General features: G+C 38.0%; 1 protein-coding gene across 4 annotated transcripts; it reads right to left on the reverse strand.

Annotated features, from left to right (window-relative positions):
* Positions 1–52,547: 52,547 nt before the first annotated feature.
* Positions 52,548–113,745, reverse strand: PIK3R1 (phosphoinositide-3-kinase regulatory subunit 1). 4 transcript variants are annotated; one of them, XM_070938843.1, is made up of 18 exons: positions 110,923–110,989; positions 110,440–110,682; positions 109,378–109,471; positions 100,960–101,669; positions 79,615–79,707; positions 76,708–76,782; positions 74,937–75,068; positions 73,785–73,986; positions 73,584–73,660; positions 63,510–63,612; positions 62,936–63,034; positions 62,659–62,839; positions 61,792–61,917; positions 60,806–60,948; positions 60,525–60,701; positions 60,357–60,425; positions 59,119–59,289; positions 52,548–56,922 (listed from the first exon to the last, which is right to left on the reverse strand). In XM_070938843.1, exons 4-18 carry the CDS (start codon positions 101,291–101,293, stop codon positions 56,733–56,735), a joined length of 2,172 nt encoding a protein of 723 aa, XP_070794944.1. In that variant the 5' UTR covers positions 101,294–101,669; positions 109,378–109,471; positions 110,440–110,682; positions 110,923–110,989; the 3' UTR covers positions 52,548–56,732. The 4 variants fall into 4 exon arrangements, with proteins under 4 accessions (XP_070794944.1, XP_070794945.1, XP_070794943.1 ...); XM_070938844.1 differs by lacking the exons at positions 110,440–110,682; positions 110,923–110,989 and adding an exon at positions 110,338–110,360; XM_070938842.1 differs by lacking the exons at positions 109,378–109,471; positions 110,440–110,682; positions 110,923–110,989 and adding an exon at positions 113,596–113,745.
* Positions 113,746–144,179: the final 30,434 nt, after the last annotated feature.

Below are 144,179 nucleotides of genomic sequence, written 5' to 3' on the forward strand. Positions count from 1 at the left end.
GTACAAGAGAATGAGGTTAGTTATTTAGCAAACTTTCTCTTGGTTCATGCCCATATAGTGAGTCTCCAGGATTCCACTATATGGACATATCCAAGTTTCAGTATAGAATTGAGCCCCATTGCCATCTTCCATGATATTACATATCCCTTCAATTACTACTACTTAATAAGTCTGATTCTTTTTAATGCCTACATATTTTTTTTTTAGGTATGAGCAGGATATGATCTTGCTTAGTAAATACAGCAAGCCATGATTTTATAGCCAAGGGCAATTTTTTGAAGATTATATTGCACAAAGACACAATTGTAAATAGTTTTGTAACAGCAGCACTGTAGAGTTGAGCATTTGCTCGCTTTCCTGTTAATTCTTTACATAGGTTATGAGAAAGAGCACATTTCCTTTTTGGGCTAAGTAAGAGGTAGGAGCCAAATCCAACCCAAGGGCTCAAGTAGTTCATTTACTATGAATAGTTTTCAAAAAATACTGTATTGGAAAAGAAGTAGAAGATTAATGGATGCATACTTTTAATCCATTTATTGAACTGGTGACAACTATGTAATCATTTTCACCCTGATGCTTAGCAGGTAACTTTGAAGAAGAATCATAGTCAAAGCTGGGGCCAGGGCAGTGGTGAAATGTAAAATTTGTTACTACCGGTTCTGTGGACGTGGCTGGGGGGGTGGTAATGTGACTGGGTAGGCATGGCCAACTTTTTTAAAAAAAACTTTTAAATCATTTTTTTCTACAACCTCTTCAGCCAAAGAAGTTGTAAAAAAATGCTTTTAAAAGCCCCTGACAATCCCAGCTGCGTTGCCTGATTGTCAGAGGCTTTTTTTTAACTTTTTTTTTATTGAAAAAGTTTTTCAAATACAGATTTTTCCCCCTTTTTCCCCCCCTCCTCCCTAACCTCCCCTCACCACCCATCCCCCTGTGACTTCTACAAAGTAAGATCCAAATTCATAACAGATTATATAATATTTTACCATCCCCTTACTCCATCCCCCAAATACTGACCCTTTCTTTCTAATAATATTATTACATCCCCCTTTTACCATACATTTCAAAATAACATTCTACTATAACATTGTATAATAACTTCCGATTTAGCATGGTAATATTATTATAACTCCCAATTTAGCAATAATCTGCCCTTTTTCTCCTCCCCCATTCATATATCTGTATATTAATATAACATTTCAAAACAACCTTCCACTTGAAGACTATATAATAAATCCTAATTTAACATTTAATCTTTTGTGTATATTAATATAACATTTCGAAGCAGCCTTCCCCTATAAAACTATATAATAAATCCTAATTTGACATTTATTCAACTCTATCCATTTCCTCCACTCCAATATATCTCTTAGACATCCCTTTTCTTAAACTAAACAATCAATAAACTAGCCTGTCTCCACCCACTTTCCTACAAAATTACCATACATAACAATTCTTAATATCTTTATACTTCTGCCCACCCTACTAAAAAAAATATTCCCTTATATAAATAAAATCAATGACTTTAAACTTATGGTCCATATAATGTCTTCTTTGATGTCTTTCCACTGGATTGTTAACTCCATCACCCATATTAGGGTAACATAACATCCTGATTGCAACAAAATGTTCAAAATCCTCAGTTATCATCTGCCCCCATCAGTAATGAATATCTTCATATATATAAAAAAAGAAAACAACCACCCGAGTGACATTGTAATTGTATTCCATATAATATCTGTAGTAGTGGCTTTCTTCAGGATTATTAATTCCCACCATCATAATGGGGTAACAACCAGATCTTCTGCATGCCCCAGCATAGCTCTCTTGCCATATAGCTCAGCATAAACATAATACATTTATAAAAAAAAAAAAATCCAAAATAGATAATTCCAATCCAACAATTTAAGGCCCTTTTCACATCCCAAAATTATGGCATTGCAGAGGTCTGTCACTCTCCTCAGGATAATATTAACCAATACTTCGCCTCAACTATCTTTTCATGTATTCAGTCATCTTTTAAATAACTGGCTTCACTGTTGCCTAATTTAGAAATTTTTATTTTTGTGAGATCTATTTCTTTTTTTCTTGAATTTTTGTGGGTTTGATCTCCATCCTAATTTCCTTTCTACGAGTTGTATATCAACTGGTCGATTTTCATTCTGATTTATTACTTGGTCTTGTTGGTTTTGCTTTTGTGGCTCATATTTCTTTTCTATAAGTTGTGTATCAACTAATTGATTTCCATGCTTGTCTGTGACTTGATGAGTCATCACGTTAGAGTCCGATGCCACGTCTCTCTTATTTATAGATGATCCAACTGAGGCATCTAAAGAATCCAAAGGTGATTCATCTACAGAGGCCTCTGTAACTCGATATTTTTCCTTTATTTCCAACTCCTTCTGCTTATCTTGTGTTGTGCATAAAAATGTTGAGCTCATTTTCAAAAAATTTTGGTGAAATTCTTCCGCTTTTTCAACAGTATTTAATTGGTATCTTTCTCCTTGATATCTCAATATTATACCAACTGGAACATCCCATCTAAATAAAATATTTTGTTTTTTAAGCTCAGTCACCAAAAAACCAAATTTCTTTCTTTCCAATAACATCTTAGGCGGTAATTCTTTATATATCCAAATCTTTCTTCCAAACAATTGCAAAGTAGAATTAAAAGATTTTTGCACAATATTATTTCTTATTTCTTTATCTGTAAAAATAAATCACCACATCTCTAGGCAGTTGCCTTTGCTTTGCAATCCAGGAATTTATTCTATAGACTCTGTCAATCCTACAAAATACTTCCTCAGGATGAACCTTTAAGATCCCAGCCAGAATTTCAGAAGATATTTTCCTTAAGTCATCTCTATTGTTTTCCTGTATTCCTCTCAGTCTAATCGCATATTCTGTGAGATTATATTGCATCATTAAAACTTCTTTTTCAATCCGTTGTTTTATATTTTCAGCATTACAAGTCTCATGATCAGCTTCCATTTTAGGTTTTTCTTCTAAGCTATTGTCTTGAGTGTTTATCAAATCATTTTCAATTCTTTGTATTTTATTGTCCAAATTATCCTCAATTTCCTCCATTTTAGACTCTAATAAATTAATATTTGCATCCAACTTCATAGCAATTTCTGAAAAACCATTAGTCACTTTTACAATCTTTCGTTGCAAAGTATCAAACTTTAATTGCACAAATTCTTTAATTTCCTGCTTAAATTTTTCAAAGTTCTGGTTCATAATCTCATCCCTTCTTACAATCTCCTCCAAGAGAAATTCAATTATATTAAAATCAGTTTTCTGAGTCTGTAGGTTTAGAACTTGTTCATATAGTTTGTAAATGGGGGAATCCCCCCCCACTGCTTGTTTGTCTGGCTTTGTTAGTCTAAACGCCATATTTCCACACAGACAAACTTTAGAAAAGAAAAGAAAAACAAAGAGGAAAAAAAGAGCTTCTTTCCAAACAAGATCAATATCAAATCTCCAGGAAAGAGAAAACACAAAAGTGGAGCTTTTTCTTCAATTGTAGCCAGGAGTATTTATTCCGCTACTTTGTGGCTTAGTAAGAAACAGAAGGACTTTCCCTTTTCAGCTTTTCAGCTTTCCCTGCTCAAGCTTCGGCAGTCGCCATTTTAAAAATTCTTTTTTGCTTTCTTCAATATCTTTTACAAAGTAAATAAAAATACTTGCGATTTAGGGTCACAGGTCAAGATCTCATCCTCTTTACTTAGTCTGTTAATTTTCTTTAAAAGGCTTGTTCTCGTCGCCTGGCTCTGCAAAAAGGCAGAGGTCTCCCAAAGCCCGGAGCAGCGGCGTGGGAAATAGGGAGCTTCATCTGCTTTGCCCCCAAGAGTAAAAAAAAACTCTCGGGGCTTTGCAGAGAGCTCTACCTACCCTCACCTGCTCTGTCTCACATTTCCTTATGGAAATGGAGTTTTTCGAGCCGCCTTTCAGATGTAAAGGTGGCTCTTTACAGGCGATGGGGCTGGCAGTCCCAAGGGACCGTCTGGCAGCGACAGAGAGCAAACAGGAAGTCCCTTTTTTTTAACTTTTAAAAGCATTTTTTCGGCCAAAGAGGTTGTAAAAAATGCTTTTAAAAAGAATTTTAAAAAGGCTCTGATGATTGCGCTGCTCAGCTGGGCATGGGAGGGGGGCAGGGATTTTTGCTACCGGTTCTCTGAACTACCCGCTGCCATCGCTACCGGATCGGGTGATCCGGTCTGAACCGGGAGCATTTCACCCCTGGGCCAGGGTCTTATTAAAAGTGTGGTATAAAGCAGATGAAGAACAAGACTAATGAGCATTTTTTTTTCCAATTCTTTCACAGGACCTATTTTAGAAGGCCTAGACAGATTTGTTGATACCCCCCATCAGGTCCCCTATCAAGAAATTAAAAGACGCTTGCTCCTGGGGAGGAAAGCTATGGCAAAGCTAGACAGCATACTAAAATGCAGAGACATCATCCTGCCAACAAAAGTGTGTATAGTCAAGACTATGGTTTTCCCAGCTGCAATGTATGGCTGTGAAAGTTGGGCCATAAGGAATGCTGAGCGTCAAGGAATTGAGGCCTTTGAACTATGATGCTGGAGAAGACTCCTGCGAGTCCAGTCATGAAATCCATTTTTTTTCACTACCGGTTCTGTGGGCGTGGCTTGGTGGGCGTGGTGTGACTTGGTGGGCATGGCTTGGTGGGTGTGGCAGGGGAAAGATACTGCAAAAACTCCATTCCCACCCCACTCCAGGGGGAAGGATACTTCAAAATCCCCATTCCCTCCCCACTCCAGGGGGAAGGATATTGCAAAATCTCCATTGCCACCCCACTCCAGGGGAAGGATACTGAAAAATCCCCATTTCTTCCCCACTCCTGGGGAAAGGATATTGCAAAATCTCCCTTCCCACCCTACTCTGGGGCCAGCCAGAGGTGGTATTTGCCGGTTCTCCAAATTCCGCTACCGGTTCTCCGAACTGCTCAAAATTTCCGCTACCGGTTCTCTAGAACCTGTCAGAACCTACTGGATTTCACTCCTGTGTGAGTCCCTTAGACTGCAAGGTGAACAAACAAGCCAGTCCTGACTGCTCTTTAGAAGGCCAGATCCTGAAGATGAAACTCAAATACTTTAGCCACCTAATGAGAAGGAAGGACTCACTGGAGAAGAGCCTAGTGCTGGGAACGGTTGAGGGCAAAAGAAGAACAGGACGACGGAGAATGAGGTGGCTGGATGGAGTCACTGAAGCAGTCAGTGTGAGCTTAAATGGAGTCCAGGGGATGGTAGAAGACAGAAAGGCCTGGAGAAACATTGTCCATGGGGTCACGATGGGTCAGACACGACTTTGCAACTAACAACATCAGGTCCATAGCAGTGTTTCCATGCCATCACTGTATTTATTATTTTCTAGTGCAGCTGCTAAGTAAGCACAATGAAAGAGAAGGAAACCTTTGTGCTGATAGTTCTGCAGAGCTTGTTCTCTTGTTCCATTGAGAGGAATTCATGCTTCATGCTGCTTCAGAGATCCTGGATATTTTCAAGATAAGAATGTGAAGAATTCTAGCCATTAAAAAAACCCCATTCATTAAGATTAAAGATGTAGGCAGAGAACTTTTTGTTGTTGTTGTTCCAAGGTTATATTGTTCCTGGAAGCCTCGGTCTCCAATTCAATAAATTGAATTGTAGAAATTTGAATCATGTGTTTTGATGGCTTCAAAGCTACATTTTATAACAACTATTGAAATTGTTTTGAAAATGTTCTGAGGGCGTGAATTCAGTATGTGGATACTAGCAATTTATTTTATTTTTGTGAAGCTGTCTTTGAGGAAGATTTTTGTTGCTCTAGAATGCAGTGTGGGACGCGGTGGCTCAGTGGCTAAGACTCTGAGCTTGTCGATCAGAAGGTCAGCAGTTCAGTGGTTCGAATCCCTAGCACCGTGTAACGGAGTGAGCTCCTGTTACTTGTCCCAGCTTCTGCCAACCGAGCAGTTTGAAAGCATGTAAAAAATGCCAGTAGAAAAATAGGGACCATTTTGCTGGGAAGGTAACAGTGCTCCGTGCGCCTTTGGCATTGAGTCATGCTGGTCATATGACCACAGAATTGTCATCAGACAGCACTGGCTCTTCAACTTAGAAACGGAGATGAGCCAGAAATGACTAGCATGCATGTGTGGGGGAAACTTTACCTTTTAGAATGCAGCAGTTCTTTGCTCAAATGACTGTTTTGTATTGTCCCATTAGTGTTCCATGATGTTTATTGTTTCTAGAATTGTCAGTGAAGGTGACCTTGAAGTTGGTTGTTGGGACATGGTTTAAAAGGACTAAGAAGTAAAACAATGCTGTGAAGAAGTATCTGTGGTTACCTTGATAAATACCTTGATTTGCTAAGATTCAAGGCAATCAAAGTAAAGTTCTGTTTTAAAGCAAGAGAACATTAAAGGTGATGAAAATGTATATTTTCTTATACTGTCTTTATCAGGTTTTAAAGTAATAAAACATATATAGATCTTTACAATAAAACTTTGTAATAAAAATGAGAAATTTGCAAAACTATGTTTTGGGCACAAATGTACAATGGAATTAAAATTCAGATTTCTGAATGGGGTCTAATGGTGAACTGATCATCCCTGAAGGAGCAAGCTTGGCATTGTGGTACAGATTAGTGGCCAGATGTCAGATTTTGGCCAATGGAGTCTCTCCTTTGGAGAGACTATAAGATTACCCACTTGCACTCCAGACAGCTGCTCCTTGTGAAGGGACTGCACAAGGTTGACTTGTGAGTCGAGTGATTTTAATTGTGCTCATAATGGCAATGCAGCCTGTAAATGGACATAAAGTTCACATTATATATATAAAAAATGTATAATAAATTTAAAAGAGAGCTCTTTTGATCAGCAGAATAAGGAAAACCACTTGGTATTTTAAAGGGTTTTAAATTACTAGAAAAGCTTAAGAATATAAAATATAAGAAGTTTTAAGCAGATAAAGGGAACAATAATTTTGACAGATTAAGTTTTTACTAAAGTGCTATTGAAAATATTGGAACTAGACAAAGTGACAAATTAATGATAAAGTGGAAATTTTGGAACCCAAGACAGATGTTATAAACATCTGATAGAAAAAGATTCAGATAATTTGATACTATTAGAATTAAAAGAGGGAGAGATATACTTAAGATTCAGAGTGATTCCAGAGGAAGTAATCAGAGAAAAGTTGGTTAAAGCTTTATTGACCTTTTTGGAATGTGATGAACAGAAAACAGAGGCTTGGGAAGTGCTTCTTTCTGATAGACCGAAATAGGAAAATATTTCATTTGGAAGGGACAAATTGGAAGGAGTGAACTTTACTTTTATTTTTTACTTTACTTTTAAGAGGTTTTTGACTGAATTCTGTACAGAAAACAAGATAATTCTTCGAAAAATCCAAAGAAGAAAAGAAAGAAACACAAATGGATGTGACAATAACAGATGAGACTACACAAAAGTCTCAGCAGTGCAATAGGAAATTAAAACAGGAAATTAAATAGGATGTTACTCCATTGAATTCTATCAATATTGATTTTTCTACTTTTTTGGCCTTACAAATACCTAACATGGAATGTAAATGCTCCTCAAGAGAGGGAAAAATCATTTAAAATAAAACAGATATAATTTGCTTACAGAAAAACCCCACACAAAATATTTAATTTACAAAAATTGGGCTGAAGAATTTATTTCAGCAGAAAAGAAAAAAAAAAGAAAAGAAAAGGAGGTTTTTGAATATAAGTCCCCCAGCTAAAACCTGAATTTATATTGTCTGATGAAGATGGTAAACATGTTGGGATGGAAGTTAGTTTTCTTTGTGCCTGATCATTTTTGCATCAAATGAGAACTCTGAGTTGATTTGTTCTATGATCCATTTGTTTGTTTTCATGGCTGAGAAAACAAGCACCAAAGTTTTTGAATGCCAAAGTTCAAAGGCATCAATATTGTTTTTATTTTGCTTCTTTAGAATCTACGTTCTGCTTCCATAAAGTGTTACAACAAAAATTGCCTGTATAATTTTTGGGGGGACAATATAGACATTTCATGGCATGTAAATATATTTTCAAAGATCTCTATCAAAGATCTCTATTGAATTTGAATTGAATTGAATTGAATTTATTAAATTTTTATACCACCCTTTTCCAAGAGGGACTCAGGGTGGTGAACAGCCAGGATTAAAATACATACAATATGAAAATTAAAATAATTTAAAACATAATTAAATCTATTTGGCATCCCCAATTTAAAACCCCTTACCCATAAAACAATTTAAAAATTTTAAGCCATCCCGGCTTGCTGAAAGAAGAAGGTCTTCAGAGCCCGGCGGAAAGTACGGAGGTCCAGGATCAATCGTATCCCTGGGGGTAGCTCGATCCAGAGGGCAGGTGCTCCCACAGAGAAGGCTCTCCCCCTGGGGGTTGCCAGTCGACATTGCTTGACCGACGGCACCCTGAGGAGACCCTCTCTGTGGGAGCGTATTGGTCGGTGGGAGGTTGTCGGTGGCAGAAGGTGGTCTCGTAGGTACCCAGGCCCTAAACCATGGAGCTCTTTAAAGATGAGAACCAATACCTTGAAGTGCACCCGGAAGACCACCGGAAGCCAGTTCAGCTCGCGCAAGAGAGGTGTTACATGGAAGCGCCATGTCGCCCCCATAATCACCCGCGCGGCTGCATTCTGGACCAGTTGGAGCCTCCGGGTGCTCCTCAAGGGGAGCCCCATGTAGAGAGCATTACAGTAGTCCAGTATCACAATCAATCTACCAAGTGCTAATCCATGTATTTCTCTATGTTTGGTTCCTTTAGTGTTGATGGTTGATTATCCATTATCAGTGAAGACTGGTTGATGCTTTCATTAGTTTGGTTTTCTTTCTATTTAATAGAAAATCCCATTTTCTATTAAATTTGCATTTTCATTTTCATTTTTAGCTATCAGAGCAGTATCTTCGGCATAGCACAGGTTACTGATGTTTTTTCCTCCAATTTTATACCACACTAATCTTCCAATCCAGTTTACTTCACTATATATTCAGCATATATGTTGAATACATTCGGGGATAATATAGAATTTTGTCTCATTCCTTTGTCGACATTGCTCTTTCTCCACATTTTGTCTGGTCTATGACTTCCTGATTATTTTTAGGTTTTTCATGAGGACAATGAAATATTCTGGGATCCCATTTTCCTAAACATATTCTACAGCTTGATGTGGCCAATCAATGGTCTATCTATAAATAATGAAACAGATATTGACCTTTTCTGGATATTTTTTAGCTTTCTCTATTGTCCAGTATGCATCAGCAACAGTTCCTATTGTTGCTTGATTTTTTTCTAAAGCCAATTGAACCCTGGCATGTCCCTTTCCACATAGAGAGTGAGGAATGATCCAAAACAGTGGTTCTCAACCTGTGGTCCATGGATCCCTGGGTGGGCCTTCTCATCACAAGAGGTCCATGAAGTCTTGAATAAATATTATGATTTAAATCCTGAGTTAATCCTTGGGGGCTCATGGTCACAAAAGGTATTTAAAGGGGGGGTCCGTGGTGAAGAAAACCACTGATCCAAAGCATTTTTAACCTTAGAATTTACCGGAGTAATGCTCTAATTTCATCTTCTTATGCAGAGTTTCTTCTAAATGGGACAATCTTCTAAGGTATTTTAGATATTGGCATCCATACAGTACAGAATTTCAGTATACCCTTTCCATCTTTGCTTTAAATCAGTTACTATCTTTCCATTGGGGTCCTTTAGCTTACCAAATCAAGGTTGGAACTTTCTACTGAGTTCTGAGATTTTTTGGGGGAAGACTTTCCTTGTTTTTTTGTCTCAGATTTCATCTTTGATGTCCTTACAGATATTAATGTGATCCTGCTTCTTTATCTTCTAACAGCTCTGAAATTCTTTGTTATATTCCCTCTTGAGCTCTATCTTTTGTGACTTTACTTTGTTTGTTTTAATATCCAGTTCACTTTCTTCTATTTCTTCATCTTTGGCAGTCTCTTTGAAGATTCATCCTTAACAAGTTATTTAATTTAATTCCATAGTTCCTTTGGTCAATGAAGTTTAGGACTTCAAAAGAAATTCCTATTCTATCTCCTTGAAAATAGTGGTGTGATGCTTAAAAACATATTGTGGAAATTGGTTGGTTTTCTTCTTCCATTTAGCTTGTATGTAGCATTTCATGATCCATTCCACTGTTAAGCCCTGTGACCTATACTAATATCAGTTTGATTTTAATATGTTTCATCTGCTTATGTCCATTTATATAGAATTCTTTTAGCTGTTGGATGACATTTTCCTCCTTAAAGTTTTCCAATTTTGGATGTCCAGACTTCAATCACAAGCAGCGTATCTTGTATGATGTATCAAGTTCAGATTTAACTTGACCATTGAACTTGCCAACTTCCCTTTCTTCTTCATCAGCAACTGGAGCATAAACCTGGATAATCATATTAAAGAGTTATTCACAAAGGCTAACTGATATTATCTGGTTATTAGCTATATTTTATGAAATTTGTTGTAGATGCATGAAGTATAATAAATACATTTTCCTTTTTGGAAGCATAATAAATAAATTTTCTTTTATTTGAATTGAATTCATTGAATTCAATTTTTTTGTAATCTGAGTTCAGTCTGATTCAGTCTAGCTGTTTTTAGCAGGCATATGAATTGATGCTTAAGAATTATAAGACAAGAAATGATGCTCAGTCTGAAAAAAATGCCATTTAATGCCTCTCTGCTTGCTCTTAATTTATTGCTCTGATTGTCCTTAAATCGCCCTTGATTTTCCCAGGAAAGAATAATAGCAGATTTGGAATTTTGTCTTTTGGAAAATGATGTTAGGATCAACCCATGCCAGGTTCTTAAATCAATTTATTATTTGTATTCAGAATATAAATATACCTTTATATCAGCTGGTTATATTTTCTTCCAGTTTCTCATTTCCTATTTGGGCCAGGCCTATCAAAACCAAAGAGAGTACTTATATTAAATTGTTGTATCTTAAACCAAAGGCAAATAGAAATGAGGCAAAGCAAGCTTCTGAGATCATGACATGTGTTGATAATTCCATTGCTGATTGTATTTATTTTTATTTTAGGAGTATCTTTGTGTCTTTACAGAGTGCTGTAAAAATTCAAAAGTAATTTTCCCATGTATTTCATGTACCGTATCAGCATTCAGAATACTAGGTTTTGTACATCTACACTATTAATCAGGACCTTGATGTATACTTCATATAAATATAGAGAGAGAAGTATATGAAGAACAAAGAATTAGTTTACTCATGGAAGAGCATCTCTATTATATTTGCCAACCAAATTCCTTTTTCAGTTGTTGAATACATTATTGTTGAGTGCATCCATGCATGAGTCAGACTCATTCACAGAATGGATTCCACGTAGATGACCTGTTCACTATGAGATAACTATGGGAATAGGTTTCATTAAAAATATGGTTTTCCAAATATGTGTTAATAATTCTTAGAATAGCACCGAGGTGGAGTGAATGACCAAACCAGAGGGCATGAATGAGCACATTTAAGAACTGTAGAAATCCTGTGGAAACATTTCTCATCCTTTCTCCAGCTTTCCTATTTTGAATTTAGTTTCCTTGTGCTTGAATTTAGATGTTAATCATGAATGTCTATAGAAATCTTTTTCCAAGCTTTCCTCTCAGATTTCTGTAATTGGTTCCAGTCAGTATTGATGGGGGTGGAGGTGGGGAAAGAGATAAGCCTGAGGCCACTGAAAAGTGTGGTGGCGCAGGATCTGATATCCCTGTCTCTCTGTTTAACATCTACATGAAGCCACTAGATGAAGTCATTGATTGGCATGAGTCAGGTTTCATACTCAACTGTGCATCTCAGCTCAGGACCAACCAAGAGGTGCTGTCAAGGTCTTGTTTCAATGCCTGAAGGCTACTGGGATCTGATTGAGAATGAACAGGCTTAAATTCTACCGTGACAAGACCAAATGACTGTGTAATTCAGATTCTCCTGGTACCAAGGATTTCCATGTAACTGTAAATATGGTATCACTTCCCTGGACTGACTAGTGCACAATTTGGGGATCTTCCTGGACTTACTCTAGCTCAACAAACAAGTGGCAGCTGTGGTGATGGGGTTGGTGCCCAAATTCATTAATGTACTGATTAACACTTTCCCGGACTAAAAATCTTTTCTATTGGTCACTCATTCCTTAATCTCTTTGCACGTGGATTATTGCAATGCAATCTTCAAGGACCAACTCTTGAAGACTACTTAGATGCTGCAGTTGATCTAGGATTCAGTAGCATGATCAGTTATGGACACAACCTGGTATCCCTATATAATTCCTGTATTGTGTGAGCTGCACTGATTACTTTATCTAGTAAAGTTCTAGATAAAATTCCAGGTATTGGTTGTGAAATTAAGGAGCCATATATGGTGTTTTCCATTCCCTTAATCTTCCATCCTGATCCTAAAAAACTTTTCCTTGCTAGATTCCCCAGGATTATTGCATTGTATACTTCTAGATTATATGCCTAGTTTAAAACTACCAGTAGTACTAAGCAGAGGCCAATTCAGTGTCTGATACTTGCTATTTTCCTCGAAGAACCTTAGTTTCAGTACATGTCTCTCCTTGCTGCCCCTCCCCCATCACCAGGCCACTGATGCTGTAATCTCTGCTAGGAGGCTGCAGATTTTTCAGTAAGAACAAAATGAAACATTGTTCTCTCCTACATTTCACATTTATTAAAAGATTTCATCTTCTCCTGTATAATGTCTGCATCACAAAACAAATCATCAGCTTGCTTTGACCCTGGCACTATTTTATAAGCTTAATAATAATAAATCTATGTCTTGAAATAGTTTCAGCAGATTATAGCAATCAATCAACATTCAGGGAGCCTCAAACCATTAATGTCATCAGCACTGATCCAGCACCATGGGAATCTATCTAGATCAGCCATTTTTACTAAAAATGCTCCTTAAGACCATAAGATAAAAGTAGTTATTGTTATAGTTATTTTTTTTAAAAAAAATCTGAATAAGAGTTTCTTTAAATAATATTTTGCTTGTAATGTAAATACTGCATCTATTAAATACGAATGGAAATTATTATAAACTACAGCCACAAATATTTGTGTTAATATCAAGACTAGTTCAATATTTAAATGGTGTTATATCTTTCCATTCTTTCAAAAACCAATTTTTTTTAAAAAAAATGCTAATCTCATTGTTAATGTTGCTGATTTAGTTCCAGGACTGCTGTGCTCCAGATTAGTTATCCTGGATTAAACATTATCCCACGATCAAGGCTTCTACGTTGTTAAATTTGGAACTTTGTCTCTCCAGGAGGTGGTTTGGTTTCTGTGACAGTGCACCACAGGCCCAAGCGAAACCATTTAATACCAGATTATAGCACACAAAGTCTCTAAAAATGCAAGGAACTCAAGGTCAAAACTGGTCATCTGGACCAAAGCCATTTCTATGTGGCAGCCTAAACTGCTTGTTTCCCATACTACTGGCCATTCCTGTAACCAACTCTAAAATAATGCTAATAGTATTAATAATTTATTAAATGCTGGCTGACTCACAGCAACTCTGGGCAGTTTCCAGATTGTTAAAAATTATATTGTGAATTGAAATGGTTTGGAAATGAGGTTGGTTGGTGCTCAATCCAGTTGATTGCCACCATAGGCCTTTGACTGGTCATTTGTCTGCTTCTCACCCTTCCCATCTGTTCAGGAAAGATACAGGAAGTATAAGGCTTACTCCTGGTCCCTTTGCCAGTAGTCTCTGAATTTCTGTTTTTTTTCTTTTAGGAAATATTTCTGCCTGTCTAGTCACCATCTTTTTCTTTTGCTTCCCAAATTTTTGTTCCCAGGTAGATATCCATATACTCCCTTTCAGTGGTGAAATCCATTTTTTTTTTTACTACCAGTTCTGTGGGCATGGCTTGGCGGGCATGGTGTGGCTTGGTTGGCATGGCAGAGGAAGGATACTGCAAAATCTCCATTCGCACCCCATTCCAGGGGAAGGATACTGCAAAATTCCCATTCTCTCCCCACTCCTGGGGGAGGATATTGCAAAATCTCCATTCCCACCCCACTCGAGGCCAGCCAGAGGTGGTTTTTGCCGATTCTCCAAACTACTCAAAATTTCTGAACCTGTCAGAACCTGCTGGATTTCATCCCTGCTCCCTTTCCACATTTTTTCCTTTGAGAATACTGACAGTTTCTCTTTTACTATATCATTTTTGCTCTGTTGCTACAATGATTAAAGCAAAGGGGGCCAAATGTACCTTTATTTTTACATTCTCTTTTAAGTTCTTAGAAACGTTGTAGGAAGGATTAACTCAAAAGAAAAGTAGCATTCACTGAAACTTTGCAGTGTCATCCAAATGCTTACATTGCAATGGAAAGATTTGGGGGCAGGGTATAATAGGAAGGGACATCTTTAGATCAATTGCATGATTTACAAAATGGCAATTACCAAGCAATGGAGTTGATAGGGAATCTGGCCGGCCGGGATGAAATGGCTACACAGACCCATGACCAGGAACTGGAGGAAGGAGGCAGGCCAAGTGCTGAAGCCAATTGGAGCTTGGGCGGTCATTAGACTGAACTGTTGCAGACCATCCACATGAAAGGGCTAATGGTAGGTTAGTCTGGAAAACAACAGTTTTGAAATGGAGTAAGAAAGCAGGCAGAGGGAGTATTTCTGTTAATCTGTTAATCTGGCCTAGAGAGGATGGAGGATAACATCTACTTCTTCCTGGCTTTAAGAAGCAGTGAGTAGTCTTTTTGGTAAGGTGACCAGACGTCCCGCTTTTGGCGGGACAGTCCCGCTTTTGAGCAATTTGTCCCGCGTCCCGCGGCGTTTCAAAAAAGTCCCGATTTTTCTTGAGCCCCAGCTGATGGCTAGAAGAAAAAAAAACTGTTTAAACTCTTGCCCGGGGCTTCAAAGGGCCGCCCTACAGGCAATCAGTGTAAAGCAGTTTTTTTTTCCCCTAGCTAAGCTTCAGAAACGAAAGCGAAACCAGGGTCTTTGGTGCAGCGTGACAAAATGAGGCAGAGAGAGATTTATTTTTATTTTTATTTTTCCTCCCCAAAAAAGGTAGGTGAAAAACTGCAAACAATGGAAATTTAGGAGGAGAGTTCAAGATTTTAAACACAAAGGAAAAAAAGCTGTATTTAACTAGGGAATTGTAATAATTGAGATACTATTAATTGTATATTGTGTTGAAAGCAGAAATGGTTAAGTTGTGGTTCGGAGGAATATATGGGAGAAATTATTTGGTTTATTATTATTGGTAAATATAATTAATTGATTTGTAAGAAATTGGATTGCATGGAAATAATTGGAATATTCATGTTCATATTGATTAATATACAAAAAAGATAGTTTTATAACTAATTGATTTATATTAAAATGTTGAATTTGTATTAAACAATTGTATTACATAATTACATAATTAAACAATGTGAGGATGGATATAAAAATAGATGACAATGGGAAGGGGTATAATATAGAATAGAAGGGAAAAATTGAATTTGATTAAGATTAGAGATGAGGATGAAGGGTAATATTGGTTTTTTTAAAAAATAGATGAGGAATAAATATGGCAAAAAGGAAATATAGAAATTGTAAATTTAATTGAAATGACTAAACGCTGTTTAAATTTGTGAACCAGCCAAATATTCTGTTCAAAGAAAATACATTGTATGTTTGTATGTGTGTTTCTAATTATTGCTATTTATTCATATTTGTTCTCTTTTATTCTTTAAAGTTTAACAATTCATTCTTTATCTTAATATCTTTATATTTGCTTGGGGTTGGCTTTCTTCCCTTTCATCTTTTTTATTGTACAGCAATCTTTCTCCTCAAACCTACCACCTCTCTCTTTTCTTTCCTTCTTACTTTCTCTTCCCCCCACCCTCTTTTTCTCCTCCCTACTTCCTCTTTCTTTCTCCTTCTCCTCCTCTCTTCCTCCCTCTCTTACCCTCACTCCTACTCTAATTTCCATTCCTTCATCCCTCTCTATTGCTGTAATCCTTTAATGCATATGGACTACTCAGAGGGCTGAAAAAGTTATTTTTGACTGGTCCTCACACTTTTGACCAGTCCTCGAACTTATGACTGTCCTCACATTTTACATTTTTGCCCTATCTTGTCATCATGGTGAAGAGAAGCAGTTGTGAAATGAGTGACATGGTTGTTAAGAATGCTGCATGGTCATAAATGTGAGGATGGTCATAAGTGTGAGGACCAGTCAAAAGTGCGAGGACCTGTCAGAAATGACTTTTTTCAGCTCTCTGGTTAGTCCTTTTGTGCATATGGACTACTCAGAGGGCTGAAAAAGTTATTTTTGACTGGTCCTCACACTTTTGACCAGTCCTCGAACTTACGACTGTCCTCACATTTTACATTTTTGCCCTATCTTGTCACCTTGTTGAAGAGAAGCAGTTGTGAAATGAGTGACATGGTTGTTAAGAATGCTGCACGGGCATAAATGTGAGGATGGTCATAAGTGTGAGGACCAGTCAAAAGTGCGAGGACCTGTCAGAAATGACTTTTTTCAGCTCTCTGGTTAGTCCTTTTGTGCATATGGACTACTCAGAGGGCTGAAAAAGTTATTTTTGACTGGTCCTCACACTTTTGACCAGTCCTCGAACTTACGACTGTCCTCACATTTTACATTTTTGCCCTATCTTGTCACCTTGTTGAAGAGAAGCAGTTGTGAAATGAGTGACATGGTTGTTAAGAATGCTGCACGGGCATAAATGTGAGGATGGTCATAAGTGTGAGGACCAGTCAAAAGTGTGAGGACCTGTCAGAAATGACTTTTCAGCCCTCTGAGTAGTCCCTATACACATAGCCATGGCCACCCGGTCACATGACCAGGTAGCCATGCCCACCCAGTCACATGGCCTCCAAGCCACGCCCACACAATAAGCCACGCCCACAATGGTGTCCTTCTTACCAATGTTAAAATCTGTTCACCTTACCCTATAGACATAGCCATGGCCACCTGGTCACATGACCAGCTAGCCACGCCCACCCAGTCACATGACCAGCTAGCCACGCCCACAAAATAAGCCACGCCCACAATGTCCCTCTTTACCAATGTTAAAATCTGGTCACCTTACTTTTTGGTGATAGGGCCATGATGGCGAACCTATGACACGCGTGCCACAGGTGGCATGCGGAGCCATATCTGTGGGCACGCAAGCGTTGCCCTAGCTCAGCTCCAGCGTGCATGCACGTGCCAGCCAGCTGATTTCGGGCCTTTCGGGCCCACTGGAAGTCAGGAAACAGGCCATTTCCGACCTCTGGAGGGCCTCCTGAGGTGGGGTGGGGAAGGCCATTTTCACCGTCCCGAGGCTCCTAGAAAGCCTCTGGAGCCTGGGAAGAGTGAAAAACAGGACTTCCGCCTCTGGAGGGCCTATGGGCAGGTGGCGAAGGCCGCTTTTGCTGTCCCCAGGCTCCAAGAAAGCCTCTGGAGCTGGGCCCACCGTGCCATTGCCTACCAAAAGCGGGGGGAGCGTGGAGGGGTTGTGTGCATTGAAGTACGGGTGTGGACACCCACACGTGTGACCCCACACGCGACCCCTGCTTTTGGCATGCGATGGCAAAAAGCTGTCACTGTGATAGGGTAACCATAGAGTGTCGACCTGCCCAAAGTGTACTTGTAAAAAAACATACTGTTTCTTAGTTGAGCCTCCATTGCTTTTTTGTAGGAAGTTTCTTCAACTTCCAAGGCTAGCCTATAACCCTGGACCAGAACTGGCATGCGCTTAAGCTGTTGTAGCCATTTAAGGGGATTCTGTATTTAAATGGCAAATGGGAGTGAAGATACAATTGTGTATCTCCATCATTTGAGGAGTGGAAAATAAATTTAGATCATTCTGTACCCGATATTTATGATCTTGATAGTCATAGAATTGCCTCCAGTCATTTTGCATTGGAAGAATTTGGAGGTGACCTTATTGAATTTGCTACTGAAGAATTTGTCTGGTGGATAGCAGTTTCACCTGTTAGACAATCTTTCAGAATCAGTACTGATACTGCACATCTATTCTATATTTAGGTGCATAGTCTTTCTTTACTAGAAGCCAGGCTTTTTCACTACATGGTACTTTATATTTATTTTTATAGTGAAGAGAATAAGAAAATTCAAAACTAATATTAGTAAATCCTTAAGAAAGAGTAAGCATCCCTTTTCTTTCTTTCTTTTTTTGAAAATAGCATTTATTAAGACACTTAGAATTTCAACAACAGCACAAATGAGCACAAACCAAGAAGCAGACACATTTCATACACATTTAAGAAACTAGCCATCTGATCATTTTTACATCACTTCTATCTAAACTTAAATGCAGCATTGCATTGTACCTTCAAAAATTTTATTGTATTCATTTCAACAATTGTTGCATTGCCAACAAAATACTCTGGGGATGTTGTCATAAAATGAATCACTTTATGCTTCCTTAATTGAAAAATAACAACTTTGATTGCTTAATTTAAAAATTTAACTAAGATACATTCCAAAAACGAAATTGTTTTCTACCAGCTAAGACAATTCAAAGAATAAAACAGCCCTTCTCTACTTGTATATGTGTGTTCATTAGATTTATATTCCAGGAACTCAATGGACCCTATCTTCTCCACAATAACCCTGCAAGGTAGGCTGGGCTGAGAGAAAGGTACTGGCTCAGAACGCCCCAAGGAGCTTCCATGATTGGATGTGGACTTGAAACAACCTTTGGGCATCAGCCATTGCCGGGCTGTATACAGATAGTCCTTGACTTACAACAGTTCACCTAATGACCGTTGAAAGCTACAATGGCACTGAACCAAGTGACCCTCGACCGTTTCTCACACCCACGACCACCGCGGAATCCCCATTGTCACGTGATCAAAATTCAGACGCTTGGCAGCTTGAGTCAGTTGCCAAGCATCTGAATCCTGGTCCGCCAAATGCACGCTACATGCATGCATGCCCAATGCATGCCAAATGTAAGCTGCACGCGTGCACGTGCAGTGGGTGCCAAAAGGAGGCTTGGGAAGGTAAGTAGAACAGTGGGGGGGGGGTGATCAGCTGTGGCACGCGATTGTGGGAACCTTTTAAAAAACTTTTTAAAAGCATTTTTTATTACCGGCTCAGGTGAATAGGTAGTAAAAGATGCTTTAAAGTAAAAAAAAAGAGGTTCCGACGATTGCACAGCATTTTATTTATTTATTTATTTATTTATTTATTTATTTATTTATTTATTTATTTATTAAATTTCTATACCGCCTTTCTCCTGTAGGACTCAAGGCGGTGTACAGTCAAGAAAAATATAGATACACAAACATCATAAAATTGCTAATTAAAATTATTATTATAACATAGTTTGGCCCAATTAAATAGAACCTAAAATTAGATAACATTTAATTTTTTTTTTAAAAAAAAAGCATAGCTGTGATCGCCGAAGCCTTATTTTTACTTTTTTTAAAGCATTTTTTTACTACCTATTCGCCTGAGTCGGTAGTAAAAAGATGCTTAAAAAGTAAAAAAAAAAGTTCGCGCATCGCTCAGCTGATCATCGGATCTTTTTTTTTTTTTTTACATTTTTTACTACCGGTTTAGCAAACCAGTAGCATTTTTTACTACCGGTTTGGGCGAACTGGCCCAAACCGGTAGCATTTCACTCCTGATTGAGGGATCAGGCTTGTGACTCCAAATGTTGCAGTTGTCTGAGTTGATTCACAGGACGAATCTTGGGCCATGTGCAGACTTCATCCAGAGCCAAGGTGGTGCAGTGGTTAGAGTGCAGCACTACAGGCTACTTCAGCTGACTGTTAGTTGCAGTTTGGCAGTTCAAATCTCACCAGGCTCAAGGTTGACTCAGCTTTTCATCCTTCCGAGGTGGGTAAAATGAGGACCCAGATTGTTGGGGGCAATAAGCGGACTCTGTAAACCACTTAGAGAGGGCTGTAAAGCACTGTGAAGCGGTGTATAAGTCTAAGTACTATTGCTATCCTCAATGAGTGACAAGGAGTCATGAATGGAGACTGAGGGGATCTGGAGCCAAACTCAAGACAAAGATGGAAGGCTTCCCTGCTACCTAAATATCTGCAGCTCCAAAAATCCTCTGAGCATCCTGAACATTTATAAGAGACACAGCAGTAGTGATTTAAATGTCAAAAAACTAAACCTTTTCTTTTGGCAATAATTGTTTGAGAATACAGGTAGTCCTCGGCTTACAACAGTTCATTTAGTGACCGTTCAAAGTTACAACGGCACTGACAAAAGTGACTGATCACCATTTTTCCCACTTACTACTATTGCAACATCCCCAAAGTCACATGATCAAAACTGAGATGCTTGGCAACTGACCCCTATTTGTGACAGTTACAGTATCCTGGGATCATGTGATTATCTTTTGTGATCTTCTGACAAGGAAAGTCAACAGGGAAACCAGATTCACTTAGCAAATGCAGTAATTCACTTAACAATGTAGCAACAAAGGTTGTAAAATAGGGGCAAAACTCCCTTAACAAATGTCTCACTTAGGAACAGAAATTTGGGCTGAATTGTGGTTGTAAGTCGAGGACTACTTGTAATCATCTGAATATCAGCAGTCTGAACTGAGCCAATGCAATCCCACTTGTTTAAAGAGTTCAGAATTGAAGCCTCAGAAATAAAACTGGGTGAGTCAAGATCACCTATATTGGCCACAATATCGTCAGTCTCTCTGCTTTTGCAACCAATTCCTAATGATTCTTTCCATACAAATCCATATCTTGCTTTTCACTTGAACTCTCCTAGATACACCATTTTTGCTTACTTTGATTGATTTTGGATTGTTGATTTATTTTTATTTATTTATTTATAATTAAATTTATATACCGCCCTACTCCCGAAGGACTCAGGGCAGTGAACAGCCAAAAAGGTAAAATACACATAATACAAACATTAAAAACCATTTAAAATACATTAAATACTTTGGCCCGATTTAAAACACCCCAATTTGTAAAACAATAAAACAAATTTAAAAACAATTTAAAAAGGAGGTTAGGCCAGACCAGCCTGCTGGAATAAGAATGTTTTGAGGGCGCGGCGGAAAGTGCGCAAATCCGGGATCCTTCGTATCTCCGGGGGGAACTCGTTGCAGATGGCAGGTGCCCCACAGAGAAGGCTCTCCCCTTGGGGGCCACCAGTCGACATTGTTTGACCAATGGCACTCTGAAAAGACCGTCTCTATGGGAGCGTACTGGTCGGTGAGAGGCTATTGGTGGCAGAAGGCGGTCTCGTAGGTATCCCGGTCCTAAGCCATGGAGTGCTCTAAAGGTGGTAACCAAGACCTTGAAGCGCACCTGGAAGACCACTGGGAGCCAGTGCAGCTCGCGCAGGAGGAGAGTCACATGGGAGCGCCACGTCGCTTCCGTAACCACCTGCGTGGCGGCATTCTGGACCAGCTGGAGCCTCTGGGTGCTCCTCAAGGGGAGCCCCATGTAGACAGCATTACAGTAGTCCAGGCGGGAAGTGACGAGGGCATGAGTGACCGTGCGTAACAAGTCCTGATCCAGAAAGGGATGCAACTGGCAGATCAGGCAAACCTGATAAAAAGTCCTCCTGGCCACAGCTGTCAAATGCTCTTCTAAAGACAGCTGTGAGTCCAGGAGGACCCCCCAAGTTGTGAGCCCTCTCCGTGGGGGCCAACGACTCGCCCCCAATAGTCCGTGATGGCACCAACTGACTATATCGGGATGTCAGAAACCACAGCCACTTGGTCTTGGATGGGTTGAGCCTGAGTCTGTTTCTTCCCATCCAGATCTGTACAGCCTCCAGGCACCGGGACATAACTTCAAGGGCATCATTGGGGTGATCCGGGGTGGAGATGTACAGCTGAGTGTCATCAGCATACTGATGGTACTTCACCCCAAAACCATGGATGATCTCACCAGTGGCTTCACATAAATGTTGATCAGAAGGGGTGAGAGGACCGACCCACATACAACACAGACTGCGACTGGTCGGAGAGAAAGAAGGAGAACCACCGCAACACAGTGCCCCCCACCCCTAACTCTTCCAACTGGTGCAGCATGATACCATGGTCGATGGTATCAAAAGCTGCTGAGAGGTCTAATAGGACCAGGACAGAGGAGCAACCCCTGTCCCGAGCCCTCCAGAGATCATTGACCAACACGACCAATGCCGTTTCCGTGCTGTACCCAGGCCTGAAGCCTGCCTGGAACGGATCTAGATAAGCTGATTCATCCAGGTACTGAGGAAGCTGTCGCACTACCACACTCACAACAACCTTCACAACAAAGCGAAGGTTGGAGACTGGATGATAATTAGCCAACGCTGCCAGGTCCAGGGAATGCTTCTTGAGGAGAGGCCTCACCACCACCTCCTTTGATGGTCCAAAGCCTCTGTTTTATTTCTGAGTCGGTGATTGTTTGGATAGAAAAATGTAGTAAGTCCTATCTGCCTGCCAAGTACAGTACCTCCTCTGAGGAAAAGGACAGAAGACCTGCCAAAACACTTGCTCTGAATTAATTCCTGAGTTTATGGTTTCCCATAGGTGGGAACTCTTGCCTTATCCCGTCTCTAGCTCTTTCCTGCCTCCCTGCAGAAGTAAGCATGCTATTGTGTCTAAGCTTCAGCTGAGCAGAGGGGGTGGCTTTTTCTTGCTGTTAAAAATGTAATGAGACAAGGACAAAAAGAAGGTCAGTGCACTGGCTGGGTGCCCAATTTTTACTTTCCTGTTGGCCATCTGGAAGGAGTATTGGTTCACACAGTGATACCTCTGCATGCCAAAGGTAACTCTGCGTGGCAATGTAAGACACCTGCAGGTTGGTTCAAAAATTGTCCTAAGGGTTTAGGATAAAATTGATACCTGGATGAATTAATTTAATTTAATTTAATTTATCACATTTCTATGCCGTCCAACTCCCAAGGGACTCTGGGCGCCTTACAGCCAAAATAATGTGAACAATAAACATAGAAAAATTATTTTAAAACATTATAAAAACATTTTAAAAACATTAAAAGCCCATGCATACCATTCATGGCCGGATCTCGCAAGATTGCAACAGCGAGATCAACAGCCCCAGGCCTGCCGGAAAAGCCAGGTCTTCACCGCTTTCTGGAAGGCCAATAAGGTGGGGGTAGTCTGGATCTCAGGAGGTAACTGGTTCCAGAGAGCTCGGGCAGCCACAGAGAAGGCCCTCCCCGTGGGCCCGCCAGCTGGCATTATTTAGCTGACGGGACCCGGAGGACCAACTCTGTGGGATCTTACCAGTCGCTGGGAGCTATGCGGTAGAAGGCGGTCTCGAAGATAGCCTGGCCCTGAGCCATGTTGGGCTTTAAAGATAATAACCAACACCTTGAATTGTGCCTGGAGACCAATAGGGAGCCAGTGCAGCTCGCAGAGAATTGGTGTAATGTGGGTGTATCTAGGTGTACCCATGACAGCTCGCGCAGCTGCATTCTGGACCAACTGTAGTCTCTGAATGCTCTTCAAGGGTAGCCCCATGTAGAGCATATTGCAAATGAAAGCCTTCCTCCCTCCCTCCCTCCCTCCCAGTAGTTGAAATCTAACATGAAATCATCAAATGCCACTACTAAAATCAATGTGGGTAAAAATATGAAGTTAAGAAAAAATGGTACAATTTTTTTGTATTCCAAGGCCTATTTCCCTGCCAAAAGATAAACAAGCGTGCCAGAAAAAAGAGTCATGGCTTTACATCTTTTGTCGTTGAACAATGGCAACACACTCAGCAGAAAATCACAATTCCAGGAATGGATGTTATTTTCCTGCTCCCGTGATTTACATACTGCCAACATCCTTAGTCTTTTATTTTTAGTAAAAGCAAGGATTTCCCTTTTTAAACAACCATCTATTAAGTTTTGGGGGAACACATTACAGATGTTATAACCTGTGTTCTTGTTGAATTAGTCAATTTTCATTCCTTACTAAACACTGAGTTGTCACTGTATAATTAAGTAATGAATGGGGTCTAGTAGAGCATTTGGTGATAACAGAAGCTATAAAGGAAGCTTTTATTATGTCTTTTTACTGTATAAATTTAGAACAAACAAACAAACAAACAAACGAAACAGTTACTGTAACAACTAAAAGCATCTGGGAAAGGTGACTCAATTATCGATGATGTTTATTAATTCCCTATTGATTAATCGTAAGGATGAGCTAATCTAAAGAATTTATTTTAGAAGAATATGAAGTACCGATTTTGAGCTAGAAATGCAGCTCAGCATAGTAATCTAAAAGGCAACAAATTTACTGTTTCCAGAGGAGTTTTGTGATATATTCCCAAACCACGTCACAGAGTCATAAACTCTTCCTGAGCTAAATATTTATATTAAAGTATCTAATATGTATTAATAATATATTATCAGGAGCATGAGTCTGTACAATGGAATAAGTGGCAGTAATATTTACTTTGTGTGGACTAGTGCTTCAAGAAATGACAAAATCATTTATATTAGAATTAGTAGTTACCTGGTAAATATCCAACATAGTAAATACTATAGACATAAGGAAGGAAGATGTTAAAAATTCTCTGGTAAATTGTAGGAGGTACTAAATGTAATATCAAGAGATGATTTAGTATTGAAGATGATGTATGATTGATATTTAACACAAATTTGTATGATTGCATATCAAACATGTGTTGGAAATGTTATCAGTTGTAAGAAACCTTTTATCACCTTTGGTGGACAAGTAAGAAAACTCAGAGTTTATAGGGTTCAGAATGCATTTAATTTAGATAATTCTTAAAATAAGCATTCAACTGAAATCAGAATTTTTTTTCCTTCTAAATGTGATGGATAAGCAGTTGGAGAAAAAACCCAGAATTTTGTTTCTATATATTACATAATTATATAAATATATAATGCTATTGTTAATATCAAGTTATATAAAACACTACTCCAAAATAATCATGAAAGACATTGGGAATTTAAGGAAAGGTGGAGATACTTTAATGAAAATACTGAGACCTTCTAAACTGAGGTAATAGAATACCAATAGTTTTTGGGGAATATATTTAAGAAATGACTCCACTAAAAATGGTGAAAGGGAGTAAAATAGTTCATAGGTAAGAAAGGCAGATGAAATCCTCACCAATTTTTTTGATACTTTAGGCAAAGAAGTAGTTAAAATGCCAACCATGATTTTAACAAATATGGAACAGAATTGTGTGAGCAGATTGGAAGAGATTGGTGTATATGATGAAAAGGAGATATAACAGAATGTGCAAGCTGTTGATTACCTGTGCTAATACTTAATACAAGTGAAGTTTTGCTTAAGTTTTAATACATTGAAAGAGAAATGCCAAAAGAAAAGGTGAGTTTTAGAGAAGGCAGAGGGATACAGTTAACATGGGCTACATAATGGTGAAAGCAAGAGAATACATAAAGATTTAATGTTGCTTCATTGACTATATCAAGGTTTTTGACTATAGATTATTCCAGGATGCAGAATATATTAAGGCTAATGGATACAGCAGAATACTTGCTGATTCTTACAGTGAAGGAAAAAGTACTGTAACAATTTAAGTTGGAGTAACAGTGATTCAGAATGGGGCAGGGAATGAGACAAGGATGCATGTTGCCTCAAATCTACTTTCATTGTACAGATAATAGATCAGAAGAATGGCACAGTTAGGAGAGTTGACAGCTGGAATGAAAACTGAAGGTTGAAACACCAGTAATTTGATTTATACAGATAATATCACTTTGGTATCAGAAAGTAAAGAAAACTCAGAAGAGTTCACTCTGAAAATTAAAATGCAAAGTGAAACATCCAGTCTAATATTAAATATTAAAAGAGAAAGGAATACAATATTTCCCTGGGTGCCTGGGTTCCAGAATAGATTAATTTAGACAGTGTGTTGAACAAATGAAGAGGAGACTAAACCTAGAGAGGAGGACAGTGAGAGATTTGGCCAAGATCATGAAGGACAAAGATATTTTAATAACAGTAAAAATCAAATTAATTACAGTAATGGCCTTTGCAATGAGTGTGCATGGCTGCGATAGCTAGATCCTGAAAAGAATAAGAGAACAAAGATAAGATGCTACTGAGTTCAAATTATGGATCTGAAGACAATTACAGGTACTAAGAATGCCAGGGGTTCTTAATAATATATAAAACCAGACTGGTCCCATTAAGCAATGATCAAAAAGTAGAAACTCACATACTTTTTGGAAAGTAATATGAACACATGATGGAGTAACAAAAATGATTACACTGGACAAGGTTGAGGAAAGTAGAAGACAGGGAAACCAATAGATTAGTGGGGATGGAAGAGATTATGAACCTCCTTGGAAGAGCTTCAAGTTATTAGTAAGGTATCAGGATGATGAACATCTGTTGATGCAACTATTAGCAGCTGAACTTTACTCAGCAGCCCTGAACTAGTAAATGTTAGGTATATATAGAAATTAAATGGTAACATAAAGCAGAACAGCAAGATTATATTTTGCATGGATCAGTAGTGTGCATTTTCTTAGGATGTGACCCTTGCCAAATGCCTGCTTATGGTTAATTTTCTTCCATTGGTAAGTGGGATTGTAGACTATCCCATGAGGCGAGCCTTTATAACTTACATTATATTAGACTTTTTTCCCCTTCAGGGTTTTTTTTTTTCTTTTATTAAAATTGAAAACTAAAGCATACTAAAATGGATGGATTTTATTGCAAAAGCAGGTATATATTTAATCTGGTATTATCCAATAATTTGTACTTCGGTTTCATCAATCACAGACAAAATAGTCAATAATTGTTTATGTAACTTCCAAAATCTGACAGACATCTGGCTGGCTACCCCTGAGATACGGTAATGTCTCGTGCCCATAGATTCAAAGATCAACCCATTAATTTTATATGTGCAATATAGAAATGAGATTATTTTATTCCATGGTAGTTCTAAGGAAGTTTTAGGCTCTTAATCCATGTTCTCAAAGTATGATCGCTCTGTCACAGCCTTGTGTCACTAAGAGTCTTATCTTATCTGGCTAAGAAGATAAATGCTAATTCATCTTCTGTGCAATTGCTTTATAATCTAAACAGGAAATACTTTTTGGGGGAATAAAATGAGATGAAGCCATCTCAGAATATTCAGTTCTGCACTTTACTCTTGTTTCATGCCCTCTTGTTTTTAACTTGCCTTCTGTTCTTATCTTGGGTCTTGCAAATAGCCTGTAGTACAGTGGACTAAAGCACTGTTATTAACATTTGCTGCTTGCAATTACTGCAAGTTCAAATCTCACCAGGCTCAAGGTTGACTCAGCCTTCCATCCTTTCAAAGGTAGGTGAAATGAGGACCCAGATTGTGGGGGCAATAAGCTGACTTTGTATAAATATACAAAAGTATGAAGGCTATTGCTTAACGCATTGTAAGCCGCCCTGAGTCTCGGAGAAGGGCGGCATATAAATTAAAGCAAAAAAATAAAAATAAAAAATTGAGGGGCTTTTCAAAACATCTGTCTTTAACTTTTGACCTCTCTATTAACCTGTGCAAACTCTGGGCCAGACTGCATGCATTGACAGCAGACCCAACATGCAAAACTACATCAGACTGTTGTGAGGAGCAGGTGGTGAATCTGCTTTTAAGCATGTAAGGGCTGTATAGTAAAGGCAGCTTATTCCTTCATCACTTGTGTCTTAGTTTCCTGCACCAATCATCACAGCCAACCAAGGCTTTATTTCTCACCCAGCTTTTTGATTGTAAAACTAAACCCCAATAAAGAAAAACATTTTGAGGAAGGACTTATTCATTTATTTGTATAAATGAATAAAGTGATTTAAGTGCCTGGGAATGAATTGCAGATAGCTAAGCCACAAGTAGGGAAAGCGCTCAGCGCCTGTCACCAAGTTTGATGGTTTTAGTATTAGTCATACTTAAAGTAAATCCACTCAAATTAATGAGATTTAAGTTCGACCTGAATAACATAAATCTGCTTTAAGTATGGCTAGGACTGGATTCAACCCAATTGTAGAAAGAGGTGGAAATTGCATGATTTACTTTAAGTTGAAGGTTTTTCTTTTTAATTGTACATCATGCCATTTCAGACTGGTGGATTTGCTGTTTGAGATGTATGGGTTAATACTGGATTTTGAGGCCTGGGCATATGTATTATTGTTATTATTAATTTAAGTGTGTGTGTGTGTGTGTGTGTGTGTGTGTGTGTGTGTGTTTTAATCATCTGTGTGCTGTCCAAAATCACTCATGTAAGATAGGCAGCTATATAAATTGTGTCATTCAATCAATACATTTCAATTACATGGTATATCTGGAACTGTTGTCTTTGCTTTCCACCAGGAACCTTTATTACATAGTGCATTTTTAAAAAAAAATGAGAAAAAACTGTTAATGCAATAGTTGTATAAATATATCTGGAGTGATAAGATTAATACTTTCCATCTAGAAGCTCAGATTTGGTCAATTTCTGACCAGAAATAGTTTTCACAAGGAGCAAATCTGAGAAAGATACCTGAAAACAGCATTTGGAGAAATCCCTTTGTACTACAATGCTGCAGACAATGGTATCTGATTCTAGATCAACAGTTGCCTGGAAATTTTGCTCTGAAAATGGAATTTGCAAATACCAATAAGGAATGATATATTCAGTTCATATTTTGAAAGGAGATAAATATTGAAACAACATCCTAAAATGTAGATATATAAATGCTGATTTTGTTCCATTTTTAATGATACCCTGCAGAAGTAGCCTTGTAGTACTGTATTCTAACCACTGCATCACCACGGCTTAAATAGTTTGTCTTCAATTATTTGTAATTTTCTCATGTGCTCTTGAGTTTTCATGATATTACATGTAGCTGTCAAAGAAAGCAACAAAAATCACATTTCGTTTTTACACTGCCAAATTCAGAGCAGAGTATAAATCCTTAGCCTGTGATACAGATATTCTATATACATTTTACACTGGGGAAAATCCCACTATTCAACTACTTGGTGGAGAAGCTTCCCTATTCCCATTTGACTCTTTCTGGCCTTGGACAGAAGATATCACATATCAGGGACAGGCTTATTTTCCTCTAAGAAGGTCACAAAACCTTAGAAGACCAGCAATTAAAACAGCTACACAAACATTCACAAGTAGTAATTAAGTCTGTGACTCTATTGTCTGTAAACAGTTTGGCGGGCTGAAAAATTTGCTAAAGTACATTTTGGATAAGATTGTGAGCCTTATGGTGGGAACCAGTAGTTCTCAGATCAGTTATGCAAATATGCAATAACTGCTTGGTTTCAAGGTTATTAAGCCCCTTGTTTAGCAGGTAGGAGAAGTTGCAAGTAATGACCAAGCTATAAAAATAACTGGCAGCTGGCAATCTCTTGTAAGGTATGGCATCCTTCTTGTTGACCATAAAGATTTTAGGGGAATAGCAATAGCACTAGCACTTAGACTAAGACTTATATACCACTTCACAGCTCTCTCTAAATGGTTTACAGAGTCAGCATATCGCCCCCAAACAATCTGGGTCCTCATTTTACCGACCTTGGAAGGATGGAAGGCTGAGTCAACCTTGAGCTTGGTGATTTTTGAACTGCCAAAGTGCAAGCAGCCGGCAGGCAGCAGAAGTAGCCTGCAATACTTACTCTAACCACTGCGCCACCAAGGTATAGTAATCAAGGCATGGTAATTAAACCATGTCTGCAAGTCTTTGGCTGAGTTTAGCTTAGGAATCAAGCTCAGGTTCAAATTATCCTATTTGGACATATTATGTGGAAACCCACATAATGGAAATCCACATTAGAGAAAGCTCTAATGCTGGGAAAGTGGGGAGGAAAAAGGAGAAGTGGGTGACCAGCAGCAAGCTGGATGGACTCGGTGGCAGTGGTGGGTTGCTCCTGGTTCAGCCTGGATCGGGGGTACTAGTAGTGGCAGCGGTGAGAGGCTCTGCCCACATGCCCAGATGTCATCAAAAATGCTCTTCGCATGTGCAGAAGCTTCTGAGCATGCGCAGAAGCGCTGCGCACTTGCAAAGCAATAGCAAACCAGCAGTGCTGGGATTTGAAACCCACTACTGCTCGGTGGCAATGGTGCCCTGTGGAAAACCAGAAAGCAGTGGTGGGTTTCAAAATTTTTTACTACTGATTCTGTGGGTGTGGCTTGGTGGGCGTGGCATGTCTTGGTGGGCATGGCAGGGGAAGGATACTGTAAAATCTCCATTCCCACCCCACTCCAGGGGAACGTTACTGCAAAATCCCCATTTCCTCCCGATCAGCTGGGACTTGGGAGGCAGAGAATAGATGGGGGTGGGACCAGTCAGAATTTTTACTACCGGTTCTCCGAACTACTCAAAATTTCCACTACCGGTTCTCCAGAACTGGTCAGAACCTGCTGAAATCCACCTCTGCCTGAAAGGTTAGGGACAGATTGTCACAGAGAAACTCAGTCTGTACGGTTGCTAAGAGTTGACACTGACTTGATAGAAGAAAATCAATCAATCAATCAAAACTATAAAATGACAGGATGTTAGTCATTTACTGTAGAATCCTAGTCAGGGAAGTCTGGCAGTTTGATCATGAAGGAGAGCACAGGGGTTCCTGACTTATAACAACTTTGCTGTCAGCTCAAGTTGTACTCTTTGGTATCAGAACAGGTGACAGCCCAGGGAGATCAATAAGCCCAATTAATGAGTCAGCTAGTCCAGGAGGTAAAAGAGAATAAACCATGCAGAAAGGTTCCCTGTGGGCTTTTGACAGACAATTGGAGAAACCCATTACTGCTGAGTTTCTCCAACTGCTGCATCCCTCAAATGCAAAATGCCTACTTGACTGCCAAACAATCATGATGGAAATTCAAGCAAATTTGCTGTGCTTCTTGCTTGATGCAAACGGTTTCCTTTAAAGCTGATTAACCCCCTATTTACTGAGCCCATATATTTATAATTAGCCTGGGGGTTGAGGAAGTGCCAACCCCCTTCTGATTCAAAACAGCCCAGACTTGGGCAGCTGTGAAAATATTGTGGCACTTCTTAGAACAACTTTTAGGATTCAGCCAAACAAGTGATTGCCAACTATAAAATGCATGATCTATGGCAGTACACAGGAATATACTAAATTCAGCCATTAGTTTATTTATTTATTATTTATTAAATTTATATTGCCGCCTATTCGCCCAAGGTGACTCAAGGCGGCTAGTTGAGGATATAGGTATTGTAGGTTCAGATTGTTGTTGTTGTTGTTAGTTGCAAAGTCATGTCCGACCCATCGCGACCCTATGGACAACATTCCTCCAGGCTTTCCTGTCCTCTACCATCCTCTGGAGTCCATTTAAGCTCACACCTACTGCTTCAGTGACTCCATCCAGCCACCTCATTCTCTGTTGTCCCCTTCTTCTTTTGCCCTCAATCTTTCCAGCATTAGGCTCTTCTCCAGTGAGTCCTTCCTTCTATTAGGTGGCCAAAGTATTTGAGTTTCCTCTTCAGGATCTGGCCTTCTAAAGAGCAGTCAGGGTTGATCTCCTCTAGGACTAAGTAGGTTCAGATAACTAAGGTTTAAATTGGTCAGATCAGAGAGTTTTAATTGAAATATGGGATGAATACATTTATCAAGGCATCTCTGGTACAATGATAGCATTAACTCACATTTGTTTGGCTGTTTACAAAAGATAAAGAATTGCAGATTGCAGCCAGAAAAGGTGGTTGGCACTTTTCACTTTCATATCCTTATTCCCCTTTCGGCCACACTTGAGAGATTTGGTAAATTGAGCCAATGCAGCTGTGATCCAGCAGAAGTACACCACTGACTGATAAGATTTTGTGACAACAGACCTTTGTCTATATTAGTGTTTCCCAACTTTGATAACTTTTTAGAGGTGTGGATTTCAATTCCCAGAATGCCCCAGCTGGCTCTCAGGTCTCAGATCTTAGTTAACCACATTAACCCATATTAGCATAATCCATCCATTTGGCAAGCTATTTTGGAGGTTAATTATTTAATACACTCTGCAAACTAGCCTGCCAAATGTGTGGATTATACTAATATTGTTTTCAAGTGAGAAACAGAGACTTTTTCCTTCCCACTGGTTCTGTGATTGGAGCTCAGGTTCCCATGAAGTACCACTATCCAATTTCAAATGCCTAAAGGAATTTATTCCTAAAAACTTATAAAAATGCTTTATTCTGTTCTTTTCCTCTCCTGCGGAACTCCTTAAGTCTCTTCCTGTAATTGAATTTTTGGAATAGTTGCAAAAGGTGTAAGTCTATCAGTTGGATCTCCTTATAAAAAAAGAGGAGCATGGATGTTTAACTGCCTTTGATTTTTTCTGTGGGAAGTTTGAAAGTCATCCATTGGCTGATGCACTTGCAAAGAATTATAAATCATAATTACCATGATTTTCTAGAAAAGTTCTTGATTATCGATATATTCCACACCAGTGAAGTCAAGTCTTCAATATTTCATTACTTCATCTTTATACTAAGATAGCTTGGGCCACCATATTTCCCTGAAAGGAATTGGAAACATCCTGCTCAATAACACTTTATTCCATCTTGGAGACTCCCCACCTACTACCCCAATTAGGAATAGACAGTACTTTGGGAGTTTGCCATTTTGCTAAAAATGTGCTCCTAATCATACTGCACTGATCACACCATTGGCTTTTCTTACTAAAAAGGAGGTTCCGTTTAAGTGAGATACTGATAGTCCAACAATCTCTTTTTGGCTGAAACATGTATTTATTTCTCAGCTCATCCATCATCATCTACTCATCCTCTGTACTGACTGATGCTCCTGATTTTTCCTTATACCTGTGATTTTCCAGTCTGGTCCAGAGCTTATGAATAACTTTTTTTTTTAAATTTGATTTATATGCCGCCCTTCTCCGGAGACTCAGGGCGGCTTACAATGTGCTAAGCAATAGCCTTCATCCTTTTGTATATTTATACAAAGTCAGCTTATTGCCCCCACAAACTGGGTCCTCATTTCACCTACCTTAGAAAGGATGGAAGGCTGAGTCAACCTTGAGCCTTGGCGAGATTCGAACCCTGCAATAATTGCAGGCAGCTGGTCTTAATAACCAGCTTAATAACAGGGTGCCTTAAACCCCTGTACTACCAAGGCTCTTCCTCTTTTATATTAATATCTTTCCATGTTTTGGCTTCTTAACGAAGAGTGTTTGGCCAACACTGATAACTTTCAGCATTGACACAATCTTCTCAAAGGACTAATATCCTGTAGTGATTCAAATAGATCCTGGGTAATTGGAATTCTTATAACTAAACAAGACAACAGTTACCTTTTAACATCAACATCACAGTGCTGGCTCATGTTTAACTTGAGGACATCCAGACCCCTTATACTTTCAAATGTAATACTGCTCAGCCAAGTCTCTCTCGCTCTGTACTAGCAAATTATATATTTTTTCTTACCTGATTGTGGAAGTTAGGTCATCAAGCAATGGCTACAGAAGCACAAGAAGCACAAGGCCCTGACAAGTATCTATTAATTCAGAAAGACAGAAAATCCAGGCATTTAAAACCCAAGGCTATAAAAATCATGTTTTTCCACTGGCAATGGGTAATTAATTGTTGTATATTCTTTCTTCTTTTCATTCTTTTCTATAGGAGAATTTCAATGTAGCTAGATCATATCCATGAGTTGTTTTAAGTTTAACAAAGAATTTGAGCTAAATTATGAGACATAAGAGATTTGAGTTTTATTGCTGAATTCTGGTTAGAGCTATCTGACATTGACACAGGGTAGCATTTGTTAGTAATTCTCTATCACTTATTTGTAATTTGTAATTTCTATCTCTTTCTGGGAATTTTTGTTGTTCTGATTGCTCGAGTGCACTTTATTTTTTAAAAAATACTAATCTAGGTCACCATCTTCCTATTTTCCTATCCTATTTTCCTTAAGATAATTGGCCAACCTAGCCTAAAATTTGCCAAACTTTAGTATGCAATATGCAATTGCTTGGTTTTTAATTGATCTAGTTGTGTGAATACAGCTCATCAGTGCCATAGTGGCTTTTGCCAGTAATCATATTTATTTGACAAGCAGATATAGTGCTTTCAATGGCTAGAAAATATTCAGAATTGAAAGACAGATATAAAAATAATCGTGTGATTTTATTTATCTTGGTTAGCATCAGGAAGATCCTTATATAAAAGTTAACTCAAACCATGAGATAGAAAGTATATAAATTTAATTAATAATATTTAAAATAAACTAGGCTTCTCCATGTTTGAAAGAGTTCTCCCTCTCCTCCCTCCTCCCTTGCTGTTAAGGTTCATTTGGATATTTTTAACTTCCTTGAGGTCAGAATAAGAACGAAGAAGCATAAAAAACTTTTGTGTGCGAGAGAGAACAGGCTGCTCAGAAAATGGCCAGCACCTGTGCTGCTGTTCTCCTGTCTGTTTAAGCTCTCTCCTCAGCTAGCACCCAACATTGACTATAAAACTGTGCTGAGGTGTGTATTTTGAGCCCATCAAACTGGGTACAGTTAAAAGAAACAGTGTGCTCACATTAGTAACAGCCACCACCACCACAATGGGCTGTAAGCAAAAATAAACAAATGAATAAAAAATCAAGATAGGGGCCACGAGAGAATTATAGAAGCTCTGTAAAAGTGTATTAAAAACAGGCAGTTTTAATTGTGTCATTAAGGCTGCCATCTGGACTTTTTGACAAAACCCTGCAAATACCCCAAATTTTTAATCTAAATTTGTAAGATCATGTGGGAAAATAAGACCTGTCTCTTGTTGTGTCAACAACATTGTGCTGTTTGTCAGCTGGATAGCATTAGAAAAAAAGACTTCACAGACAATGGCAGTCCCAGCACTTCATCTTCAAAAAGATGGCATGTCCGATACGCTCTCACAGAGAGGGCCTCCTCAGGGTGCTGTCGGCCAAGCAATGTCAGCTGGCGACCCCCAGGGGGAGAGCCTTCTCTGTGATGGCTCCTGCCCTATGGAATGAGCTGCCCCCAGATATAAGAAGGATCCCCGACCTCCACGCCTTCCGTTGTGCTCTGAAGACTCTATTGTTCAATCAAGCTGGCCTGACCGAATAAATTAATGTTAATGGGTTTTAAATTGGTTTTAAAGGGGTTTTAGTTAAGGGTTTTAAAAAATGACCAAATTGCTTTAATTATTTTAATGGTTTTTAATTTTTGTGATGGGTTTGTTTTAATATGGCTGTACACCGCCCTGAGTCTTTCGGGAGAAGGGCGGTATAGAAATGTAATTAAATAAATTAATTAAATAAATAAATAAAATGTTCCTTTCTCATTAAGCCTGACATTATGTGTTGTTCTCATGCTAAACTGCCAATAAAATGATAAAACTTAGTAAAAAAAAATAAATCAATAAAATTCAGTAGAATGGGATCCTAGATTCCAGGGCTGTTGAAAACCCAAAAAAATGACATCAAGTTAGTCTTTTGTTTCATCCTGCTTTTTTCTACTTTCTTTGTATTTCAACATTTTAACAGTAAGACATGGATTGTTAAAAGAAAAAGAACTCCAAAAAGCAAATGTAGGGAGGCTCTAGATAAGGGAGTTTCTTTCTTCTCCCATCACAAAAGCCAGACAAAAGTATGGTAAAGCTTGAAGGAGCTGACCTCAGGTTAGCATTCCTGCTGTTTCCCAATCTAGTGCAGCCTTCCGCCTACAAATTGACAGTGAGTGAAAGCCCCGGCTTCAGATTTTTGAGCAAGGTCGATTCTGTAATTCTTCTCCCCTGTACAGTTAATGGGAGCAATAGCAGCTGGAAGAACATTTGCCGTGGGTTTTGTGTAGGTTGCATTAAGGATCAGCATTTAAGCACACCATTTCAACATTGATGCAGAACCTATTTAGATTTCAGCTGCGAACATGTTCGATCTTGTTCAAAACTGAGCCTCTTAGAATCTCTCTGCAAAGGCTGAGAATGGCAAGAAATTTAACTTGCTTAGATGACCTTTGCTGTAAAAGGTTGTTGCTGACCCTTTTTCAGAACAATGGCTCCTTGTATATTAGTGATGACAATATAGTAGAAGCATAGGCATTCTGCTTTAGTGGAGTTTATGACTCCCCAGTCCCTAATATTGCAATTAAGGTAAAGGATCCCCTCGCATATAGGTGCTAGTCGTTCTTGACTTTAGGGGGCGGTGCTCATTCTACTTCAAAGCCAAAGAGCCAGCGCTGTCCGAAGACGTCTCCGTGGTCATGTGGCCGGCATGACTAAACGCCAAAGGTGCACGGAATGCTGTTACCTTCCCACCAAGGTGGTCCCTATTTTTCTACTTGCATTTTTTACATGCTTTCGAACTGCTAGGTTGGCAGAAGCTGGGACAAGTAATGGGAGCTCACCCCCGTTACGCAGCACTTGGGATTCAAACTGCTGAACTGCCGATCTTTCAAATCGACAAGCTCAGCATCTTAGCCACTGAACTACTGTGTCCCTGGCAATATTGCAATTATTTAGACCTAAATTTAATCTTTGCTTTACCCCTGGATTTGCAGCAACAGTTATCAGCCAGGAAGAAGCTGACTGGAGCATCAGAAAAAACTTTGGACGTTGTCCCATATCAAAATTTTCCTAATCCTGGAAAAAATTGACTTATTTCTATTGACCCTTCATGTTCTACCTTATCAATGCAAATGTGGCAAATTTGAAAGGCTTCTTAACATGGAGTGTTACTTTTCAACCTCACTGGGTTATTGTGGCCCTTTGACATTTTACCATATGCTACACGTTAAGCCTTTGAGTGCTTTGGATTAGAACAGGGATGTCAAACTCATGGTGTCATGGTGGAATCACGTGACGTATTGGGACGGTTTTTTCCCTTCGCTAAACTGGGCATGGGCATGGACAGCGCATGATGCACCTGGCCTGCGGGCCAGGAGTTTGACAGCCCTGGATTAGAAAGTGAACAGGACCTAGACCATGTATAGGTACCCATTAGCACCTGTTGACAACTCCTTAAATCAAGTGTATCTTTTCCCGGGATCACAAGCAGTTGTGAAGAGAAACTGTGTGATCCTGGGAAAAGATGCAGCTGCTTTAAGGAGTTACCAACAATTCTATAAGAATATTCCTGAGTGTCCTGAAACATCTGTTTCCGTAGGGCTGTGTAGCACTTCAGATTAAAATACATATAATTCTTGCAGATAAAGAATAATTAGTGGGTCTCCAAATCACAGTACCCCTGAGTTGAAAAAGGTAAGTTAAGCCACTGATTTCTTAAAGTTCCTTCAGTATTTTAGCAATGTGAACTCAGATTATTCTCTGACCATGTTTCTATCCATGCACATAAAAAAAGATAGGCCTCAGTCATCTAGCCTGCCCATCGTTTTGACATCATTGATGCATTGCAAACACCTCTGTTTCTATTAATATTAAATTTTAAAACTCTTATTTCATACTAACAGAATAACAGAGTTGGAAGGGTCTTTGGAGGTCTTCTAGTCCAATCCCCTATTAAGACAAGAAATCCTATACCATTTCAGACAAATCGTCGTCCAATTTTCTCTTAAAAACTTCCACTGTTTGAGCACCCACAACTTCTGGAGGCAAGTCATTCGATTGATTAACTATTCTAACTGTCAGGAAATTTCTCCTTAGTTCTAGGTTGGTTCTCTCCTTAATTAGTTTCCATCCATTGCTTCCTGTCCTGCCTTCAGGTGCTTTGGAAAATAGGTTGATCCACTTTGATATGGAACATTGCTATCATGTCACCCCTAGTCCTTTTTTTAATTAAACTAGACATAACCAATACTTGCAACTGTTCTTCATGTACGTTAGCCTCCAGTTCCCTAATCATCTTTGTTGCTCTTTTCTGTACTCTTTCTAGAGTCTCGACATCTTTTTTATATTGTGGCGACCCAAACTGGATGCAATATCCCAAATGTGGTCTTACCAAGGCATTATTATACAGTGGTACTAACACTTCACATGATCTTGATTCTATCTCTCTGTTAATGCAGCCTAGGACTGTGTTAGATTTTTTTTGGCAATTGCAGAACACTAGTGGACAGTGATTGTCCACTAGGACTCCAAGATCCCTCTTGCAGTTCTTCCTGCTCCAACATATACACTCTTGAGTCAGAAGAGGAGTTGAGTAATACTGTGTTTTTTTTGTTACTTGTTAGTTTTTGAGTCGCAAATGATAATTTCTTCACCGGTCTCAGCTCGTTCTCAACTTCACATTTTCTGATGCTACATCTATAGATCAATGATAACTCAACTGTTCTTTCACTAACTGTCCCATTTTTCATTTCCCATAAGTGTCCTTTCTTGTTCTTAAATCTTCCCTAAGCATTCTGTTTCATTACATTGCTTTTTCTTTTGTCCTCTAATTTTTCTTCAGTGGAATTATTTGTAACGATATGTTTATTTCTTCTTTTAGAAAACTCCATCCACCTTGAACTCAGTAGTTTTTCTACCCTGTCACCAAAGGATTCTTTCGACGTCTCAAAGCTGAACTGAATAAATATCATGGAGCAGTAGTAGCTGAAATTGCCCCTTGGCTCTGTTGAAAGACTATGTAAATTTGATTATGCTGCATGACGATCAAACATTTCACCACCAGGACAAGGCCAAAGTACAACTTGATCAACGTCAGCACCTTAATTTGAATTGTTGGCTTTGGTAAGCTGAGAAAAGGTTGTCTTCCTGTACGTAATAACTTACAGTATATTGATCTAGCTTTATGAGAGAAAGGGAAACTTAAGTTCACGGGGATAGGGTGCAAAAGAAGAAAGAGCAGGAGAGGGAAAGAGAGAGCAAAAAGTCTGTAGAGATTCCCAGTCATCCAGGTCATAGCTGTTCCAAAGGTGCTTTTTCAGGAGGCAACTGGACTTTCTTGTTTTTTCTTTTGAAGACATTCTCATCCAAGAAGCTTCTTCAGCTCTGACAGGATAGTGGGGAATGGAAGGATTTATATTCCTTGCAGACAGCTGGTCATTTGCATCTTTTTAGAGGGTTGTTGAAACATTTGGAGGTTTATCTGTGTCCTCAGGGTGACTTGAGTTGTGCTCCTGGTTCCTGTAGTCTGCATTTTTTCCCCTTGTATGCAATTTGGGATGAACACCCTTTGAATGGTGTGGGAGTAGGAATGGATTTCCAGAGGAAAAAATTGCAGACTGCAGGAACCAGGAGCAGTACTTAGGCGACCCTGAGGACACATAAACCTCCAAGTGCTTCAACAACCCTCTAAAAGGATTCAAATGACCAAGAAAAAAACAAGGAAGTCCAATTGCTTCCTGAAAAAGCACCTTTGGGAAAGAGAGAGCACTGCTTACATACAAAAAGGTGTGAGTTTTGCATTTAAAACTTCCCTGGACTGAGAAGGATCCAGACTAGACAAAGATACTCCTATGAAAGCCATAGTTTCAAGAAGTGGCTGGGCCTCCTGTTCAGCATAGGTTTGTGTGCCCCACAAAAGGCTGGTCGTTTGAAGGTGTTCCTGGATCCATAAGAAAAAGGCAGGGTTATCTTGATCATCTTTAACTGTTGTTTCAATTACATGCATTCTTGGGAAAAAAGCACTTCAAACAATATTGTATGTTCTGAAAACCTCCAGCTTGACTACTGTAATGTACCTTTTTCCATTCTCAGAACTTCAGTGCACATAAAACTTGGTAGCCATGTTTGTCTCTGGAAGGATTCAAAGCAACCATACTGTAACTGTGCTAAAAATTGTTTATCTGTACCCTATGGCAGGTTTGTTAGCTCATCTGACTTTATATTGTTAAAATGTTCTCTTAATTAAAACTACTTAGTGGGAACATGCAGAGAAAGCACGCTTCTGGAATTCTTTTCAATCCCTTTACTAGCTGTGATCATGGAAAGCATCTGTATTGTAGTGTATTCCATATATGTAGGGATTATGGGTATATTTTCTTCCAAGGGACTAAGCAGGAGTGGTCCATATGTGTGTTTGTGGGTAAACATCAGAAGGTCTCACCAGAACACTTATAGGATCACTACTTTCAGGACGCAAAGCAGAGACTATAATGCAATACTTAGAATCTATAGCACTCATTCAACCCAAAGTATGGACTCAGTACATAGATGATATAAGAACCTTGGTGGCATAGCAGACTAAAGCACTGTTAAGTAACACCAGCTGCCTGCAATTACTGCAAGTTCAAATCTCACCAGGCTCAAGGTTGACTCAGCCTTCCATCCTTTCGAGGTAGGTAAAATGAGGACCTGGATTGTGGGGGCAATAAGCTGACTTTGTATAAAAAGAACACCGCTTTGGGGTGTGTGTGTGAAAGCCCTACTAAGCAGGTATATACAAAAGTATGAAGGCTATTGCTTAACACATTGTAAGCCGTCCTGAGTCTCCAGAAAAGGGCGGCATATAAATCGAACCAATAAATAAATAAATAAATATTCCTCATAACGAAAAAGAACATCTAGAGAAGACACATAAAATGATCAACAACATCTTCAAAGGAACAAAATTCACAAGGGAAGAAGAAAACAACAGCACACTACCCTTCCTGAATACACATATATTGAATATACATGATAGCAGTATTCCAGTATTTGTGGGGCTGCCACAAAGAAGAGTGGGTCAAATTATTCTCCAAAGCACGAGGAGGGCAAGACAAGACAAGAAACAATGGTTGGAAACTAATCAAAGAGAGAAGCAACCTTGAATTAAGGATCAACTTCCTAACTGTGAGGAGAATTAACTAGTGGAACAGCTTATCTCCAGAAATCATGGGCACTCCATCACTGGAGGTTTTTAAGAAGAGTCTAGATCCGTGATGGCGAACCTATGGCACGGGTGCCACAAGTGGCACTTGGAGCCATATCGGTGGGCACGTGAGCTCAGCTCTGGCACGCATGCGTGCGCCAGCCAGCTGATTTTCAGGCCTTTTGGGCCCACCAGAAGCCAGGAAACATACTGTTTCTGGCCTCCAGAGGGCCTTTGGGGGGGGTGGGGAAGGCCGTTTTTGCCCTCCCCAGGCTCCTAGAAAGACTCTGGAGCCTGGGGAGAGCAAAAAATGGGCCTATCGGGCCCACTGTGCCATCACTTGCCAAAAGTGGGGGGAGCACAGGGGGGCAGGGCGCATAGAATTATGGATGTGGGCACGCGTGCGTGTGATCCCACCACGCTCCCCCCACTTTTGGCACGTGATGGCAAAAAGGTTAGCCATCACTGGTCTAGATAATTACTTATCCATAGGTTATCCTGCTTGAGGAGGGGGCTGGATTAGATCTCCAAGGTCCCTTTCAGCTCATTCTATTCAATTTCCCCATCAGCAGAGGCAAGAATGGCAAATTGGAAATAAAAGTCTATCATGAAACTACCCATACTGACCTGGTGCTGCACTACCAAAGTAACAATCCAAACCTCTCACAAGAGAAGTTGTGTAAGAACACTGTTTAGATGAGCATAAACACACTGAGCATCAGGAAAAGGAAACAGGTCATCTATATAACATCGTCCAACAAAATGGATACCTGTACAACTTTATCAAAAAGTACCTGCCCATTCAAGCCACTATAGCCCAACCAACAGAAGCTGTGGAAAAAATAATACTCTCATATATCAAAAACATCTCAGAAACCACCAACATACTATTACAACCACATGGTAATTACTGTAGCACACAAACCAACTAAAACCCTCCAAAACAACTTAACCAAAAGACCCAGCAGCTTCAGAGGAAAAAACAGGAGTTATCCACAATATACAGTAAAGATTGTAACAGCCACTAAGTAGGACAAATAGACAGAAGACTAGCAGAGCACATCCATGAAAACCAAGTCAGTCAGAAGACATGATGAAAACTCCTACATTTCACAACACATGGACAGACTTGACCATAGTTTTAACTTGGAAACTAGATCAAGCCAAGTCTAAAAATGCTAGTGAATTTCTGGAAGCCTGGCACTCAGACAAATTGTCCATCAACATCTACATTCAAGTGACACTGACAGGGCAAACCACTAGTATATCAAAAGAGCAAACTTCACGCCTTTCTAGCACAGTTGAGTAATGAAACAACTGCAAGAAAACAACCAAGCTCAGAGAGCACCAAGGATTTCACAGTTCAGTCTTGAGCTACAAATATTTTCTTCTATTGATAGCTAGATGGACAGAAAGATAGACTCCTGAGCTCATAGACTTAATTTCTTTCTAGCTTCCTAGAAAGGTTATAAAGAATAAAAGGAGGGTGGGTATGCACAGAAAGTGTCAGATTCCAACTATTTTTATTTTTATTTTTAAGAATGCTTTTATACCCCCAAAATAGAGTATTAGTGATGCAGAAAACATCCAGGATGGGGGACACAAGTGAATTGAGGGGGTTACAAATAGCATTTCAGTAAATCAAAGTTTTGCATTTTAATTCTCCGTAGCAGTCATTTTACAATAATTTTGGAAATTCCTGGTGTAGAATCTATTCAGTTTTCAAGGATATCTTCCATAAAATAACACAGCTTGTCTTGTTCAGGAAACGATCCTATCCCTGAACATAGCAAGAAGGGATCAAACTAACACCTGTTCCTCCTACCTTCAATCACTGTGATTTTAAGCAAAATTCTAAAAAGAGGGTTAATCAGGAATGTGGGTTTTATTATTGACCATGCATCCAAAAACATGTAGTTGTAATTCAGTAATATCAGGAAAGTCAATATTTCCTCAAAATCGACATAAAACTTGATGAATATCTGAAGAGCTTGCTGTCAGCAACTCCTGTTATTGAAATTAAGACAATTTAGGAAAGACAATGAGATTGCAGCTGATGATACACTTGAAAGGTAATTGGTGAATTCTTCCTAATTTTGTCCCATCGCGTGTACACTGTACTTAAAGATGTTCAGCCAGGTGGTCTCAAAATGGTTTAGGAACTTATTGATTCAAATAATTTATTTTGTGTTTGCATTATTCGTTTTCAGATAAAACGCAGGTAGTGATGGGAGCAACATGGCGCTCCCATGTAACACCACTCCTGCGCGAGCTGCACTGGCTCCCGGTGGTCTTCCGGGTGCGCTTCAAGGTGTTGGTTATCACCTTTAAAGCGCTCCATGGCATAGGGCCTAGCTATCTCCGAGACCGCCTGCTGCTACCGATGACCTCCCATCGACCCGTGCGCTCCCACAGAGAGGGCCTCCTCAGGGTGCCATCAGCCAAACAATGTAGGCTGGTGGCCCCCAGGGGGAGGGCTTTCTCTGTGGGGGCTCCCACCCTCTGGAATCAGTTGCCCCCGGAGATAAGAAGAATCCAGGACCTCAATGCCTTCCGTCGTTCCCTGAAAACCTATCTTTTTCAGCAAGCCGGGTTGGCTTAAGAAGAAATTTTTAAAATTTTTAAATCCTTTAATTAGTCTGCGATTTTTAATTTTTGGGCCAAATTTTATATATATTTTTAAATGTTTTAATATTTGTATTCTATGTTTCTTATCTTGGCTGTACACCGCCCTGAGTCCTCAGGGAGAAGGGCGGTATATAAATTCGAAATTAAATTAAATTTAAATTAAAAATTAAATTAAATTAAATTAAATTAAATTAAAATGAGACCAACTCTCATATAGTCTGTATCACTTTTTGTACTCCCATCTTATGACTTCCACAGTATTTTTATTATTATTGCCATGATCATCATGATCAATATCTAGTCTGCATATGAGCAATCAACTATCAAGGAGGAGGATGCATTTGAATGGGCATTTAGATATGAAATATGCAATGAAATTCCTGCTCCACATAGTGACAACAGGTGAATATGCTTCTTGTCTGCACTCTGGATTTCAAAATGTATTGTTGTAGGAAACTAAATATCTCCAATACTCTCTGTGTATAGAGAAACTTAAGGAAAACATCTATAGTGGCTTTTAAAATAAGTTATTGCAATAACAAACAATAATAAACACATTCCCTCCTTCCCGCTCCCCATTAGAACACTTCTTTAAAGCATCCATTGAATTTATGGTTCTGAAATATACTTAGTCCTTTAGGGCTGTTAGGAACCATTTGGATTTTCAACTTCATGGGTTGCCTAGCACATGGCAATGACAAACAATTAACACATTCTGAAGATCTTTCATGGATGTTTCTAGTAATCCTGGGATACAAATGTTATTAGTCTTCCAAGAGCTTTGGAAAGTTCAAATTTTTCCTGCCTGTGTTATCCTTTCCCAGGGCACCAACAGCTGTTTTCCTTCTAATAGCTTTGTTCCAGTAGTCTTGTCCTAGTTTGTCTCCATAGAGTTTCTAATGGCCTCTGCAGATTCCTCTGTAGATACAAATTTAACTTTCCCTTATACTGAATATTGTGCATGGAAGAAAAATAAGGGCTGATTTAGAGGAGTACATTACAGTACAGGGCAAATCTGAAATCTGTTGTTGTTCTTTCAACTTAGACTGAGTGGACTTCAGCAAAATTATTATCTTAGATTCAAAACTAGGTTGGAATAAGGATATGGCAATAAAAATATGCCCAAATGGCATGTTTTATGCCATCTGCTTTTGTTTGTCAAACAAGAAGTCTCAGCTTTACCAGTACAATGACCACCCAGTGAGAGTGGGCATCTGATACTTCATTAGAGGAACCATACTTGTCTTATAACTCCCATAGCTGGGACTAAATCCTTCCTTCTGGACTTGGTCTTCACTAATTACAAGCTTTTCTCTCTCTCATTTCCAAACTTCTTGGATGAATTTCCCCATATATTCATTAAACAAGCCACCTTGTTAAATTTATCTGCAAAGGACACAAAAAGTTGATAGAGAACAAATCATTCTGTAAGTCCGTCATGACAATTTTTCCCCCTTCTAAAATTGGAACTGGCTCTCTAAGAGGATTTTCCAGGATGAATTTCAGTTAACTGGAGATTGACTCGAGCATTTATGCATAGCAAAGCATACCCTCAGTCTAGCCCAGGGATCATCAACCTGCAGCTCTGGAGCCACATGTGGCTCTTTCACGCCTCTGCTGTGGCTCCCTGTCACTCAAAATATGTATCACAACTGCCAATGTGCGACACCCGCCAGCACACAATTTATTGAGCTTTTCAACCCCCGGTAAGCCAAGCATGGATAAATCCAAGAAAAGAAAAGTTTCAGAAGAAAACAGAACATTTAATTCAACTATATATGCTAGTTTTGTGGCCACTCAAGAAATAGGCACGGGAAGGGTTTTGTGGCTCCCAGTGTTTTCTTTTCTGTGGGAAATTGATCCAAATGGCTCTTTGAGTGGATTCAATTGTGCACCAGTTAAACTTACATTAAATAGCAGTAGTAATCCAACAACATCTACTAAAAGGATATTATCTGTCACTGAGTTTGGTCACAAAAGTTCTTTTCCAAAGAAATTCATGGTTTTCCAAGCTCAACTTGAAATCTTTCTGCATCACAGTGAATGTCACTAAGGGCATGGTAGTTACAATCCCATTTCCCAACCCCTTTCCTCCAGACTATGAAGAGTTGCCTTCTTTCCCCAGGCAACTTAAATAAAAACAGGTCCTGGCAAGGACTCTCCCTGGAAACCAGCATAGTCAGACACTTGAGATGATGCAAATTAAGTTCAACAATATCTGAAGGATCACCAGTTTCTTTCCATTGTCCTAGGGGAAGAGAGCAGTTATGCAACCTGAAGACAAGCATCATAAAAACATTAGAGATTAAATTTCAATTCTGGGAGAAGAAGACATGGGCAAATCAAAAGTGTGTAGAACAAGGAAGTACAATGGTACTCGTATCATTACTACTCCAATTAACATGAGAGCTTCAACTAGTCAAGAGTTGGAAGTAGAGAAAACAGGCAGTTTCTACCAGTGATGAGTTGAATAAGTTGTCCAATTTGTCTCTAAGATAGTGCTGCATTTTGGAACTATGCCACATGGTTGGGGACAATAAACCCACAATTGAGCAAGCAAGCATGTCCCAACAAAAACATATTTAGGGCAGTGGTGAAATTCAAATTTTTTTACTACCAGTTCTGTGGGCATGGCTTGGTGGGTGTGGTAGGGGAAGGATACTGCAAAATCCCCATTCCCTCTCCGCTCCTGGGGGAAGGATATTGCAAAATCTCCATTCCACCCCACTCTGGGACCAGCCAGAGGTGGTATTTGCCGGTTCTCTGAACTACTCAAAATTTCCGCTACCAGTTCTCCAGCTGGATTTCACCCCTGATTTAGGGTTTGCTACCAAACGTTGTCAAATCCTGATTCAGTTGATTGGAATGAGAAAGCATCCAGCACCACTGGATTCAAACATATAACACAAATGAAAGTCTCCATTCATTTGTGGAAATCACTGGATTATTCTAAATCCACTTTCTCTTAGCACAAAGGAATGTTATTGTGGGAATAAAATAGCACTTAGCAATAGCACTTAGACTTATATACTGCTTCACAGTGCTTTATAGCCCTCTCTAAGTGGTTTACAGAGTCAGCATATTGCCCCCAACAATCTGGGTCCTCATTTAATCCACTTTGGAAGGATGGAAGGTTGAGTTGACCTTGAGCCTGGTGAGATTTGAAATTGCAGGCAGCCAGCAGGCAGCCGAGGTAACCTGCAGTACTGCACTCTAACCACTGTGCCATCAAGGCTCTGAAAAATAAGAGGAGAACTCTCTTAAAATCTCAGAGGAAAGGAAGGTTAAAAATCTAATAACAAACAATGAGCCTGCTCAAGGTCACAGTAAACATACTTCCTTATTTGCCTCTCAACAAAAGGAAGGAAATTATCTCTTCTCTATCTTGCATCTTATTTGCTGGACTTAGGCAAAGCCAGAGTTTTTCAAATTTAGCAATTTTAAGATATGTGGACTTCAACTCCCAGAATTCTCCAGCCAGCACTGAAGTCCACACATTTTAAAGTTGGCAAGTTTGAAAAACACTGGGTTAACCCTTACCAAGGTGAGTTATTGTTGAAATTACTCTTCATAATCACTTCTCTAAGAATGAAATTCAATCAGGTCTCAACATGGACAAATGTTGTGCGATGATAGCAGAAGTGACACTGGGTTCCATATTCAGTTGCTTTTTATCTAATCTGGGATTTTTTCAGACTGTTCCATGGAACCCTTAGGATTATGTGACAGACTGAGGTAAAAAAACCCAACAATCTCAAAGCATGCACAAGCAAAATACTCACTTGAAGGTAGCTAATTTTCTATCACTGCAGATTTGCCTTTGGGCTGGGAATTGGTTGGGGATTCTGAGATATTATATTTAAACCAGTGAAAACGGTTCAAATATCTCTGCTAATTTCTTACATAAATCACAATTGGCTAAGTTTACAGAGTGTGCTAAACCATAAAGCAGACTTTAAAAATTACAGTATCTAAGTGACCATAGATATCTTCTGCTAAATTTCCTATTCTGTTGAAAAAAAAAAGGACATTTAACTTTTAAATAAAATTACTACCAGTAATTTTAGTGCCAGCTTTTAGCAAAGAAACTACTCAAGTCCTTGAAAGACCTCATAAAGTTTCTTCAAAAATAAAAATGATGGGCAAAGGGCAGTCCAGGTCTTTCTTTGGAATTTGACTGCTTGCCAAGAAAGAAAACCCCTGAAACTATGCAGGCTAAAGGGTGAGAGCTGGCATTCTAGTAAATTGAGGATTTGTGACTAGTCATGACTACTGTGAAGCGGCGCAGTGGCTCAGCAGTTAAGACACTGAGCTTGTCAACTGGAAAGCCAGCAGCTTAGGTTTAAGACCTGAGTGCCATAGGATGGAGTGAGCTCCAATCCTTGCCCCAGTTTCTGCCAACCTAGCAATAATGTAGCAGTAAAGCATGCAAATACAAGTAGATAAATAGGTACCACTTCAGTGGGAAGGTAACAGCTCTCCATGATGTCATGCTGGCCACATGACCGCAGAAATATCTTCAGACAGCACTGGCTCAATGGCCTTGAAATGAAGATGAGCCCCACCCCTTATAGAAAACAATGACTAGCAGAGTAAAATCCGCAAGGGACAATATGTCTACTATGGCAACTATTTTGTGACTAAGCAAACTGTTCCCAGCAGGGTATCCACAACTTCTCAAAATTCAGATATGTTCACCAGTTCAAAGAATTGGGGACTCTTCTCCATCATCATCTTCATCAGCTCTTCTATATACTGTAATAGCTTCAAAGTAGAGCCTAGTTCATTATAATGCTTTATCTTGCTGTATCTAGGACACGTTTCATGAAATTCCATATGGAAAGAATCACTTGACTGTGCACTGGATTTTGAGGTGTAAGACTTAATATGTTCAAAATCATTAACTTATTACAGTTAATAATCCTCGACTTATGATTGGTTGTTTATTGACCAAAGTTATAATGGATCTCCCAAGAGATACTTATGCCCCAGTTTCAATGTTCCATCTGCAGCCCCCAAATGGGTCTTGTGATTACATTTGAGATTGTTTGCAGCATCCCATGGTCATGTGACTGCAACATTTGGCATTTTTTGCCAAAAACCAGTCTTTACTTCTGACTGCTGGCAAAAAATGCCCCTTTGGTATAATGGGTTTGTTTTATCTACTGTAATGTTTAATAACCACTGCAAAAAAGGTTGCAAAATCAGGCGGAGTTATGTGGTAACCTTTTATCAACTTATGACTGTAATTCTGGGCTCAATTATGGTCGTAAGTTGAAGACCAGCTGTAAAAGGAAAAGTGCTGGATGGGTAAGGAAACTAAGGAAGCTGGGAAACACAGGCAGAGAAAAAAGTTTCCTGTAGAAATGTATGGCACTAAATTCATGGCAAATAGATGGGGAAGAAATGGAGGTAGTGACAGATTTTATTTTCCTGGGCTCCAAGATCACTGCAGATGGGGATTGCAGCCAAGAAATTAAAAGACGCTTGCTCCTGGGGAGGAAAGCTATGGCAAATTTAGACAGCATTCTAAAAAGCAGAGATATCACCCTGCCAACAAAAGTGCATATAGTCAAGGCTATGGTTTTCCCAGTTGCAATGTATGGTTGTGAAAGTTGGACCATAAGAAAGGCTGAGCGCCAGAGAATTGTGGCTTTTGAACTATGGTGCTGGAGAAGATTCCTGCGAGTCCTTTGGACTGCAAGGTGATCAAACCAGTCAGTCCTAGAGGAGATCAATCCTGACTGCTCTTTAGAAGGCCAGATCCTGAAGACGAAACTCAGATACTTTGGCCACATAATGAGAAGGAAGGACTCACTGGAGAAGAGCCTAATGCTGGGAAAGATAGAGGGCAAAAGAAGAATGGGACGATAGAGAATGAGGTGGCTGGATTGAGTCACTGAAGCAGTAGGTGTGAGCCAGGGGTGGGTTCTAAAATTTTTTATTACTAGTTCTGTGGGCGTGGCTTATTTTGTGGGCGTGGTTTGATGGTCATGTGACAATTCTTTAGGATTTAGCAAAGGTACTGGTTTACCAGGCTTTTAACTGCTTGCAGAGCTGTACCAGTCTATCCATTTGTCCTTGGAGCGTTCTGGTCTACCCATTTGTTTTTGGAGGCACTGGTCTACCCATTTTGGAGGCACCGGTCTACCCATTTGTTTTTGGAGGCACCGGTCTACTCATTTGTTTTTGGAGGCACCGGTCTACCCATTTGTTTTTGGAGGCACCAGTCTACTCATTTGTTTTTGGAGGCACCGGTCTACCACCACACTGCCTTTTAACACTGATCAGCTGTAGGGTGGCCCTTTGAAGTCCCGCGACAAGAGTTTAAACAGTTTTTTTCCTTCTAGCCTATCAGCTGGGACTCAGGAGGCAGCAAATAGATTGGGGCAGGGCAAAATAAAAGGTAAGAATAATGTGGGGAGGGGGAGGGCCCAGCTCCCGAACAAAGAGAACCGGTTCGATGATGTCATATCGTCACCGCTACCGGCTCGGCCGAACCGGGCCGAACCGGGAGGAACCCACCACTGGTGTGAGCTTAAATGGACTCCAGAGGATGGTAGAGGACAGGAAGGCCTGGAGGAACATTGTCCATGGGGTTGGGATGAGTCAGACATGACTTCACAACTAACAAGAAAAATTCATGGCACCAGAAAACCCAAATACAAACAAGGATGTCCCAGGAAAGGAGTGATAACTACAATATAATCTAAGGATAGAGGTGTGTTCTGGTCAGAGATTTGGCAGATATGTGATTTCTGAATCAGATGTCTGATTTTACTGTCTTTCACTTCCGCCTTTTCCTGTGCTAGAGAGATTGCTGTTCTTTGAATCCTTACCTAAACTTTTAAGCTCCAACACCAATAATATCTTTCTGATACTTTAACAGGTGAAAGGATCAAGTGAGAAAATAAAGTATTTTAAGGCTTAATGAAAACAGAAAACAAAAGAGAATTGGGTGCACACCATTTCACATCATGAAGTGCAAATGCTCTGGAGAGGCTGTTTCTTCAGATATATTAATCTTTTAATTTTAGCTGGGATAAATGAGGCAACTAAGTAAAATATAGAATGGTCCTTGTCTTTAGTGTCCGTTCATTTAACAACTGTGTTGTTAATGTCAGAGATCTAGCTCAATATGTAAAGCATAGGCTGGATTCTCACATTGTACTATATAAGTTGTTAATGATAGTTCATTGAATAAGCTACAATGGCTAGGATCACACATTGTGCTAAGTCATAAACCATGGGTTGCAAACTACAAACTGAACCAAACACCTACTTATGATTGAATCCTGTCACATAGATTCTGATCTTTCAAAAAATACGAGAAAAAAATATGAATAACCCAAGATGACCTACTGCGTTTATGACTGAGTAAAGACTCAAATTGGGAACTCTTTCAGTTTTGGTCCCAAACACTAAGTTATACCACCTCTGCTAGGATAAAGTAGCAATAGCAATAGCACTTAGACTTATATACCGCTTCACAGTGTTTTACAGCCCTAAGTGGTTTATAAAGTCAGCATATCGCTCCCAACAACCTGGGTTCCTCAATGTAGTTCTACAGGCTATCAAAGATATTTTCCATCAACTCCCGATTCTTAATTTTCGGGATTTTTTTAAAAAAATTTGAATTAGTTTAATATTGATTTGAATTATGACAGATTATAATTGTTTTATGTTGTAATGTTAGTCAGTTTAAGTGCTAATAATAGGCAGGATAGGATGTGAATAATATTAGCAATTATAATAATAAATAGAAGATTCCTGTAACTGAGGCTGAAGTTTCTTTTATCAAAAACACGTTCTTTGACACTGAACTATATTTTATCAATCCTTGTTATCTCTTCGCATATTGTTCCCCTTGTTCCATGGTACGAAAAATGGCTATTTTTTTCCATACAGAAACATCAGGAAAACAATCCTGGGGTTATTCTAGAATAAAAACAAAACAACAGTGATATTTAGAAAAGGCTGGCATATAAAAAACACTGATAGACCCAATTGGGCCATCTTTCTGTCCTAAAGCTTATAATGTCAACCCTAATAGAAACTTGGATAGGGTTACCAAAACCAGCAGTCACAATCCAAACAACCATATTATAGCAGAGATGCAGAACTCCTCGGTGCCATCTAGTGGTCATCTGGATTTTTTTTACTCTAATGTGTAATTTCCCCCCTCCCCCCAAGAATTTCCCCCTCCCCCACTTAAATACTAGTCATCATGTTATATACAATTTGTATGGAAGTTTGTCAAATTTCAGAAATGATGTACTATGTTGGTAAGTGATAAAATTATCATATCAAAAAGGGTTGGAGAAATATTATCGAAGAGGGTTAGGGAAGTATGATATCCTACGACACTAGATTTAACTCGTGGTTTTAGATCAGAAAAGAAAAAAATGTAAGTTCATTTTGTTTTACCTAAAATTTATTTGGGTGCAATGGTTGTACTATAATACCATTATGTTATACTTAAAATGAAAAGATGTACATATCATTCTTTGGAGTTCTTCCAAGTATTGTGGTGTCAAAAATACATGGAAGTTTTGGCAGAAGAGCAGTTAAATCTGAAGTCTGTTTTGCTAGCAATAGTAGTAAGTGGAAATGAGAGGTGTAACAGGAATACAGCTTTTTTTAAAGGGACAGTGAATTTTTGTCCATTCCAGGCAGGAGGTAACATTCAAGGGAACCGGACAGGGGTGAAATCCAGCAGGTTCTGGAAAACCAGTAGTGGAAATTTTGAGTAGTTCGGAGAACCGGCAAATACTACCTCTGGCTGGCCCCCGAGTGGGGAGGGAATGGGAATTTTGCAGTATCCTTCCCCTGCCACGTCCACCAAGCCAAACCATGCCCACCAAGCCACGCCCACAGAACCGGTAGTCAAAAAATTTGGATTTCACCACTGGAACCGGAACATTATTGATATGAGACAAAATATCCAAATCCAACAGTATTAGGGTTGAAATATGCCTGATGTGGCAAAGGAAATAGGAACTTATATCTCTCCCTGACGATATGGGGAGATCCGCACCTTAGTAGAGCCTTTGAGATGGGTCTTTAGTCTAGATAGGTTTGTTGTACCAATGAGTTATTTTTTCTCTCATATTTGGAATGGGGGGGAGGGAAAGGGAATCTTCTGCTACCTTTAGTTGTTTTCATTAGAAAACAAGGGTGTAAAATATAAATAAATATAAGGCAACCCCCTCCTCGCTTATTATTGAGCAGTTAATACATAAAATGCAGTTTCAAAACAATCTTTATTCATGTTGAAGACCTAGTACAATTTTTAAAGCAACTTAAGAACAGGACACAGCTCCATCAATTTCAGAAAGCCAAGAACATTTTTTAAGGAGGCGCATTTGTTAATATTGCCTTTTAAAGACAACGTGCAACATCCATTTAGCCTCTGCCTCCCTAAAAAAAAAATAGAAATGTTTTTAATGTTTTAAAGACATTTAACAAAATAGAGCTTATTTTTTAGGGGGAGAAACTAAGAATAAAAATAGCAGCATTTTGGGCAGCTAATGCAGTCTCATAGGGACAAATGGCACTATAGCTCTTCCCTAATTTTGTATGTGACCTGTTTTCATCAGTTTTTAATAAAATTGTTTTGTACAAAAAGTAAAAATATTATATTTTGAGCCATGTCCCATGGGAGGCATTGTACTTGGAATTGCCCATTTCAAAAGCAATCCTGAATAAAAGTCACAACTGGAATTGCTTTCTCAAATGAATACCATGCATAGCAAAAGCACTGTGTTAAATCTAACTGATGTTCTCCCCAGTGGAAAACATCACAATGATATTTTCCCCCAAGCATCATAGCTCATTGTTAACTACAAGACAAAGCAACTTTTTCTACATAACAGCTGACACTGAAACATAAGATTTGGCTTTACACATTAATAAAACAAATTCTAGAAACATGATCTTTTCCAAGCTCCATATACCTTTCAAATAAGATAAGGTCAAGTCTCCAATGAAACCAGCGTGACTCTTGGTGATTTTCTGGAAACAATCATATATAACTTTCTTGACAATAATTTGGACATTTACCAAATTAATTTGCCACTGGAATTTTTTCTTTTATTACCCAGTCTAGCCTGCATACATCCATATATCATCAATCTTTTTTTTTATTAGTGAAGCTTTAGTTTGAAGAGATATCAATTTGCATGTTTCTTTTCAATAAAAGTTAAAATATGCTGACTTTAATTGAATTGCATGTACAGAATTGCATGTACAGCAAACTTTCTCTTTATTCAAGTATCATTTATAAAATAAAATTTTAATTTTCTGAGTTGAATTAAAATTTCCAATGATTTTTATTTCATTTAACATGAAAAATAAGATTACAGAATTCTTAAAGAGTAATTGTTAACACCAATAATAACAACTAAGCCTTGAAAGACCCTGTCAATGTTAATTCCTTCCAGGCTATTTAGAGACTTGGGAAATTTGGAGAAAAGTTTCACCACGCATTTAGATTCACTGAAAACTGCAATCAGAACATGGCCCAGTTATACACACTCTCTCTTTCACAAACACATATACAAAAGTACATCAAAACCACAAAACTAAGCCTCAAGTTACAGAATCCATAACTTGTTTTGTCTGAAGTAGCTGTATGCATTTGTGGTATAAACATGGTAGTTCATATTTCAGAAGCCCTGTTATTTTATTGTTGTAGCTCAGAAGTTTTGGGTTTGTCTCTCTGCATCCTAGAGAGGGACAGGCACACACACAATGATTTTGTGTATGCACCAAATGTTGGATTGGTAACCATATATTAACTGTGCATGCAGTTCTCAAGGCTTGATCACTATATTCAACCTAGCTCCTGAGAGGCTGCTTGTATGCTTCTCAGTAGAAGAATACCAACAATGCACAGTACTAAATGGTAAATGAAACACTGCTGATCAGCTGGCTTTTGTTTTAACGTGGGAGGACAGAAACTAGGTCCCATCTATTCCCCATCAAAGGGACCTAGAGGTAATCAGAACTGATAAAGCCAATTAGATGATGACAAATCAGGTATAGGACCTGCTGATGCACATCAATCTCTCTGTCTCTCTCACACACAAAGTGCATGTTAGTACTTGCTATTCAGTGACTGGTCATAATTTGCCCTTCAAGAATAATCAAGAGCAAAATGCAGATTTCTTCCTCTTGAAAAATCTAGTGGGACGAATAAACAAACTGATTAAAAATTGGCATACATTTGGCTTAATCTTTGCTCTGTGAAATAAAATGCAATTTCCAGTCAACTTCCTTTGGAGTAGATTTTGGGAGTAATTCCACTGATTTTAGTGAGACGAAACACCAGGAGATAACTGCTTTACAGCCCACAAACAAAACTCTACTGGGCTCTCCAGTGCTTGTAAAAACCCCTTTGGCTTTTAAATATGTCTCAAGTCTGCATATTTCTCAAGAAAGCAAAGTTAATAAGTTCTAAACAAATGTTTCCAATATAAAATATATGGGTAAATAAAAATAAGAGGGCTAAAGTTAATTTATTCACAGTGTTACCAAACAATAAAAATACATCTAGAATAATCTTCAGTGCCTCTTTAGAAGCACAGATTGCCTATGGGGTTGAAACCATAAAGAGATCTGCTATAAGATCTGCTTTCTTTTTGCTCATTCACTATATAAAAGACTTCCAGAGTTCCTTAACATTAATCTGTGAAACTATGATTTTATTATGTTGGTCAAGAAATGTAGAATTTGGTTAAGTACTGTAACACTGAGGTTTATATTTCTTTCATTAACTTAATTACATGGATACCTGATATATTTGTTCTTTAGGGTGGCTTTTTAATTTTTTCCCCTTCATTTAAAATGTTAAAGTAACAGAAATTGATTTTGGAAGGTAAGTATCATAGAGCTTCCTAAATTTATTTTGATTCTGTTACTCAGAACTAAGTATGAAATATAAAAGCCAAATGTATACCTAATTGTATATTTTTAAACAGTAGCTGAAAAACAATTCTTCCATGGGATGCAAAATGTATCTTGATGAAGTATCTAAAATGGTTGATCAAAATTACATATGACAAATAACTCTGAAGGATTAAATTTGGTACTTTAGTAGTCAATGTTTTTCACCTGCTTATCTGCAACATTCAAAGTAGAATTTCTTTCCAATAAAACACAATCAAGATAACAATCTAAAAACTAAATAAAATACAGTGGATACTATTATGTGAAGTTATTTTTAAAACAATATTGTTGGACTCAAGTGATATTTTTGCAATAGTCATTTATTTTTATTGAATAAAGCAGCTTTTAAGCTTATCAGGCACTGCCCAACAAAATATTTAGCTGAGAAATTAATCTTGAATTGTAACCTTGAGCTAGCAGCTCAATATGCTACAAAAAGGGGAAAAACCCTGTTAAAATAGTTCATAGTTTTAATTTTGAAGCCAACTTTTTCCAATATCCTGTACATTTATTTAAAAAAAAGGGGGAGGGAAAGAGGACAACATGAAAACATACACACAAAAAAAATATGAGCTATGAAAACATGTTGAGATGACATAAGAAAAAAAATAGAAACAGCTTATCCTTTAGTTACACATGAAACAAATATAGCCTATAGAAAATGAAATATTGCATAGCAGTGTAAGGATTCGGCTTCTTTTTGAAGGTGGGGGGGTGGGGTGGGGAGAAATCCAAACCAAAAAAAAAAATGAAAAGAATGAATTGGTTCTGACAGTATCCATCTATGATAGTTAGTCATCCTGAACTATGTACATATTATATACTGCTTGTCATAAAGTCCAGTTCTCTTCAGTCTTAAATATCTTAAAACAAGATTTTAAATGTCTAAACAAAAACACTTCCTGGCACTTCTATTACCACGTTCATTTCTCCAACGAACACCCTGTCAGAGTCTTAAAGTGTCCCTTAAAATTGAAAGTGCCATTCTGCTACATATCATTCACCAGAAAATCAGCAATCCACAATGCCGCCAACTGCATCCACTGCACACTGAACACTGCATCCTCTACGTCATGACTGAGAAATTCTGCCGCCATTTACATGGCCCCCCGCTGCACGTTGCGGTCTTCAAAGTTCCAACTTTAGAGCTCGTAAAGCTTCAAAGGGATGGTCAACAAGCACCATGATTAAAGGCCACTATGTTCCTGCAGGGAGACAGGTGTAGCATTTCTCTTTCTTTTGCTGCGTTTTTACTTTTGCTTAGTTTTTTTTTTTAAAGCACTTTAGATTAGAAGTGTGTGTCCATAGCTCTCAACCGTGACCTCTCCCACTGCAGTTGTGAAGAAAGCTTCAGTTCCATCTGAAGGCTCTGACACCTTAGCTCCAACTCAAAAGCCTTCTTTACCCAGAAGCCTCAAGACTGCCGAATTAACTTTGTGGGTATTTAATAAAAAGAGATAACCCCAAAGGATTAACATCTTCATCGCCTTTGCTGTGCATATACTGGATAGGCTAATGTGACATTGAGAGAGTCATTGTGCTGCACTAATGAAGTATGCTGATAATGTAGCACCAGTTCTTTCAGTGTGTTGTACAAATTATATGGCTCTGCAAATCCATACCCAGTAGGTGTTTTGTTGATGACGCAATGCTTCACTTCACTATCCACACTAAAAAGGAAAAAAAAAAAAGGATTTAAAAAAAATGTTGCTAAAAGACATTTTCTTATATAACTTGTTCTTGATATAACATTACAGCAATATTCTTTGACCCATTACTGTAACCCTATAGAGCACTGCACACCAGAACTAGACACAAGAACAGTTTTTTCCCGAACGCCATCACTCTGCTAAACAAATAATTCCCTCAACACTGTCAAACTATTTACTAAGTCTGCACTACTATTAATCTTTTCATCGTTACTATCACCCATCTCCTCCCACTTATGATTGTATGACTGTAACCTTGCTGCTTGTATCCTTATGATTTATATTGACTGTTTCCTAATATGATTCAATTGCTTATTTATACCCTATGACTATCATTAAGTGTTGTACCTTGAGTCTTGACGAATATATCTTTTCTTTTATGTAAACTGAGAGCATATGCACCAAGACAAATTCCTTGTGTGCCCAATCACACTTGGCCAATAAAGATTTTTCTCTTTCTTTCTTTCTTTCTTTCTTTCTTTCTTTCTTTCTTTCTTTCTTTCTTTCTTTCTTTCTTTCTTTCTTTCTTTCTTCTTTCTTTCTTTCCTTTCTTTCTCTTTCTTTCTCTTTTTCTTTCTCCCTCCCTCCCTCCCTCTCTCTGTAATACTGTATTGTTCTGTCCTTCCATCATAGGTGATAAAAGTTGCCTTTCTCTGTAACTCTTCCAGTATCATTCCAAATATTTCTTAATAGATATCAGATTCCAGCGCTGTTCAAATTTACCAGTGCTCTGCAGCAAATTGATTCCCTTGGCTGATGGAAGATTGTCTTTATCAGCAGTAGGAAATATTCCTAACCCCACAACCCTGCTCTTGCTTTGAAGAATTCCTCAATTCTCCAAAGAGTTTTGGCAACTGAAAGAGGAGTCTAAGTGGGATGAATGAAACTGCTGAAAACTATCACATTCTGATGGAAGCCTCCACTGAATATGTGTCAGTGGGGGGAACCCAACTGCACACAGCCCCTCGTGGCTTATAAAATCGGTTGTTTATTAAGGAAGCTAAAGCCAAACCATTTTAAACATGAAGAAAGCATATAAATTAACATTCTCTAGAAATAAATTTAGCTACAAGACGTGGAGCACTAGGCAGGGTTTGGTGGGCATTTAGAATTTAGATGCATGGCATCATGCAAACAAATGCTTAATAGAAAGAGGAACATTACAAAATTGGGATACAGTTGGATCTCTTCTGTAATATTATGAACAAAGTTAGCTAGAGAAGGTTGGTGGAAAATGCTCCTTGTTCAACAACTGTTCAAAGTTATTAGGATACTGAACAAGAGGGACTTATGAGCAGTCTATGAAGTTATGGCTGTCTCAACATTCTATGATCATATAATCACAATTTGGGCCGTTGGTAACCAGCTTGCAATTATGATGTTTGCGGTATCCCATGGTCATGTGATCACCATTTGCAACCTTCCATGCTGGTTTCTCACAAGCCATGTCACTGGTGAAACCAGCAGGAGGTTCCAAGTTGTTCCCACTGCTTTTTTGCCTGCCTACCCACATGCCAAACCCACCTTTCCATGCTTTGTAACTCCTGCCTGTGGTGCCCACCTGTGGGTCTTGCATACCTGGCTTCATTCCGTAGTGTCTGTCTACAGAACCTACCTGCCCAACTGTAGCTCTCACCCACTGGCCTGCTTGCTGGGGACTTTCACTTCCACCTATGTTGCAGTCATGTGAGGTCCTTGCTTAACAACCTGTGCAGTCCTAAAGTTACAATGGGAACCAAGTCTGTGGGGATTGCCATCACTAAGCAAAGTGATTGTAAAGTTCAATCTCATGTGACTATATCGCTTAGTGACAGAAATTCCAGTCACAATTGCCATAATAATTCAAGGCCTAGTTGTAACCTGCTAATTAATATCTTTGCAAAGAATATTTATATTTATGACCCATCATATTCTGAAGTCAGGTGGTCAATTTAATGGATATCAGAATCTTTCACAACAAAACAAAGGCTGTTGCCATGTTTTGAAGACTTCATGACCAACTATTTTAAGACAGAAAACCAGTATTACAATAATCTTTTGAAGGGCAATCCAATCAGATGCATGGATCCAAGCTTTGGTTAATCATCACAGGGAGGGAATGAGGGAGTTCAATTCATTGCTGAACAAACAGGGTAAATATTTGAATAAAATACATACACAACAGAACAGGCATAGCAACCCTGCTTGCTGCTTTCCCGAACAAGGAATGTTCCATCTCGTTTCCCACGTAATAAATTTTCAGCTTGGCTTCTGTTGATATTTCCAACATTCCATGTGCGTTCATCATGATGAGGCAAATCCTCATCATCTTCTACTATAGAGTATTGGCTGTTCAGAAGCAACACGAAACAATTAAAAACCAGAAATAATAAAAGACCAAGCATTATATAAGAATTTGTAACAAAATCAAAATCAAACTGTTTGACCCAAGGCAGTTTTGTCGACCATAAGGCCCCATTGCTAGGTTTTCAGAGAAATCAATATTATATAGCTTGACACTCTTCTCTCTCTGTCCATCCATAAATTTTAGATTCATAAAAATAAATCTAACTGAATGTTGCTTTTTACTTTCCTGATATAGTTTATTATATATTTTGGATTATTCGCTATAATTCAATGAAAACTTATTAAGTGGTTCTTATTCACTTGACCCAAATATTAAGGTTAAAACTCTTAGAAATAATAAATTTAGATTTTGGAAAAGAATAGACCACTTAAAATAAATAGGGCAGTGCAATACTTTGGGTTTCATTTCAAAAAGATACCTCAAACCATGTGGAGAACAACCTCTATGCATTTAATGCTTCCATGTCCTTTGCCTGGAATACCTGCAGCTGCAAGAGCAACTGCACAATCCCAGGAAAAGATGCAGCTGTTTTAAAGAGTTATAGACAACTACTACATTCATGTTATTACTCTCTGTACATCGCTAAAAACGAAGAATTGAGCTTTGTATGCAAGGAATTCCTACTGGAAATTATTCTTTACTGAACATAATAGAAGGGCAACAGAATTTTCTGTGTAGAAAAGTTATCAGTGGGTAGCAGGAATTGTAGTTTGCACCTGGATTTTAAGAACTGGTTGTAAAGAAAATCTGAATCATGATTATTTTAAAATCATGCTTATTGTATCTTTAGAAAGATCTCCAACTTTAGAAAGCAATGCATTGAATGAATGAGAAGTTTTATTTACTATTTCTGGATCTCTTTAGATCACCAGTAGGATTCAATTCTTAGGCAAAAAAAAAATAGATTCATAAACTAAGCTCTTGAATTAATTATATGTTATAAAATGATTTATATTTATAAATATTTACATTGAATGATTAAAATGCAATGAGCAGAATCTAACTGAGATAACATCCCCCCCCCCATAGAAATATTATGGATACTCACTCTTCTGAATTTTCATTGCCAAGCCATTCATTCAGTTTCTTTTGTCGAACACCTTTCTGTGTCAGCCACCTAGAAAGCAGTTTTGAAAACACAGTTAATCAAGATAACATTCATAGAAACTCAACTGAAAGAAGTGCACTTAAAAGGCTGGAATTCACAAATACTTACATCAAGTACTGATCTCTAGTTTTTCGGAGCTGTATAAGGTCTGGCTTAATGCTGTTCATGCGTTTGTCTATTTCTCTGTATTCTGCAGCCTGCTTCTTTAGATCTTCTTCCAGTCTATGTCGGCTGTCCACAATTTCACTTATTCGTGATTTCAGCTTTTCATAGTTGTGCATAATTCTGGAGAAAATAATTTGGCATGTTTACATCTCATTCTGGTTTCTTGTTTTTTTCTGAAGACGTTTATATGTTAAAATATATACTTTTGACTCACTGTAACCAACCTTTGTATTTCTTTTTCATTCCCTTCCCGTTTGAACTTTTCAATATATTCCTTGCTGTATCTTTCTTGCGTTTGGCACTGTTCTTCAAATATTTTTATGGTTTCATTAAATGCTTCAATAGCAGTTCTTTTCATTTGAATTTCCTGGATAGAATTAAAAACTGTTTAATAATACTTTAAAAGTGACTGAGTAATACTGAAGCACTTTTATATTATTTAAAAAAAAAGAGTATCACTAAAGGATAGGACTGAAAAAGATTTCTTTTATAGCATTTATTAGTTTACTATTATTTTCTACAACAAGAGGTAGCTTTCCAAAATTTTAGTCTAGACTTTTCCAGCTCTAATTGAGCCCAGAAGATTCTGCATGGGAAGGAATTTCCACAAAGCATTTTCTACTTTTATAGTTCCTCTTTGTGGCTGATGTATGGATGCCTCATTAACCATCCTACTTTTTAAATCATTGGCATTCAAAAACAATCTCTCTATATAAATGTATACAGTATGTAAGCATTCAAGAAATATATTAGAGAAAATGTTATCAAAATACTTGAAATAATTCTTTAGATCACTGCACTTCTCTAATTTAAATAGGTCTACATATTTGTATTTATACAGAGATAATTTACAATATACATTTAATATATTGTTATATTGTCAACATACTGTGTGAACACTTCATCTAAATAATTCTAAGCCATTAGATATTCTGTGGTTAAAATGTACCTGATTTTAAAGAAAACATTTATTATTGATTTACTGCTGAAGTTGCTGTTGAAGACCATAGCAATACATCAGTAATATTTGAATGGTTTAGCACTATTAATCAATCCTAATCTTGCTTCAAACCATGTTGTTTTTAAAACTGAAACTGAAAGGTCAAGATTTAGCCTCAAACTCCATCAAACTGAATTTCACTGGATTAATGGGTCTATTGGATGAACCACTTTATATTTTAAATTGTAACTGACATTTAACACTGCTAACCTGAGATGTTCTTGTATAATCTTCATAGAGTCTGTCATATTCTCTGTTCTTTTCTTGGAACTGAATATTATATTCATGTAATTTCTTTCCAACAGCTTCAATACTATCTTCTTTAACCACTTGATCCTAGGAGGATAAATACATGGAAATACATTCAGTAAAGGCAGACCCTTTCTTACAGTATTAACACTTTTCATAAAACAGCAATCAATCAAATAATAATTTGAAAAAGAATGATCACGCTAAAACTTGTAAAATAGTTTTTTCACAGAACATAAACCATTACTTATGATGCTGCCACCACAGGCAGGGCTCCAGGACATCTCTTGCTATGGGATAAATGTATGAGTTTATTAGACTAATAAGTTATTGCATGTGAATTTTTTTGTTCATACATTTTGTTTGTTTGCTACTAAAAATTAATAGTGGTCACTGTGGAATTGGGCATGTTATACAAATTATCTTAAAATTAGCAAAATAAAAAGGTAATTTTTCATTCATCATCCTTCACACCTGGAATACGTATTTCAGGTGTGAAGCTATATCAGCTATCAATTTGCAAAAACAAAAGCAACAACAAAATCTTCCTTGGTTAACCATAGTAAATATTTCATGACATGAGATTTTTCTTCTAGGCAGGAACCCAGAATTTGCTTCCAATAAACAATGAACATATTAATTTTAAAATTGTTTGCAGAATTTCAGTGTAATTTCCACAGTGTGACTATTGTTCACACATTTTTCGGTATAATTTCCACAGCAGTAACTTTAAGGGTTTTGAGTTGCCACATCTACAAAATAATTTCATTTATATAATTCATTACTATTCATGCAACAAATAGAAAGGGAATAAGATGTATATGTTACCTGTTGATATTTGGATACTGGATAAAGTAATTTTACATCTAGTTTTGGATTATATTGAGCTAAAGATTCATTTCGATAGTGGTTTATTAGCTCAACCACAGAATTGAATGTTAATGGATCCGAAAAACCGTATTTCCCATCTCGATGAAAGATTTTGATTAATTTATTATTTCCTCCTTTCCTATAAAGTTCAGAAAAAAAGACTCAGCTACATTCATAATTTTTTTTTTCTTCTGCAGTGTGATGTAAAGGTGATACCTGATTCAGCTGTTTTTACCTTAGTGTGAGAGTGTAGTCACCATGCATTTTGGTGGAGGCATCTCGTACCAGGAATGTACCATCAGCAGTGTCACGAAGTTTCTCATTGACTTCTTCCCTATTAGGGAACCAAAGGTAACCTTAAATTTAATTTTCTCAAGAAAGAGCACCCTTTTGCATAACTTTCCTACTTTTTTCTCATTGCAAGGTAAACATTGGCATGTTTGAGTTATTACAATAGAATTATTCTTTTTGCTCAAAAAATTATATCATGGAAGAATTTGATGGTAACTCATATATACAAAAGAAAAGGGGAAAAGGATAGATACGTTTTGTATTTCTAATCTTGTGTATTAACATAATGAGTTTTAGATGTAAAAATCTAGCTAGATGTACCTATTCTGGATATGCTTTTAATAACAGTAAAATAGCATAGAAATGTTTAATGAATCTCTTGTTATTTTTATTCTTGGCAATGTATGTGTCCAGATATCAGAAACTGTAGTACAAATGCTTTAAACTATCACAATATAGTGCAGGTTAAACACACGTATGTATCATCACCAAGATAAAAGGTATATTTTTTGTCTCACCTTGAAATATCTCCCCAGTACCATTCAGCATCTTGCAAAGACATGTTATTATTCATACCGTTATTTGTTACAGTGTTAGGTTTTGGAGGCTTTGGAGGCAATGCTGCAATGAAATTTAAAAAGAAAATAGCTTAGCTATATAGCCTGCAGGCAATGTAATTTTAAATGCTTTAATGAAACTATTTTTAATTTACATCTATTAAATTATTGCAAGTTGAATTTTCATTTTTTTTTGGTTATCTGCCATAGTTTTCAACTTATCATTAACCAGCCCAAATAGCACGCATGCAAAATTAATTCCTTAACAAAACAAAAAAACAACAACCCCAAAACCACTAATTTATCAGAGTTGGAGGTGATTTTTTTTTTCTGGGTATAAGACCGCAGCCTCTGTTGTCTGACAGTCTTATGCTTCCAAGTCAAGAGCCCCTCCCCCCTCCACATAGAACAGAACACAATTTAGACTTCCAAATGTATAGACTGAAGTTAAGTCTCCTCTTCATGCCACATCCTTTGTTATTAATTTCTTTGTGCATCACTTTATATAATGCAATTATGTTTTAAGCCCTCCTTCCCCAATTTAATTACCCAGGAGGAATTGCTTTGCTATCAACTCCAGCTCTGCTGTGGTTTAAGAACAAATCAGCAAATCATCAGTACTACTACATGTTTTTAGCACACCACCTGGGTTTCTTTTGCCTCCTTTCATAATGTGCTGTCCCCAAACACTTTAAGGAACCAGTCTGTGACCAGCTATCCCTTGCCTTAATCTGAGCAGTCTATAGGATAAAACTCTTTCAAATGGTAAGACTGATTCAAGCCACCTACTTCTCTGTTGCTCAATGTCAAGGCTGCATACATACATATACCCGTGTGTAGCAAAAAAAATACTGCAGCATTCCCTGGCTTATCAGCTAAAGGGGGTCATGTTTTAAAAAATACATAAACATCAAGTTCACTTATTAAAGTTCACTCATGCCTTTGCCCACTAAACACATTTATGAAGCATATAAATCAAAATGACAATTGCATCTTCAGAGGTTTAAGGAAAGGTAACAATCTGCTCATCCTGTGCTAAATGCTTGCAGATAAACAGGATTGCATCTAATAAACTGTAACAGTGACTAACAATTTTAAATGCTAGCATTGTTTAAAAAAGAAGAAGAAGAAAAAAAAGCCCCAATTGCATTCTGAGTCAATCATGATGCAGAAAACAGGACCCCCTTTTCTGTATAACCACAGACCTACAGGTGAAAGAACAAAACTAAAACAGAAACATACAACAATTGCAATTTCATCTAATAAAGAAAAAAGACATTTGCACAAACCCCTTTCCTGACTCCTTTTTCAATGCACTAAACACAACTGAACAATATCACAAAATTCCTCCTAAACAGTTCACCCTGGCTCTAATAACAGCAACTGTAACATTCAGAATATGCTTGCCTTTTCAATCATAATGCTGCAGTACAGTATTACCATTACCTGGTGGGTCCATTTCTATGTAAAAAATCAAGTCTGTGCCACAATTTACATCTGTCCTAGGATACTCTAGATCCACTTCTTCCATGTTCCAGACTGTGTTGTACATTTGTATGACTTTCAGCAAGAAAGCTCAGTTAAAACGAAACAGTCAGGGTCTCTTTGTAATGGTGTCTTGGAATTCATTTTAAAACCTCTAAGGGGCTGCACTGTAACCTATTACATCATAATCCCCAGCCAATCATGTCAAAAATAATGTCACTGGACCACTCCTATTTCATCATTTTTGTTATTCATTGTTAATCTTATAACAATTGTCATTTCAGAAAGAGCAGGCACTAATGATCGGCACCTGATCTTATTTATTAAAAAAGCCTGAACGGGTTTCTCAGTTTACACAGATTTCCCCCTCCCCCTTAATCTTTTCTGTCTGGCATTTGGTACATTCCACTCCTGGCAGGTTGACAAAGGGTGATATGCTGCAGCAGGAAGCCTTCCCTTTCACTACTACTGTGGGATTCTTGGTGGATGGAGAGCTACTTCCCTTCTAGACACAGCAATGCAATATCAGGGCATTGTTTAGCTTTGACGGTGGCGCTTTTAAAGAAAAAGAGAGAAACCAGAAATCTCAAGAGGTATTGCCCAATGCCTATTTTATGGATGTTTGGTTGTGAATAAGCTTTATCCTAATAAAATGTTCTTAAGTTGTCATTTGTTTCTAACGACGTAGGTCATTATTCACAGGATATTTCAATTGCTTTAGAGTTTAATATTCCAAATAGCTTTATTTTTAAAAAGAAGAACAAAAAAGCCTCAGCTGCAGCAAGGGGGGGGGGAACCCAACCACTCGCTGACTGTTACCTGACTTTCCAGCCTGTGAATGTTTAGGGAAATGAGGGAATGCTCTTTCAATATACTTGGTTTGCATGGATTTAGTTGACTAGATTCCATAATTTGCCAGTTTTGCCATTCTAAAAACAAAAGATCTTTGTGATAATCAGTTTATCAGATTTCCTGTTTCGTCAAGCCCTGAAAAATTTCTCAGCTAAAGCAAACCAAAAGCAAAGTTCTTTTTTTTTTTTTGAAAACATAATTTCTTCTCTAGCCTTCAGACAAGTCTTTCATATCATACAACTCGTCGTGAGTTGCATTTTGAATATATAGCATAGTTTCACATATGAAGGCCAGTCATGGAGAGTATTGAACTCAAGTATTGCCACACAAATGATTGCACTGGTATTGTTACAGTTCTGTCCTTACAGCCATGAATTTTACAATCAAAGCACTGCATATAAGAATCATCTTGTGACCCATTTTTATCTTCTGAAAGAACCAACATTTTATAACTGCATACCTATAGCACCATATTGACAAATGCACCTACAAACTCACTACCCTACCACAACCATGCTTAAGCCCATCTTGAAGTCGATTTCCCAACCTTCCCTATCCAGTTAGGTGGATGGACACCAGAGATTCCTTCCACTTGTTTCAAGTAACAGGACACTTCAGAGAATCCCAGACACAAGCTCAAACAGTGAAGCTCAGGGTTTAGCCCACCTGCTACCCAAATAGCTCTGCCGCTGAAGCGCATTGCTTACATACGTTATGTGAGATATAAAGCAACACAACTGACCATTAATCGAATTTCTTTCTCTCTCTCATTTGTATTTCTCTGAAATAGGTTTCAACAAAATACATTTTACAGGTGGAAAAATAGGATTTTCTTGCTAAAATTATACTACTGGCTAAATTCTGGACAGTTGCATTTGTATGATCAAGTTACTGCTTAACCCAAACTAGTCTAGCTTGCTATGACATCACGTGGCAAACCAGAAAGAGCAAGATTCTGACAAACTAGTGATTTTCCACAGTTCCAGCATATGTTGAACAGGTTTCATTAAAACACATTTTGACTATTAAAGCATAACTATTTAATCTGCTTGGCTGCAGCATATATTATTCTAATTGTGATAGAGATTGAGAAATATCCATACACGCACATACCATACCAGAGTTCCTTCCTTTAAAGAATCAGTTTCTCTCTCTCTCTCTCTCTCTCTCTCTCTCTCATTATTTCAAATTAAATCAAGAATTACTTACTTTGTATACTATGCATGGTGCACATTCACCCTTGTATATCATAACCTGAAAATTCCAGACTGAATGTGGTTTCAGCTCAGCTTCACAGATTAAAATACAAATTAAATCAGGCTTTCCTTGGATTCAAATCTTCTCTGAAACAACTAGGAAGAAGTTATCTCGAAAACTGTAATAAATTCTTCTGCTTGGTAAATCCAGAAGAAAAAGCTGCAATGAGTAGAATCAGAAAGCTCCACGTCTTTTGGAAAGAATCAATCTGTTCTTGCTGAGACTATCAGCCCATTTCTGTTTCATCACTGAATTTAGCTGGCTTTTTTTTCCTTTTTTTAAAAAAAGTCCTCTGTAGCTTGCACGTCTCTCCAAGATAAAGATCTCAGTTTCATGATTAACTTGGGCAGGTTCAAATATTTGCTGAGCAAGGGATTTCAGGTGGAGGAGGGGAGCTGGAGTCAAAGCCAGAGTTGTCACCGGCTAACAAGTGGCCAATGCAAGACTAACCGGTCTCAATTTAGCTAAGCAAATGAGAAGACCATTGTAAGTAGCCTTAAAACAGTTTCTATAACCAGCTGCTCCGTGCAGTGTTGAAGGAGACTGTCAAGAAAAGCATTATGAGCAGCCAAATACAGGAAGTGGCTAAGCTAATTCAGGAGGGGGGGGGAGAGATAGCATGAAAGCCCTCCTTGTAAAGTTTTGTGCCTCAAAAAGCCCACAAATTCAGTCGCTCTTTAGCATTCACGACACCACCTTCCAATGGACCACAATGACAGGTGCTGTCTGAGGACTCCCCAAACGAAGCCGTATACTACTGAGTCAATTTAAAATCAACTTAAAGTCTAACTCCTCCCCGACTTCTTGCTGGCTTCAGCTTCCACAGAGCTTTTATAACATAAAGAACAATCTTATGAATCTTTATTTGCAAGTACTTCCCACGGTGTCCAATGGGGTTTGTTCTCAAGCAGATATGCCATAAATTAGATCCCTAAACAAGGGCGTTATTTTGGTTGAGCGAAGTCAATAGCACTGTGCAAGATAAAGATTTTAAAGTGAATGTTATTTGATCAAATCCATTTCACTATATCTGGATAGAAAGGTTGAACAAGAAATTGCTTACCTTCCTAACAATCAGTATAAATGGGACCTACAAACTTTCATTACAATAAGAAATTCTCTTATAGCCTGACAACATAAAGGTAGTAGGGGGAGGGAAGGGCAGCAATATTACAGAAGTGCCTGTATCAGCCAGCCAGGCACACCCTAAGTACCTAAGCATCTATAAATCCATTAGTCTTGTGGCACAATTTTATTTTACGACTTAATCAGTGGGTTTTATTTGGTTTCTTTCTCTCTCTCTCTCTCTCTTTTTTCTTGGCAAACAGACAAATATTCTTTGGAAATTAAACATTGTTTTCCTTTTTTCTTTACATATTATGCTTTGGGACATTCTGCTCTTAACATCCACTCAAGGCATGGTTGAGAATGATACGGTTGTAATGGCTGCTGAAGGAGAACGCCCCAGAAATGTGTTCCCCAGCTGCTTTTGCTTTCTAGAAAAACTTTCACCTCTGGCTATGCTTTTGGCTTGACATACTGAAGAAGAAATGGAGGCAGAGAATAAAAAAGGAGAGAGAGAGAGAGAGAGAGAGAGAGAGAGAGAGAGGAGTGAGAGTGAGAGTGAGAGTGAGAGAGAGAAACACACACATACATACATGGATACGCACACTTAATAAATCTTCTTCTTCCTAACGCTATTCCCGCGCAGGGTCCGCATACACACACTTAATAAATAATTCAGGGGAAAAGATATGCCCAAACTATTCTTGAGATTGACAACAGAAGACTGATGTTATATGGTAGCAATTCTCATGAATGAAGGTAAATATAGGTATCCCAGGATAATGTTGCAGAATCCAATCTGAGTTGGTCAGCAGGACTAAAGATTTATTTTTCCAAGCTTTGGGGCTCGTGCTGGAGTCGAGCATCGAGGAACTTTTCTCTCTCCAGAATATATGCACTGGTCTGGTCTGTGCATTGTATTTATGTGATTCCTGGTTGTGTATAACTTTTAGTTGTTAATTAGGGTGTTAATGGCCAGCTATTAAGTCATTAATTGTTGTTTCCATGCCTTCGACTCCTAAGTACCAGATAGGCTGGTGGTAAATCAGCACTCCTATTGATTGACAAGGGACCCATTTACCAGACTTCAATCATTTCTCAGACTATTTCTCTGGTAGTAATTCTCCCTTGGATTTTCCCCTAAAATGGATAGGTTATCGTAGGTATGTACTTTGAGTTCCTGCCCTCTAGCCAAACTGGTTTGGATTCTTGCCCTCTAACATGACTGCTAGCCTATAGACCTAATTTTCATTTGACTTTCTTTTTCCTTCTCTGCTCCCAATGAAGCCCACCAGTAGAAATAGAACAATCTGGACAACCATGTTTATTTCTTACATAAAAAATTATCAAGCCTTAAGAGCGAGCAGGCTTTTTAATGTTATTTGATTTTTAAACTTCGACTACAATCTGTTTGCTTATAACTGTATTCAAAATCTTTTGTAACACTCTGCTATGCAATACTTGGAAGAACCCTGTCCTACATATACCGTAGTCTACCATTATCCAGAAGTAGATGAGTTATATTGGACAAAAAAAAGTTCTCCATAAACATTATTTTTCCACATTTTGAATTTTGTGCTTTTGGTGACAGAAAAATTGGATAACTGCTGATTAAATAACCTACTAGCACTTTCCATAAGGCAGCAACAACATAACTAGGGTGCTCATTTTATGTTTTTGAAAACCATTATTTATTAAGCTCCAATCTTGGCTAAGACTTTAATCAGGAGTGGGAAACCCACAATCTGCAGACGTTATTAGTACAATATGTTATGCATCCTTACTCCATCTTCGTGGTACCTAGCAACCAACTTTTGCTGGGACGAAGACAGAAGAACCCTCTCCCTCCAAATATTTGTAAATTCACTGCAATTAAAAACAGTGATTTAAACATCACAAAGATAAGAAATTGTTCCATGTTATGTTTAACTATTAATGGAAGAGTTTGTTGTCCTGTATGCATAGATTTTATCAGGAGTGTTATAAATGGAGATGGTATTTAATGTCCCCCCCCCCCAGTCTAGCCCTTCCATTACTAGAGGCAACCCTTTTATATAGCTCCACACACATAGGAGAGTAAAGTCATGGCATCGCATGGAGGAACTAGCTTGTGACTTCTGCTTCCTTTTTTCCCTCTTTTATTAAGTGCTGAAAAGGCAGAATTTTGACATTTGATGACTGAATTCTCAAAGCAGAACCTGAATGAGTACACAGGGTCTAACATTCAACTGTGGCTGCTTCAGTGATTCTATCTACAATTTATATTAAAGAATAACAAGCCTCTGATGCAAAGTGCAGTACTGAATTTAGTACTGAATATATTGAAATGGTATGCAATTTGGTTATTATTATTTGCTAAAAAAGAGAGCCCTCTGCTGGACAAATATTGTAATACTGATTAGCTTCAAGTTGAATAAAGGGGTTGGAATGATGTAATGTCAAATACATTAGATTCTAAGCACAAATGACTTATGATTCATGTTGATACTGAGAGTTGTCTTTAATATTTCGTTATTATAAAATATGTCATGTCTTCATTTAATTACCATAAAAACTTCTCTTCACTCAGCTATTTATTCATTCATTTCCCACCTTTATTATTTTTACAAATAACTCAAGGCAGCAAACATGTCCAATACACCTTCCTCTTCCTGCTTTCCCCACAATAACAAACCTGTGAGGTGAGTTGGGCTGGGAGCGAGTGATTGGCCCAAAGTCATTCAGCTGGCTTTCATGGCTAAGGCAGGACTTGAATTCACAGTTTCCTGCTTTCTTGCCTGGTGCCTAACCACTAATTTAATACAGAACGAACAAGCATCAATTTACACCTATGTATTTCCAATACAGATCTGGCAGTTTTGCAGCCTTATATAGTTCCTGATAGGGCACTCTAGGTGTACTTACCCAAAGTAAATCCTACTGCATTCCAAAGAGCTTATTTCTAGATAGGTTTGCACAACTTAATCTTTGGGGAGAGGTTTTTTCCCTCCTTTTTGCCAAAGATCTCATAAAATATACTGTGTTTCCCCGAAAATAAAACCCTGTCTTTTTTTTTTTTTTTTGAACCCTGAAATAAGCACTTGGCCTTATTGCCATGCACTCAAAAGCCCAACTGGGCTTATTATCAGAGGATGTCTTATTTTGGGGAAAACAGGGTTATTATACATAGAATTTTTTAAAAAAGACTCAAATGTATGCTTTTCTTAATTTATTGTGTACTAAAATAGATTTCTCACCTAAGTTTTATGCTCATATTCAGTAGTTAGTTAAAAATCCTGGACTAGTTAAATTGTATTGGCTACATTATAGATTAAGAAAGAAAAATTTGGCGTCCAGAGATTAGAAGCAGGACATAAAGTATTCACCATCTTGACGGAACTCCTTTATTTGTGTTTTTTTACATTCCCTAATTTCTAACTTTTCTATTTTGAAGGATACTTAACCGGTCTAATAGGGTTGAGAAACACTTTTGTCTCAGAACTGAGGGAGCAACTGTGGACCATACTAAATTATATAAACCAATAATCCGACCTGTTTTTAAATACTTTCCTGTCCACAAGATAAGAAGAACACTTTGCAGAGAAGAAAAAAAATATAATTTAAAGAATACAGTGGTGCAGTGGTTACAATTTCTGCTGACTGCCAGCTGCCAGTTCAATTCTTACAGGCTCAAGGTTGACTCAGCCTTCCATCTTTCCAAGGCTGGCAAAATGAGGACCCAGATTGTTGGGGGCAATATGTTGACTCTGTAAACCGTTTAGAGAGGGCTGTAAAGCACTATGAAGCTGTATATAAGTAAATTCTATTGCTATTATGGCAGCATATGATATAATCCCTATCAGGACTATATGTAGTATCTGCAATTTTATTACCATCTATATTGTTAGCATTATTAAAAACAAGCTGCCCAATTAATCAAGATTTTTTGTTTAGTTAATTAATAGGATTGTATTTACTTCATATATATCATTAAAATAATTCCTATGATTTCTTTAGAAATTATAGGCCATATTAAAATCTGCAACACAAATATCTAGATAGAGAAATTATTTACAACCTGTAATTATCAAAATACTACTGTTCTCTAAAATCTAAAATCAATCAAACCCCTGTTCTGCTTTTAAGAAACTCATTCTATAAACAAGTAAATGAGATAAAGGAACGTTTATGTTTGATGCTCAAAAAAAATCAGATAAAAACGTTTATGCCGTGAAATGTGGCATTTTTTGCTAAGTTCATTCAATATATTTTCTATGCATTGCATTTGTGTCAAAAGGAATCTATTATATCATGTACAAATGTTTTTACTGAAATAGGCTAATCAGTAACAAAAATGTAAAACTGATGAAACCAATGACAAGAAACTGCAGTATGCAATCATTTGAAGCACCTCATAATATATCTGCCCGTCTACACCTCTGGGTATGCACGTCTCCCTGGTTATATAACAGTTTTTCCCCTTAAGGATTGTTGAACTTCTATAAACTGAAGGGTTCGCCAAATATGCTGATATTCCCCCTGTGTATTTTTGAATGGTGCCATCAGTTATTTATTATTAGTATTAGTATTAGTATTCAGAGGACTCAGAATATCAACTGCTAACCCTAACTTAAGCAAGTTCTTCGCCATTGTGCAAGAACAACAGTTTTACGATGGCATTGGAAAAACTTTATAACTATCAAAGAAGTTATTTGAATCCAACTTATATTACTAGTCAGTGTGCTACACCAAATACGTAGTTACTAGCAGTTACTGTTGTGTTCTTAAGTATGGAACAAATATTTATGACAATTTGTTTAAAGCCACATCCATGAGAAAACACATATACATTGCAACATTATTGTAAAACAACCAATAAAGACCATGTTGTTGACTTTAAGTTGGGATATATTCACACTCAAATTGTATTTGGGTGATAAATCTAAACCAGACTAGCAGGAAATACACAATACCATGAGAAATGGCTTTACCACTGGACACAGTCCAACACATCCCACAGATACCTGGCGGGCAGTTTTTATTCTCCACATAGCTTATAGAGGGGTTATGTGCTACAGCTTTGAACTATCTTGTGCCAAGATGCACTTGCTGCTAGTATTATGAAAAAAATAACTTTCAGTAGAGTCCTTGCTATTTCTCTTTTGCACACTAAGACAAACACCTAACTGTTTAAAGAAGCAAAGGAATCTTTACTGTGTACCAAGTGATACACAAAAGAATATCAAATATTGGCAAAAAAAATCACGCTGCAAATAAATAATTATTTTTAAAATGCATCCCATCTGACATGAACTTCATCAAATGTAGGAGTTGTTGGTTGCAAAAGAAAACAAAGACACCAACTTCAAAAAGTTTCCAAATTACATGTTTTCTTACCTGGTGCAGGTTGTCTCTCATTCAATTCACTTGTAATTAACACTTCCAATATTTTTATATGTTGTTCACTGTCAGAGCTGTAAAAAACAAGAAAAATGACCATGTGTTACAGTAAAACAAAAAAGAAGTTGGAAAGAAAAAATTATGATTATCATTGAAGAAAAATTTATAATTATCAAGACTCGGGAACACGTAACTTACCTGACTACTGGAGATCTAAACAGCAAAAGGCTAAAAATTTCAGCCAGAGATTTTGCATTTAAAGGGTTTTTGGCAGAAACCTGGCAAAGTCTAGAGAGATGTTTAAGGAGATACTGGAGTGTGAGCCAATACTGTTGAGGTATGTTAGGAGATCTGATGAGTCTTTTCAACGCTTGAGCATATTCTTCTGAGTTCTGTACTTCTGGAAAAAAAAATCCTTGTCAACTTGAAATCACCAGCATTTGTTCTAAACAGCCATGGAAAAGCATCAATTTTGCAAGACATCAATCCCTTTAATGTAAACTAAAACACTTTTCCTTGTCACAATGAAAAATTAAGCAACCGTGGATGGGAAAAGATCAATTATACCAAGTCAAATTGAAACTGAAATATAATTAGATGAAAACCACTAAACGTTCAGTTAATGCTGGCAGAAATCTCCCCTTCACCTCACGTGACTGGGTAATTTCTGAGATGTAGCAGATAAGACTCAAGAACGCAATTCTAACTTTGAAAGTTGTATCCTGTCCCCATAATAAGCAACTGCATTTGAAAACTGAAAAGGTTAAATACAGTCTGATTTCATAATGAAGGGACAAACCTTATCTCTAAGTCTTTATTGCACTGCATCCCAAATTGCAAATGGACTTCAGAATCATGTCTAGCTAATACATTTACCTTGTGCATACAGATAGAAAGTTAACAATTAGCTTTTTCTACATACAAATCCTTGATTGGTTAACCAATGTTTGAACAAATAATATACTCGCCAAGTTACATGGAGTTCTTAACACTCAGATCTATTTTGTACATTAGGTTTTTAAAGTGTACACATACATATTCAATCATGTGTGTCTTACAGGTATACATGCCAGAGAACAGAGTTAGCTGCAGATGATCCCAATTTATGTATTTCATGTAATGGAAGAAGCTATAATAATGTCCTTTTACATTATTACGTTGGAAAAAGATACAAAACTCATCAGCAGCATCCCACAACAGACCAAAATAATATTCCCACAATGATGTAATCATATAGATGCCATGTCTGACGCAATGACATGAACTGTAGCATTGCATCATGAGCATGCCCTGTAAAAATAAGGATCCTCAAACCCCCAACTCTACCAAAAGAAACATTTATAAACATACCTTGTGCTACAGAAATCATTTCATTGTAAACAGATGCTGGAATGACAGGATTTGGCAAGTCGAGAAAGTACCTCTTCAATGCATCTGTTAAAATGTGAAGTTCAATTCCCTCAAAATCCACTGAAGAAGCCTCTAAAAAAACACAGAGACGTAAACATGTTATGCACTACATTTTGCCAAGAGCTATACTTCATTCAGGGAAGTATATTTAAACAAATGGTGAGACCTGGCATTTTAGCAATAGCAATAGCACTTAGACTTATATACCACTTCACAGTGCTTTTACAGCCCTAAGCGGTTTACAGAGTCAGCATACTGCCCCCAACAATCTCGGTCCTCATTTTACCCATCTCGGAAGGATGGAAGACTGAGTCAACCTTGAGCCTCATGAGATTCAAACTGCCAAATTGCAGGCAGCCGGCAGACAGCAGAAGTAGCCTGCAGTACTGCACTCAAATCACTGCACCACCGTGGCTCATTTTATGGACCATGGGCCACATCTGGCCCTTCGGCTGTCCCTGCCCAGTAGAGGGAAAGGGACAGAGGCCTTCCATATCAATCTCAATTTCTCATGTGGCTCCTTGGGAAAATTAATTGCCCATTCCTGATCTACAGCAACTTGAGGTTTTATCCAAATGTTGGGTATGGCCTCATGACAGAAAAGTACAAAAGTTTGTGTTCTGATGCACATTCCTTTGCCCTCCCCACAACAAGCAGTGTTGAATAATATCTGCATTTAACTCTCACGAGAATTATTTCTAGGAAGGAAATCCTGTGTAAATAAAACTTTTTGCAGTATTTTTCTTTCTATCCCCACTCAGAAAATTCTGGAAATCGCTACTACAGGCAGTCCTCAACTTATACCGTTCACTTAATGACCAATAGAAGTTACAAATGCCTCAGAAAAAGTGACTTACAATCAGCGGTGAAATCCATTTACCTTCACTACCGGTTCGGGAACAGGAGTGCGTGGGAGTGCATGCACGCGCCTCTTCTGCGCATGCGCAGAGGGTCATAAACAGGACGTAATGATGTCCCAGCGGGTGGGCAGAGCCTCCCGCCACTGGTTCACATGATCCGGATAGATCCGGCCAGATTTCACCACTGCTTACAATCTGTGCTCCCATTTACGACCATCATCCCATCCCGCAGCCATATGATTGCAATTCAGGTGTTTGATAAGCAACTCACATTTATGATCAGTTGCAATGCCCTGTAGCTATGTGATTGTGTTTTTACTGATTTTTAACAAAAAACTGCCATAGGATTAGCTGGATTCACTTAACAAAAATTGTCATACAATAGGGTCCAACTTGACTTACGATTGCAACAGTTTAGGATGGAAATTTTGGTCCCAATTGTGGTTGAGTAGGTACTTTTGGGTATGTCTTGAATCTTTTGTATTGTTTGCAGAGACATTTGCAATGATGATGTGTTTTTACTGTGACTGAGTTCCTCGCTATACATATGATAGGCAAACTATAATTTATTGGTAAGGATAGTGGCATTTTCAAAGATCCTATGATTGGATCTCTTATGATCTACTTTTCAATTTACTGGAATGTCATTAATAGCAAGCATCCCTCCTCCCTTCCTTAGCCCATTTAATGAGGTTTCCCTCTACCACTATTCCACATACTATTTCTGCCACAGTATTTGATATATCCTATATAATGAAATTTAAATGTAATAAATGGCATTGCTATCTGAACGCAAATTACACTGATATTAAATTATTACCCAATTTTTTTTTGAAAATAGTTGTGCTTACCACACTCAATAATCTGTCTTAATTCAACACTGCTGCTTAACCCTTGTGACTTATACAATGACGAACATTCCAGACCTTAAAAAAAGAAAGAAAGAAAAAAGAATGTATTAAGTTTTGTTGATGCTGAAAATTTCCTGTAGCTTTCGGTTGTTTACATTTCTTCCATGTTCTTTTTATTGAAAAAGTTTTTCAAATACAGATTTTTCCCCCTTTTTTCTCCCCCCCTCCTCCCTAACCCCCCTCTCCACCCCTCCCCCTGTGACTTCTTCAAAGTAAAATCCAAATTCATAACAGATTATATAATACTTTACCATCCCCTTACTCCGTCCCCCAAATACTGACCCTTTCTTTCTAATATTATTATATCCCCCTTTTACTATACATTTCAAAAAAAACATTCTACTATAACATTATGTAATAACTTCTGGTTTAGCATAGTAATATTATTATAACTCCCAATTTAATTTATGTTCTTGTATAATTATGTTCTCTATCTCTCCTGTGAGGAAACAGTATGGCACTCTTGCAAACTCTTGATTGTGTAACGTTATTAATCTAATTTTATATCCAAAATCCTAACCTGAGAAAGGCCAAGTCAAATGTCAAAACTAAAAAACAACAACCTAAACCAAACCTTTAAAGTTTATGATTTCCTAAAAGGAGTGCTGAGGATCTTACTGTAAGTTACAGCTTAAAGGTTCTAGCCATTACAATAATACTCTACACTAGTCCAGTTAGAAAGGAAAAGTAAGTATTTTCTATTGCAATAGGTGTTGATTTTATTTAGGGTCTCCTGTAGCTTATTTTAATTTTTAAAGAACAATTTATAGCATCATAATAATGAAAGAGAAGGATCTGATCTTGTATGTCAGGGGTCCCCAATCCTTGGTCCATGGCCCAGTACCAGTCTGTGGCGGGTAAGCTTCATTTGCACATGTGTAGGGCAGCTAGGTTATGCACAATGTTTTTAATTGCTCTTTAATTGCTGTGACATGCAGGAAGGCCAATTTTGAGCCAATCACTCCTAGCACCATATACTTTGACTAATTTCTATGGTAGAAAATGGAAATAGTAAGAACGCTGCCTTGAGCTCCCGAATAAAGAACAAGGAATAAATGTAATAGATAAAAGTGGATAGAACTGCAAGTATCCAATGTTGTAAGGCAAAAGGAACTGAGGACTGCAGAAAGTATTTTTATAGTAGTTACTAAGGAGCTCAGATTCAGGAAATCAAATCAAATCAAATTTTGCATTAGGCAGCAATCTCATTATTTGAAATTATCAAGACTGTTCTTTCAGTGATATTACTTTTTCTGCCCCAATTAGCCTTCATTCATAATTTTGTAACTATAGCAGTACTGATAATCCTCTTATCAACTGCCTTGTTTAGTTACCACTCAAAGTTATGATGGTATAACCCCCTCCCTAGTTTTGCAACCAACCATTGCATTTACAATTGTCACACCATTCTGGTGTCACATGATTGCCATTCCTGTGCTTTACACAGCTGGAGTCTGACAAGCAGAGTCGATGGAAAATGCAGAAATAGCATTGCTAGTCACTGTCCTGTGATGCCTCACTTAATGACCGCAGCACTTAACAGCCAAAGGACTACCTGCAGTAATATTTCAACTGATGAATAACAGAATGCCTCTGAACATTCATTTGCTTGTTCAGAAAAGCTGACATCTTTGGTTAAATATTTGTTTGGAAAAGCTGGGAGACCCTGATCTTAGAAGCTGGAAAGCCTAATTTTAGTTTAAAAGAGTTGTTTTGAATATAACTTGTGGCAGTTTTTTGCCTTTTGTTTTTCAGAAACAACTGACTGCAAAAAAATTTATCTGTACGTTTGTTTCATATACCTTTTCATATAATACATTTGAAAATAGAGAAAACCTAGGGCAAGTTGGGAGTGTATACCTTGTTCAGTGTAAAACAAAATCAGGCATGTGTTGTATGTGTTGAAGGTAGCGCAAGTGCTATCTTCTTATCAAAGGAAGTATTTGAGGTTGTTGCCATTAACACTTGGCCCACGCAAGAGAAGCTGTGGGCAGCAAGCACAATGCTAAGAAATTTTATCCAACTCCCTTACACTTTTTGCACCATCACCAATAGCGAAAGTTTTTTTTAACTTCAGTATAAATTGAAAAACTTAGCAAAATAAGTTTTAAATCATGGTAAGAAGAGATAAAGTGAAATAATTTGGTGCAGAGGAAACAGCCTGGTGGAGTGGTTGAGGCTAGAAACTAAGACACCGTAAGTTCTAAAATCCTGCCATAGCATGAAGGAGCCAGTTCTTCTCTCTCAGCCCTTGGAAGGAAGCAATGGTGAATCACTTTTGAAAAACCTTGCCAAGAAAACTGTGGGGACTAGTCCAAAGACAATATTGACTTAAAGATACAATAGGATTAAGAGGGAGGGAGGGAGGGGGACAGGGAGAGAGAGAGAGGGAGGGAGGGGGAGGAAGAGAGAATGAGAATAATTCCTTGGCATAGGAAATACTTTTCTGTTATGTATTTTGCTTGTTTGAGCCATTCGTAAGGAAATAAAAGTATGTGAGGTAACTTAGATTAACTTTATAAAAGAGATTCTTTTGTCAAACCTTAAAGACAAAATAATTTGCTTCAATTAAGCAAATTACATGGTCTTCAATTTTATGTCTGTTTCTTAGCTGTTTTAGGAAAACGTTGTTAAATATGTTAATAAACTCACTAGCTGCATTTAATTCCACAGGAATCATAGACTCCAGATTTTGGGCACATTCTGTAAGTTAGCAAAGTTGAGGTACAACGATTCAAAAATTTTTGCCCTACAATGCACTGTTTCACACAGATAAATGTGAGTGTTTTAGAAGCATATACATTATTATACCAATTTATTAAAATTTATATTTTACCCTATTCATACCTTTTCTTTCAATAGCTTCCACTAATTTCACAAGAAGAGGTGGTGCATTTTCTGGAGGTGAAAACTGCTCACAAAGATCTGAAAGTGTAAAAACTGTAAAACAAACAAACAAATAAAATTCAGTTACACTTGAAATCTATAAAAAGACTGAGATATAATGCACCTGGTTAAATTTAAAATATCAAACAACTTCCCTTTATCAACTGTACTTGTGTTTTTTCCTTCTGTCCTTCATATACATGATAATTTTGTTTAAAATAAAATTTGATGCTGCAACATCAAAGTTCATATTTAAATCAAATTATAGACAAATCAGTGGTAGCATGAAGTGGGCATTCCCATGTCATAATTTTCCTTCTTTAAAAAATATGGGTTTCTCCAAGGTCACACAGCTGGCTTGCATTTATGTAGTAGTAATTTTCAGCATTCTTGCTATTATTTCTTGTCCATCTCCCTTGTCATTGAGATGACGTAGAATTATTGGGCACAATGTGAGATTTCCTAGGTGCACATTTTATAAAACCTTCCCGTAAATAAAAAATTATGTAACCATCTTAAAGTTTATCATCCAGGATCATTTGAGAGAGCTATATATTTTCTTTCATTACAGTCACAAACCAGCTAGTGATTCTGTATGAACCATTAATGCAGTGAGGTTTTAAAGCAAACATTTTGAAAGAAATACAGGAGATAAATTCTCTCTCTCTCTCTCTCTCTGTATGTATGAATGTATGTATGTATGCATGCATGCATGCATACACATACACAACTACTATATTAAATAGATATACTAAAACATACTTTGGAAGAAACTTTTTTCATTCTTTTGCATGCCATTAGCAAAACTAAATGATACAGACTTAGAAATATTTTTGCAATCAACCTGGATGCTACAATAAAGAGAAAGCTGAGCTCTGAAATATGTCAAGTGCTATCCAATTTAAATTCATTTGGATATAAATCCAATGTTCAGTGGAGCTTATTTTTAAATGTGCACATACTATGATAACCTTAATGTGCTGGACAATTTAATTAAAGCCTTTCTAATTTTCTGCAAAGAAATCATTCGAGAAAGCAAGATTTTAAAAATAATATTTTAATGAGGGAAGGAAATAGGGCATCTTTTTCTTCCAAGATGATGTTTGTAATGTTCCTGGAGATGAATCTATGTTTTAGACGAAATATTGTTATTTAAAATGCAATTTATCTAGGACAACTAGGATTTTCTTTCTTGCATTTGCTTTTTTCCCCTCATCTCATCCAGTTCAACACTCCAATAAGTTTTATTAAAATTGATTGAAATTAGATGGAAATGAAAGGTACCAATAAAGAGTATTTGTAGGTCAGGGTTCAAATGAGGAATAATTGGTGCTCTCTTGAACTTGGTTGTTTCCTTCCAGATGTTTCATTACCCAAAATAGGTAAGATCATCAGTACTAGACTAAAATGAAAGGGTTAGACTTCTTTGTCCCTGTGCCCTGAAGTTCATTATATACTCTTCAATTTTCCATTTCAGAGAATTTGGGACCCAAAAGGAACTAATTTCTTTTACAGAAACTGCTTACAGTGAACAAACATCCCAGTAGATACTATTCATAGTAATTAAATATATAATTAAATCAGGATGAACAATTACGTTACCAAAAAAGGGCATTTTAATACACTTCAATTTTTTTAAGGAACCTCTTCCAGTTGCAAAGCTTAAATTGTATAAACTCCCTATTCCATTACACCTTGATTTACATCCATTTGATTAGTGACCATTCGAAGTTACAATGGCATTGAAAAAAGTGTTTAATGACGTGTTTTTCACACTAACGATCAATGCAGCATCCTCACAGTCACATGATCAAAATTCAGGCAATGGCAACTGGCATATATTTATGATGGTTGCACTGTCCCAGAGTCATGTGGTCACCGTTTGTAACCTTCCGCTAGCTTCCAAGAAGCAAAATCAATGATGGAAGCCAGATTTGTTTAACAACCGCATGATTCAATTAACAACTGCAGTGATTTGATTAAGAAAGCAAAAAAAAAAAAAGTCACAAAATAGGGCAAAGCTCACTTAACTGTCTTGCTTAGCGACAGAAATGTTGGGCTCAATTGTGGTTGTAAGTCAGGGGCTACTCGTACACTACAATTGGGACTTTCAACATTAACTTTCCACCTTTGGTGGTGGTGGTGGAAATCATATCTTTTGTGCTCATTTAGGTTAAGAAAAAAAAATCAGGAAACAAAAAAGGCCAGATATAGTTATGATGCTTTTACTTTTTAAAACGATGCTGCAAACATATGATAACAGATTGGAATAAAATATAATAATTCACCTATCAATGTCAAAACAAGCTTTGAATATGGATGAGAAACAATAGAGCAGAAAATTATACATTTATCAAAATATTATAATTAGAACTAAGCTAAACGGAGAAGTAAGGTAAAGGTTCCCCTTGCACATATGTGCTAGTCGTTCCTGACTCTAGAGGGCGGTGCTCATCTCCATTTCTAAGCCGAGCTGTCTGATGACAATTCCGTGGTCATGTGGCCGGCATGACTAAACACTGAAGGCGCACGGAACGCTGTTACCTTCCCACCAAGGTGGTCCCTATTTTTCTACTTACATTTTTACATGCTTTCGAATGGCTAGGTTGGCAGAAGCTGGGGAAAGTAAAGGCAGCTTACTCCATTAGGCGGCACTAGGGATTCCAACCGCTGAACTGCCAACCTTTCTGATCAACAAGCTCAGCGTCTTAGCCACTAAGCCACCATGTCCCCTTTTGAGAAATACCGTTTGCCTAATGATCGAAGTAATGAGACCTCCTCATGGGTACTTAAGACCAGGTTCTGAAGTTCCAATGGTTGATCCCAGGATATGTGACTGCATTTCGGGTGCTCGGCAACTGGCCCACATTTACAGCTGCCTGCAATGTCCCAAGGGCCATGTGACCATGTTTTATTAATTTTTTCCTGAAAAACACCATTTATTTCCAGTTTCCAGCAAAATTAGTCCATAGTGAACAATGGGTTCACTTAACAATTGCTGCAAAAAAGATCGTAAAATTTGATCAGTCATGTGAGGTGATCTATTTTATAGCCATCATGACTTAGGTTTTAATGGGTAGGCTCCATTATGGTTGTTAAGTTGAGGACTATATGTAAATCAAACCAAACCAAACCATAAAAAGAAATAGTTTAAGAATATAACTAACTAAACTAGCCTACAACTAAGACTTTATCAAGATCAGGGGTGAAATGCTCTTGGTTCGGATCGGATCGCCCAATCCGGTAGTGATGGCGGCGGGTGGTTCGGAGAACCGGTAGCAAAAATCCCTGCGCCCCCACCATGCCCAGCTGAGCCACACAATCATCAGAGGCTTTTTTTTTTTACTTTTAAAAGCATTTTTTCTACAACTTCTTCCGCCGAAAAAATGCTTTTAAAAGTTAAAAAAAAAGCCTCTGATGATTGCATGGCTCAGCTGGGATCTCAGAGGCTTTTCAAAGCATTTTTTAAAACATCAGGCAACTCAGCTGGGATCATCAGAGAGACTTTTAAAGCATTTTTTTCTGCAATCTCTTCAGCGGAAGAGGTGGTTAAAAAAATGCTTTGAAAAGGCTCTGACGATCCCAGCTGTGTTCCTGATCGGCAGAGGCTTTTCAAAGCATTTTTTTTGCATTTGCAGAAAAAATGCTTTGAAAAGTTAAAAAAAAAAGAAGTTGGCCACGCCCACCCAGTCACATTCTTCCCCCCCACCAAGCCACGCCCACAGAACTGGTAGTAACAAATTTTACATTTCACCCCTGATCAAGATACTATATTAATGCGAACATGCAATCTGTAATGATCATGCACAAAATAAAACAAAAACAAAACGTAACAACCAGTACCTGACTTTAAAAGTATCTTCTGTTTTGAAGTGCGTTGTAAAACTGCCCAGAGATTTGGAGACCCAAGTCCACTCTTAAGAATCTGAACAACTTTGCTGATTTCTTTGCTACAATCCAGTATCAATTTTTCACTTAAAGTAATCATCTTAGTTTTCCCACATGAAAAAGCACTCTCTTCAGTTTTATTTTAAGCCATATTGACTCCAAAATGTACAAGCCACTGAAAATGTCCCAGTGAGTCTTCTTCATTGGTCATTAAGCGTTTATCCCAGGTTTAACGATAGGGCAGAAATGCTAGTTCTATTTTTATCTTGTCATCGTAATAACCAATCAAATTAAAAAGAGATTGAGATTCCTCCAATCTACAAGCTCTCCCCTTTCACTAATGGAGACAGGCCTGAACAGTATTTAGCAACGACAACGTGTGAGCTGACAACATACCTTGTATTTAAACACTGCCAACATAGTTATAAACTGCAAGATGAAACCAGCACACAGCTGCACATTTTGGAGGAGTTCTCAGTAAAAGAGATCTTCAGAGTTATTACCTGGCAAAGGTGCATGGAAAATTAAAGCTAGAAAGTTGGCTCTGCAAGTTCTCAAACTTTTCATTACTGCCTGAGGAAGCATGAAAGTGGATATAACAAAATTTATAACTTAATCTGCCCTCTACACGTAACTGGACATAGCATGGAAAAAAGAAATTCATTTAGAAGCAGCTATACAGGAGACAAATATTATGATTTACCTCCAAAGCCGAATTATTTTTTTATGTTTAGAGACTTGTGTTGGAGCAGAACTCTTGGGAAAGGAATTAATATGCATCTACTCAACAGATTGTTGTAATATAGATAAACATGACTGATGTGTGTGAATTTTATAGTCAAGGTTCATGCTGTACAAACACAAACCAGACTTTTATAGCCAGCCACTTTCAACTAAATAGACAAGTGAAAAGATGCTCAGGTTTACTTAATCTGGAAAATGACAATGATCAGGAGAAAGGAGATTGTCCTTCAGAAGTAAATTAAAGCTTCTCAAGAACATAGATAATGAGATTTGTATGCAATGATTCAACAGGGATTCAGTAATGTAACTTTCTCTATAATTGTACCCAATACGCTCAATTAAGCGGGGTGAGACGTTTAATACAAAACACTTCCATCATGTTACCAATAAAATCTGAACTCAGTCTTGATTTGAAGGATACTTTATTTTTTGGATTTATTCTATTTTATAAAGGATATTCCATTCCCTGCTAGTACATGTATTAGGTATACCTTTGTTTCACAATTTCCTCCTTTTTCAGAGCCAATCATCAGGGTGTGTGAAGTGGCTGCCTGATTTAGCAAACATTTTAAATCAGAATCAATATAATATAAAGCAAAACAGATTTGGGAATGAAAGAAAATTTGGTTTCTAACAAAACACAGTGGTGATACGCTAATAAAATGCATCTTCCAATAGCGAGTTCCTGATTTTGAGACAACTTTTTGTAACAGTACAGTATTATGGTCCTGTATTATCTTTTAATTATTATAATGAGTGCTCCAAAATATGTAGGCCACCAATTTAATATGCAGCACAGTATCTCGTGTTAAAAGGAAGTGATATTGTCTGTATGATAGGGAGGAGTTTTGTACATGATGTACTATCAGATTAGGTTGTGGTAACTTTATGAATTATGAGCTGTCATCCAGTTTTTCATGTGCTAAAGAATTTACTTCTTGGAAATGGGAGCTATAAATAAGGCAACAGATGTTTTTTATTGGCTCCAACTGGAACTTCTTTTTTTTTCCCAATATGACTATGAGTGAAAAATATCTGTTATGTGCTGCTACTCTATAAACTGCGGATAAAGTAGCATTTTCATTCGCAAAAATTATGACACTTTTTCTACCAGCTTTCTTTTATAAAAATCCAGAAAGAAAAATAACAACATGAAGATCTAATATGCATTTTGGAAGAACCAAAATAATACATAAATATGGTGAGCTTCCCAGGGCAACCATGTGACTGTATGACATCTTCAAACAAGTTTGGACCTGGAATCAAGAATGAGCCTTTAATAGATCACACTGCCTAGAATTCTTTTTGATCTGCCAGTCATTACCTATAATGTAGAGGTGGGTTTCAGACGGTTCTGACCAGTTCTGGAGAACCGGTAGCGGAAGTTTTGAGTAGTTTGGAGAACCAGTAGTAAAAATTCTGACTGCCCCTGCCCCCATCTATTCTCTGCCTCCCAAGTCCCAGCTGATTGGTAGGAAATGGAGATTTTGCAGTAACCTTCCCCTGGATTGGGGACGGAATGGAGATTTTACAGTATCCTTCCCCTGGAGTGGGTGGGAATGAAGATTTTACAGTACCCTTCCCCTGCCACGCTCACCAAGCCACACCCACAGAACCGGTAGTAAAAAAAATTCAAACCCACCACTGCTATAATGGTATATGGGAAAGATCCTGGGCAAAGAGATATTGACAAGATAATGGTCAGAGAAGAGACAATATACCCTGTAACTGGATAATGGGTGGGCAAGAAACTCAAGAGAAGACTCTTTTACTTCTACTTTTTTTTACCCACTTTACTCAGTAAGATTTGAAGATTTCTAGACAGACAATATTCCGGTTTTTCACATTCCCCAGCAAGTTGTAATATTATCAGCAGATAAGCTTCAATATGTCGATCTGCCAACTCAAACACACTCCTAAAACAATCAAATAACGAAGCGCACACACATGTACTTTCCTATAAATTGTCAGAACTTGCTCTGCCACGCACAAATGGGTTCCTGCAGTAATTGCCTTTATATAAGTCTACATTCACAATTCCTTGATATTCAAAAATTATAGTTATTATTATGTTCCATCCATCTCTTGTTCATCGCTCCTATTCTCCCTACCAATTTTTTAAAATGTCACAGATTTAAAAGGCAGAAGAAAAAAAAAACAAGGAACAAAAATAGGTATGCAAATGAAAGCATTACATATAGTGATGTTCCAAAGAAATAAATGGAGACCGTATTTACAAATGAAGTTAAGTAAAATTCTATTTTGATTATTATATATGTTGTACACTGTTATGAAAAGCAAGATGTTTTATTTTAAAAAAGACATAAATGAAGTTAAAGTTTAAAGAAATTGGCAAAAAAAAAAAAGTTTAGAAATCTGACACAGAACTTCCTAATTTGAAAAAATACTCTCAGGATATTGAAGAGCTGAAAAACCAAAACAGGCACTTCACATCTTGCATAAAAGCTTCAATGTACAGAGGGGACATTTTGGCTCTTTTTTTACTCATGATATAGTGTATTTAGAAACGTCCCTTTATTATCTTTATATCCACATTATTTTTTTATTCTGAACTAAAGTCCACATTGTTAAAAGATTATAAAGAGCCAGTTTGGTTAAGTTAAGACATCAGGCTAGAAACTTAAGAGACTGAGTTCCAGCCTGTTTTAGGCACAAAGGCAGCTGGGCCAGTCTCTCTCTAAGCCAGGGGTGTCAAACAAAATTTCATTGAGTGCCCCATCAGGATTGTGTTTGACCTTGGGGGGCCGGGGTGGGCGTGACCAGCTGGATGTCACTCATGTCAAGGCGCCTGTGGTGACCCGATTGCTCTGCCAGCGAAAATAGGTTCCCGATCTCAATTTTCGGCTGGGACGGCCTCCTGCAACCCTCTGCCAGTGAAAATGGAGCTCGGGACGGCTGTGGCCCATTTTCGCTGGCAGAGGCACCGCAGGCCGGTCCTTCGCTGTTTCCAGGGTGGCCCCGCAGGCCAGATCTAAACATCCTGCGGGACGGATGCAGCCCGTGGCCCTTGAGTTTGACACCCCTGCTCTAAACTCTAGGAAGAGGACAATGGCAAACTTCTTTCAAAAATCTTGCAAAGTAAAATGCAAGGCCTTGTACAGACAACTTCCAGGAATCAACACTGTTTTTGGCTTCCGCCGTGATTTGAAAGAACTTGTTTATATACATTCTTGAGTGTTCTGAAGCATCTAAGAAAATGCATATGGATTTCAAAAACGGTATTAGTCCACAGTATTAAAGGTATCTGTTTCAATGAGAGGCAACCTTTTGGGGGCCATACTTGAAAGACCAGTTTAGGGACAGTGTCATTAAAAAAATCTATCTAGATGGCTGCTAAGAATGGCCCCCAATTGATGGCACATAATATATCAATCGTGTTGCTTTTAAATATGGTGCACTTATTTAGGGCTTATAACATAGTTGCTATGTATTTCCCATCTCAAAACTGTGGGAAACTATTGTCAGTTTTCAGCAGTCCTGGCCAGAAAAAGGGGAACTTGGAGGCTACATGCTGCTTCTGTGGCTATAAACTGTCTAGTTTCTCTCTGTATTACAAAATCTGTAGCATTTAAAATGAATTGGATTTCTCATGGCTATACCTAGAAACTCCTTTTACAGGTAGTCCTTGGCTTACAGGAACTCACAAATATCAAGGAGTTTAGTTTCCACTTTCCAAGATCAGATAGAATTAAATCTGTGATGGAAGGTTACAATGTCAGAACATTTCCATCAATTCTCTAAGAGCTTTTGTCACTAGATGTTTCAATTTCAAAAGGAAGAAGACAGGAAGAAGGAAGGAAGGAAGGAAGAAGGTCATGTGGCTCCACAATTGACCAAGAAAGGATGTTTTAAAGATTATTTTAGGAAAGACAAACAGGGCTGAGGGGAGACATACGTTCCAAGGGAGATTGCAGAACTAATTTTCTTTAATACGAATACAAATGGCAGTGCAGAAAGACATACTACATGAGAGTCAGGAGGACAAGTCACAAGGCTTTGGAGAATTGCCCACAACAACACGTAATAAGCAATGCACCACTGATATAAGATCTACTTAGGGTACACAGTACATAAAGTGGATACTATAGCACTTATAGTCACTTACTTTGAGAAAAAAAATAGGTGATCAGTAATCAAAATATCTCAGAAATGCTTGCTGCACCATGTATCTGGTGCAGCATCCCCAATGAGAGATGCATGAGAGAAGGAGAATTTGAAATGTCATGCTACACAATTATGGTCTTTTACCAATATACTTGAGGAGAGCCACAAAGATGACCTTGGAGTAAATATACAGAAATAGTTACAAAAACAAATGTGTGTTAAACCCAGGAAATGCATGAGAAAGTAGCTAAAACTTTACTCTATGTCACTGGGGTTTGAGAGAGAGGGAAACAGACTTTCAAGATTCTGTTATTACAGTCTATGTAGCATTGTTATAGTCAACTTTACAGGGTTTTGTTCCTTCAAAGTGCTGTTAGTACAATTCTAGCTACTTAGAAAAAAGCCCTTGACATTAATTTCCCAGTAGACAAGTATGTATATGTATATGTATGTATGTGTGTATGCAGGTGTGTGTGTGTATACTTACTTTTTATTTAAGCACCTATCTATATCACTTTCTTAAAAGACTTATTTCCAACTGTTGCAGACTACAACTAATTTATGCATCATGCCAAAGAAATAACTATATTTCAATTCATGTGCAAAATATGAGCTAGTTATGCAACTAGCTAGTTAAGCAACTCAAATGTTTTTCACAGGTTTTTCCATCAATATTAGCTGAACCTAAACAAGTCAACCATTTAGCTCCTATGCAGTATTTAATAATACTTTCCAAACAATACAATACAGAACTCAAATGATTATTCATGGGAATAGCAATAATTAATCCTGGGATTTTTTAGGTCTAACAGCAATCCAAGGCTATTTTTGAAGTCCTATTTTATGCTACTTTCTCAGACAAAATCTGCAAATTGCTATGAAATAAATGAGAACAAAAACAAGAATCTTTTGATAATTTTGTTATTAAAGTATTTTAGCCACTGAGATTTAGCTTTCAACTAAAATAGTACATTGAAGATATGTTACATAAGCTAAAAAAAAAAAAGACATTTTGACTTTCTCTTCAATAAACTGACTTCACATATGTGTTTTGGAGGAAACATCTGGAGTTTAAAAAACTACACCAACCTATATCAATCTTCCCCTTTTCAAGTTAGTAATGCAATCTGAACGAAGAGCTGTTGATAGTGGTTTTTATTTTAATGGTGCTTTCAACAATTACAGTATGTATGTATTAATGTTAAAATACCTCAATTTGAAGATATTTGAAGTATTATGTTTCAATAAAGATAGTAAACAGAGATATATAGTTTCATACAATATAAAAATTTTCTGCCCTCAAGCATAGAAAATTTACACAGTGAAGTTTGAAGTGGGGTTGGAGCTTTTATGAATTGTTTCTAAAAGTGATTTAATTTGGTCAATCACATAAAAATTATTACGGTCTTGCCTCCAACCACTCCTAATTCACCATTATATCATTTTACATTGGGGAAAGAAAAGAGAGAACATAACCTCTGCAAAACCAATCAATTAAACACACACAAAAAAACATATTGCAGAACAAGAATTATGGCTGCAGTAAATGGCTGCAGGATCCAATCTGGGTCAGTCATCGGGACCAGAGGTTTTGTCTTCCAAACTTTCGGACTCATGCTAGAGCCCATCCAAAACCTCTGATCCTGGTGACCAACCCAGATTGGATCCTGCAACATTATCCTGGGACACGTATATCCACCTTCATTCATGACAGAAATGACTAGGAAGAAACATGTCTTATTAGAAAGCAGCGGGGGAAGGTCTCAAATGACAGACATGTTCATTAAACAGCAGCCAAAATTGACCTCTAGGCTACCTAGAACAGTTCAATTAACAAGGCTATTCTAGCCAGTCATGCTTTTAAGAAGCTGAGACACACCTGCAGTTATCAAGGATCTGTTCCGGCGGTCTGCTGAGTCTCACATGCTTTCTCTTCCTCAAATTGTTCTGCAATATCTCACCACAAAACTTACCTTAAAAATTATCAAGAATTTAACAGATCCATCTTATAGTGTGCATAAGTCAGCAGATCTGTCAATAATGCACTGTAAATTAGAAGTTCCATCGATGTACTAATTTAAAGTATACTAATTTAAAGATGCATTTTGTGTGAACTCTGAAGATTGAATCACTAAAGACAGTTGCCAATGTATTATAAACAGGAAATGTGTTACATGAGATCGCTTTTTCATAGTGTGTAACCAGAACAAGCTAAAGATGCCTAGCAGTTAAAATTATTCAGTTTAAAGAGGGTTATTACTGTCATTATAAAAAAAAAAAAACCTGTAGCAGAAAAGAAATTGCAAAAAAAAAAAAAAAAAAAAAAACCCGAATTAGTATGGTACTTAATTTCTTTTTAACAAAAATTTTAAAATAAAAGCAGAATATGCAGCATCACTGAACTGGAGCAGTCCCTTTACTTGGATGATTAAATATCTATTGTAAAATAAAACAATTCTTGATATTTACCACTGTGTTAGTGAATGTGCATTTGTCAGCACTTTCTCCTACTACCAGGCAAGACTCTGAAGCCTACAAAGAGGTCAAGTCAAAATTAAATGCTGCTGGGGGAAAAAAATCTCTCAATAATGCTTTTCATAAAATTGCTTATATACGCCAATTATATGCTATTTTGAATTTGAAGCATCACATGAATTTACAAGATATTCAGAGGTCTAGCTTAATATGTTCAAAAGCTTAAGATCAACAACTTACCATTTCTTGAGTTTGTCTCAAGAGAAAATAATAATAATAAATGTATAGATATAATAATAAAAGTTAACTAGAAACTGTACAATTTTGCTGTTTTGTTCCTAAGGTGTTAAGATTTAAAAAAATCATACACACTTTGTCTATTTCTTAAAAAGGAAAAAAAAAACCATTGGCAATGACATTTTTATATGCCAAAAACCCCATAAAGGAGAAGTATGAATAAACAGTATCTAGATTATATCCCTATATGATTTTGACTTGGATAGGTTGATATTTCAGAGTGAGAAAGAATCAGGGCACCACAAAGTAAACAGTAGAGAAAAATCCAAATGTTAGCATTATTCAGTATGTAGAGAAATATTGATAGCATCAACATTCTTACAAAAGCATAGGCTTTCTTTTTTTAAATGGAATTTTACGTATTTTAAAGAAAAATTCCATGATTAGGTTTGCATCTATCCACATTATTGCTAAGAACATAAAAAGAGAATAATTATTTTATCAGATTTCAACTAGAGTTGAATATGGAATTTTCCAATTTGAAATCAGAACTGAAATCTCTCTTTCACTAAATCCCATAAGACGGGAGGACCCCTTGCAGGGCCGAGCTGAGGATTTTGTACAGTATCTGGATGATAAAATAACTCAGATTCGGGAAGACTTGGCCGCCGACTGGGTTAGTTCAGACGAGATGACTGAGGCAGGCCTTGAGAGTGTTATCTGGGAGGAGTTCGATCCTGTGGCTCCCGAGGACGTGGACAGGATCTTGGGACGGCTGAACGCAACCACATGTTTATTGGACCCGTGTCCCTCCTGGTTGGTGCTGGCTTCCCGGGAGGTTACACGAGGCTGGCTCCAGGGGATTATTAACGCTTCTTTGAGCGAGGGTGTTCTGCCGGCCGCCTTGAAAGAGGCGGTGGTGAGGCCTCTCCTTAAGAAGCCATCCCTGGATCCGGCTATTTTGGCTAACTATCGTCCAGTCTCCAACCTTCGCTTTATTGCGAAGGTTGTTGAGAGTGTGGTGGCGCGACAGCTTCCCCAGTACCTGGATGAAGCTGTCTATCTGGATCCGCTCCAGTCCGGTTTCAGACCTGGGTACAGCACGGAAACGGCATTGGTCGCGTTGGTGGATGATCTCTGGAGGGCCCGGGATAGGGGTTATTCCTCTATCCTGGTCCTATTAGACCTCTCAGCGGCTTTTGATACCATCGACCATGGTATCATGTTGCGCCGGCTGGAGGGACTGGGAGTGGGGGGCACCGTTCTGCGGTGGTTCTCCTCCTATCTCTCCGACCGGTCGCAATCTGTGTTGACAGGGGGGCAGCGGTCGACCCCAAGGCGCCTTGTTTGTGGGGTGCCGCAAGGGTCGGTCCTCTCGCCCCTCCTGTTCAACATTTATGTGAAGCCGCTGGGTGAGATCATCCGTGGTTTTGGGGTGGAGTTCCATCAGTACGCTGATGATACTCAGCTGTACATCTCCACCCCAGACCATCCCAATGATGCCTTGGAAGTGATGTCCCAGTGCCTGGAGGCCGTGCGGGTCTGGATGGGGAGAAACAGGCTTCGACTCAACCCTTCCAAGACCGAGTGGCTGTGGCTGCCGGCGTCCCGGTATAGCCAGCTGACGCCATCGCTGGTTATTGGGGGCGAATCATTGGCCCCCACGGAGAGGGCCCGCAACTTGGGTGTCCTCCTGGATGCGCGGCTGTCTTTAGAAGGGCATATGACAGCCGTGGCCAGGGGCGCTTTTTGTCAGGTTCGCCTGATACGCCAGTTGCGCCCCTTTCTGGACCGGGACTCCCTACGCACGGTCACTCAAGCACTCGTCACTTCTCGTCTGGACTATTGTAATGCTCTCTACATGGGGCTCCCCTTGGGGTACACCCAGAGGCTCCAACTGGTGCAGAATGCGGCTGCGCGGGGGATTATGGGAGCGACGGGGCGCTCCCATGTGACTCCTCTCCTGCGCGAGCTGCATTGGCTTCTGGTGGACTTCCGGGTGCGCTTCAAGGTGTTGGTGATCACCTTTAAAGCGCTCCATGGCTTAGGGCCAGGGTACTTACGGGATCGCCTTCTGCCACCAATAGCCTCCCACTGGCCAGTTCGCTCCCACAGAGAGGACCTCCTCAGGGTGCCGTCGGCCAGACAATGCCGGCTGACGACCCCCAGGAGGAGAGTCTTCTCTGTGGTGGCACCTACCCTATGGAACAATCTACCCCCAGAGATACGAGTGATTTCCGACCTCCGGATTTTTCATCGGGCCCTAAAAACTTATTTTTTTCAGCTAGCTGGTCTGTCCTGATTTTAGGGTTAGTTTTAAAAATTTTAATATTTATTTTAATTGACAAGTTTTAAATTATGGGCCAAATTTATAAATTATTTTAACTTTATTTTTAACTGTGATGTTTGTATAGATGTTTTTTATCTGGCTGTTCACCGCCCTGAGTCCGAAAGGAGAAGGGCGGTATAGAAATTCAAATAATAAATAAATAATAAATAAATATAATGCAGTCCTGTACTTCAAGAATAAATCTCTGAGCATCGTAGACTTTTTACACAAAAGGAGAGAAAGCGGTGTTCATTTCTACATTTTTGCAGCTGGTCAGTACAAGGTAATTTCCACCCCAGTAACAGTTGGAGTAGTTTCCAAGAATTATCAGATTTCCATTCTCAGAAATAACCTTTGAGATGGTTACAACAGGATCATGCAGTCAAAGGGGCAAACTTTGACTATTAATAAAATGAAACACAAATGCAAATTTGTTGACTTAGAAATCCTGAATGTATAAAGGTAAAGGTTCCCCTCGCACATATGTGCTAGTCATTTCCGACTCTAAGGGGTGGTGCTCATCTCTGTTTCAAAGCCGAAGAGCCAGCACTGTCTGAAGACGTCTCCATGGTCATGTGGCTGGCATGACTCAACGCCAAAGGCGCACGGAACGCTGTTACCTTCCCACCAAAGGTGGTCCCTATTTTTCTACTTGCATTTTTTTACATGCTTTCGAACTGCTAGGTTGGCAGAAGCTGGGACAAGTACCGGGAGCTCACCCCATTACGCGGCACTAGGGATTTGAACTGCCAACCTTTCGATCGACAAGCTCAGCGTCTTAGCCACTGAGCCACCACATCTCTTCCTGAATGTACAGCTCAGTGCAATTATGGCAAAATTATCACCTAGAACAAAAAGTAATCATGGCAGACAAATTGTGCTATTCATCTATTTGTCACCTATCATGAACCTTATACAATATTCAGTTAGTGCCAATGATGAGTGAAAGATCTGTGCTAACTAGAGTGGCAAAGAATTTTGTATTCAGCAAACATATAAACAGTACTTTGCTTCCCCAATGTCTATCTTATCTGGGCTTGGGAAATGCACAGCTTGAAACTTGTCAATGACACTTCTACAGTTCTGAATACATAGGAGTTACTTGTACAAGGCTGGTAAATTAAAAGAAATAATTTCCTACTTAATGAAAATAATTTACTAAATGTGTATGTCCTTTCTTTTTGCAAGACTTTCTCTATCCTGGTGGGATGCAGATCTATTAGGATTAAAACTTTCAAAATACCAAACTAGCATGGGGGGAGGGGAGCTATATTTACCCTAGAAATAAGTCTTACTAAAATCACAAAAGATTTGCTTCTGAGTAGTAATTTAAATGTGGTGGAAATTGATGCTGAATTAATGGGAGGGGGAAGAGAAACATCAACCTTGAGTTGTTGCTATGCAGGAAGCAGAATGGAAGGGATCCTCCCTAATTTCTTCTCAGCATTTATCAGATAGTTATGCAGAATGTGCTTTAATCTGGCAAGATTTTGTCTATAGGGTTAGGCTGAGGCTTAATCGTTCTTGGATTCCCACGTCTGACACAAAGTGTCACACACAAAGTGTTTTACTTCTAAAATAAGCAATCAAATAAATACACTGAAATAGTTTTAACTATCGGAACATATATTCATGTAGCACATAAAATTATTGTGGTGTCCTTTTTAAAAGTGTTAACGATCACTAAATATAATAGTGTCAATTAATTATATTAATTTATGGCAATTAATTAAGTTAGAGCATAAAAATATTTTCTGGACCTATTTTATTTATGACTTTGGGACTACAAAGAGTTTTAAAGATGTGCTACAAGTGACTGTGTCACCGCTGGGAAATTCCCCTTCTCTTATGCTAAAAATATTGTCAATTTAAGCACTGTAAGACCTTTATATTTAGTCAACAGAGCTTTTAAGCGTTCTTATATGAATTGTGCGTTATGTATGTTTGTGCAAAGATACGATTATTGCAATAAATTTTGGAGTAGGACTTAGCAATTTTAATAATCAATTACAATATGTACAGCCTTTCTTTTGAAATATATTTAAATTGAGTACTGTTAGCTATACTGAAATAAGGTACCTCAATTCTCTAACTGACAAAGTATTACAACATAATTGATTTGAATCTACAAACTCTATTAAATATAACATAAGCACATTTTTCATTCCAAGCTATTAAAATTTTATAATTCCTCAGATTTTAGCCTTCAAACTGATTTCATGGTTGTTTAACTAAATACAAAATTTGAAGCAAGCTGAACATGCAAAGGGCTTATAAGCAGCTGCAATGCAGACATCTGGGTTCTTTCACAAGAGGCAGCATATCTGTAAATAGCATTAAATAAAGATTTAAGAGGACAGAATGGTTCAGAATTATCCTTGGCAAGAATTCAGCAGTTGCGAACAACCACATGTTGCAGAAAAAAAGGTGTTCCTTTTATCTTTCTAACTGAAACATAACTAACCTATTCCTGGCTTTTCCTGATAGTAAATATTACCTCAATTAAAAGATTTCTCAGATAATGATTACGCCCTACACTGGGGGAGGAGGGAGGGAGATGAAATTTTATTCATTGTGTATTCAATGTGACATTAAAAAAATAAATCCAAAAACAGACAAGTTGAAAATCTGTGTATGTTTTTTTTCAGCAGGAATTACCAAGTTAAACACCATTATTTACAATGGTTGGTGAAGCATCACTGTATTACTGAAATTACATTTCTTTCAAATCTGGAAAAAAATATGCCTTTGTTTCTTTACTAATTTAAAATCCATTAATTTGGCATTGGATGTATTTCCAGTATTAACCAGGAGGTGGAGTCAAAGAACAGTTTAAAGATAGTTACCAATTTTACTACAGATTGTGCATGGAAAGTGAGAAATCAATTTTAGGCCTTAGTCATATCTTTACTGAAAAACAAATTTTACTGGAAAATGGTTGTACTAAAAAAACCTGTTGTTAAGAATTAACATTCTTTCTCATTAAATCTAATATTTCTTATCCTACTACACACATCAATCAACTCACCAGTACAAAAGTACATGCCACTCACAAAAAAAGCTTATTGTGAATGGCCATTTCTCATCCAAGAAGCTTCTTTAGCTCTGCCTCTTGAAAAACCACTTTTGGGATAACTATGACCAAGATGGCTGAAAATCTATCTATCTATATATATATATCAATATATATAACAAACTATTCTAAAAATACGAGTTCCAGGTATATTAGTAAAGAAAGAAGCAGACATCCTGCGAGCTCCGGGACTTAAAATTTTAAAATAATTAAAATTTTATTTAACTAAGCTTTCGTCAGCCATCTGCTGACATCGTCAGAGTATTAAACTACCATTACAGAGATCTCTGTAATATATAGGCAGAGATCTCTGTAATGGTAGTTTAATACTCTGACGATGTCAGCAGATGGCTGACGAAAGCTTAGTTAAATAAAATTTTAATTATTTTAAAATTTTAAGTCCCGGAGCTCGCAGGATGTCTGCTTCTTTCTTTACACACACACACACACACACACACTCTTTTCATCTTTAACTAGCCCTACTGAAACAAACTACCAAGCATGCCACATCAGTAAACAGTTATACTTGTGATGCAATATTCACACTTGCAGAAATGGGCAGCAATCTGGCATCTTTTTAGTATTCCTGCAGATTCTAGTGAGACTATGGATTACAGCTACTGCATAAACAACTGTATTATATTTATTGTGCCCAGGGAACAAAAGATAAGATGCCATTCCTTTATCATGGGCTTTAATGATCTAATTCTTAAAGAAAAATCAATACATTTAGAAAACCACATAATTACTCAATATTCTCTATTTAAAGAAACAGAGTTTAAAGAAAGGAAGGAAGTGGATGTTTCTATGCATTTTCAACAGTTTTATTATACTTTATTTAGATTTTCATAAATAGGTGAAAATTATTTTGGTATTTTCTTCTAATATACAATTTACAAACTACTCTTGATATTACTTGAGTAAATTTGTGACTTTTCCTGATAATATACATTGGCAATGCTTACTGAGGTAATTACCCACTCTCTATAATGTTCCTAACCACATTTTTTAAATAATCCTTTCAACAGAATATTATAAAATATTGTGTTGCCTTTATTTTATCAATAGAATAAACAAAACTAATGAAATACATTTCTCCCTTTTTAAAAATGTTTTGAAAAATCTCACTGAATGGGCTAAAAAAACTGCTTGCCTGGGAAACAGATCCAATGTGCAATAAAATCTCATGACTTCTACATAATTATATTTAAGAGGAACTGAAGAGGCTTGCTAAGCATTTGCTTTTTCCAACTTTTGCCATATGTGATCATTCGGCTATGGGGGAAACATTGATATTGGGCATATGAATACAGAATGAGGAGATTTATATTTTTCTCTCAAGATTGCCGAAATCAGCAAGAGAACATACAAAACTTAAAGGTCTAAAATTTTAATATAAATTATGACGTGCTAGAATTTTATTTAGTGAAGTCTAGCAATGGTTGTGGCCATATAGCACTGACTACTTTCTCGGTGTCCAAGAATAGAGATCATAAGGTCTGAGTAAATAATTTGATTATTTCCAGTCATCAGCATCACTGGAAGAAATCTTCTAGTATTTGAAAGCCACAATATTTATGCACATTGTGTGATTCTTTTCTTTCAAAATATGAACAGAACGAAAAGCACTACAATCAAGGGAATTATAAACTCCAAGACTAGAAGAAAATGAAATGCAAACAGTACAAACCATAGTAATCATGTTACTGGCAATGATAAGTGAATATCTGGTACTAAACAATTTGTTAAAATTTTAAAGCTGCCACAACAATTTTTTTTTTTGTTACAGTGAATCAACAGTTTCTGCATCAATCTTAGTTCTGCATAAAACTTACAACACTACTTGGAAATTCTCTGCTGAGAATAAACTGTTTTTAACAGCATTACTGTGTCAACTTTATGAATTAAAATAATCTCAACTGTAAATAAAGCTTAATTGAAACATCAGCCTTCCAAACATGGGATTAGAGTTTCAATCAGATGAAAAGTAACCTAAGTGCTCCTAAAAACAACAAAACACTTGTCTGATTAACCAAAACAACTGAACTAAGTGTCAAGCTGTTTAGTTTGATTAACATAAGCAAAAACACAAGTAGAACATGTTTATAGAAAACCTTATATGTTTAGGAAAACTTTGTAGAAAATGTATCATAACTAATGTATCAGAGGGAAACCACAACAGAGATGTACTTTGTAAACCACACAAACAAATGGCTTTTTCAATCTACCATATTTTTCAGGCTATAAGATGCTCTGGACTATAAGACGCACCTAGCTTTGGGGAGGAAAACAAGAAAAAAAAAATCTGCCTTTGCCTCCCAGCAATTTGCCTCCTTGCAGCAAACAGCAAACAGCCTGGTCAGCTTCAGCACAGCCTGATTTAGCACAAGCAGCTGATTGGCAGTTGGATCTGCCTCCCAGAATACCGCCTATCAGCTGTTCCAGGCTTTGGGATCAGCCATTGCCACTGTCACCGCTCATCGCTGCTGTTGCCTATTGCCGCCTCCACGTGCCCATTTTTGGCGCAGAGGCCAAAAATGGGACACTCAGAGGCCAAAAATGGGGCACGCGGAGGTGGCAATAGGTGGCAGCAGCGATGGGCGATGACAATCCTCGCACCCTGGAACAGCTGATAGGCAGTATTCCGGGAGGTAGATCCAACCACCAATCAGCTGCTTGTGCTAAATCAGGCTGTGCTGAAGCTGACCAGGCTGTTTGCTATTTGCTGCAAGGAGGCAAATTGCTGGGAGGCAGAGGCCAAAGGGTGTGGGTGGGTGGGGCTTTGGCAACATTCGCTGTATAAGACGCACAGACATTTCCACCCACTTTTGGGGGGGGGAAGTGTGTCTTATACACCGAAAAATATGGTAATTCCAAGCAGTAAAGTAAAAAAACACTTTTTCAGACTCTCCGCCACTTAAGAGGCACACAGCAGTTTGAAACTGTGAAGTTTAGAAAATATAAACTTGACCAAATAAAGTCAAGGAGGTCTTATACAATGCTCCTCATATTCAAATCTCGTGCTATTGATCTCACTTGATTTGGCTGTATTTTAGGCCTCCATTCTCTGGGAATGCACCAACGGCCTGAAGCACCGAAGCAGGCCAAGAAACCGAAGGCTTGCTAGTTCTTTGCAAGGTGAATATCCACAAGCGGGGGGAGGGGGGAATAGGTAGGGCAAATGTTGCAGACCCTCTGCAGTCATTCATAAAGGTGAATGACTGTTGTGGTGCCACAACATTTGTAACTTCGGGACTGTGTCATAAGTACTGGAGGGTTATATCACAACTTTGAAGTGAACTAAGTGAACTATCATAACTCAGAGATTACCAGTATGTGCATTATGTATGATCTCTTTTAGTTTGGGAAGAATCTGCCTACCAGTATAATGTTTCATATGCAACAGACAGACTCAATGGAGAATCAATTTCTAGGCATCTTTCTCCCCAAACATTATTGGGAAAGTTTCTGGAATAAATCTGGGGACACATGGCACTAAGGAGAAGAAAAGGAGGGGAAATTCCATTTTAGAAATCTGTTCATGTACTTTGGACAGGGTACTGTTTTATTTTAAAGCAGAAGGATGGTGGAAGAGAAACAGGAGAAAGAAAATAACCACTTACATAAGTATATTGCCACTGACTTCAAATTGGGCAATGTTGACATATTCCATAATTAGTTGACTCTATTTAAATGTTGTTTCTTATCTTTTAATTGGTAATACTCAAAGCCACCGACATAATTTGATTTCAAGTTTTCAATTTTAATTATCCCAGACTAATTATCAGTCAAGTTATTAAAAGATTTTGAATAGAAACCAATATGCACATACTGTGAGTACAAACAACAAAATTATATGAAAAAACCTTTACATGTTTATTGTGCAATGGAGCCATGATTTTAAATAAATTCAGAAACACCAGTTAAATTTGTCAGAATTTTCTCCTTTCTATACATTGGAACAATGGTTTACTTGTCTGTCAGAATGTTTTAAGGGACTTGAATTTTGAGATTGGGCACTCAGGACCTGGTCAGATCTGCCATCTTTGCAGATTGATTATGTGCCTTACAATACTGGGCTTCTTTTTCCTCCCACATTTGTATCAGAAATCCCTCAGGTGTAGAAGAAACATTTTTAGAAGAGAGTGGTAAATACTTCCCTACTTTTAATAGATGTTTGCCTACTTAAAAGAACTATGAAGATAGTGTGAAATAATTTCTAGTCACATTTGTTATTAAATGAACTTGCTTCTTTTACATTTACATTCATTTACATTATTTAACACCCTACACAATATTTAAACTAATTTCTTCCCACCTGCAGTGTTAATATTCTACAGCATGAAGTGCTAAAGAATCGAAATTACCTGAGGGGAAAGAAGCAAGGTAATTATCTGCTATTTAGTCTGTTTTATTATAATAACAAAACACTAACCTGACTGATCACTCTCTGTTCCGACTCTTGCAGGACTTGGTGCCATGGGTAGTGGTCGAACCGGACGAGGCTTTGGAGTAGGGGGAGAAATTTTTTTCCTTCCAATATATTCTACGTAAGTTCCTGGAAAGTCTCCCCTCTCCCCAGTCATTTCGTTATAGCCATTCAACCAACCAATTTCCTCAGGTTTTCCTTCTTCTCCATCACTGAATCCAAGAGCAACTAAAGTACCTTTATTCACAGTTAAAACATCTCCCAAATGTAGGTCGATGTCTTCTTCTCGTTCTTTTTTGTAATCATATAAAGCTTTGTACTGGTATCCTTCTGCACTCATTTTGGCAAATTTTAGCACAATTATTCTAATGAACAACAAGCCAGTTCTAACTTGGATTTATTGTATATACAATTAAAGGAGTTCTAAACATGGAGATATATATGAATTATGAGGACTGTAACTCAAATATGAAAAAGGCACCACAACCCGTGGTTGTGCATTGATGTTATTTTTGTTTCTTTGTATTTAGATCAGGAGAAATTGTGATTTAGATTCCCAGTTACCGGTAATTCTTTTTTGGATCTGTTTGGCACTTAATTGCAGAGATTTTCAAGGTGGGGTGAATGTTACTTTTTGCTGAACTTCCTTCTGATAACTTTGCCATAATGTTCACTTTTTTTAAAACCTTCGTTGTGGAATTCTGCACATACTTTACCTATGGAGAAAAAAAAATGAGACACAAAATTAGTGCAATTATTCAGGCATCAATGATGGTCATCCAAATGCTTATACACTACAAATCTCAATATTTCTGATTTATGGATAATGCAGGAGAGGACTGATGGGAGTTAAGACTTGGAGGACAACAATACTTGGATGGCCACAGTGGCAACTTTTCTTCATGGTAACTTTTTCACAAAGAGAACATTGTCGTAGATAAAATCCAAAACAGAAGATAAAGTTCTGATTAAAAAAAAAAAGTTTGCATACTTAATTCCAAATAGGTCCGAAAAAGATTCTTTTGATTGCAAATCAGATAGGATAAAAATCCTCTCTGCTACTCTGAACAGTAATATGTGTCTTCTGACAATTCCCTGATATCAAGCTGTTTTAAATGTTTTTAATAAATGATACTGTGGTGAGCCTTGTCCAATGAAGCTTCCACCAGCTTGCAAGACAAGCTTTGCCAAAAAATGATAGAAAACCATGTGTGATGTCACAGGATAATACCTATGGGTTCTACAATAATGGACTTCCAGTGCCCTCCTTGTACTAAACTCTGTGCTTCCAGATTTGGACTTCAGAACCACCTCTGTATCCAAAGGAACTGCCCAACAATATGTAGTCTTCAAATCTAAAGGACTACCATATATATAATAGATAACTGAGTAGTAAATATACCCAAAGCAAACACATTCTGAAGCATAATCTATCTTTTCCAAAAATGCATTGGGATCCATTCACATCATAGAGCAGAGTTCCCCAACCTTTCCAGTTTTGCAGACTGGCCTGGCGGGTTGGGGGGTGGGGCGGAGGAGAGGGGATGGTTTCATGTAAGACCAGGCAAGCGGCGAGCAGCTCCATTTTGCATAATCACCTGTGCTTGCCCGCTGCTTGCTCAAGTGGGGAATGCGTACACATGTTCATTTACCACCACTTCCGCAGCCTGGTTCTGAAGGGCTAAAGGCCTGGTAGTGGGCTGTGGTGCGGGCGTTGGGGACCCCTGCCTTGAGGGATTCTTAGAAACTAAAATGGTGGATGGCTGCAGACCAATACTTCCCACTTTTGCCCATCTGCCAGAAAAAAGAGTTTAATTAATAGAGACCAAACAGGTAGAAGAGTTGAAACAGTGTAGAGCCATTTAAGCTTATGCATTCAAGTAACTTTGTCTTCTGTAACTAGGTATATCATCATGGTATCCTTTTTTAAAGTAATGTGCTCTCAAAATTGCACGTGTCCATCAACACCCCCCCCCCCCCCCACACACACAACCTGTAACAAGTTCAAGGAGACTTGTCTATTGCATATCAGCACCCTACAGATGCTACTTTCTGATTTAAGACAAATTTCCAAGTTATTCTAAGAACTAAATGAACAAAATATAACTGTGAAGCCACATTGTTCGGCGCATAGAAGATTGTCTCTTAATGGCTAAGCCATTATTGTATCTATTAAATGCAATTCTCTTCTCAAACTACAGAACGTCTGGTCTTCCACTTCATACAATATGTAACAGCAGCATAATGCCATAATGCTAATCAGCAAATCACTGACCACCTGATTTTACACACTGCGGCTAAATTCATTCCCTAAACTAAAACTTAAGCAAAAAATCTCAACAGATAATAGTGACTAGATAAGAATCTTTACAGCAAACAAGAATTAAGCCAAGCAAACCAGATGATTGGAGATCTAATGGCTTTTATTGTCACAATAGTTCAAACTGGCAGCTTTTTCTTCCTAATTTTCCTACAAGGTAACACGTTCCTTGGGTAATGTAAGAAGAAGTAGAGCTGTTGTAACGTATTCCCAAAGATGTCAACAGTGGATCATAGGCTGTCCACTTATTTCCCAACATGAAAACCTGAAACTTCCCCATGATTATGTAACGGTGGCTTCATCTTATCTGCAGCCATGATTTAAATAGTCATATCTCATCACTTTACATATTGGGAAAAGCAATACTGTAGTTCTCACCCCCAATCCAACATTTCCCCACCAATTTCAAGCCATGGTAAATCTGTAACTTTTTGCTGACTATTAGTAGTAAGGTCATGTGTTTTATTGTAGTTATGGCAGGAAATGTATTTTGGAGCTATGTGTGCAGTCTTGTGCAGCTATTTCTCTCCCAAAATATGTCCTCTCACTTTGGGCTTATTTATGTTTTCATCTATCACTCACCCTTTAGCCCACCCACTCAATTTTTAAAATCAACCATACTTTGGGCTTCCAAAGTAATAGAAAAGAGGAGCCCAGACCACACTACCCTTCTATCTGGAAAGAAGAAAGGGCATACTTGGACAACTTTTAAATGTCATGTATGAAGAATCTTTATGTGTAGCTGCAGCACACTCTTCAATATCCTAAAATACAGTAGCTCAAATAATGAGAAATGTATTGAGTTTTGGAAAATTATTTGCCAGGTTTCTGTACTGCATGCACGTGTGTGTGTATGCACAGACCCATCCACTCCCACACACATAATCCTCACTTAATGACTAGTCACTAAACAATTGTTCAAAGTTATGACAGATCTTACAAAAGCTATGATGATCCAATCCCAGAGTTCTGATGGTGCACACTGCCCCCCCTTGTGGTCATGTGATCATATTTTGAGCGCTAGCTCACATTTATGGCTGTTTGCAGTGTCCATGATCAAGTGATTGTGATTTTTGGCATTTTTTGCCAGTTTCCACTTAGCAATCCTCACAATTTACAATCATGATTATGGGCTCAATTATGGAATCCAAATTGCACTGGAGATATGCAGCCAATAAATTTACTGTAAATAAATATCTTAATAATAATAATAATAATAATAATAATAATAATAATAATAATAATAATAATAATAATAATAATAATAATAATTTTATTTCTATTCCGCCCTTCTCCCGAAGGACTCAGGGCGGTGGACAGCCTAATTAAAAGCACAAAGACAAACAAAATTTAAAAATAATTAAAATTATTAAATAATTGGCTCAATTATAAAACCCCCAAATTTAAAATCCCACATTTAAAACCAATTAAAATCTTTACACTGATAGCCCGGCCTGGTGGAACAACAAGGTTTTGAGGGCACAGCGAAATATACGTAGGTCGGAGATCTTACGCATTTCTGGAGGCAGTTCATTCCAAAGGGCAGGGGCTCCCACAGAGAAGGCCCTCCCCCCGGGTGTCGCCAGCCAACATAATTTGGCCGATGGCACCCTAAGGAGACCCTCTCTGTGGGAGCGGACTGGCCGGTGGGAGGCTGCTGGTGGTAGAAGACGGTCTCGAAGGTACCCAGGTCCAATGCCATGGAGCGCTTTAAAGGTGGTAACCAACACCTTGAATCACACCCGGAAGACCACTGGGAGCCAGTGCAGCTCGCGCAGGAGGGGTGACACGTGGGCACGAGTTGCGCCCATAACCACCCGCGTGGCTGCATTCTGGACCAGTTGGAGCCTCCGGGTGCTTTTCAAGGGGAGCCCCATGTAGACAGCATTACAGTAGTCCAGTCAGGAGGTGACAAGGGCGTGAGTGACCGTGCGCAAGGCATCGCGATCCAGGAAGGGCTGCAACTGACGAATCAGGCAAACCTGATGGAAAGCCCCCCTGGCCACGGCCGTCATATGTTCTTCTAAAGACAGCTGTGCGTCCAGGAGGACACCCAGATTGCGAGCCCTCTCTGTGGGGGGCAAAGACTCACCCCCAATAGTCAGCGATGGCACCAGCTGACTATATCGCGACACCGGGAACCACAGCCACTCAGTCTTGGAGGGGTTGAGTCTAAGCCTATTTCTCCCCATCCAGACCTGCACGGCCTCCAGGCAGCGAGACATCACATCAAGGGCATCGTTGGGGTGGTCTGGGGTGGAGATGTACAGCTGAGTATCATCAGCGTACAGGTGGACTCTCACCCCAAAACCACGGATGATCTCGCCCAGTGGCTTCACATAAATGTTGAACAGAAGGGGTGAGAGGACCGACCCCTGCGGCACTCCCCATGCGAGGAGCCTCGAAGTCAACCTCTGCCCCTGTCAACACGAACTGCGAGCGGTCGGAGAGGAAGGAGGAGAACCACCATAAAACGGTGCCCCCTATTCCTAACCCCCTCAACCGCTGCAGCATGAACCATGGTCGATGCTATCGAAAGCCGCTGAGAGATCTACCAGGACCAGGACAGAGGAACAACCCCTGTCTCGATCCCTCCAGAGATCATCCACCAACGCGACCAATGCCGTTTCTGTGCTGTACCCCTGCCTGAAGCCCGACTGGTACGGGTCCAGATAGATAGATAAAATACTCTCCAGTGACTTAGCTGCTCAAATTTGGTGACGATAATTAGGCCTCTGCCCTTTTCTTATATAACTTTGGGAGGGTAGAAGAACACCTATGCTATGAGTTCAGGCTCTCCCCTTCAGCAGGTGGATTGTCCACCCTGGCCTGGCAGTTTCCTGGTTTCCTAGCCATGGGATCTATTGAAATGCAACTAAATAGAATGAGGACAAATATTTATTTGAGCTGCCTGTAGCCTTGTTCTCTCTCCTCCTTTACCTATGTCTGCATTTACATTTCTGATTTAAAAAAAACCCAGATACAATTCTTAACCATGTTGAAACAAGCACGGAGCCCTAGAAATCTATCGGTAATTTTTCAGTACTGGAGTTCTGGATATGTTTCTTCTTTTACTCACTTCAAACCCCTTTGGGTAATTCAACTTCCCAGAGCAAATGCAAATTTATTTTATGTGGACTCCTTCTCCTTGCATAATTTAGTTTCGGGCTTTTGTACCCTGTCTACTAAAAATATGGAATAAAGTATAAAAAATTAAAATATGTTTGGCACTGCTTGGTTAACTTTTAATTTTTATTAAGTGCATATTTATAACGGAGTACCTTATTCCCAATTATTTCTTTATTTTATATAATTTTAAATTTAAATATAAATTCCAAAATTATAGAACAATGCCAACTTCACCTCATGTATACTGACTGATTGGTGGATATTTTATACAGCAGGGGTCTCCAACCTTGGCGACTTTAAGCCTGGAGAACTTCAACTCCCAGAATTCCCCAGCCAGCAAAGCTGAGGAGGTTGACAAGAAAAATGGCAATGAAATCAGAGGAGAAATCCAATCAACCTGTTTATAATATTAGATACATTTGCAATTTGGACAATGAATAACTACAGGGGAAGGGGAAGGACTGACAATTAAGACAACATATATTATGATGGTGTTATTTTGCACTGACACAAGAGGTGAAGACAGCAGTTTATATCAACAGGAACAAAATAGCCCCTACTTCATTTCTTCTTCAAAGAGTCAAGAAAAAACTGTTTTCTACTAAACCATGAAACTGTCAAAGCCAACAATTCTCTACATGCAGGCAGCCTCTTCCCCACATAATTGGGTAATGCCAAACAACAAACATAACTATATCAGCCTATTCATAATTACTCCTAATCAATGCAATATGATTACAGGAATTCATATCTTCATTGGTCAACTGTGTTTGAACATCAAACTTGACAAAGCCAACATTTCTCCTTTTGTTCCTCCAAGAACAATACACAATGAGATAATCTTCTGCACCGAATATATTTAATAGCTTTCATATATTTTTATCACACTATAACAATGAAAATATTAATGTTATTTTCTTGTCAAATTTCACTACTATGGCTAGGATCTTATCTTAAAGAACTACTATATTGCTATGATTCAGTATTCTTTTCTCTGGTAATCTTTTCCCCAGAGCTGCACTGAGAAAAACCCATAGAACTATAGAGTCACTTTATTTTTTCCTTTTCTAAATCAGAATAACCTTTTTAACATTTGGCGTCGTGCAAATATGTCTTGTTGCTCTGAGATGAAACTCTTGAGAAGCAGCATGGTTTCCATACAACTGTTCCTCCTTAGATGAAGCCTATCTTCTTTTTTTAATATTCATTTGTCATGTATCCACCCATCCACCTAACCACTGAGCCACTCACCCATATGCAGTCATATATACACATCTAGGTATGCCCATTCACACCTACAAAGTAGTAGTGCTTGAAGAAATTTTGGGTGAATTTTAAAAACCCAGTGATTTGATTATGGAATACTGAAAAAAGTTAGACCAGACTAGAAAAAAATTCAACAGCATGTCATAGGCTAACAAAATTTAAAAGCAAAACAAACTTATTTTTATTGGAGAAAAGAAACCTATAACCATTTCATTCATAGTTTTAGGCATGGTTTGCAGGTACCTGAATAATGCAAAGTCCAACACTGCTTTTGACACTTTCATTGAGAAACACAATACTTAATAATTATTTGTTTATCACAAATTCATAAGCAACAACAATGCTAAAGACAGAACAGTGACACCAGAGAACAAACTCTGGAAATACCATTCTGTAAGGAAGCATTATTAATATTCAGTAGAAACGTTTCTATAGTTTCAAGTACATGTTTTGTGTCCCAGCAGGTGGCAGCACCTGGCTGATCTTACCTGGCTTAAAAGCTAAGCAGGGTCAGTCCTAGGATGGGGGGACCTCCAGGGAATGCTACATTAGACTAGTAGGTAAAACACACACAGAGATTCTAAAAGGCTGGAACCCCAAACCCTCTGTCTTATTATCAAGATATCTAACTGGTTGCATCCATCAAGTTCAACTGAAGGTAAATGTTATTTTTATGAATCTGCATTAATCACTCATGCTAAAATGGAAAATTAAGTTTAAATTATAATCCATAGGTCAATCACAATAGCTTTTAATTTTCATCATTGTCACCTGCATCTCCAGTGAAATGCAGATTTGGAGAGAATGGGCAATAATTATTAGTTAACTTTCCCATATTGCCATTTATTATCAATTTTTTTGTAAAACCCAAAACAATTACATTCACCATTTGGATAAAGCAGTTGTATGCTGTTCACTTAATAACTCAAGGCAGCACACAGGTAGTCCTTACTCCACAACCGGTTGCTTAGCAACCATTCAAAATTATGATAAATTCTCCAAAAGGTATTTACAACCTGATTTAGAGGTTCCAATAGCAGCCACCTCTCACCCCACAATCATGTGTTTGCATTCTGGGCACTAGGCCACCGCTCACTTTATGGCCTTTGCAATATCCCACAGTCACATTTCCAGTTATTTTTGCCAGTTTCCAGCGTTTACTTCCCATTTCTGGCAAAAAAAAAAAATCTCATTGGGAATAATAGATTCATTTAACAACTACGGCATTTGCTTAACCACTGTTGCAAAACAGGTCAGAAAATTAGGACTGCTCATGTGGCGACCCACTTAACTGCCACAACTTACAATCATAATTGTGGGTTCAATTATAATTGTAAATCAAGGACTACCTATATTCAGCACTTTCTCCTCCAATGTTCCTTAAAACAGTTCTCTAAAGCAATTTGGACTGGGAGAAATTAACTGCCGCAAAGCTCCATCATCTGAGATTAATAAGAAACGAGCTCTAATTCAGTACTTTAACCACTATACCACCCTACCTCTCCAAGCTGTTACAGCTAGAAAAAAGTCCTATGAATATAAAATATCAGAAACTACCTCTGTACCAAACACCATCTGTTTAACACAACTGAAAAGTTTGTTGCAGAAAACCAAAACAAACGGGGCCTGCCAAAAGAAGTGTTACATGAAAAGCAAAGTGTCTTCCTTAAATGTACCTATTGTCCTTCTCTCCTTACTGCAAGGTTTACCTTCTTAATCTAAAGAAGTCACCGGTAATTATCCATGTGCATTGCAGAGGTTCTCTTCAATAGTTCTTTTCCATTGTTTTTCTATGCTTTGCAACTGAAAGAATTAACATGCATTATTAAGATAAGTTACTTCTGCCCATTTCCAAACACTGCCTAAGAGTATTTTATTTAGAGACTTATGCCTAACAGCAAACTATGTACCAAAAGAATCCAGAGGCAGTAACATACAGAGAAGTATTGAGACCAAAACACCACTAACATCTTATGAGATTTTTTTTTATTTTTACACACGTGTGCATGCAAGCACACACAAATATATTATATCCTTATCCTATAATAATTATTTTATATTGAACTCAGATTCTTGAAGGATATTTCAGTGATTTGGAACTCATGATTAAAGTTGTAGCTTAACTTAAAGCACACCACCAAAGTATTTCACATTAATTTGAACGTTTATCAATCTACTGCTTATTTTAGAACTTCCACACAACATACAATTACGTGACAGAAATTGGACACAAAGGATGAGAATGTTTAAGTATGAATTAAATTGTTCTGAAGTCCTTTTAACTGCATTGTTTTCTTGCCGCAAACAAGAAAGTATACTTTTAAATACACCTTGCCTTGAGATGTTGGAACACTGCCAACATTCAACTTAATATGCGTACACTATGTACCAGAAAATTAACACTTGCCTAAATATTCTAAATGCTTTGAAATATTTATTATCTTGTTGAGAAATAGTTTTGAGTTCAATAGGGGTGTCAGAAAGTATTCTCTGTTTATTTTTGTTGCCATATGCATTCTGATAGTCAAATAGCTTCTCTAAACACTACAAAAACTGATTACTCAGGTTTTGTCCCCTAAAATGCTACAGTAGGATACAATTCAGTCCCCCACATGTTAAAACATAAAAGGATTATTATAACATAAACAAAGTTTATTAGAAACTCTAACCTATTGAGATCAATGATATATAATATGGAAAAAGATTATCTGTAGCCCAGAGTGAGCTACTAGGAAAGATTTCCCTTTCTCCTGTTTGCCCATAAAAAATACCATCATTCTCTTGTCCAACTCCTCTTTGGTTCTTCAGCTTTATGTCTATATACTGGTATTTAGCACAGCTGGCAATCCTGGCCCTGTTATCAGCTTCACAGCACTCTCTTGTCTGCAGCTCATCAGAGAGGAAAGTGACTTTCGCGTGACAAGCCCAGTTATATTCTTGGGCAATAGCCTTAGTATCAATGTTCTGCTTCTGGAGATATGCTGAAGTACTCTGCCTAAGCACATTTGCATGATCTAATATTTAGAAAACAAAATCAGAAGTTTTTGAAGGAAGACACACAGACCTGTCCTATTTAATCCAAGCCTAAGCCATTGCCTATAGCTATGATTACATAAACTGTCTAGAACTGATTAATTATAGAAGTCTTTACACAGCTTATTCATATACATGAATGCCAGATAACACATGTAGGATTATGGATTTAGAATAGTCAAAGAGAAACACAGAGATTCCATTAAATAAATATGGCTCACATTTTATCTATCTGCAGTTAATGAAGATCATCCACTTGCATCTCTGCAAAGATCTGCTTTATTATAAATTAATCAAAAAACAAACAACAGAATGTAACTGAAATCAATAGAATGCCAGCAGATTAAGACTGCAATCTTAATCTATTTTCCTGATTATAAATCCCGGTGAACTCAGTAAAACCTATTTCCGAGAAGACAAAATTGTGTTATGAGAATCACTGTTCACACCAGGGAGATATTAACTTATTTTTCATATACACATTCAAACTATTTTTTAAAAAATATTATACATATCCCAAGTAGTTACTTCCATATCAGGGCTCCTAAGATTATGATAGAACAGAACAAAATAACAGAGTTTGAAGGGACTTTGGAGTCTCCTAGTCCAACCCCTGCTCAAGCAAAAGACCTTATACCATTTCAGATAAATAGTTGTCCAATCTCTGATTTTCTAAGCAGTTTAGTAAATGACGGTTCACACAAACTATGTTAAAGTACTTGACTTCGCTTAAAGTATTTTTTTCAATTCACTACACAACATTTTGCGTTTGCCATCCTGAAAGCAAAAAGTTGCATTTACGTTTTCAGTTGTTGCACTCATCCTAAAACTTTTTCCTATGACTGTATTCATAATTTAATCTAACAGTTTCCAGAGCTTTCCGGAGCCTGCAAAGTTATAATAAAAAAATCAGCAACCAGAAGAAAAAGATGTATCAAAATAATGAACGCATATGTAGGAAAGTGGATAATTAATCAAAATTTTAAATCATCCCAATTCTGAAAGTTATTTTAAACATAATTCCTACTCAAGTCAATCTACTTTCATTTACACCAATATGTTTTGGATTCAGAACGGAATTTTAATTACTTCTACAAGAAAATAGAATACAATAATTAGGAACCATGTACTACTTAAATTTCAATCCAGTTATTTTTTTAAGTGTCACGAGACAATTTATTTATCTTAGTATTGATGTGGGATTTCTCAGGAGTAAACATAACCAGGAATCCCAGCAACCTGGTTTATCGTACAATTAATTCCTACATACAGTTTAAATCATCCTTCTAATTTTTAGTTTTTGCCAACTTAGTTAGCTTATACATACTTTATTCCACAAACAGTCCTCACAAGATGTGCCACAGATGTAGAGTCATAGGGTCTCCGTTAATAACAGCCAAAACAGTGAGAGAGAGAGGCCGCTTGCTTTCCAAAGATTTTTGGCCAGAACTGGTATCACAACTCCTTGCCTCACAGTTGTCAGACACAATTTGCACATGCAGCTATTCCAATGGTTGGGAAGAAGAATTTGGCATTAAAAACCCACCAGATTTTTGTCCCTCCCATGCGCTCAAAACCTTCAACCACTCATTTGTTCTTTTCAGAACCAGACACTCTGATTTCCAAGAAAGTCACAATACTCCTTAACAAGAGCTATTCTTCCCAAATGCCACTAATAAAGAAGCAAAGGACAAAGCAGTGTTCTCAGCAGCACAAGAAGATCTCTCAACAGCTCAGTACACTTTCTTCACTGAAATTTACACAGGCCTCATAGATATCACTGTTATTGATTCAACCCATGGCACCTCCACTGTACACAGCAGCAGTCAAATCTTTTCCACCCAAACACACACCCCCGACTGTGATGGTTATAGTTGTGTGCAATTTTAGTACCAAGCTTTGTTTAGCATTTACTAGCCTAGCACCTCAGTTTACTGCCCCTGCAAACTGTTTCTAGGCAAGAAAGAAGGGTCACTCACTTCTGGATTACTAAAATAATAATAATAATAATAATAATAATAATAATAATAATAATAATAATAATAATAATAATAATAATAATAATAATAATAATAATAATAATTAATACAACTTAATAAGCTAGCAATGAGTTTCCTAGCCACTGGTGCCCAGACGAGATGCGTTGGATAAAAAGAACGGGGAAACGGTAGGGAATATTAGAAGGGCAGTTAATGTCTATCTTGAACTACAGAGGGCAAAAAATCCCCCGAGACGCTCAGACATTTATCGGATTCAACAGTCTTTTCCACAGTTCGCCTACTCGTGTTGCAACTGAAGGCAAATTTACAGTGACTGCGGCCAGGACGTATTATCTTCGGCGGACAGGAAAAAACGTGTTGAATGTGGGCATTCCTGCAGTATCTTCCCCTGGGCTGCCAGCGCCGTCTGCCCGCAGTCTCCGGCAGTCCCGCGTGCCTGGGCTTAGGAGCTGCCATGTAACGCAACCATTATGACGGCGGCTAAAACGCTTAAAGCTCATTTCTTCCCGAACCGCCTCCGTTTCCAAGCCGCAGGGCCCGGGCCGGGGGTCCCACGGAACCCCATGCAGGTCGGGGCTCCAGCGCTTGCAGAGGCTCCTGGAACTTCCTCCGTTCAGCAAAGCTCAGCAAAGCGCGGGGCGGGGAGGAGAAGTGAGGCAGGCAGGAATAGGAAGCCGCTTTCCACGCGCCGCGCTTACAGCCCCGAGCCCGCCACGGAGGGGGGGGGGAAGCAGCAGCAGCTGCAGCAACCCAGTCAGCAGCGAAGCCCACGGCCTCGCGCGCCCCTTCCAACCCCGGGCTTGCAAGAGGCCTCGCTGATCCGCTCAGGATATCGGTCCCCTAGGCGTTGCCCTCGCTAGGCCGCCCAAATACCCGCGGCAGGCACCCCCTCACCTTCCGCGGCCAGCTCTCCGGAGCCTGTATCCGCGCGAGGCAGGGAAAAGGAGGCGATTCTGCAGAAGCCGCCCGTTCCCTCGCCTCCACCGCAGCCGCGCCGCTCCCTCCCGCCGCCTCCGTCCCAGCCAAGGCAGCCCGAGCCGTGAAAAGGCTGGCCGCCCTCTCAGCTCGCCATTCGCTCCTCCTCCGCTCCGTCGCCCCTGCCAACCCGCCCCGCGCCTTGGGGACCCAAGCACCGCCTCCCCGCCAGCCTGGGCTGTCACGCTGCTAGCCAAGGCTGAGGAGCCGACGGGCTGGTGGCTGGTGCCGGCTCGGAGCGCTCCGCCTGCGCTTGGCCACCCCGTCCTCTTTGCGGGGGCCAGGAGGCAGGGAAAATGGGGCGCTCGTGGCCCCGGAGAGGGGCGCAGTATGAAGGGGGCTCGCCCGGTGGAAAGCGTAAGACTTGGAGGTCTCCCTCCCCTCCGCTGGCCCTTCCTCACTCTCTATTGAGGCTCGGAACGGAACTGGCCAAGGCGACGCCAGAGCCTCGGTTGCTTCATGCGGGATTGCGCTGCAGCCGCGTCCGCAGACCGCGCGTGTCTGTGTGTAACTCCTGCGCTGAAATTCCAAGGCAGGCAGACACGTGCGCGCGCCCCCGCACAGCCCGGCTGCTTTAATCACATTAATTTAGTAGTCGGGCTCGTGCGTTGCGACGTTGGTGTCTGTGGCGGCCTGTCTTCGCATTAAAAGTTTGGTGACTGAAAGAATAGGCAAGGGGGAAACTGGGCTAGGGCCTAAAAAAGGAACAAGCTGAACTTTCTGGTGTAGTGGAATTCCCATAGGTAATCAAAACAGGGAAAGATTGAAGGCAAATGTGGTCCAGGCAGAAGAAGAGCATAGTGGCTTCAAAATCTAAGGGACTGGTTTGGACAAAACTCAGCAGCGCTTTTTCCAGGAATGGGTTCTAAATTTTTTTACTACCGATTTAGCAGAGGTACTGGTCTACCAGGCTTTTAACTGCTTGCAGAGCTATATGGGTCTACCCATTTATTTTTGCAGGCACCGGTCTACTCATTTGTTTTTGGAGGCACTGGTCTATCACCAAACTGCCTTTTACCACTGATCAGCTGTAGGGTGGCCCTTTGAAGCCCCAGGGCAAGAGTTTAAACAGTTTTTCCTTATAGCCCATCAGTTGGGACTCAAGAGGCAGCAATAGATTGGGGGTGGGGCCAAATAAAAGGTAAGAATAATGCGGGGGGGACGGGGGGGCAGAACCGGTTTGGTGACGTCATATCGTCTCCGCTACCGGCTCGGCGGAACCGGGAGAAACCCACCATTGACTTTTTCATGCGGCTGTAGACAAAAATAGGATTGCCGACATGATCGCCAACGTCCGATGACGGATATGGCACAAGAAGAAAAATCAAAACAGCCTTCCCTGATCTGCTTTTGACACCTGCGTGTCACAATACAGCTGGAAGGTACAGGGAGTCTTCAGCTTACAACAGTTCCTTTAGTGACCATAGAAAGTTGCAACATCACTGAAAAAAATAACCATTTTTTTCAGTTTACAACCTTTGTAGCATCCCTCGTGGTCAGGTGATCAAAATTCAGATGCTTGGTAACTGGTTCAAACTTTTGGCTGCTGCTGTGTCCCAAGGTCATGTGATCAATGTTTGCAACCTTTTGACAAGCAAAATCGATGGGGAAGCCAGATTGACTTAACAACTGTGTTAGTAACTTATCAACTGCAGTGATTTACTTAACGGTGGCAAGAAAAGTCGTAAAATGGGGCAAAATTCACTTAACAAATGTCTCACCTAACAACAGAAATGTTGGTCTCAATTGTGGTCGTAAGTCAGGGACTACCTGTACTCTGCAAATATGGCTCCAAAACACAAAATTCAAAAAGCTTGATTTTAAAATGGCCTGTAGCTCTACAAATAATCTAAGAAAATGGTAGACCATCTCATAGAGTATTAAAGTGTAGATTTAACATGAGATAAAATCTTTAAATAAGATACACAGATGAGTTGATTGTAAATTTTCAATTGCATCAGCTCATTATGACTGTGAATATACTCATATTACACAAACCAGTAGGGTGTGCAATCCTGTGCATTTATCGGAAAGTACGAAAAACATTGGATTGAAATTCATTTTTAATAAGAAATGTGAACAATCTGGCAAAGGGATCTTGCCATTTAAACAGCTGTAGGATTGTGTCCAGTATCAAGCTTTCATTATTACATTCCTCATTCTCTTACTTTCCTCATACTAATTTATCACAACCAGAAGCCCTATTCTTAACTTTCTCATTTACCAAATCCAAAAAACGTTTGTTTTTTTCTGGCATTCTGGCATGTGATGTTAGAATTTCTACTTTGAAAAAAAACAAAAAAGTTTCTGAAGCTGTACCTGTTTGAGTTTATTTCTCTAATAAATTATCGTGTAGCTGGGAGGAAACCCTTTCAATAATTTGCTGGAGAATGAAAAGAAGTTATATTCCATCATTTAGGATGGGGAAGCAACTGAAGGTGACAGCAGTGGACAAGGAGCTATTGAAAGATGCTGGTTGCACATTCAATAGGGAGGAAAAAGATATTTATTTCAAATTATTATTTTGTAGCAGAATCTCAGTACACCTTTCAACTTGCTTGTGTCAGGTGCAGAAAATTGGGAGCCAAGATAGAATTCAAAAGCATTACGAGTTTATTCCATGCACAAGAATTTGATCTACTAATAGTCAAGGCAAATTGGTACCACAAGAACGGACTTCAAGGGGAGCTGGATTTAAGTCTCTGGGGTGGCATAGTGATTCCAAACTGAAGATCCATTTGACCCCGCCCTTGGGGTCATCTGGGTCATCTGCATCATGTTTGTTTCTAGGAAGAGAGCTCTGATTATAGAAGAAATAGGTATTTAAAATATGAAAACATGCCAATTTACGATGAAGTTCCAGGGATGCTTTCTTTATGATCAGGCATATGCATAGATTCCGTTTGTAAAAACTGTGAAGTCAAAACATACACATTTTTCTAATCTAGAATCATTTTTATTTCAAGTATGCATTTTGCAGCTGCGCTAATTCTTATTCATCACAATATATTGGAATGGTGTGGCACCATTCCAATATATTGGAATAGTTTAAGACACCTATTGTAATCTACTTGAGGGATACCATCCACTGCTGAAGCCCAGTATTTACAGCATATATTTGTCAGGTGAATGGGTGCTTCTTAAAATCTTGTCCCCAATGGAACAAATGAAAACAAGCCTTACAAAGAACACAGTTTAATTTTAAAAGAAAACTTGTCCATAAAAACATGCAGTAGTAAATGCACAATAATTCCATAACATATGTTCAACCCATATATACATAGAAACCTACATGCAAAAAATCCAGATAACACTCCTGATCCAAACAGAGGCAATACTCCCTCAATTACACTAAAATATACATTATACTAAACATCATGCTACTCCCTTTTGTGATAAACAACATCATGCAAAATGCCTAAAAAGAGTAGGAAGTAATAAGGAATAGAAATTAAAAACAGGTGCTGGGAATAAAATAAAGAAAATCTTTACCAGTCTAATTTATACCAATATTATTTACTTATACAGTACATTACCTCTCCATAGTCTCTGTCCTTGAAGCCCATTATTGTTTCTATTGTATCTGAACATCTTTTAATCTTTACATTTCTCATCTCTTTTTGAAGACCTCATCTGTTCCATCCAACTCTTTCAGAATTGTTCTCAGTCTTTTCCTATCTTTGTTTCGTAATTCCATTCTTATACCTTCTTTTTCTTTCACCAAACCACCTCAATATATTTCCTTTATATTTGTTTCTCAGTTTTCTATTCTATCCATATTTATCTTTTCCTTTATGTACACTGAGAGCATATGCACCAAGACAAATTCCTTGTGTGTCCAATCACACTTGGCCAATAAAAAATTCTATTCTATTCTATTCCATATTTATTCATCCCCATTTATTCTTGATCTATTTTTGTTTTACCATTTGCATTCTTAAATAATTCACTACCTTGCATTCATCTTACTTTGGTGTCTCTGACAATCCACCTCTCATCATCCTATAACAAAGTGGGCAGAGGTGTGCTTTTATGAACGAGCATTTTGCTTAGTTTGATGATTATGCCTCTCAACAAACTACATGCTATCCGCTATTATGAGTGAATATCTTAAAATATCTGTGTGTATCAGTGGTGGGTTGCCCCCAGTTTGGACTGGTTCGCAAGAACTGATAGTAAAAGCAGTGGGAGGCTCCACCCACTGACCCGGACATCATCAGAAGTGAGCTGCGTGCATGGGCACGATGCGAACCAGTAGTAAAGGTAAGTAGAACCCACCCCTGGTGTGTATCAGTACAGTGTACCAATGTAAAATTAAATGAATACTTGTACTTGTTTCACTTGTTCTGGACTGTACACTTCAAAATGAATACTGTTTCTTATACAGGTACTGTAGTGTTCAACATACAACTGTAACGGAGCCCAGTATTTCCATCATATGTAATGATGGTCATAAATCAAGCACCTACATGACCAATCTGATTTTACATTTTTTTTGCGGTGGTTGTTAGGCGAGCATGTTGGCTCTAAAACAAACACTTGTTTGTTAAGCGAATCATTAAGGAAACCTCTTGTTGGCAATGGGCATTTTTTTTGTCAGAAATTGGAAGTAAACCCTGGTTTTCAGCAAAAAAGTCATAAATCACAGTCATGTGACAGTGGAATACGGCAAATGGCTGTAAATGAGAGCTGGCTGATAAGCACCCAAAATGCAATCACATGACTTCCAGGGCCATGCTGCTGGAACAATGAATCTGGGTTGTAAGTATCTTTTGGAATGGTTAAGTAACTGGTTGCAAGTTGAAAACTATCAGTAATTTTTAAGTTAATGGTTGGTTCATTTGGATTTTTTTTAATATGAGTGTATATAACTGCTTGGAGACACAACATAGGAGTGGGCAGTTTATAATATTTCAGAAATAAATAAAAGTAAAACAATTATATACTGTATCTGCTGAATTAAAAAAGGTTTTTTTATTGCAACATGTCATGTCTGATACATTACCAGACACAATTAGGCTTCCCTAACAGGATGATGTAACAGGCCAATTGTTTCCTAAAAACTGTCAGCTCTGTTTGAAAAGGTTTATGCTGTAAAATCTAAAACACTAGGGCTTTTTTTTTTGCCAGTTTAGAATGAGTGATAGATGCTCAAACTTGCAAGAACATTTAATTACAGACTAGTCTTGACAAAACACTAAAAGAAGCAGTTTTTAAAAAAATGAGCTATAGTTCTTCCAGCAAAAATCTAGATGACCATTAGAGGACAATAAAGAAATGCACAAAAAACGCAGGTTCTCTGCTACCCTCTACTGGTGGCTTTGGTTTTTGTAGCCTAGATGGAGCCATACTTTCAAAGGTGGCTGCTTTTTTTAAAAAAAAATATAGTAAGATGATACTCTATAATTAAATTGTAGCATGGTTCTCAAAGTTTGAATTACCAAATAAAATACAAAAAAACCCCCCAAAGCATTGACTTCCATCTCTTCTTGGCACAGTAGAATAAGGTAATAACATACAATTTATCTAATCAGCAAAACCCAATCAAAATTTCTTTTTTTTCCACCTCAAGCACAAAATCCAGAAGTGGTTTCCAAGTAAAAAAACAAAATTAATTGTATTCTTTTTCTTTAATCAAAGCAGTCAATTTAGCCATCTCTGCTAACTTCATCAACTTTTGCAGCCATTCATCCACTGTGGGAATCAAAGTATGCTTCTATTTTTGTGCATAGAGTATTCTTGCTGCTGTCAACAGCTCCTTCAACTCCTAAAAAAAATTGTGTGATCTCCAGCATGAACATAATGACTTCATTGATGTTAGAGCTGGGCAACAAATAAATATGCGACTTTTGATCATTGTATTTTAATCTATAAAACACAGGAATGCTCAAGCCCCTGTAGTATAACAACTGCTCACCACATGGATTTGCACAAAGATACAAATGAAGTTTGAAAGTGGATCAGTATAGAATATCTCTTCATGTTCCATTTAACAAAACTTACCATATGCTATTGTAGCTTTTCACAATAAAGATTTGCTTGTCTTTTTTATCAGGATAGAAATTTGAGGAAATTTTCAGAGGTTACTGCTTCTGAGCATTTTGCACACTGATAACTGAATACAGTATCCGAACCCTCAGTGCAAGTATGAAATGCAGTGACTATAAAGTTTATCTGGCAGTGTGACATTTGTGTTTATTTTTCAGCCTTGTAAAATGGTGATAAGAGATCTGACTTACATATGACTAAAGGCTTTTTCTGCCGACAGAATCACAATAAAACAAGAGTCACATTATTGGAGAGTTAATTAAGGCCTGTATATGTTTGACAATCATAGAGACAAAAATCTACATTTTAGAGTTATCTGTGACAGAAGAAGCACTTTTAAAAAAGGTATATATTATCTGTTAAAGAAAGCTAAAGTGTGACCTGCCAGAACCTCTTCTAGAAATTGCAATGTATTTTATGTCATTCTCTTGTCTTCTGTTATGGTTAAATTAAAATCTTAAAGTTGAGCATACAATGAAAGGAAGCTTTTTTTCCCCCCCAAGAATCATGTGGCAGATGGAAAGAAGATTTGGAAATCCCTCCAAATATGACCTACCCTGAAAGTAAGTCCTAGCTTGGTTTTTACATGTGTGCCCAATATAAGCCCTACCCCCCAAAATAAGCCCTAATTAAGACCTTACCCACTTCAGGGTGCATGGATAAAAATTAAGATAGGGTGGGGATAGGGGGGTGGAGCTGCCCTACTACTTACCTTCTGACAGTTGCAGCCAGGCCTGGCACATCCCGACACCTGCCTTGCCGGCCCATTTCTTCTACAGCCAGCAAGGCCAGCAAGGCTTTCCTGAAGGTCTCTGCAGCCAATAACAGGTGCTCTGGATCGATCCAGAGCTCTGTTATTCGCTGCAGAGGCCTTCAGGAGAGCCTTGCTGGCCTTGCTGGCTGCAGAAGAACTTCCTGAAGGCCTCTGACAGCGAAAAAGAGGCCAGGGGTGATGCATGCAGGTGAGGTGAGTTAGTGGGTGACATCCCCCCCCCAAAATAAGACCTGGTGCCTTTTTGGTGGCAAAAAAAATAAATAAGACGGTCTTATTTTCAGGGAAACACGGGTATATACTATGTATATGTATATTCCATTTTTTCCAGACTTATTATCTAAACACAATTTTATTTTATTGTGTGTATGATGATTTATAGAGAGCAACTTTGGTGTAATGATTAGGATATCTGTCTATAAATCAGGAGACTGGGAGTCCTAGTTTCACTTTAGCCATAGAGCTTACTAGGTGACCTTGGGCCAGTCACTCTCCTAAGAAACAATGGCAAACTACTTCTGAAAATGTTGTCAAGAAAACAGCAGGGACTTATCCAGGCTATTCGTAGGAGTCAAAAATGATAAAGACATGAAAAGAAAGAAAAGAAAGAAAAGAGAAGAAAATAAAAAATAAAAGAAAAACTGTGGACACATAATATGCATTCCTAAGTGTGCGGATTAATGAATTAATGTATTGCAGTTTTGTACTGTTGATTACTAGAATCTTAAGATGTTTACAATAATAGAATAGAATAGAATTCTTTATTGGCCAAGTGTGATTGGATACACAAGGAATTTGTCTTCGGTGCATAAGCTCTTAGTGTCATGAAATAGTATTGTTTAAGAAAGAGAACAAAGCCACCATTGATATTTCATACCATGCACAAAAGGGGCCAGTAAAGTAATATGATTTCAGCTTTGTAATGATGCAGAGTATTCTGGACATATGAAAACTCAGTTTTTATTTAGAGGTATAGAGTAAACCATGTGCACAGACAGAGTGTATGGGTGAGCTTCTCTACAACATCTGAGACTGGAAATTGTTTTCTTTCTCCATTTAATGATTAGAACCAGCCTATTGTATGACATAGAATGGATTCACTCTTTTTTGTAAGCTTTATGTCTCCTCCACTTTATGTCTCCTCTATCTCTCCTCCACTCATAGTCCTAACAACTGAGGTTTAATGAAGGTATCAAACCTCGGGATTTGCCTTACCGGGGTGGGTGGGTGGGTGGGAAGGGAAGGTCCTGGTAGTAGGGGAAAGTTCATGATGCGGAACTGGGTGAGTGACTTCCGGGCAAGGCTTGTGTCAGTTGGGGGCATGTCTTGCTTATATAACTGCGCTGGGAGATGAATGCTCCCAGCGCTGACTTTAATTCCGGATTGCATCTGTTTTGTGACCATGCTTTTTGGAGCTTATTTGTGTGCCTGAGTCTGGCTTATTAAACCCAGTTATCACCCGCCCACATGCTTGGTATTGTTCCTACTGGATTAAGTCCAGAGCTCAGACAGTTTGAGAGAAGGTTTTTGCAATCTCACAGAGAATCAAGTCAGTTAATAAAAGGGGAATACAAAATATAGCTTTCCCCAAAACTTGACACTTTCCAGAATTGTGGGGTTGAATTTCCAAAATTCTCAGCATTTGCCATTCTGGCTGGAAAATTCTGGGATTGGGCCCAAATATCTGAAAATTTAGAATGACTGATGCAGAAAAAGAGGCAAAGAAGAAAAACAAGTTGAGATCATATTTAGTTGCACTAGAGGCCACTCATAGATACTGTAGTAACACCTTCATTTAAGGGGCTAAAGTTTAATGGATTTCAGATTTAATGGACAATATTTTAGACTTCACCTCCATTTAGCAGATGATCACACCATTTAGTGAACAAAGTTTGCTAAATCCAAATTAAATTCCAGACAACTGATCAAATTTACATAATTATGAAATATAAATGTATAGGAATGATATAAATTTGAATGTAAAGGACATTCATACTTAACGAGCACCCCTTCCTGCAAATGATTCATTAAACTGAGGTTTTACTACATTAGTGATATCTACTATATGTGATTGAGGGTACCACATCATCTCACAAATTCAGAAATTATAAAATAATGCTCTATCTAGCTTCAGAAATATGTGTCATTGCGTATGTACATAAAATATGCAAATTGCTAGATGGTAGATTTAGCAGTTACAGTTGTAAACAGGAAGCACATGTACATGTGAAACAAATATTTAAAGAAAAATATATTGCTATGAAACATTGCAAAGTGTTGATAAAAATTCTTTTAATTGTTCATCATGATAACAGTCAAAATGGGAAGAGAACATAAATAGATAGGATGAAGACAAAATAATTAATTAATGCCAATTTTGTAAGACTGCTTTAATGTATAAAGCCATCATTTTCAAGATAACTGAATTTAGTATTCTGCTATGATGGTTTATTTCATTCTTTGCTTGTCTTATTTTGAAAGTTTAGGGTGAGTAATACAGTGTTTTTTTACAATAATATTAAGGATAAACTCACAAGTCACTTTCATCAAAACTTGATAATCTGAGTAACTTGACCAGAATTGGAAAATAATCCAAGAATATTAAAATGTGTTAACCCATAAAATATTGTCCAATACTTAGTAATGTATTTGTAAACAAACCAAATATTGGAAAATGAATTTTGTTTCCAACGTTCCCTTTCTCCAAAGACAGCCATCTAAGCCAGTAAAGCATAGCCCCAAAGAGTCTCAATATGTATTGAAGTGGGGAACATATAATTTAAGTGTGTCAACTAAAAAGAAAAGTAAAAACACTTTTTTTTAAAAAAATGCAACGGTTGCCTAGTTTAAGAGTGTTGTTGTTTTTTAATTGATAATAGTTGAACCAATAGATAGGAGAGGAAGGTTAAAAGCAGCTTTTACCCAAATTGCTAATCATTTAAATATGTTGGACTTAATATTAGAGAATTGCTATGTATTAAAGCTATGTTGTTAGAATGAATGTGAAAAGAGAGAAGGAAGAAAACTTTGTATCAGAACAAATAGTGGAAATTGCCAAGAAAAAGGAGTAGCCAAAGGTAGGAAAGGACCTAACAAAGAATTTCAGAGACTCCTGGGGAATCACCAAATAATATTGTAAAGGTATTGAAAATGGAAACAGACATGGAAAACAAGTAAAATCTTCCAAAAGATCTCCACACTCAGAAGATGGTTCCAACTTCAAATAGGCATGCTAAAAGATGCCAAAGGAGAGATAGTAATTTGAATCAAACTGTACTAATCAGATCAAACAAAGCTGGAAGAAGTATACTGAAACTATACATTTGGGTTGCCAACAACCAGAATAATTTAGAAGATAGGTCCTATTTAAAAGAGTCTATAATATTAAAAATTATATTAGCACTCTGTTCATTGCCAAATCAGACAGCTACAAAAATTGATGAACTGATTGTAGTAATATGACCCATAATGGCAGAAAGATAAATAAAGGTCTTAACCAAACAATGTCAGAAAATCTGGAGAATAACACAGTGCTCACAGTTTGGAAGACATCAGTCTACATACCAATACCAAAAAAAAAAAAGATTTAGTGCGTGCAAACTATTGTACAATATACTTATTTTCACTACTAAAAATATGATGTTTAGAATGATCCAATTTGGATTAGAGCCTACATGGAAAGGGAGATGCCACATTATTCTAATTGGTTTCAGAAAAAGCCAAAGAACAAGAGACATCGCTGATGTATGCGGGCAATTGAGAAAGTCAAAGAATATCAAAAAGAAGGCAATATCACTATATGCTTCATTGATTCTAGTAAGGCTTTTGATTGTGTTGACAATATCAAGTTGTGGAATGTCCTTAGGAAAAATGGAAATCCTACAACAACTCAATGTCTTCCATGAGAAATATACTGATTGATTATATGCAATCAAGTCATTTTTGACTTCTAGCAACTACATAGATGGATCTTCCCCATGATGATCTATCCTTAACATGTTCTTTCAAGTCTCCCAACAGCACATTCACCACAACTGTTACTGAGTTCAGCTACCTTGCTGCTGATCATCCTCTTCTCCACTTTTCTTCTACTTTCCCAACATATCATTAGCATAAAGTCTACACTGACTTGATGCTACGTAATCACATGTTACTTGATGTGGACCTCAAGTTCTGACTCTTTCAATAAGTTCCAAGTCCTATACTTCATTCGAGAAAGGAATTCCCTATCTTCATTACCCTAGTTATGTCTTCTTTAAATCCTAATACATCATCACTGAACCACTGAAAGCAAGCAAAATTATAGAGCTAATGTTATAGTTCAAAGTAAGCTTGCATAAATTTGCTGTTCCAATTACCCTGATCATGTATCATTCTTCTAAAAATTCTATACAAGCATTTAGTAAAAAGTGTGAAAATGTTAAGTGTTATAGTAGCAGTTCATTCAGTGTTACATAATGTAATGGAACATGGTAGAGGCTGAGATCAACAGACCACAAATATTTTGTTTTCTTTTTAATGATAAACTGGGAGTAAAATTATCCTCATAGTTCAGCTGCTATTTCACAATATCAGCAATGCACAGCATAACCAATTGATTTAATGCTTTTTAACACATACAAAGTAGTACAACTTTCTACCAGCTGTTTTTTTATCAGTCAAACCACAAAAACCGTAATAAAACAATAAAGAAAAACATGGAAATTGAAAGATAAGACTGAAACTCTGTCCTTTACTTTTGATAATGTTCCTAACAACTGCTAAACTGTACTGAGCTCCATATATGTGTAAGTAAATGATGCATGGATAAAGTCACCTGCAGTCACATTTTATTTTATTTTATTATGTAGAAAATGCAAACTAGGAATTATTAAAGGTGAACAGAATAAAAGAAAAATGGGGGAAAGGATTAGGTATTGTATTTGTGCTACTAATAGTTGAATATAACCCTCATGCCTATATTTTGTGTACCTCAGGAAATCATTTGTAAAATTGCAATAGTTTATGCAATTTTCATTTCACCAGTTTTATGTTAGTTGTATTCAATCTTATCTGTTTTGCAGTGTCCATGTTTTTCTGTACATTTGCCCTAAAATGTGCATCTTATATACATTATTTCCTAATAATGAACTTTTTATAAACTTAACACCAACATGATTTGAAATAATTTGCCCATATCTTCTCCATGCAACCTTAAGGTATAAATTTTGTGAACACTTCATCTATGTACTTAAGCATGTAGTCTTAAAGTTCTGTGCTGATTCAGTAAAGTTGCCATGTGAATCATTCTGATTTTCAAATCAATTCATAAAATGTAAATTGGAGAAGTTTGTATTCTAATCAGAATAAGTGTTTTCCTTACCCTACTATTGGGCAACATTCATTTGTGAAATTAATTTAAGATTTAGCTCTACCATTTTTTAGAAATTACTAGATTATACTATACAGAGCTCTAAACACACACAAAGTGATATAGTTATTATTAAAACAATGTCAGTGTCTCATTATTTGAAAGATTATTGTATTTGTTCTCAAGCTCTGAATACTGGGAGTTCTATTTTCCTGTTTCTTTCTCCCTTTTGGTCAATAGACATGGACTCATGTAAAAATGAAGGTCTGGCCTGAATCTTATGTGAAAATTCCCACCAAATTTCTTCCCAGAGAAGCCTTCAACATCCACAAAAAATCTTTGTGATATGAATTGTGTCAAGAAAGAAGCTGAAAATGGTTGTTTTGGCAAAGAACATCAAATTTTAGTTGAGACTAGGTTTGCATCTAATACACCTTCAAATAAAGTTGACTACTCATTGTGCCATCTCTTCACAACTACAGAGGCTGGGAATACTGGAGATTGTAATCCCAGCACATCTAAAAGTTGCCAGTTTAGGGGAAGTTGCTTTATTCTAAATAAATCATCAGAAGCACTGCAAGATTTGAGTGAACTTCAGTTTCTGGGTTCTGTTCCCTAGCTCGGTTCCAAGTGCTACCTCCTTGTCTCACTTGTGGGAATGATGAAGGCAAAAACAATGGAAACATAACTCCTCCATTCCTTATAGGAGTAGATTAGTGCCAAACAGTGGAAAGATTACTATATGGGCAGAGGTTGCAGCTACCTACCATTGAAGGTAAGGTCAACTTTTCAGTATGAGACCTGACCTGAAATAATCAAACCTTTTGGGGTATCTAACTAATGAGGCTAGAAAATGTGAGAGTGATGCCCTCATTCGTGGACAATATGTGCAAATACTGGTGCAAACCATAGAGAAGAACTGGGATAGCTTTCTAATGAATCTGAAGATTAAAAATATAATTAGGTTCCAATGCAGTATGCACATTGACGTACATAAATGTGTGATAGAACAAATAATTTATCTTTTGTTCTTTGCTCTTAATATTCTGTTATTGTTGCAAGAAAATGTGTGTGTGTATTGTTTCCTGGTTGGATGGGAACCTTAATATCAAGAAGATTGTCACAATTGTTTGTCAGAGGATGGAAGTACTTGACTACAGGTTTATTAGAATTCAACTTTCATAAAAGGCTTGTTTCAACAAGGACTTAATAGATGATATGTCTCTTTCTCTCATACATAAAAAGACAGTCACTTTGATAGCCATTCTGCTTGTTTTGATTTCATTTCTCAAAAAGTGTCATGTTAGTAAGGTTACCTTAAGACAAGTCTGGAACATGAGACTTATGTACTTATCTTTATCTAATTATGAAGTTTTTTTTAAAAAACAAGCCTTAGAGTGAAAATAAACAACTGAAGCTGCACATACTTTTTAATGATAAGCAAGCAACCGTTCAACTGTTCTGTAAAATGGAATGGCCTAACTTTTCATGAGAAGCAAAAAAACATTTTCATTTTTGATAATAAATTTATAGTTCTGATATAGTGGTATTTCCTTTGCTGTTAAAATTTTCTTTCTGTCATTTTAGCAATTCTCTCTTTAAAAAGCTATAATAGAATGTGAGAACAATTAATTCTGTTGCTCTGATCCAAAGTACAAAAGTGTGAGGAAGAAAGACTAATTTCGTTATTGACAAAAGAACAGAATATTAATTTATCATAAGAACATCTAGGCTAGATTTACAAGTACATTTTATCTCTGCAAATTAGTATTCTGTAAGGACTATTTTGACAAAAAATACCAAACAGAGAACTAGTTACCACTTCAGATGTGAGTCACCTTCTATATAGCAAAGACAGGCGTTTCGGGAAAGCAGGCTGTTTTAACATTATATATTTCCCTGATAATAGTGCCACAACTAGCCTAATTTATTTCTCACATCTCATTGGACAGTATGCAGGAAAGTACAAATAAAAAATGCCAAAATATTTCATCTTTTGTTTCCTTCTGTGTAATGCAAGTGGGAGTTGGAAACAACTTTAAATTGGCAGAGTAACCCAGATAAGATTTATTAAGCCTAACAGATTACTAATGAGTTGTTTTAAAAATAAGCAACACACTTGGATTGATATTAGCCATATTGCATTGTGCAGCAATGGAAGAGAGATCTGTTGTTTATACTTCTCTATAACATTTTTTTTTCTCTTATACTCCTGTAGATTGTCTCTCAATTATTATTGCTGGAAATTGTTATTGAGTTTTGGTCAGAAAGAATGAATATGACCCTTCGTAGCTGAATTTAAGTTTTTATTCTAGTGGATTGTTGTATAAAAATATATCGGTCTACTAAGTGAGCTTTCAGTTGAAAGCTTTGGATGTCTTTTCTAAAGAAAATGCCATAAAGGAATGAAAACTGCAACAAAAGCAACATGGATTTGTTAAACTTTTATTTACTATCAGTTTTTTTTTTTTTTGGCAAATGTGATTATAGATGGCATTATTAATTCACCTATTTTATTTACATAATAGCTTAGATTGAATGAGTAATTATTCTTTGGATTAGATGGAAGATTTGAGAAGACTAGTATTTGCCTCAACAAACATGATTATGCATTGATGTGCAAATTCAAGCAAGAATCTTGATTTTTTAAATGTTTTTTTTTCTCAATCTGGAAGGAAAATGGGACAAAAATAAGATGGAGGTTTCTACATATATGAGAAATGACCTAGCTTCACAGAAATTATAGAGTTATAGGGTTCAATGGCAATGAAAGGATTTTGAACAAAAGATGTGTCAGGAAGTCATGAAATATATTTTGATTTTTCAACCAAAGGTGTCCAATTTCTGTTAGGGAAATTATGCATAGTTTGACTGAATATGGAAAGCACCTCATGCTGCAGATATTAGAGTTGGGAACCAGCATTGGCAACTATTCTTTTGGGACACCTTTGTCATTCTTCTCACTGGGAGGAAAAGAGGTACCTGCCTTGCAACCCTTAAACTTCCTCGGTGCCTTTGCAAGACTCACGAGCCGACCCAGTCATCTAGTGTAAGAAGAAGGTATCACCATTAATCCTTTGCTTCAAGCAGCAAAGCACCCTGGAAAAGAACACATCTTTAAACTAAGAATCATTTTAGTGAAGATGACTCATTCCCTCTCAAGCTAATGAGAGAGAAAAGATCTCTCAGCTGAAGAATGAATGAAGCAGAAGTTTTGAAAATGAGAGGATAAAAAAAAGAAATTAAGTAGCATGCTGTAATCTGAATGCATCTGAGAGTGCTATGCAGTCTGCCTCCACCCATGCTCAACCATTTATCTGTAAAGAAACTCAATATCGCAAAATAAAGAGTGTCTCCAGTGCTTTCTCTTTCAAAGAGAGCCACTAAAACCAGGTAAGCATTGCCCCAGATGTCTCAGCACTAATCAAGATGGGGAACATATATAAGCACATAGACCAAAAGAAAAAAGGCCCTTGAAAAAAATGTTTCACACAATATCTGACCAAAACTTGTTTGTTGCTTGTTTTTCTATCCATAGTATTTGAACCAACTGAGAGGAGAAAGGATCTGAAGCCCTTTCTCCCAACCTGATGTTATGTGGGACTTTAACTTCCATAATGATAGACTTCCATCATCAACTGTGGCATTTTGGAGGTGGCTAATGCAGTAGTTAACACCCCACCTTGTGTGCACTTTGCTCCCTCCCTCTCCATCCGGGTTAGTGTTGTTTTAATTGAATTTTAAATGTATGAACCTTATTTATTATTTTAATGTTTTACAGTGCACTTTAATTCAGAGGTGGGCTTCACATAATTTAATAATCGGTTCACCCAGAATAAAAAATGTGAACGTGCGTGTGCATGCACGCTGCATCAAAAACATGGTGATAGTATAGGACAGGATAGCTTTGCTCACACGCGCACTGCCCTACTAAGCAGGTATATACAAAAGTATGAAGGCTATTGCTTAACACATTGTAAGGCTCCCTGAGTCTCCGGAGAAGGGCGGCATATAAATCGAACCAATAAATAAATAAACAAATAAATAAATGTGCGCTGCGTCAGAAACACGGCAATTGTATAGGATGAGATAGTGCCAGGGTGGGTGAGCAGGCCCAGCCACTGGCCATAAGTACCAGTTCACCCGAATCAGTCCAAACTGGCTGAATCCCACCCATTTTAATTGCATATCTGTATGACACCTAGAGTCCCCTTCTGCGAGATAGGCAGCATACAATTTTGATAGAAGATAGATAGATAGATAGATAGATAGATAGATAGATAGATAGATAGATGAAATTGAAATGCACAAAATAAGTTGCTGAAATCCATTGATAGTTTCAAGTAGCCATCTGTATGGAATAGAAGACTGAGTTAAAGGGAGGTGTACTGTGATCTTACTCCTCATTAGTATACTGTGATATTTTAGAAAGAGGGTGAGAATTTGAAATGAAAGTAGTTGAGGCTATGAGACTGAATGATTAAAAAGACCCCATGGGACCATTTTCAGAATTATGACACACTTCTGCTGCTTCATTGCTGCACCTTTAGAGTCTCAAGAAGTCATAAGTCTGAAGTACAGATTCCTTATGATGTATAGAAATGTTCATTATATAACATTAAGAGCAGCAGTATAGTGGTTAGAATGTAGTACTACAGGCTACTTCTTCTGCCTGCCGGCTGCCTGCAATTTGGCAGTTCAAATCTCACCAGGCTCAAGGTTGAACCATCCTTCCATCCTTCCAAGGTGGGTAAAATGAGGACCCAGATTGTTGGGGAAAATATACGAACTCTGTAAACTGCTTAGAGAGGGTAAAGCACTGTGTAGTATATAAGTCTAAGTGCTATTGCTATTAAAATTCACATTTTAGGCTGAAGAGTGAAGAAGTAAAAAAATTGAATGATTTTTCCTGAAACACTCCTCTCTGAGGCTGGAGCACATGACCATCCTTTTCCAGTTTGGCTAACTATATCATTTTAGAGGCATGGTTTTTGTTTGACACTGTACTCTATCCAAAAATAAGATCCCAACTAGCTTAGGATATGCACATCTCACTAAGCTATGGGTTTTTTAAAAAACTGCAATGTACTGAATAAGGCACAATTGACTAAATTTATGCAACTGATGTTTATTTCACATCCAAACTGATTGTTTAATCAAGTCTTCTCCAATTCGGAAAAACTGGTTCTACAGAGCGCATCCAGCATTGTTAGGGAACTAGAAACAGAATAATTAAACATTCTAAAGTTCTTTCAAGTGCATATTTCTTAGTGTGAATTCAATAATATTGCTCATCTCTCTCTGTTTCTAAGCTAGAAGGAACATGTGATTTAATGTCTATCATAATTGGAGAAACATAAAAAGCACTAATAAGGACAGCATGTGATATGAAAAAAAATGTGGGAACTGTTTTGCTGTATAGACTGAAGTTTAAAGGAAGTAATCTCATATTGGTTTAGACCAGGGGCTCCTAAACCTTTTGCCATCACACTTTCTTTCAGTGTAATCTCAATACACACCTCTCCTAAAAATCCAAACATCAAAATAAACACAAATGAACAATAAAATAATATAATGAAACTTTGGGAAAAGCGGATTTATGTAGCAATGTAACTACAGGTAGTCCTCAATTAACAACTGCAATTGGGATCAGAATTTCTTTCGCTAAACAACAGTCATAAAAGGTGACATCACATGACTGCACTGCTTAGGAAGACAGTTCTGACCATTCTGGTTGCTAGTATTATATAAATTCCACACTCTTGTTATACTTAACATCACTGGTCACTATTTGCATCCTGCTACTGGCTTTTGCATTGACTATGCTTGTCAGAAACTGGCAGTAATAGCTGCAAAAGGCAATCATGTGACTTTGGGATGGTGCAATATTATAATTGCTTGTCAGTTGCCAAGCAATTGTGGTGATACAACTATGGAGATGCTGTGATGGCTGCAACTATGAGGAACAGTAATAAGTCCCCTTTGTTTAGCACCATCAAAGTGCAAACAGTCATTGAGCAAGGGTTTGTTAAGGGAAGCCAACCTATTAAAGGTTCTTCACACCTCCCTTGGACTCTGTCTACACTACTCAAGAGAGTAGTGGAAATCCTGGTTTAGGCCAATGCACTATTGTTACTGCCAAAAATTCTTCAACATTTCAATAGTATTTGGTCCAATCCCATAGAGAAAGTTTGGAGACTCTATATCAAAAGTATCAGCTTTTTCACTAAGACATTCAATCGTATAAATTACCTTATTTGAGTGATGGCTCAGATTATTCCTGTTCCACTTTCTACCTTGATCTGATCCATTCATATATTCATACAGTTGGCCAAGGCTTTCTGACTCACTAATTCATTCCCTTTCCTAGAATGGGGAATATAGAGTTAAACGTACAAACTAATTAATTAATTAATTAATTAATTAATTAATTAATTATGAACAGTGGTCCAATATCTGCTTGAAGTCTGCTCTCACATTACAGGAAGTGATAGATTGCTACTTACAATTAAGACACTTCTTCTAATATTCAATTGAAATCTAACCTGCTATTAAATCATGGCAGGGAAGAGGTGATGCTGTATATACTTTCAAAACTATGATCTTAGATGTATTCAGATGTTGTAACATACCTTTCCCAACTTGATGTTTGTCAGACTGAATAGAAATTCTGGGAGCTGAAATGCAGCATATCTGTCAATATTCAGGCAAGGGAATCTGCACTACAGCATTCAAATGGTGTCATATGCCAAGTGTTTGATTTGAGTCATGATGTAGAAAGAACATGCTCAATCTTTCATTGCTTCTCAGGGGATTTCTTAATCTTTGCCAGATAGCAGAGAATGCTGGGTAAATCTCTGGGGTAGGGCAGTATTATAATCCTAAACAAGCTGGCAGTGTCAGGAAGACACTGACCTTCTTATAGGTCAGACCCTCTTGACTCTGTTCTCCCCCCCCCCCCCACACACACACTTTTAGCTGATGTCCTCATCTATTTCATTCTTGACTTCTGTAACACTTTTCTTCACTCACTGTTGAAATGAGGGCAAATGCTCCTGACAAATAGTAATTTCACTCTGAAAAGTAACAGCAGATGAATTCAGCTAGCTATATACTCTGGGCCTGTAAAACAATGGATTAGTGACTTGGAAATACTCTTAATAATACATCTATCCCATGATGCCTTGGACAAGGGCAAGAGGATAATGTCATTCCATATCAGAACATTCTTTCTATGGAATTTTCGCAAAAGTTCAATTGCTTTCCCCATACAATTCTGAATTATTCTAGCACTCTGAGCTGAAGTTGAATACAAAGGTTGCCTCAGGTAGCAGTTGTGAGGGATGGGGGGGGGGAGAAGGAGAGAACTCAGCAACAGGGTAGGGAAGGACAGAGCTTTAGTGTTACATCATTAGTCCTGCACTCCCTGAACTAGCTTGCCATTTCAGTGTATAATGGAAGATGTACTTTTTTTGGTCAACCGTTGTATGTATGTATGCGTCTCCCTGTGCCATGTTTTAATTTGGCTTGGACAACAAATTGCCCCGAGTCATTTCTGCAAGCATCAGGTATCTTTATAATTATGAATGCTCTTCTTCATTACCAGATGAATTATTTATCTTTTTTTTAGTGAGAAGTAATGGCCAGATGTTTGTTTTGCTTTTTCGGGCACCAGGTAACTGCAAAAACAAGTCATGATTATAAAGATGTATCCTAATTTTACGATTAGATGGATCCACTATGGATATCCTGAATAATAAATACATTTTAAACCTAACCCAGATATAAACAATGTGAACTCAGAATAAGGATGAGCCAACCCAATTATAATACTATCTGGCTGCCTTATGCAGTAAACTTATCCTACATCCTCCCCCAACCTGAAGAGCATTCAGAAATTCAACTTGTACAAAATACAACGGTGCAAGCAGTTATGTGTGCCCCTAGGATGGCACATGTTAAACCTCCACTCTGTGAACAGCATTGGTTTCCAGTTTGTTTTTGGGTTCAATGCAAAGTACTGGTTTTGATTTTCAAAGCCCTACCTGGCATGGGAACAGGTTATTTGAGGTACTGATTCTTTCCTATTAATCTACCCATCTACCCATCAAATCTGGCAAGAGGTATGGGCCCTGTCTACTAAAGAATTCCATCTGATAGAATCCAGAAGATGAGTCCTTTCTGCTGTGGCTCCCACCTTCTGGAAATATATATATATTAGAAAGGAAAGGAAAAAAGCCCAGAACCGAGTAGATGTGATTTTACTGAGATATATATGTTTAGGATGTCCTTCAGTCTTGATTTTTAGGCTTAATTGCTTTTAATAGTCATTGATATTTATTTTTGCATGTCCATGCTACCCAAAGTCACATTTATTTATATCCTGCCTTTATTATTTTTACAAATAACTCAAGGTGGCCAAATATCCCACACATGTTCCTCTTCCTATTTTCTCCTATTGTTTGTCAGATGAATTGGACTGAAAGAGAGGGTGTGGCCCAAGGTCACCCAGCCAGCTCTCATGGCTAAGGCAGGACTTGAACTCACACTCTCCTGCTTTGTAGCCTGGTGCCTTAACCACTAGCACTCATGGACTTCAAATCCGAGACATCCATGCATCTTAAAGTTTGCTAAGATTGAAAAACACTGGTTTACATCATCATCATCATCATCATCATCTGCAACTGTGTGATAAAAACAGCTGTTGGATAACTGTTGCAAGGTAAGTCAAAATTGGGCTGCAGCTAACTTAGCTTTACTAATAAAACAGAATTGCCTTTGATCTCTCTCTTTTAATAAATGGACTATAAGTTTTTAAGCCCATTGGATCTAAATGATTCTATTTTTCCAGGCTCATGTTGCCAGAGAAAAAGCCCACATACAATAGGTCCAATCATCTGAGGAACTGTCTTGATAATGTTTTTTCACCCAGGTTGCTTATAGAGCTGGGAAAGTAATCTAAAATTTAATTTGTCAGTGGGAATCAGATCTGACTCTTCAATAAAATGAAATCAAAGAAACTTCCAGCATTTCAGCTTATTTGTAAAGACAGCTTTGAAAACGAATCTTCTACAAATGCGGGCCAGTTGGTCAGCTGCAAACTTGGCACAGCCCTGAAGTATGTTTGCTGGGCTGTTTTCAGGAACACAATGTTCTTTTTCACATCTAAGCACTGAGGAGAATGAAATCATGGCTCAGCCCAAGACATAGTTGGATCAACACAGAAAGATACAAAGTGCAAAATGAAGGGAGGAAAGGATTATCCCAAATGCTTGCCTTAAATAGCAGTAGATTGGGATGGGGGAGAGAGAAATCTCATTTTAAAACCCACATGGGGAGTGAAGAATAAATACAAAGCTTTGTTTCAGCTTAGAATCCAATTGTTTGGGTTATTGTCTGAATTGGATCACACAAGGAGAATTCATTGGCAAAACTTATGGAATCTGATCTGTTGCTCCTTCCAGGAGGGATATCATGTATAATTCCTGGAGGAGGGAGGAATATAAACAATAAACACCCACTTAACTTTGGAATCCTAATTATAAAATCAATTTTCAAAGGTGGAAAAATCCCATGAAACCAACATATTGAAAAATACCTCTAAATAAATTTGAATTTGAATATTATAAAGGAACAAGCCTCATCCTCATCCAAGATGTTCTGTTTACCCCGATACTTGCATTAATGGCACCTTCCTGAAGACCATGTAATTCTTGCTTTCTTGATCTTGCCCAGTTTTGTGGGTTTTGACAATTGAACACCAAAAGATCTAGCTTGCCTTGTGTGACCAGAGAAGCAGAGAGGAAATGATTCTTTGATGGAAGTTCTCACCTTACTTCCTGGTAGTAAAGTTGTCAACTAAAGACTATACAACTTAATCTGCAGATGACAGTATTATTTTGATGTGCATTCAGTGGACCTACCCCGTCTCACCAATCAGGCACTTCCATGCCTTCTCCAGCAGAGCTGGGTGAGCAGTTTTAACATGGAGGAAGCAACGAAGGAGTCTTTGGATTTGGAGACCTATAGATCAGGGGTGAAATCCTACCAGTTCGGATCGGTTCAGATGAACCAGTAGTGATGATTGGCATTGGTTCACCGAACTGGTAGCAATCATCCCTGGTGGCCCCACCCCCCGCCTGCCCGGTAGCCCGCTCAACAGGCGCACCAGGGCCGCCTTGCCCACCACCTCTGAGCGCTGTGCTTGGAAGGGGCTGCCACCACCGCTCTCACTTCCTTCCTTCCCTGCCTGGCTCCAGACGTCTGCCTGCCCTCCCGAAGCACCACTGCGGTGAACAAAACAACTGAAGGGTCAGCCACCTGACGCTAAACCTCATGTTTTTTCTCCTCCTTGGTATCATCCTCCCTGCTCAAGCAGCGGATAAGAGTTGTGCTCACTGGTGAATGTTGGCACGGGGGCCTCAGCTGCAGCGCTGCTCCAACCAGCCAGCCCAAGCCCAAGCTGAGCTGGCCGCTCTGTCCCCACCAGTGGTTGGGTGATTCTGCATGCGGGGCATTGAGCAGTTGTTGGCTGCACCATGTGGCTCTTTGCCAGTGACCAGCCCGGTGAGTAAGTGCATGGCCTGAGCTCTGCACTTGGGGAAGTGAGGGGGAGAGGCGTGACAGCAGCTTCCCTGCTCAGCCCTGACAAGTGATGCATCCATGGTGCCCACACCAGTGTCCCAAGAGAAGCAGAGAAGATTGCTGCTTTGCAAGCCACACCCACCAAGCCACACCCACAGAACTGGTAGGGAACATTTTTGGATTTCACCACTGCTATAGATCTGAATAAATAAATGAAGAGTTGCTTCTCCACACTTCTCTTGTCCCAACAATTCTCTGATCCCATGGGAAAACTGAAGATTAGTGGCTAAAGAGCTTTCCCCGTCATGCAATTCCCTTGGGGATCTGCTTTCAGATGTGGAGGGCTAGCATGAGATGTGGAATATACAGTAAAATTTGAGACATCTTACTCTCTGCTTTGCTGAAAGCCAAATAGCCCTGAAAATAATAGTCTGTGTGTCTGCACATCTACAGCAGCCTCAAGTGGTCAGTAGGAGCAAGACTGCATCCTGCCTCAACCTTAGTTTAGTGTTATGTGTCATCAGATCTAAGATCTAAGAATCTAAGAATGTGGTTCTAAGAATCCTGGTTTTATATTATTAAGGTGAAGTGCCCCATCATAACCATCACTGAAAACTGAATAAGAGAATTTTATAATTGCATGGAATCCTGTGAATTTCCCAATCTTTTGTCAAATGCTTCCTAATATCATTTAAAAACTCTCCTTCACCTATTATTTGACCATGCATCACATTTTAAATATCCTTGACAAGAAACAAAATAAGTAAAAAAACTTTACTCCTGCTTGTTAAGCAGAAACAAGAAACAATCCCCTTCCACCTCCCTGTAAATTCAAATTCAGTTCCAGGATTTTTCTATGTGGACCCATTCTTTCCCAACCCAGCTGCATAGAAAACCACATATCCTGAGCGAGTGTAATAGCCATCCAGCTTTTAAAAACTAAGTATGACAGATAATGCCACAATGCCATCTGTAGCTATGAAATCTAGATTAAAAATGCACCAATTGCCAAATGATACCAATGTAGAATGCCAACATAATTATTCATATGTTCAAGAAATGTATATATGAAGTCACTGTCTAAGATCCATGCTTCTGAAAATTGTTTTTTTTTTTTTTTGCCTTCAGACATTTTTGGCATGTCAAGATGAATGTTTTATATTCAATATTACAATACTGTTTTACAGTGATGATACAACTGTATCCATGTAGGAGTATTAGTCTACCTTCCTTCAGAACTGCATCCAGCTGGACCTATGGGTAATCTGCATTTCAATTGTTTGGAGTAGGTAATTTTTAAAGAGAAACTCACATAGGAAACAACCTGATCCTTCAGATGTGTAGGTATGTCCATCTTAACAGAACTAGCCGTGCTGGCTCCAACTATTTTGATGCACAAAAATAATCCTATAGTTGGTCAGTGGTCTTCTATGGCCAACATTTTCCACAAAAACAAAATTGGAATCACCAAGTTCAGATTAACAGAGTTGAAAGGGACCTTGTAGGTCATCTAGTCCAACCCCCCACCCAAGCAGACCTTACACCATTTCTGACAGATGGCAGTCCAGTCTCTTCTTAAAAGCTTCCAGTGATGAAGCTCCCACAACTTCTGAAGGCAAGCTGTTCCATTGGTGGATTGCTCTCACTTCAGCTCTCTTTGTCAAAGGCAACAGGAAGTGCCTTTGAAAAATACAAGGAATAAATTTATTAGCCAGCAGCCTCTTAGACTTTTTAAAAATCTGCATGAAAAGGGGTTCAGTTCCATAAAGACCTATGTAAGGGTAATGAGTGGAGTAGAGTGAGGCCCAATGATTCCCTTTACAAAATATTTATTTTAAAAAGCTAGTTTGTGACCTGAAGTAGATGCTGCAGAATTATAGCACAAAGCTGAAGTTTAAATGCAGGAGTTACATTTATAGAGCATAATAGCTGGTCTGCAGCAAATAAATAATGCATTTCAAAACATATAGTTGTTAACCATGCATATCCATGTCTCCTGCCACCCAAGAAGAACAAACCACAACATCAATGCACTTTCGTAAGCAGAGTGCTATTTCAACTAATTTGATAAATTCCTCTTTAAAGAAGGATATAATAAAACTGGATGTAAGTGCTTTAAAACATATACATTTTCAGGCTAACATGAAAGAAAAACAAGTGTTAAAATTCAGATGGCATTCTTTTTCTTTTCTTTTCTAAGTTCATATAAACTGCCATCTCATCTATTCCTTATAAACTTTTGTTTATAGCATTTAGATAAAATAGCTATATTTTAAAATTGTCCTTCTCAGCTATCCGGTGGTTTCATTTGTTTTTTAGTGGTTGATGACCTTTCTAAATTTGATTCCATCAAAAGCTGGGATGGATTAAAAAAAAATAAAGAAAAGGTTAATAAGAGTATTTTAAACATTTAAAGAAGTGTAAATTAATCCAAGGCAACGGCAATTCTCACATAGATGTGAACTGCTGAATCACTCACTGGTTTCCCTGGTAATATGTGTTCATTTAAGGAAGAGATGTAATTTTGAGAAATATTTCATTATGTGTTTATTTACAGAGGCAACTTGTTTTGGTAAAAAGTGACATTCCTTTCAGGGTAAATCAGTGGTGGGTGGGAAGGAATCAAACATTGTATAGAGCAAGAGCCAAAAATAGGAATGGTTTTTGTCCATACCATCCTTCTCCTTCTCCTTCTCCTTCTCCTTCTCCTTCTCCTTCTCCTTCTCCTTCTCCTTCTCCTTCTCCTTCTCCTTCTCCTTCTCCTTCTCCTTCTCCTTCTCTTTCTCTTTCTCTTTCTCCTTCTCCTTCTCCACCTCCATCCCTGCCTTTTCCTTCTCCTCTCCTTCTCCCTGATAAATCCCTTTTCTCTTTCCCTTGGAAAAAAAATTGCAAGAAAAAAAATTCCTTTCAGAGATTTATATTACTTATCCACATATAGCTTCTGAAATTAGGTACAACAACCCTTCAAAGTGCATTGGGCTGAAAATGACTAACCCAATGGACATTACAGGTAATCCTTAACTTACATAATGGAGCCTGGCATTTCTATCATAAGTCATGGTGGAATGCCTTACCTCCAGAAATTATGAGCATTCCATCATTGGAGGCTTTCAAGAAGAGATTGTCCAAAATTGTATAAGGTCTCCAGCTTGAGCAGGAGGTTGACCTAGAAACCTCCGAGTTCCCTTCCAACATTTTTATTCTATGTTCTATGATGCTTGTAAGTTGAGGCACAATGATTTTTGGCAGAAGTCATTAAATGGGCATTCAATTCCAATGGGCATCTTTGCCAAAAACATGTCCAAAAGCTGGAAACAAGTAAAAAATATAAATTACAGTCAATGACCATGGAATGCTGCAACTGGCTGTAAATGTGAGCCACTTGCCAAGTGCCTGAAATATGGTTATGTGACTACAAGGTTTGTTCATCCACTGGAATATTAGAACTGCATTGTCAGCTGTTGGACAGTCAAAGTGTCACAGTGGTTAAAATGCAGTATTGCAGGCTAATTCTGCCTTCCACTGCCAGGAGTTCAATCCTGACTGGCTCAAGGTTGACCCAGCCTTCCATCTTTCCAAGGTTGGTAAAATGAGGATCCAGATTGTTGGGGGCAATATGCTGACTCCGGAAACCGCTTAGAGAGTGCTATAAAGTGCTATGAAGCAGTATATAAATCTAAGTGCTATTGCTATCATAACTTCAAATGATTGTTAAGTGAGGGCTACCTGTAGTACAGGCAGAATGTAGACTTAAACTTGCATATGTCTGTTCTTAACCCAGTGGTTTAACCATTATAAAAGTTGTCTATTGTAGAATGACTATAGAATCTAGAAAGAATTAAGGTTATGTGCACTAATTTTTGCTATAGGAATACCCATAATATTAAAGAATCCCCCCTTTATTACATGACTTTTAACCAACACTTAGATAAACAAGAAAGGGTATTGCATCAGTAGAAGGAGATAACATGTCAATCATTTAGAAAACAATAACAACAAAATATAACTAATCACATACAAGACTAGTAGGACAAGCAACTATACATTCTACACTTGACCAACTAACTTCACTTCCCCAAGATCAGGGGTGAAATCCAGCAGGTTCTGACAGGTTCTGGAGAACCTGTAGTGGAAATTTTGAGCAGTTCGGCAAATTGGTAGCGGAAATTTTGAGTAGTTTGGAGAACTGGCAAATACCACCTCTGGCTGGCCCCAGAGTGCGGTGGGAATGGGGATTTTGCAGTATCCTTCCCCTGGAGTGGGGTGGGAATGGAGATTTTGCAGTATCCTTCCCTTGCCACACCCACCAAGCTACACCATGCCCATTAAGCCACACCCACAGAACAGGTAGTAAAAAAATTTGGATTTCACCACTGCCCAAGATGATAGCACTAAAGATGTTATCTTGGCAAGTATTTTTACATCTGCCAATGGGAAACTAAACTCAGAAAACCACTGCAACCTAACACTGGAGTCCTAAGCTAGAGACATTCTCTACCATCAAAACCCCTTTTGTTATTTCTGACATTAATTTATGAATCATTTTTGATACATATTGGTAAGTAGCGTACTAGTCTAAGAATGAATACACTGGACAGTGCTAGAAATAGTTGTCTCCTAGAAAATGAGTGTTGGTAAGTGTTAATGAAGCATAACTCCAATGTCATTTCCTAGAGTTGCTTTATCAACACAATGTCAAATAAGGTTATAGAAGGAATAACATTTCAGAACTAATTTAATCCAAGGAAATTGACTTCTTGGGAAAGTCTATTGGGATGACTAACATCTGATGAAGAAATCCCCCTTTGCCTAATTGATTTGGTAGTATTTGAATTTATATTTTTAAATGCTAAGTTTATAATGAGAACTTTGTCCAAGCACGTTACAGTGAAAGTTTTATGTCTATAACATTTAAATTTGACATGTGGAATGCTTCAGACTTTGTAGCATTTAGATTGAAATAAATTAAAATCCAGTTTCCTAGGGTTCTGCTGGTGATAAGGATCCAGTTCAAGCAAATGTAATCAGCAGTAGAAAAATATAACCCATAAACAACACATTAATCTTATGGGAAAAGTAATATTTTTCATTGTTGAATCTTTGGAAGATCAGTATTTGTTGTTGTTATATCAATATTATTGTAAGACATATATTTTCCAAAACCCCATGTCCAAAATATAGTATTATAAAGGAAAATCAGGTTTGCTGAGGTATCACAGCTAGATAGTTCTGGAAATCACAAGAGTTCCCTCTCGTATTCCAAAAGAGAATTTTATTCTATACTTATGTAATGTTTAGAAATAAAATTGCATCACAATGATGCACAGCAGCAAACATGTACAAAAAAATTGATAAAAATATAAAGGTAATTGTTTAGTATTAAAAATATCACCAGATGAATGTTAGGCAAATCTCTCTGAATGGATTATTACTGTATACCTCAAAATATGAGGCTGTTTTCTACATGGCATTATACTAACCGTGTAGAGTCTCTAATTTCTGAATTGGTGTTTTCCAAATGGTTAATTGATTTATATAATTATTAGCAATATAATTCTGTTTCAAGGAGTTTCAGCAGCCTTGTTCTTTGACGAATAGCATTTATAGTTTCCATGGCATGTTCCCAACAACTCCAGCTTCTAGGAACCTTGAGATCTTGTTGGCCTTTAGACAGGGACACACTTTTGATAAACTGCTGAACAGAAAGTTGTAAATGGAACAGCATGAAACATTATATGCATCCAAATTTTGAAATATATAATGCGTTAGAGAATTTTCTTCCAAGATATAAAACAACCACACTCATCATCTGAAAACAATTTAACAAATAATGTGATATAAACCAATATGCTCTTCTTTTCAGACAGTGATGATAGTTTTGGCATTTATATCATACAAGTATATAAAAATAATGATAATTTCCCCCCCCTGCCCCGCCCCCGACCAGAAACTCTTGAACACTTTAAGCATGGCAAATTCTCTGGATCAAGTATGGCGACAGAAGGTCAACTAGTTTAAGGAAAAATTAATGTTAGTGATTTATGGGAAATTAATAAAAAGCAATATGAAATGTTATTAAAATAAATCCAAAGGAATGTATTGTAAAAGGAATGCAGAGAGAAAAAGACAGGCAAAAAAATAAGCCGAAAGACTTATGAAAAATATATTTTGACCACTGCTTATATATTTTTGACTGTAAGAATAATATGCATATATATGCCAGAGGTTTTCTGTTAGCCACCTCATTCCTGCTGTTCATACTAAACCTGTGGTTACTTGAATTCATTCCAGTTCATAAAACAAAGGATTTACTTTAAAGCTCAGCAGACTACAAGATTGGAATAGGCAAATAATTCCAAATTCCAAATGGAATTAGTGCTAAATGGGAGCTTTTCTTATCATGTCAGTAACTGATATCTTTTCTTCTTCTTCCTCCTCCTCCTCCTCCTCCTCCTCTTCTTCTCCTCCTCCTCCTCCTCCTCCTCCTCCTCCTCCTCCTCCTCCTCCTCCTCCTCCTCCTCCTCCTCCTCCTCCTCCTCCCTTCCTCCATTTCTTGAAATGACTATTTGAGCAGTCTGGTCTTTTATGGAACCTGAAATCAATGGATCTATCTATATATATCAATATGATGCAAAAGCATGAACTACTGATAAAGGGCAAGACCAGTGGCTCACTAACATCATGGGAATTTGGCCTGAATTAAGAAATTCAGAAAGGATATTGCCAAAAAAAGAGACTGCCTCCTTCCTGGGGGCTATCATTATGGAAGCAGATATTCAAAATATAAGGCATTCCATTCTACCACATTTTATGCAGATGGTTCATCTAGCAGCACTTTTTTAAAATGAGCTTTTTAATGAGAACACAGTGCTGAATGCAGACTTCAATCAACACAATATTTACATTTATATTACTAGAAAATAGGACCATGCAAAGTATTTGAACTCATAAAGTGAGTTGGTGTGAACAAAGTACAATTCCTTGAAGCGCTCAGGCAACACTTCAATCCTCTGAAGAACCTGATGTGGCTTTTTAAAGGTTTTCTTAGGTCAATTTAACATGCTTATTCATGTACAGTTGCTTTGCTGTACTGGCAATTCCAGAGGTTTAGTCTGTTCCTGCACACTACTTTTATATGATCTTCTTTGGATTTGCATAGATAACACATTAACAGGGCTACCTATAAAAACCTCACCTGCACAATGAGGAACAGAAAGCTTTTGGGGCTGGTGCAATGCATTTATCAATAATTTTGTAAATCAATGAAGTATTTTCCCGAAATCCCCCTTGTTATAGATTATTAGCAGAAATATTTTACAAACTACCAAACAGTACACAAATACATTAGGACAAATACATTAAAAAAAAAAAAAAGAAATCTCACAGGGCTGGATGGTCTGAAGGCTGCCCAGTCAACAATTGGTCAATTTGAAATGGAAAAAAATGAGCAATAATTGGTTAATATTCTCTGCATTCAGCTGACAGAGCAGTGATTGGCTGAAAAAAAAATCTCTCTTCAAGCGCCAAACTTGCAATATGTAGACAATACTGGATTGAAACTGTTTGAAGTCTGCAGATGAGGAAAACTTTATGAACAAATTGCAGGGTGGTTTATTGAACTGAGAATTATTAGCAAGTGGAAAGACTGGTATTGTGGTAGATCTCACTAATAATCCAACTCTATGCATGACTAATCAGTACAGCTGTGCACACTTCCAAAATGATTCAGAAGCAGTTTGAGACCTCATG

The sequence above is a fragment of the Pituophis catenifer genome, unplaced genomic scaffold, assembly GCF_029215685.1.
Source record: "Pituophis catenifer annectens isolate HBS135680 unplaced genomic scaffold, rPitCat1.0.hap2 SCAF_2, whole genome shotgun sequence".
Lineage (NCBI taxonomy): Eukaryota > Metazoa > Chordata > Lepidosauria > Squamata > Colubridae > Pituophis > Pituophis catenifer.

What these genes read in the sequence shown, in the direction of transcription:
- PIK3R1 (XM_070938842.1), bottom strand. Translation starts at nt 101,293, where the DNA reads ATGAGTGCAGAAGGATACCAGTACAAAGCTTTATATGATTACAAAAAA. An exon ending in ATTATACAAGAACATCTCAG is followed by an intron (nt 60,949 to 61,791) that starts GTTAGCAGTGTT and finishes AATTCTATCCAG; the next exon opens with GAAATTCAAATGAAAAGAAC. An exon ending in TGCTATGCCTGTTCTGTTGT is followed by an intron (nt 56,923 to 59,118) that starts GTATGTATTTTA and finishes TTTCCTTTTTAG; the next exon opens with TGTGGATAGTGAAGTGAAGC.